The sequence below is a fragment of the Rhamphochromis sp. 'chilingali' genome (assembly GCF_963969265.1).
Source record: "Rhamphochromis sp. 'chilingali' genome assembly, chromosome: 15".
NCBI lineage: Eukaryota > Metazoa > Chordata > Actinopteri > Cichliformes > Cichlidae > Rhamphochromis > Rhamphochromis sp. 'chilingali'.
In genome coordinates this window covers 28,415,713-28,559,891 of record NC_137942.1, presented here as the reverse complement: position 1 = coordinate 28,559,891, position 144,179 = coordinate 28,415,713, and the positions used below count along the sequence as shown (strand labels likewise).

The window sequence follows — 144,179 nt, the reverse complement described above, 5'->3', positions numbered from 1 at the left end:
ATGTTATTGTATACGTAGATTAGCATAAAGAAACAAAATAAATCTTCAATGTTGGCGTCCAATTTTAAGTGTGTGTGTGTGTGTGTGTGTGTGTGTGTGTGTGTGTGTGTGTGTGTGTGTGTGTCAGATCTCTGAATCTGACGTAATCCTCTGGATATTGAATGAGCTGACTCTTGATTATCTGTGTCTTACAGGGTTAGGTGGTGCTGGGAATGTGGAGTTGTAAGGGGTGCACAGAAACGGTATCAAGTCGTTCCAAGCTTTTGCATCACTACAGATTAAAACATCCACATTTTGGACGTCGTTCTCACTTTCCATGTACATACCTGCATTGTCCATGCACCTTTAAAACGTGGAATGCCCTGGAATCCACAGCACGGGGGTCACTACTAAAAAAAAGGCGATTTTCAGTTGCCACCTTTGCGAATGCAATGATTTAGCATCAGAGCGTGATTATTTTGCTCACATATATGCGCATCTTAAAAGAAATGAGACACTTACTTGTATGTTTCTAGGCTGCAACTTTAAAACAAACATTTACTGTACATTTAAATCACACAAAAACTGTAAACACAGACATTATACACCAGGTGATTTTAAACGAGGTATAGTAAGAACAGGAATCGCACCTACAAATGAATTTGCGGAAAATAGTCAGGAGTTTGTAGATCAGTTGGATACTGTCATTCCTTCACATGGTCAGTGTGATACTGAGGACTTGCAAAAAGTCATAGAGCAAAGTTTTGCAAATACTCTGCTAAAGCTGGAGCATTTGGTCCATGTGCCAAGCACAGCTATTGATGTATTTTTAGAGGAACTCTATCATTTGATACGGTCGGCACCTGTACCATTATCCTGTGATATTGTGACGAATATCTTTAATCAAAGAAACCTCCCCATTGATAAAGATCTCATTACAGAAACTATTAATGCAGTTTTTTCAGGTAATCCTGTACTAAGGTCCATTCAAAAGGGTGGTCCGCTAAGCACAGCATATCTGCGTAAGCAGTATTACAAGGAAAATTTCTGTGTTTTAGAACCAGTTGAATATATACTTGATGCTGAAAAGAAACACAGTTTCCAATATGTCCCATTGCTGAAATTGTTACAGCAGCTGTTGAGTAGAAAAGATGTTGTTGATGAAGTTGTGAAATGCCATAAACAACAGGTGGGAACAGACTACTGGGTCATATCATTACAAGTCTTCAAGTGATGGTTCCCTATTTAAGGAAAACTTTTTCCTTTCTGGAGAAAATCTAAGGATTTCCCTACGTTTTTATGTGGATGACTTTGAAGTCTGTAACCCCCTTGGTACCTTATCGTCCATCTACTTGTCAGTGTTGTGCAAAACCACTGACGTTAAAACTTATGGTTATGACAAAATCTTGGAACCTCTTCTACAGGATCTGAAAACTCTTGAAGAACATGGCGTTTATGTTCCACTATTAGGAGAGTCAGTCAAAGGTACAGTCGTAAGTGTAATCGCAGATAACCTTGGAGCACACAGTGTTGCAGGATTTATGCAAAGCTTTTCTGTAGAATACTATTGCAGATTTTGCACAGGGAAGAGCAGTGATATTCAGCTGTATTCTGTAGCGTCTGGTGCTTTCACGCTAAGAAGCAAAGACCTTCACCAAGTCCATGTCAAACAAGCCCAAGATACAGGTACAGGCTGTTGTGGAGTGAAAAGAGAATGTGTCTTCACCAAAAATCTGTCCCACTTTCATGTCATATTTGGTTATCCGCCTGATCTTGCTCACGATGTTTTTGAGGGTATAATCCCAGTAGAGTTGGCTCATTGCTTGACAGTTCTTATATCAAAGAAGTTTTTCACTTTAGCCGACTTAAACAATGCGATTCTGAAGTTCCCCTACAAATGGGAAGATAAGACAAACAGACCTCATGTAGTGTCACAAACTTTCTCTAGCACCAAAACAGTAGGAGGAAATGCGCATGAGAACTGGAGCTTGCTCCGGTTCTTGCCTTTTTTAGTTGGATCACTTGTGCCTGAAGATGAGCCTGCATGGCTTGTTCTCATGACTCTGAAGGATATCACAGAACTTGTCGTGTCCCCTGTGCATAGTGATGACTCTCTGGCTTTTTTGGAAAGCAAAATTATAGAGCACAGACAGCGATACCAGGCACTGTTTCCTGATGTTAAGCTACTACCAAAACACCATTATTTGGAGCACTATCCACAGATGATTAGGTTTTTTGGTCCAGTTGTTTGGCTGTGGACAATGCGTTTCGAGGCCAAACACAGCTTTTTCAAGCAGGTCATGAGACACACAAGCTGCTTTAAGAATGTGCCTCTCTCCTTGGCCTCAAAGCATCAGATGATGATAGCTTACCATCTAAGCTCCCCATCTCTTGGCAAGTCTGAACTAGAGGTCTCGGCTGTATCAACTTTTCCAGTGGATTTGCTTAAAGAGGAGATGGCTAGAGTCATTAGGCAAACATTCCCTGACATTCTAGAGATAAACCTTGCACAGTGTGTGACAATAAAGGGCATAACTTATAGGAAGGGAATGGTACTGGCCCACAGGGCAGCTGGTGGGTTGCCAGAATTCTGTGAAATAAACCACATCTGCATTGTAAACCAGAGCATATTCTACATTGTCAGAGAGCTCGGTGGCTGGTACAGGGAGCACTACAGCGCTTTTGAGCTCAACTCAGTATCTGCAAGAATATTCACTCTTGTTTCACTCCGTGAACTCCTTGACACTTATCCACTGGTTGACTACAAGATCGGATCAGTCCGCATGGTGACTTTAAAAAGGCATATAGAAATAAAAGGTGTGCAAATATTTGTAATAAGTTCAGTCACATGTATTTCACTAGATAGATTTTTTTTTTTTTTTTTTTTTTTGTATATCTGACCTTTTATAACTGACTGATATGTATGGGTAACTGTATGAAGACTAAACTGAAGTTATTCTTTCTGGGTGTCTGATGTATTGTTGTTGTTTTTTTTCGTCTACAGAATAGCTGCTTGAAATGGGGACCCCTGTGATCCTAAAGATCATCTTGACTGATGGAACCTGTCAAAGGCTCATTCTCTCCAATGGACCACCTGAATCAATTGAGGATCTCATTGTTGAAGTCAAGAGACAGTGTGGTCTTCAGGGCGATTTCAGACTTCAGTTTATGGATTCCTTGTTTGGGAATGAGTTCCTTAATCTTACCTCAGTTTCAGAAGTGGCAGACAGAGGGACTCTTAAAGTTATTGACATGTCAAGACCCACCACTATGCAGCATGAGGATTATATCATTCTTGATCCTGTCCAGGACTCCGAAGCCCTCAGCTGTTCCTCTGTTAACGATTCTTCGTACCTGTCTGGTGGATCTGTGGACACGGATGTGTTGTCATCAAGTGAGTCAACAAGCTCACGATCTTCTTGGCCTGCTGTCTTTTATGTGCCCAAGTTTTCGTATGATGCTGAATTACAACTTCAGCAGGCAAAAATTGCGTACAATCAGAATGGAACTGCACTTATTCCAGATCCCAAGTTGAAGTCAGCCATCCTTGAAGGTTTGGTGCAGGAAATTGTGAAGTATAAAGTGTATGTCAGTGATAAAGAAATGGATCAAGTAGCTCAGAGTCTGATCAAGAAGCATCCCTGTCTAACTGAGACAGGCTCCAACACTGGATTTGGAGGATGGAAGACCAGTTTAAAATATAAACTCTCAAACTATCGCACCCAGCTACGAAAACTGGGCTGCCCAGAGGTGACTGTAAACTCTCTAAAGAACAAACCTGTTGGAAGATGCAGTGCAGCCTTTGGTGTCAAAAAAGCAAAGAGGGCAGAAGTTAACTTTTGCCCAACATACCCACCAGAAGAAACTGAGGAGAGCCTGGAGGCAATGCGGAAAACTTTACTCTTGGACATAAAGAAGAAGAACAACAGAGAGTTGGTGAAATTCAAGATGGAAAAGACTTTTGCCTACAGAAGACATGAAGTTGTTCGTGATGCACCAATGGTAGAGGCTTTCATGGCAAGATGGCCTGCTCTATTTGATGTCCATGAGGTAAAGTTTGACTCACACCGGGAGTTCTTGGAAGAGGTGTTAAGCTAAAATACTTTAGGCACATTTAACAGCCAATTTCTTCAGCATTGGTGATTGTGGCCTTCTTCCTGGTGTTAAACATTTGAAGCTCACTCTTTTGTGCTGATGTTTTCAGATCAATGCTGAGTTTAAAAGAATTACCACAATCCCCCTTCAATCAAAGTTCCTGTCTCAGATGGATCTCCACTTAGACAACCTGGTGAAGCTGTTCAAAAGAAGAGGAGGACAGCTTGGACAAAGACTGAAAAAAGTTGTGGCACAAATGGATAATGTAAGTGATAAAGCCTTAACACAACTATGACCCCTTTTGGACAAAACTTTTAATTGGTTAAAAATTGTAAATGTTTTTCCAATGATAAATGCTGTCATCTTGTACTACTTTTACATCTGCTTGTTTTTGTTTTAATCTACTTAGTCAACTTTATTAGTATGTGTGCCTTTACTTTGAAAGCATTCATGTAAAGTACAGTACTAAAACCTAAAATCAATGAGAAGGGCTAACTGAAGATACTAATCACACAAATTTCATTTCAGTGTGAAGATGTTGATGCTGGACGTGAGTGTGTCATTAAGGGAGTGTGTATCTACATGGGTGAAGATCCTGACAACCTTATCCGGGAGTATGTGGTAAGTACTTGGGGTATTTTATTTTATTTTTTGGGGGGGTGGGGGGGTGACTTTCACCAGTACATCATATTGCTCACTTGCCATGGATTGAGTAACATGACTTTTATTTTATTTATTTATGTATTTTTTACAGGACATGGATGAAGACGCCATCAATGAGGCCATTGAAGACACCACTGTTGGAATTTATCTTCTTAAAGAACAAGCTTCAGCAGATGAACAAGAAGACATTGGAGTTGTCCTTGAAGGCATCAGGGTGGTGAAGAATTTGGATAATGTAGCATTTGCTGTGGTAATGCTATTTGGACTCATGTATGCACTAAACCTTGCCTACCCTGCTGACCTCCGCTACACCTTTGAGGTTTTCCAGAAGGTTTTCATGGAACTAAACTCTCCAACAAAGTTCTTGCTCTCAAAAACCGTCTGTTTCACTGAAGGGTCAAAGACTGCACTTCAGCAATTCTTTACTGAACACAAAACGAAAAACTGCAATGTTATACTGCTGATACTGTTTGTTTGGGGTTTTTTTGTTGTTGTTGTTGTTGTTTTTTCTCATGTGACTGCACTTCGAGGTGACACTTTTTTTCTTTTCTTCCTTTTGGTGGTATTGTATTGCGAGAAATGTTTACAGAGGTTTTTTAGCAATGTGCTCTGGGTCAACCTTTACATCCTGCTTATATGTTCAAAAGGAAGATTCCTTTAGGTGTTTGGTATTATGTGACAGTGTCATTTAAGCTTCAATTTAGTAAAAAAATTCTGTACAGCTAAATACAAAATGTGACATGTATGAAGATATATCTTATCCTTAATAGCAGCTTGCTGCCTCTTTGAGTTTTGGAAGACCAATTTAAGCTGAAGTTGTTCTATATATGTACAGACTTGATCATTCAAAGCAGCTTGCTGGTTTCTGTCTCTTAAACTCCAGGTAACAGGAGTTGTAGAAATGTTAAATGCAAAAAAAAGTTATATTTGTGTAAGCCTGTTTGTTCATGGATGCTTTTTGATTCTTTTTCCAAGTAGGCTTAATTTAGTTTCAAACTTTTAATTGTGAAATTAAATACAAATATGTGTAAGATGACAGGATCATTAATAAGCACTTATTTGTAGCTTTCTTGTATTGCTGCTAAGGTCAGTTTTGAGGGGAAATATTTACAAATGTTTTAAATCTTTCTTTCAGTTATATCTGCAGGCAATCGCTAAAACTGTGTAACAAGTTTATATGCTTGCTGTTTTCACTGCTGTTAAAATAAAGGTGAACTTTTCAGCACTCCCATTTTTTTTTTTGCCTTTTTTGTCAATAACATTTAGTTTATATTTACATTATTATATTGTACATAGGCAAGAAACCAAGGACTGAATTTTTATGAAGTTGACTTAAAATAATTAAGTAGGATTTAAAGCCATAATTTGTGTTGCAGGAACATAATTATAATGCCTTTATGTTACACAATTTCATTAAGTACCACTGACAATCAAAAATACGTTGGTGTTAAACTTTAAAATATATCAACATTACGTAATACATTGATATTTTGGTAACAGACAAACAGTATGTACATCGAACATGATTTTTTTTTTAAGTAATCTAATGTGAATGAAATACTTTGGCTTTACAAGTAATTATTACTTGTTGGAAAGTGGAAAATTAAGTCAGTCATACTTATTCATATTATGTGGGACCGATGTACACAATAAAATCAAGTAAATTGAAAGAACTTTTTTTTTCAGTGTACCCCTTTCATGTAAACATCCAAGGGAAACCCTGGGTCAACTTAAAGAGTTAAGGTTTGTGTCACCACTTATTCTAATAGACAATGTTAGGGTCAGTGAACAAAGATATCCTGGATTTGTTGAACCCGTAGTGTAGAGCCCACTGGGGTATTCCAGGAAGCAGGTTTAGATAACAACTCCATGTTTGTTAACCCTGAAATGATGGAAACACGGGGTGTGTTCCACACATATGCAGTACCTCTCTCCTATTCCTCGGTAAAAGAATTGCTAAGGACTTACGAAATGAGAAGAGCTATTTGCTGAGAATTGGAACAGCCCTACACTTGTCTCTCCTTAACAATGTGATGCCAGATGTCCACCGTATTGAAACTACAGAAGATGGACTACCTTACTTTGCTATGATGTGTTCTAAACCCGGTGTGTTATGGAGGTCATGAAAAGCCTGTGAAAAATATCTTCATTACAAAGGCTGATGTTCTAAAGAAGGAACGTTTACTAATGTCTGCAGTTGCATGAAACCATCGTCTGATCTTAAAAAGTTGCTGGAATTACTAAAGAGGCTCAGAGTCAATTTGTGACTGACAGTTGTGAACAGGGCTATCTTTGCAGCTTGCTTAATGGGATATGGATTTGTAAGCTTTTCACTTCCAGGAGGAGACTTTACACAGTTGTATGCAAAGCACTGGGCACCCCTGATAATCTTCACGATTTTCCTTTAGAAAACATTGGTTCTTTACATCAGCAATTTCATTTAAATATATCAGCAGATGACCACAATGATATTTTACAAGTGAAATCAAGCTTTTAGGATTTACAGAAAGTGTGCAATAATTACCACTGTAACTTAGTCACATATAATTTGTGCAAAATCTGACGCCACGGGGGGGGGGGGGGGGGGGGGGATCAGGCTTTATGCCTGTTGTTTTACACGACAGTAAATAATGTTTGTCCTGTTCTGCATATGTGATTGGTTAGCTGTTCCACACAGATTTCAGGTTCATAGAGTGGAAGAGATTGTAATGATGCAGCTCTCCTTTGGATAAATCCTGAGCTTCACCTCACAGCCCCCTGATCATTCAGTGAGCTAGTTTAAGTCATTGTACCGTTTATAAGGTTGGGCAAACCTGCAGTCTGCTGAGACTGAAGAAGTCACCTGGATGATGATGAAATGTTTCTCCCGCTGAAAACGTCCAGATGAACAGAATCAACTTTTTGGGATTTACTTACCTGGATGATTGAGCATGCATCAAGACATGTGAAACCATGTATGTGTCACAGTTAATGTTAAGCTACACAGCATAACATTAACTCTACACAAGTGGAGGTACACAAACTATATTACAGACATTTTATAACCCTACATTTAGAGAGTAGTAGTAGTGAATGCAAAAAAGTGGGAGGAGCATAGGATGATGTAGCTCAGCTTGCCACAATGCTTCTCTAACTACAGCAATCTTATCTCAACTGGACTACTGTAATTCTCTATATGCAGCTGTTAGCCAGTCTTGTCTAGCACGGCTCCAGCTGGTCCAGAATGCTGCAGCTCGTTTCCTGACACGTTCAAAGAGACACAAGCATATTTCCCCGATCCTCGCCTTACCTTACCTCGCCAAGCTTTAACATTCGCCAAGTTAAAGCTTGGCGAATGTTTTGAACCATTCGCCAAGCTTTAACAGTAGATAATGTGAGTGGGTTGCTACAGAACATCGTTAAGGTCTTAAGTTTTCCCACAAAAAGCAAACTTTTCAAAGGGAATTTAGACATAGAGCTCTCAATATCCAACCAGACAGGAGAAGGCTGTTGTACCCAATCGGCAGCTATACGCATATGGGTGCTCAGCTGATACTTCCTTATATCTGGGAAATAAAGGCCCCCTTTTAAGGATGGAAGACATAACGTGGATATTTTAAGATGAGGTTTCCTCCCTGCCCAAACAAAGGAGCTGAACCAGCCATTTAGAGTTTGGATAGCTTTATGTGGAAAAAGGGTCGGAACCATCTGTATTGGGTAAAGTAGCCTAGGTAGAATATTCATTTTCAGAAGAGCAATACAACCGAGCCAGGATAACGGTAAGGACTTCCATCTCTCTAGATCTAGTTTGACCTGCTCAAATAGGGGGGTAAAGTTACTTTTATACATCTGTTCAAAGGCGTGAGTAACCCTAATCCCCAGATACGTAAAGCCCTGTGTGGACCAAGTGAAGGGAAATGGAGAAGGGGCCCATAGTTTTTGTTTCAGACTGCCCAATGGCATCTCTTCTGATTTATTGAAATTAATTTTATAGCCTGAGATTTCACTAAACTTATTAATAGTTTCAACCAGAGAGGGGATTGATGTTTCCTGCCGAGTCAACACAACAAGTACATCATCAGCATACAAAATAATCTTATGCTGTCTTTGTCCTACAGATAGACCATGTATGTCCGTCTGAACTCGTACTGCCTCTGCCAATGGTTCTATGGCTAGGGCAAAGAGCAAAGGGGAGAGGGGGCAGCCTTGTCTGGTTCCCTTCTGTATCCGGAAGTTGGAGGACCGCACCCCGTTTGTAAGAACTGCAGAGCAGGGATTGTTATAAAGTAACTTAATCCAGTTTATAAAGTTTCCACTGAAACCGAATTGATGTAGTGTAAAAAACAGGTAAGACCATTCAACACGGTGAAATGTCTTCTCGGCATCAAGGGAAATTACCACACCAGGCAGAGATTTTTGTTGGAAGAACTGGATCATATTCAATAACCTACGCATGTTATTATATGAATTGCGCCCTTTAATAAAACCCGTTTAGTCCTCATTAATAAGCGAGGGGAGTAAAAGTTCCAGACGTTTTGCTAATATCTTGGAGAGGATTTTCAGATCCACATTCAACAAAGAGATTGGCCTATAGGAGGGACAATCTTCAGGTAGCTTGCCCTTTTTAAGTATAAGGGATATATTGGATTCCCTTAAAGAACTGTGCAAGAGACCCTTTTTAAAGGAGTCATTGTACATGTTCAGCAGCGGGCTAGCTAAAATTTCTCTGAATTCTTTATAAAACTCGGCACATAGTCTGTCTGGTCCCGCTACTTTGCCAGCCTTCAGCTCTTTAATAGCGTCTAATGGTGTCAAATCCCATCTTAAAACACGTTTTTACTCATTGGCTTTCAACACCGCATGAGAGTTACCTATCTATCCACCTAGTCATCTGTTACCAGGTATTTGTTATTGATGTTATTTGTTACTGTGTAATTTTTGTTTTTTGGGTTTTCTTTTTATCTTTGTAAAGCACTTAGGTCAACATTTTGTTGTTATTAAATGTGCTATATAAATTAATAAAAAAAATAATAAAAAAAAACAGCGATGAAATAAAAGGAAGGTGTACCCAAACAGAGGCTAACCTGGAGTCTTCACACCTCTCCTGCACTTTCCTGTCAGCTTTGTGACAGCAGCACTCAGTAAATCAGCTTAAATTTAACTTCCATTCCACTTCCAGCAGCCAGCATATGTTCATTCACAGGCACTTGTTACGTTTCGGTGTTGTCGGTGTGTTGTTTTTGGCGTGACTGTTATGTGTTTCCTGTTTTACTTTGAAAGTCTGTGTTATCTTAGTGTTTTCAGTTTACGTTTCCCTGTCTCATCAGTTCTAATTTGCCCCAGCTGTGTTTCCCTCCTGTTGTCCATTTTCCTGATTGCTCCCTCTATGTATTTAAACCCTGTGTTTCAGGGTGTCATGGTCGCGATCTCCCCCGTGTTGTAAATAGTTTGGTGTTTTGTTGTAAATAAATAGTTTGTTGTAAATAGCTGTAAATAGATTTGTCGATACTTTCATTTTGGGATTTTGGTGGAGAGCCTTAGTGGGGGGTTTTTTGTGTGTTTTTTTTTTTCTTTATTTTTATTTTTTTCGTGTTGCACTCCGGTAGTGATGGGCAGATGAAGCCCCATGAAGCACTGAAGCTTTTCATCCAATTGGTTCACCCCAACGCGAAGCTTCATGAAGCTTCATTTGCTCTAGCAGGACACCTACTGGACGTAAAAATAATAGCTGGCATGAATTTGAAGAGTGTGGCATTTTGCACACAGCCTGTAAATGTCAACAACAAAAGGAGTGTGTAAAACATCTATATTGCAGTGATGGCAGTATACTGTGTATATTTATGCTGGCAGTATGGAAAATGATTATTTGCGGCAAAGTTCGAACCGCTTCATGAACCAGTCACGTGGTACAGCCGGGCAGCGAGGCTTCGGACGTCATCATTTTCAGCTCCTCCCATAAATGAAGCAAGCCTCGATACGCGCTTCGCGGAAACGCCCCCTCCATTACTCGACACACGCTCCGAAGCCTCGATACAGAACGTCCCATCACTACACTCCGGTTGCCTAGGCCGGGGTGTAACACACTGGTACTGGTGACCTTCAGCGAGACAGTGAACCCTTACTGCTCATCATTGTAACAGCTCTAATGCTAAGTTTGTCTGTAATCCATAAAACAATAGCAGCCAAGAGTCAAAATATTTGTTTATAGTTCTGGATGCATGTCCACATCTTCTGCACAGGAGCCAACTTGCAGAGAGCATAATAAGAGTTCTATATTTTCTTAGTGGAGATTTATATCATTTACATAAATTTATGAATATTCCAGCAGATTTGTGAAAATTTGTAAATAAAACTAAAGGACATTTTAAATTACCATACATTTTTTTTAAATTGTTGACATAACACTAAATATCTTGATTTAGTTTAAGTTTTCGTTTTAGCTTAAACCAGGAAGGTATGTACCATGAACTCAGTCCAGACTCTATAAAAAAGATAGACTTCAGCATATGTTAAAATTCACATCATTGGTTACATTATAAATAAATAAGTGGCCAATGATAGTTGTTATGAAGGGGAAAGAAGCCACAGAGACCAAAACGTTTGTACAATGTCATACATTTATTTGCTTGATATGGACATTTAAACATGCACATTGACTCGCCTTTGGAGACAGCCTCCAGTCCCCACTTAAGGGACATCTGTGTTATCTGAATATCCAGGGGCATCCTCTTCATATAAAACTTCATATAAAACACGGATGTAGCCACCCATTGCTTTTTGGACACCTCAATTTGAAGCTTCAGCTGACAGGCTACAGTTTTGGGCCTTTCTTTTCCAACACGGACGTTGTTGCTCAGTCCAGGCATGACACTCAAGTAGACTTTTTTATTTTAGGTCCTACTTAATTATCTAACTTGATAGAAAAAAAGAAAAATAACTTTTTCCAAGTTCTACCAAGCAGCTGGTAGAGCTTTGTTTTTTTTTTCTAAGTGGAAGTTTAAAAACTTAAACTTCCTTCATGAAAGTTTAAAACAAAATAATTATCTTAGGACAAATAAATACACGGCTCCTTTTTTCAAGGATATAATAATAATAACAGTAATAATAATAATAATGTCATCAACATTATTTTTAAGTAATTAAGTATCCTAAGTTTGGTAAAAAAAAATAAAAAATAAACAAACAAATAAGTAAAAATCATGACAGTTTAGGTAATAGTAATCCCATGGTCAGATGGATTGGTGTTGCAACTACAGCGATGCGGACGCTGTACCGGTCTGTTGTGGTGAAGAGAGCTGAGTGTGAACGCGAAGCTCTCAATTTAACAGTTGATCTATGTCCCTACCTTCACCAATTGTTACGAGCTGTGGATAGTGACCGAAAGAATGAGATCGTGGATACAAGAGGCAGAAATGAGCTTCCTCCAAAGGGTGGCTGGCCTCTCCCTTAGAGATAGGGTGAGAAGTTCGGCCATCCGGGAGGGGCTCAGAGTTGAGCCGCTGCTCCTCCACATTGAAAGGAGCCAGTTGAGGTGGTTCAGGCATCTGACAAGGATGCCTCCTGGGCCCCTCCTGGGTGAGGTGTTCCAGGCATGTCCCACCGGGAAGAGGCCTAGGACACGCTGGAGAGGTATCTCTCGGCTGACCTGGGAATGCCTTGGTGTTGAACCGGACAAGCTGGAGGAGGTGGCCAGGGAGAGGATGGTTTGTCCCATGTTAACAATCTCACATATGCTGGTAAACATGTTTCTAGCAATACATCATTACATGGTTTGTAATCACATTTTTAGTTTAAAAAGTTAAAAAAATAAAATAAAATAGAGCTAAAATGAAAAGCCTGAATCATTTAATAAAAAAATCTGTATTTATTTGTATTTTTAAGCGTGTTTTAAGCCAATATTAAAACATGCAAGATTTATTTAAAAACAAATTACTGATTAATATTATTATTGCCCATGGTAAATAAAAAGTGCTAAGAAATAATAGTTCTATTATTATTTTCTTACAGAGAATGTTAAAGGGTTAATGTGGCTACCATGGTTCTACGGGTCTAAATTTGCACACCAAGTGTGCTCTTCATACCCAGATCAGACCTCAGGAAGGTTTGTATATTTTCAAACTGCCAACTTGATCCACTACAACATTGAATTGTCTTCTGTTTCCAGGACTGCTTTCAGGCCAGCACATGCGGCACTGCAAAAAGAGTGCCAGCTGCAGTGGTTCCAACTATAACATATATAATTTCTTAAATGTACAAATGTTAGTTTGATTCTGAATGAAAGAAAACCTATAGTGCTTGATGAAAAATAATATGCAATCCATGTGTGTTTACTGAAAAGGAAATTGTGGCCTGTGAATGCTTTCATTTCACAATTAGATTGGACTATCCACTTCAGTGAGATGGGTAATGGCCATACAAAGGTTGGAGTGATGCAAAAGACTCATGCAGGCTACTCAAACCGTTCCTGGATCAAACCAAGAACCAATCAAAAATAACCTTTATGTACATCTCTGGTGAAAAGTGAGCTTACAATTGTTTTTTAAATAAAAATGAAAGGTCAGATCTTGCTGTTCTCCAAGTGAGAGTCAATGTGTTTGATGAGGGCATCATCAGGGTAACTGGTTGGGAAGGTCAGCTGGCACAGAGGGCAGCTCCGAGCAGCATTCTCTTCCGATTCCATCCATAACTGTGGAGATTAGGAAGAAAAAAAAGAATAGGTGTCAAATTGCTTAACCATCAATAATGGTAAATCCTTCATAAAGTCTTCATAAAGCTTCAATCAAAGAGAACACAAGTCCTTCAGCACAGTTTCTCGATGATGGAAAATTGTGATATGATGAAGTAGAAAAGCTTCTTATAGCTTGGATTATTAATTGTTTAGATCAAGTATCACAGAGAATACTTTTAAATATTTTAAGTTAGCCTCGCCCTGGCTCACTCAACAAAATGCCAGTGAGACTTTTTAGAATAGCTTTGGAATAGATGATTTATCCCAAAAGAGCAGCTCACTCTCAGACTGTAGGCTTAATCTCTAAAAGTATAAGTGGGTGGAAGAGTCTCAGCAATCAAGCTCCTTTCCTGTAGAGCCAACTCCTAGTTTGGGTTCAAAAGATACACAACCTATTTAAAATTGCTCTTAAAACTTTCCTTTTTGATAAAGCTTATAGTTAGGGTTGGGTCAGGTGACCCTGAACCATCCCTTCCACTGCTATTGGCTCAGGCTACTGGGGGACTTCCCATAATGCACTGTGGATTTCTTCTGCGCTGACCTCTTTTCACTCCCATTTCACTACTAAATCTCCATTTACAATTTTACGTATAACAAAAAAAAAAAAGCTATGCAATATACAATATACAATATTCAAGTTAAGGAGGCATAGTAGTGCAAATAGGCAAATAGTGCATTGTATTTATTTAAATTTTTACTTTTTAATTATTTTATTTGCATTTTTTAATCACTAGGGTTTGAGAGTAACGAAATTTCTATTCTCTGTATGTCCTGTACATGTGGCAGAATTGACAAATAAAGTTGACTTGACTTGACTTGACTTGTTTTATATGCCGCTACTGCACATCAGCCTTTGTCTTCTCTTTCATATAGTTGAACTTTATTTGTTAAAATAATGTGCAGCATAAAATCCTTTTGCATGCACCAAGCAAAATTTAGTTTGATGAAACTTATGTGACATAAAATAAAATAAATATGGATCATGAATAAAATATGTGTCATATTTGGTAAAAGTTTTCCTTTTCTTGCCCTTCCTTGCTCTCCCTTCTCGTCTACAACAATTTTGCAGCCACCATCACCATGCTGGTAATCCTTGCAGGGCATGATCTGATCTGAGCCTTGTTCTGCTGGTGGTTTCTTCCTGGGCGATTATGGCTCAAGAGTTGGGAGTTCACCTTGTAATCGGAAGATTGCCGGTTCGAGCCCTGGCTTGGACAGTCTCGGTCGTTGTGTCCTTGGGCAAGACACTTCACCCGTTGCCTACTGGTGGTGGTCAGGGGGACCGGTAGCGCCAGTGTCCGGCAGTGTGCCCCAGGGTAGCTTGCCATCACCAGTGTGTGAATGTGTGCGTGAATAGGTGGATGACTGGATGTGTAAAGCGCTTTGGAGTCCTTAGGGACCTTAGGGACTAGTAAAAAATAAAATAATTTCCCCCAGGGATCAATAAAGTATTCTGATTCTGATTCTGAAAGCGCTATACAAATACATGCCATTTACCATTTAAAAGGGAGTTTTTCCTTCCCACTGGAGCCAAAGTGCTTGCTCGTAGGGGGCCTTAGCACCTACGAATCTAGAAGTTGTCTGATCTGGCCCATATTTCCCTTCTGTCCTCATACTGCGGTTAAAGGTAATTATACTGCCTATACTATGTGCAAAGAAGGCTAGAAGTAGCACTAACAGGTCTTATATGCCTGTTAGGTTTATATTGTTGATTTGTCATTTATGCTTGGAAACAATTGCTCATATATGCTTAGAGGTATATAATCAATTGTATAATGATATAGCAGTCTGCAAAGACTCTTTGTGCCCCCAGAGCACTCTGGCATATGCACACACATCCTAAGGTCATGAGAGAAGTCGTACCTTCTCTTACTGATTTATGGTATAGGAGGACACCTGCTCTGTATCTGTTTTAGCATAAGAGCCCTTTGTTTAGGTGGACCGCTGGGCTCCTAGCACCAGCTTTGGGGAGTCGTTCACAGGGTTACATCTTGACCACACACACACACACACACACACACACACACACACACACGTACTCTTTGTTCATATGTATGTTAATGAACCTATACATATTCATGTAACCACAATAAAGAGAAGTGCTACAGGGGAGCTAACTGAGAGTGACTGGGGTTCAAGTGGAAGGAACGGCGCTCGTCATAGTTCTCTCCGTCGTGCACGAGCAACACAAAGTGCTCTGGTGACTTGCGTCTTGCTTTTGCTGTTGTAGTAGAATTGTCTCGGTGTTCCAGCAGTAGGCCTGTGCTACACAGACCTATCAATGCCCACTACTAGAATTGCACCACCAGTGCTACACACACATCTTAAGAGAGATTATGGCACACTCCTTTTTACATAGTCTTTAAATCCTTTAGGTTTCTTGGGTGTCACATGGCAAACCCAAAGCTTTAGCTTGAGAAGAAAATGACACATCACAAATTTAAAAGAGCTTCAATCAGCCTAAAAATAGCTTGTTGCTCTAAAAATAGAACCCCCTCCTCAAAGCTAGAACATCTTACTGATCACTGATTCAAGAAAATAAAAATAAAAAAGTCTGTTTCTCTTCGACATGGTAGCCAAGCTGACAAAAAGTCAGAGGTCTGTTGAGCCAAGCATTCCTTTAATCTTATCTAGCAATGTCTTCATGATTTTCTCCACAAATAAAATTAGATTCATTGGATAAAAATGATTCAAACCCATCATAATGTCCAGCCTTTTTAAATATCATTGATATTTTTTAGACCTGTTTTCTCAGAATGATCTTTCTGAGTTAACTTCAGGAATTACTAGCAGACCCATTCTTACAAGACTTCTCTAAGAAGTCCAACTGTTAGTTAATGCTTCCTCAAATGTGATCAGCTCATCTCTAATAATCAGTTACCTACCACAAATCTTTAAGGTAGCAATAATTAAACTATTACTTAAAAAGCTATCACCTGACCCAGCTACCTCAACTAATTATAGCCCAATGTCCAAGCTTTTTTTTTTTTATCTTAAAAATATTTGAAACATTAGTTAAAGGATTTAACTGATCACCTGCAGAGAAATGGTTTATTTGAAGAGTTTCGGTCAGATTTCAGAATTCAGTACAGAGACAGCGTTACAGTTTACAAATGATCTTATGGCTCATCTCATTTGTGTATGGACAGCAAAGGAAGAATTTCATTGCACAGAGAAATGCTATTTCTTCTGTACACATGAGAATAAACTCTTTGAATCTTGAGTCTCTGCACTTGTCCTGCTAGATTTGCGTTTTTTATTGTTGACCACAATATTTTATTAGGAATTAAAGGGGCTGCACTGCAGTGGTTTGAATAATATCTGTCTAATAGACAGTAAATGTTGTTCATGTAAATGGGGAGTCCTCTTTACACACTTAATTATGAAATGATACCCAACCAGACCTGACTCGTCCGGCCACTACGGCGGCTCAGTGGTCCTTGTTGCTGTACTGCTCACATCAGTGTAGCCCCGGCTCTTTCTACTCATGTTCTCTTCGCCTTCGTCAATACTGATTCTACTGATAATAGATTCTACTGATTCTTCGCCTGTTTCTTTGTATATAGATTTCACTGTCCCTGTTTCTGCCCTGGATCCCTGAGAGTGAGTTTGGAAGTTCGAGTGTGTTTCTGGCAGTGTCTGACTGCAGCGGAGAGTGGTGTCCTCCTTCTCTCCATAGCACTTGGCGGTTGTTGTAAATAAGCCATGAAATTTCAATTCCAAACTCACAGAGTCCTGTGCTTGACTCTGTGAGTTTACTGTGACAATCTTAGAAATATGTTATCTAACCACATGCTTACTCTGGATGGCATTACCTTGGCCTCCAGTAATACTGTGAGCTGACTAAGACATATCCTTCAGTGTTCATATTAAACCAAATGTTTAAGGACTGCTTTCTTCGATTTGTGCAACATCTCTAAAATTAGAAACATCTATCTCAGAGTGACGCTGAAAAACTAGTTCCTGATAATAATAAATTACAGTAGTCCAGCCTACAAGTAAAAAATGCATGTAGTCCTAAAACAGTCATTCTCAAACTGTGGTACACGTACCACTGCTGGAACGTCTCAAAGACTTTTTTAAGATCAAATGATTATTTAAAATGTTAAAAACATTCAAGATCACAAAAATTGAGTTTAAATAAAGTTTTGTCTTTTTTGAAAAAGGCATATTCCTTTTTAAATCAGCCAGTAGGCAAGCTTACTAGGCCGGCCTAACAAGTAGCTAAAAGGGTTGACAAACTAAGTCGTCATGGCAAGTGGAGGAATGAAAAATAACGGTTCAAAAGCATTGCAATCCTGGCTCCAAACAGGAAGTATCAGAAGGAGAACTGTACAGAATAGCAGACAGCAGAAACTTTGGACTTTTGAATACAGCTGTGCAGGGAATACCCTGCACTTTCAGACAAGGCGATGTGCTTTCTCCTTCCATTTACGATCACGTATCTACACAAAATACAGAAGCAGATTGGATCTGAATCAAACCTGAGGCTGAAGCTGACCTCAAATGACCAAGACATCACAGAACTGTGTTTACAGAGCCATGCACATTCCTCTCATTAGGTATGTAGGCTAAGTTGCAAATAACCAATGAGTTGATACAGAGCAGTTAATAGCCTCACTGAGTGTTTCAGTGCAGTACATTTGTTATTCACTTGACGTGTTTTTCAGTCAAGTACAGTTATGGCTGTTTATGGCAGTTAAATATTTAGCATTCATATAGGAAATAAAATTATCTCGTGTAAACAGTATATGTTGTTAAATAGGCCTATATCTCACTCTTTTTTCCCCCCTCTCTATCTATTTTGTCTTTTCCACACACGTATTCACACTCCAATAAGCACATCGGAAGCAACTCAAGCTTCAGTATCTTGCCCAAGGATACTTTGGCATGCCAAATGGAGCAGCAGAGGATCAAACCACCAGCCTTCCGAATGGCAGATGATATGTGCTATTTCCTGATCCACAGTCATCCCATTAATTAAAAAACTTGATTTAATTGAACTGAAGCTTTCGGCAAGCTAATCTCAACAAGCTCATAACAGTTATATGATTTTAGAAGAGCAAACATAATGAAAAGAAGCAAAACGATAATATTTGGACACTAACAAAGTGTGTGTCTTTGTTTAATGTGATGACATTCAGTGTCTTATTTAGCCGCTTGTGAGCAAACCAAAACGTAATTCATGAATGGGGTGGCTATTTACTTACTTCAACATTTAGAACAATATAATGAAAATATTCAACATTGCCAAAGAGTCAATGTCACAGATATTTATCAGAAATGGTGTGTATCTGTGACATTAAATTTCTGAGAAGATGCTACTAATTACTAATTTTTTGCAGAGCTTCAAATTACATTGGGAATTTTTCACATGCAAAGTTTGATTTTTCTGCCTTCCTTGCCAGCTCTGTCCAGTGTTGCAGAGTGGAAAGCTGCTTTTGGAATGCTTCTAAAATGACACAGTTGGTGAAGTTTGAATCACTGTAGGCTGCCTGTCCAGGGTCTATCCTGACTCTTGCACTAGACAGCTGGGGTAGGACCCCAGCTTCCTGCAACCCTGAAATTAATAAGAGCAAGAAGATGATGGATGGATCATTGTCTTGAATGGGCACAATCTGCTCCATTGGCTGCATCAGAACCAGAGCTTGGTAAAGTTTGAGTTAACCAGAGACTCTATTCGAGCATCTAACAAAACCTCATGAAGAAAGCCCATCTATGCCAGGAGAACTGGAAATACAAGTTGCTAACTTATTTCAGGGTTTAAATATTACTTTCTCCTGTATTACAGAGTCTTAAGAGTTTGTGCAAGTGTCTGTGAGAGTGTTTTTCTTTTTTTTTACCAAGTTTAAAAGAATATTTCAGTGTCTCATCTTTACTGCACAAACTAAACAGGCAGATTTATTTCTCTGTGGCATCAGCTAAAAGGAATACAGGAATGTCTTTTTAAAGCAACTTACATTTTTTTTCCATACACAAATTATACAAACATAATCTTCAGCATGTTAAACAAATTAAATTACCCGAGGTAACAGAGGGGTTTTGTGCTTCAGTGGGACTTCTTTTGAGCTGCAGCACTGAGCGTGTTGGGTCTGCAGGAAATCTCTTAATAGCTTCATGTAATCCCCAATATTGTTTTCTACTCACATTAATAGATGGCCATGACTGAGCATGCTCAGTGTTCACGTAGGGAGGCAGATGGCATGAGAGCATGGTAGGGCCCTCAAGGGCTGAGAAAGAGGGATGGTGGGACTGTTTCCTTGGAGACTGGAAAGAGGAGTGAAGGGGCTGTTCCCTAGGTGACGATGAACCAGTCCCAACAGCACCAAGAGTATGAGGTGGGCTGGCAACGGGCGATGGATATGTACATACGTCCTGTAAATTTACATAGCACACAACCCCACACATCTTCAATATGACCTCTAACTCTAGATGAAAATCAGTAAACATCAGAATCATTATCATCACCTCTTCATCATCTGAAGACTGAGGTGGTGTTACCAGTGGCGTGGGTTCAGTTGGCTCATCAGTGTGACAGAAGTGGTGAACCTTCATGAGAAGAAAAGTAGGGTTAAGTAGATACTGTAGTTTGGCAGAATAGTAGTCATTTTTGATGTAACTATCATGTTACATCAAAAATGACTAAATGATTATCAGAGTGATTACTTTTCTCTGATAATCCACTAGCCAAAGGCAGCTTAGAAACGAATCCACTATTTACTAAGTTGAACAAACAACCAGTTCCTAGCACAACACAGACTCCATTAGCTAGCTGCTACATTGTGCATCAAGCCATTTGTCTGCATTACCAAGAATGTTAGTGCTAGCAAACACTAGCAATAGGTCAGCAAGTTTTATCTAGTGAAGCCAAATAGGAATATGGCCATCAGTGGAAGACTACTTTGAAGCCCACTACATCTAAAATATCAAGGGTAACCAAAAAGAGAAAATTTGACACTAAAATACCTCATCTTGATTTGTCTAACTCAGCATGCTCAAGCGTCATAAAATCTTCAAATAAACTATGGACTATGGACTGGTAATGGCCAGAGCACCCAGCACTCACTGCTAAAATGGGTTACAAACCGTTGTTTCATCATAACATCTGAAAAACAAGAACTAAGTGAATACAAGTTCTACTTCTCACCTCAGCAGCCACAGGAAAGTCCAGGTCGAGAACACAGTGACAAGGACTGCTGCTCAGGCTGTTGTCACCACACCTTTCTACGCCCCTTCCTCCTCCTCTCTCCACTCCAGCTCCATGAGCTGATGCTGGTCTGACCAAACCCACCAGTGAGGTACAGAGCTGACTTTTGGTTTGACCGTAAGCCTGCATGTCCCCATGGACGTGCCTGGGTTTGGGAAGCGTAGATACTGGGTCCCTTAACAGATGAACTGGGGGCTTTTGGTTGACTGATGTGTTAGATACCTTGGAAACAGGAGGCAAGGATCAGTACAAAATAAAATACATAAAAATATTTCACAAAGTAGTTGTCATTTTCATGTTCTACTAAAATGTGTAACCTAACCTCTGAGTAACTTCGGCGACCCTGGAACTTAGCTCGTAGGCGGCTGCTAGTCTGCTGATGGGAATAGGAGATGGACCCTTCAGTTGAGGACATAGGAGATGGGGGAGTGGGGAGGAGTCTGTCAGGGGAGAGTGAGGCACGCTGGGAAGAGGTTGGAGAGAGATGCTGAGGAGCTGTGCAAGAGCAAGAGAAAGATGAATGAAGAAAGGAAATAACAGACCTGAAAACAACTTCTGCTTAAATGTGTAAGAATTGCAAAGACTATCAAAATCAATCAAAATCAATAGCTAAATTAGTGACTATAGGGTTTGTCCCATAGATAGTTCACTTAAGTTTACTGTGGGTGCTGACATGTGTCCAACAAGTTACTGCATAGCTTCCAATCAAGTAGAATCCAAGTAGAAGTTGCAGTGGTCACGGTATGGTCATCTATACAGAAGGCTGATTATACCTCCTGCAGTCTGATGTAAACAGAGGATGTTTGAACTCTTTCATCATGATCCAACAACTCCACAGCTAACATGAGTTGCTATAAACTATCAGCTATTGACTAAGATGAAAGAAAGATGTTTATTACTGTTTCACAGTAACACTTGAGCCTCAGTACAAAAACTGTTCCAGTAAGTGGGTACAGTACATGCAATTAAAATGAAAAACTTTCAAGCTGGTAGAGACTTTTAGCATATCTACAGGACAAGTCTCTCTGACAAATATTCTACCACAAAATCCACAAATTAGTCACTCTTTCAGGTTGCTTACCAGGCTCCTGTGAGACATGCTGCAGAAGGTCACTCTGCTTTGCAGCCAGACAGCGAACATGACCCAGCTCCTCTGTGAGCTCCGTGTAAGCTAATGCCAGGTTAACCCTGGAGCACACACACACACAGACACACGCATAAGACAATGAACTATAGACTTCTATTTAAATATTCTTTGTAATTAGACTTACTGTTCATCGCCGGCTTTCTTTATCCATTCTACGTCACAGTGTTCACAGTGAGAAGACAGGTCCTGTGACTGACACAGACACACAAGGATCTGTGGTTAGAACTACCAATCACTGAAGGAAAACACGAGATGTGACTGAAAATGATAAATGTTTATAAATTAATATTATTATAAATTAATATTTGGGAGTATGTAAAATAAAGCTTAAAGTCTATGCATGGGATAAATGATTGAAAACCTTTCCTCAGTATCCTCGTATTCTAACAATTTCTGAAGATTTATTCATTTATTTTAATTTAAGGGTTTTTTTTTTTTTTACCACAATAACTCTGAAAGACTGCAGCAAGTGGCAGTCCAGGAGTGTAATTTGTTTGTTGAATTTGTTTTAAAATAACCTGACATATAATGGACAATAGTGCAGCTTATAAGCTTTAACGTTAAAGCGTGGCTGCATGGCAGCACCTTAGTCATGACTGCCTAAGTGTGCTTTGTTGACCCACAGCAGTTGTGAGATCACAATGTCCTGCAGTCCATCTGTACTTGATCATGGCCAGTTAAGCATTTAAAGCAATTGAGAGGTACCTGTCTTTGTGCTTCCCGCAGCTTTGCTACCTCGTGCTGCAGCCTCTGGACCTCAGCCCTCATTGCCTTCTCTCTCTGAAAAGCCCCCTCAGCCTGGTTCTGCGCACCCTCCAGCTCAGCCTCCAGCTGCTGCACCTTCAGGTCCAGAAGGGCATCCAGACTGCAGGAGCTCTGCAGTGTCGGCCCTGGACCATCTGGAAAAAAAAAACAAAAAAACAAAAATGAAAAAAAGAAATGACAGCTTCACATATATCTCCCTGCTCTGGATTTCGCAGTGTAACCCAGTTTGAGCAGCGTTAGCAAGGAAATGCTGTTTGGCAGGAAGCCACAGGGGGTGCTGGACGTCATTAAAGAAAGCTGGGAGCAAGGTCCAAGCTCAGGTAAGAATGAACTTCAATATGTTCTGGACCTAAAAGCAAAGCTATACACACTGGGGAGGTTATCATGGGAAAATTTGCTCTAGGCCGAGGAACATCAGCAGCACCTAAGATAATTTTTGCTGGGAGATAAATTGCTTGTATTGCTCCCTTCATCCAGCTCACCAAGTGGAGCTGGATGAAGTGTGTTGGTAACACATGACAAGTGTTACCAACACATTGACTATGAATTGGTGCTGTTGGAGCAGAGTGGAGCCACAGAGTTCCCATTGTTGTTTATTGTGTCTTATGTGTCATGTTTCTGCTCTGCCTGGTTAATGCTGTCATGCCTGTGTGGTGTCATGTTTTCCTGTTTATTTTGAAAGTCCAGTTTTCATGTCGTTGTGTTTTAGTTTACATTTCCTGTGCATCATTATGTTCATCCTAGTCAGCTGTTTCCTCATGTGTCTCCACTTCCCCTGATCACCTCATGTGTGTATTTAAGTCCTTTGTCTATTACTGTTCATTGTCAGGACGTCTGCCAATTTTCCTCATGTCATCTAGTCACAGTCATAGTTTTACCTTTTGTTATCATGGTCAGTCATAGGTTCAACATAATTTATCATAGTTATGCTTGGTGTTTCATAGTTTCATGTTTTCAGCCGAAATAAAGGCTCACCTTCAGTTTGCAAACCAGCTCCTTGCCTCCAGTGTCTGCTTTTGGGTCCGCTCCAACAAACACACCGGCGCACCCCGCCGTGACACTATGTCACCAAAACCAAAAAGGAGATGAAGCAGTACTTGGGGCTGGCTTGTTATTACTGCAGGCTCTTTTAAACTTTGCTTAGCTGACCAGCTTCTGACCTCACCCGAAAGTGTGTCCCAGAACTTTGTGGGTGGTCAACTCTGTTCGCTGTTACCTCCTGCTGTCCGGATCATGCCCTAGCAATTGTTCCATTGCAAGAAAGGATTCCTTTGATTTTCAAAGACATAATTCAACAAACTAGGAAAGGACCGAACAGGAATCCGAGCAGAGAGCAGAGTTAATTCCAAGAATGAAGGTTCAAGTTGGTCCTTAAATACCCTCACTTTATTGTAGCCCTATGATGAGCAGGTGTACCTAGACCACAGCAGAGACCAGCTCTGCCCCAAATGGAGGAGAAAAGGAAAACGTGTCTTCCAAGGTTGGAAAAAACAGGTCTCAAACTCCCCAAACATCCACACTATGACAGGCAGACCAAGGATGCTTGGCAGCACTACTAAGGTGTTTGACTAACGAATGGAAGAACAATCGTAATCATGAAGGATCCTCAAAACGGTCCAGTACCATCAAACCTGCTAATTGCCTGCATCTTCACAACATAGAAGCTCCACTAAGGCATAGCAACCAAGCTGAATAGGCACATGAGTAAACACATGAGCGCGGAGTGCATACTAGAGGGCCATCGCCCTCCAATAGTGGAGAAGACCAGACAGCATTGCTTGGATTGACTACAAGACAGACTATGACCCAATGCCACACACACACTGTACAAGGCTAATAGTGCTCTATAGCATTCATCAGGAATGCCCCGCCCTGCTGTTGGTACAGAAGAATAGCGGGAATAGAATATGTAAAGCAATGAATTTGTGAATGTGACAGATTTTAAATAAATGGAAATCCTGAACTATAACTATGACAGTTACAAACAGTATAGTTTTTACTTGCACTTTATGGATTAGGATATTTCTCCTACTGCTACCATAGACATTTATTTAAGCAGATGTGCCCCTGATATATAAAGAACCCACCTCTCGGTATGTCTAGACTGGCATGGAGTTGAGACTTATGTAAGTCTTTGCTGTGCAGCTCAGTGCTGAGTTTCTGCAGGGAACTATCTCTCTGCCTGAGAGCTGATTCGAGGATGCGGATCCTGTCCACGTGCTGCTCCACTAGAGTTGTCTGTCTCACACAAATGGAAACACAGCAAATTGCAACTGAAACCCAATCTGCTAGGAAATACCTCAGCACAAAATGTGTTTAACAGTACAAAACACATTATTATGTTTGTATGTATTTACCATTTTGTCTAGGTCTCTCTGGACATTGCTTTTCTCCAGGTGAATCTTCTCGTAAGCTTGGATGACTTCTTCCAGTCTCTCTTCTCTCTCTTTGCTCTTTTGGAGCTGAGAAAAATTATTTCTAACAATTTCAATTAATTCCAAATGAAATACAGTATACTACAGGTATCTAAATTTCAGAAAGATATGTTATGATATAATTTTACATTTTAAAAGGAGAAAGGTTTCTCCCATTATGAAGGCCTCCTAGTTACTGAGACATTTGCCATGGCTCAAATCTGTGTTATTGCTTTGCGGTTCCAAGAGGTAACCCCTAGGACTTTTTTTTAGCATTTTTTTTTTCAGTCTGAGGATCTGAAGTATGTCAATGAGGTCATGATAGTTAATCAAATCTGAAAATGAGAGACTTCCTGAACAGTTAATGTAATATTTCTCTTAAACTCCTTGAATTAGAGCTTCACTGTGCAAGTACAGTGCTTGTGGTCCTGACTGCTGTGCAACATCATAACAGTCTGGTATATGTCTCATCACTGTTTTGCCTGATTCTCAGCTGTGTGTTCACTATTTGTCAGATTACAAAAAATCCAAACAAGGCTGACAGAGAAAAAACCTCAACATGATTCACATAAGAGACTTGACCAGACACATCTAACTGGTGTCATATAAAATGACTAAGACAACCCACTCATATAAGTTGAAGAGTACTGCATGTCAAATTTTACCTCCTGAGTGAGGGAGTTGATCCTCTGTTGTAGGTTGGTGGTCTGTGACTGAATAGTGCTGGTATCTTTGATGATGGGCTCACAGGAACAACACAGTATTGTCTCCTCTCCAAACTCAGTAATCATAGGGAACTGGGGGACAGGGCACAAACAAAGCATTCCCAACACAGAAATGTTACTGTATGCTGTTTTGTGTATGGGGTCTAGGATGTGTGGATATGTGTGTGTGCCTGCTGCTCTCCACCTTGACTTCGTAGTGTTCGAGTTTCCTTTTAATGCTACTGTTCTCCCTCTCCAGACTGGCTAGTCGGAGCTTGATGTCATGGTAGGCAGCAGCCAGGGCCAATCCAGACGGCGGATACATGTCTTCTGGCAGACGACTGGGTGGCCAGCGGATGCCATGCGCAGCCACATCATCTCTGAGGCCCTCTCCTCCTCCCAGCAGCCCCAGCTCCCCTCTGCTGAACAGATCCATCATCAGTTAGCTACAAGGGAAAGAGACAAAATGGGGGAGAATTGTAGAAATTCTTCGCTCTGTTAAGTTACAATAAACTGATCCGTAAGGCCAGTAATGTTAGGTTAGCGCTGTTGACGTCCTGAGTTCAATTCCACCATCAGGCCAGGGGCTTTCTGTGTGGAGTTTGCATGTTGTCCCCATGCTTGCATGGGTTCTCTCCGGGTACTCTGGCTTCCTCCCACCGTACAAAGACATGCAGTTATTGGGGATAGGTTAATTGATTAATCTAGATTGCCCATAGGTGTGAGCGCTGTAACCAAAATAATTTCCCCAAGGGATCAATAAAGCATTCTGATTCTGATTACTGCAACAAACTGGAATGGGTGAACAGACAGAAAAACTAGTAGCCATGTGACCTCACCATGCTCCTCCACACCCATTTCACACAACAGGAGCACTAGCAGCAATAAATGTATAAAAGCCTACATCCTGACAGAAGTTAAAGCCAGTGTGTGTGCAGCCAGGAGTTTATATGTTTCAATGAGGTTGGAGAGTAGAAAAAGATCACTACCTGTAATTTGATACATAGAAGTGGGGCCTAAGACTAATTGATGGGAGCTAACCAAAAATACTGCTGAATGGTGATATATTATTCCATCGTGATCCATCATTATCATCAGTTTTGACATCCAAAACTTTGAGTTACAACATCCAACACTATTGTCAGAAATGCAGCCATGACGATGCCTTTTGGTACTCTCTGTACAGTCCATACCTGTTAACAAACAGATAATAAATATTTGAGTCAAAAGAAATTGAATTTGGATTCATCACTCCACCTGCTCCAAATAACGTCCAGTCCAGTTTGTGTGTAATTTTGGTTACTTATCCTTTTGTCCCTATTTCCCTTTATTAGGAATGGCTTCTTGAATGCCACCATTCCACTGAGACTATTTCTTCAGCAAGTAGTAGTAGATCAAGTGATCAGCCAGATCCATCTCTCATCTAGTGTGTCAGTGTCTCCGATTCTGTCTGTCTGTTCTATTATTTTTTATATGTAGATACAGTACTGTTTTGTCTCTTGTGGTGTGTGCCTTTTTATGCTTAACTGATTTATATATGACGGTGGCCGAACAGTTGCCTAACAAACAAGAGATTTTGTTATGGTTTGAAAGGTCTTCAAAAACCCCGGAGAGCAACTCCACCAGAACATCTCCTTGGAAGCAAAATGTAATGAGGGGTGGCTCCCCACTGTTTTCACAGTACTGTATATTTTATTGATTGATTGATTAACTGCAAATATCCATTCCAAATATCCTTAATGGTATACAGTTTGCATATGGATCTTTAACAGACCAACAACAGCTCAGGACAGTTTGTGGAACAGAAACAACATGTAATCTATTGCTTGTGATTCTGGATACTGTTCTAATGCATACTGATTCATATCGGTTTACTTGAAATTAATATTTTCAAATAAAAAAAGGAAAGAAAAAGGAATGGCTGGCAGCAGAGAGTCACTCAAACATGTGACCATGGTTAAAACCACACATTTTGTTCATGCTGAATGTAACAAAAAACATAATTCCAATGCACCCCCTACCATCCCACCCCTCACACACATTCAGCCCACATACTGCCTGTGTTTGTCGTCGTTTTCCCCATTTTGGCTCTAAATTTTCAAATCAATTCACTTAGCTGTATTATTAAGGGATTTTTACAGAAGCACAATCAGCATCAGCCAAGGACAGACCAGAGCAAGCCGTATGTATTCATCACATGGTTACCCCTTCACTAAAACACAAACACAGTGGAGTCTACATCCATGTTATCCACACACTGTTTCTACTAGGGCTGAACGATATATCGCATTTGCGATAATATCGCGACATGATCAAGTGCAATTTTCTAACCGCAAAGGCTGCGATTATACTCTGGACATGTCCAAATTCATGGGCTGCATCCTCCTGAGGCCGCATTTGTAGACCGAGTACGTCACAGCGACGCGCCGAAGGCTGTCCAAATTACTACCATATCCCAGAATTCATAGCGCGGCCCAGCCAAACTCCAGTTTCCAGCAATGGCGGCCGCTACTAAGTTTTAAAATTACTCATACTAATCTTTCTGGGTCACAAAATAAACTTTTAACATATTTTCAGGCGAGAAAGTAGTTGTGTAAACATCAAATATCTGCTCGGTTTATCAAGATATCCCATATTTGCAAAAGTGCTTCGACGTTTTCAGAGGCGTCTGCTACCCACCAGCTCGACAGCTAGCCGGGAGCTCGAGGGTTACTGATGCGGCCGAGAACGGCACAACTCCCGGCACATCATTTTCAGATCACCGCGGAGTTTCGCTGCTCGGGTTAAACGTAATATATAAGTCACTTAGACGACCTAAAAATGTTATTGTTGGGCTTTTTTCAGTGTTTTGTTTGTTCGTGAGTAAATCGGTTTGGCTGAGATTAAAGTTATTAGATTAGATAAAATAAAACTTTATTAATCCCCCGGGTGGGTTCCTCCTTGGTTTTCACACAGCTGACTAAACGTCAAACAGAAAACTTATTAAACAGAAGTATGAGACAGTCGAGAATTTACACCAGTGTCTGGTTATATTTTAGATAGCAAGAAGCAGACGGCCGAGTTTATTAAACTCCACCGAGACAGCGGTGACGCTAATCAGAAGGCTAGACCGTCCAATTTCACGCCTTTAAATTTTAAAGGCGTGTTTGTGTGTGTGTTTATACAATTGCTATTATGTTTGCACTTTATGTGTAATGTTACTGACTGCAGAGATCAGTAAGATGTGTGTATTTTTTATTTATTAGTTTTATTTATTTAATATTATTTTTTAATTGAATGACTGTCTAGTAGTTCACAGATGTCGAAAAACTGAGTGTGGTAAAGCCACTGATTTTTTTATGTATATTTCTGCAATCTGCACATTGCACTGACTTTCATTTTAATGTTTACACCAGGGTTCCTTGTCAGCACTTTATGCTCAGATGTTTGTAAGCTAAAAATAAACTATTGTGTATGTTCAAATATACTGTTGTGATTGAAGAAGTTAAATAAAAATGTCAGTCATCAATTCATGCATCACCTCATGTCATCATAACAGAGGTCTGTCTTCCAGGAAAGAACAGTTTAAAATTAATGTAATATAGTATTGGCCATACTATATGATGTATTGCTTGTCTTTGTTTAATAATACAGAAGACAAAGACCTTAAAAAATAATCGCATATCGCATCGCAATCGCAATATTGGGGCAAAAAATCGCAATTAGATTATTTTCCATAATCGTTCAGCCCTAGTTTCTACTCTATACTTGAGTTGCTCTTTGCTGATGACACAGGCTTAACATCCCACAAGGAAGACACTTGAAACAGCTTGTTACTTGTCTCTTCTATGCTTACAAGGAATTCAGGCTTGCTGTAAGTTTAAAGAAGATGCAAGTCATGGCACGGGGTAAAGATCACCCCCCAAAACATCGCTATAGATGGGTACAACCTACAATCATTCTTTATAGCAGTGAAGCCTCGACCAACTACATGAGGCATGAGAGAAAACTTCCACCTGAGGTGCCTGCAGTGCATTCTGTGGATTCAAAGACTAAACAAAGTGCCCAATTCAGAGGTCCTGAAATCCACAAACATGGACAGCATGTTTGCCCTTCTTTGTGAGTGGCACCTTCATTGTCTTGGCCACATCAGTCAAATGGAACTTGGCTGCATCCTTGAAGGACCTGGCGAGTTGATGAAGGGCTTGCGACCAAGCAAGACCAAGCACCCATGGCTGCACTTTAAAGATGTCTGTAAAAAAGACATGAAACTGTGCAGCATAAATACCATGGCATGGAAACCCGGCACACTTGATCGCTCAGTCTGGCGCCTCACTGTCAGGAGGGGAGTGGAAAAGGCAGAGGAAAACAGGGCTGCACACATCTCTGAAAAGAGAGCCAGAAGGGAGGCAGACAAACACCAGCCTCATCAGACGTCTCCTTGTGTCTGCGACGCATGCGATTGAGACTGCCACTCATGGACAGGACTTCTCAGTCATGCACACTGATGCTGGCATACCTGAAAGAACACCTGTCTGAATGTTACAACATCACTTCTTGACACGGAAGGATGCCGCCGCAAAAACTCTTCTGATTATTTATTGGAGTTTATATGATATGTGGAGGCGCGTGGTCTGCGGTGCCGCTGCATGGACCACAGATGCACCTGAGTGACATCTGCAATCACGCCTCACCAGGTTTAAAGTGTGAACTAGGTTTAAAGGTTCTGTTACAGACACCTTTAATTCTACTACATGAAGTTAATGCTAAAATTACTTCTGAAGTATGATTAAATATAAAAATCTATGGGGTTCTTTGAATAAAAATACAAAGATTATTGTTACTCTTGCCCCAAATAAGTAGAAAATACAAAGAAAAGAAATGTCATGTTTTTTGGTTTTTTTCTTGGTCTGGCTTCAGTGGGATTTATCTCCTCTATTGGCCAACTTATTATTCCAGCTGGTTATCTGATGACTAGTGGGGCATATGTATTGAAGGTGAGTTAATGTCTTACTTGAAGTAGTATACAGCTTGATGTTATTCATGTACACAAGGTATCTGATGGTCATTCTAGTCCTGAATGTATATTCCAGTCTCTTCCACTCTTCGTGATGAGCTGGCTTAGGGGGTTGAGGCCTATGCGGAATAGCTGCAGGGACCTTGGTATATTCTGCACTTGAAGGTAGATAGTGCCTTGGAGTTGGCCTTCAGTGTTGTCTTCCACGTTCAACACTGAGTTCCTGATGAATGTTATAAGTGCATTATTAACCTTGTATAGTGCTAAGGACTCCAGTATCCATGTGCTGTGCATTGAGTCACAGAGTGCCTTGTAGCCAATACAGACAATGCTCGGGTCTGTCTGGTCAACTGTTCTGTGAACCAATAGCTGGGGCTTTACGCCCTGTTGTTGTTGTTTTTTGTTTTTTTTGCAATATGTCTCTGAAGTGTGCTCATATCTCACTCATGTGCTTATTCAACTTGGTTGCTATGATATCTGAGAGGAGCTTCCATGTTGTGGAGAGGCAGATAATTGGCCAATAGCTTGATGTTGTTTTACCCCTTTGATAGCTATTGTTCTGCCCTGTGTTGGACAGTATGAATGAGTACATACTGTTAGCAGACATTTTATTTGTACTGCAATTAGAGCTGGGCGATATGAGATTTTTTCATATCACGATATGTTTTTTTCATTTCAGGCGATAACGATATCTATCACGATATAAGCCAAATAACTATATTTGTAAGATTTAAATGTGCCGTTGCTCACAAGTAAAATGTGAAATAATCAGCAGCTTGTTTTTATTTAAATATTTATTTCCCATAATAAGTTCAACAGGGTAGATGTACTTAAGGAACATGAGACTTTTTCAGATAAATAAAGGCAAATATTACAAACTACACAAAAGGCAGCCGCTAAAGCGTTTAAGTTTCAAAATAGAACAAACGAAACAGACTACTAAATTGTCAATTCCACTTAGAAACAAAATATTAATTCTAAAAATAAATCTTAGTTTGTTTTACAGAAGAACAGACAAAATTGACTAACTTTTGTCAATATCAAATAAACTGAGAACTAAAAGGAAATTCTCAATCTCTCCTTGTTGTATAGCTTAGCTTTTCAAACAGTTTTAACAGTTACTTTAGTCTGACAAAAGCCGAATGACGAATTAGCACTTCCAGTCAGAGACTGAGGCTACGTCCACGCGTACACGGGTATTTTTGAAAACTGAGATTTTCCATTTTCGTTTTAAAAAATAATCCCGTCCACACATAAAGGCAGAAATGAAGGAAAACGCTGCTATGAACATGCCAAAGCAGCAGGTGGCGCTAGATTCCTAACCGTGCAGAAATGTTGGCCAATCAGAAGTCTAGAAGCCTCGGTGGGAAAAAGTAAACAAAGCTGGGGCATAGAAGCAGAACCGAGTCGTATGTGTGGAGGGACAGTAACTGTGTGTATATGTAAGCATTTAAACACTGCAGAGAGTAGAATTAACAGTAACAGTATTGTAGAAATTCATTTCACCGAAACAATAACGTGGCGCAGTGTGACGCATGCACCAGTTTATTGTATTTCCAGACTTGCTTTCGGCACAATTTACAGTGCACGCTACTCTGTTTTTTGTCAGACTTGAAATAGCCGAAATACCTTCACACTACGGAACTTCTATGGCTCTTCCGTTCGACAATCTCTCCGGCGTTGGAACCATCATCTGTTTTCTCTTCGGTCACGCTCGGTTGATTTTTCTAGTCGGCACACTCATTTCCTCCATTACGCGCTGGCTCCATTACCCGCTGGCTGCTCCCAAACAAACACACGTGCGGCTTGGCACTTGTGCTGTACGTAACAAGTCACGCGACGTGACGCTGCGGCTGTGATTGGTTCGGCTCTGTGCTACTTAATTTGGATTGGCTGACCTTTTTTTTTTTTTTTTAAGAGGACAAGAGCGGCGAAGTCTATCGCGATAGTTTAATTTCTCTATCGAGTAAAAGTTATATCACGATACATATCGTTATCGTTCTATCGCCCAGCTCTAACTGCAATCCATAGATTGCTATTAGCTTCTTCATTCAGTAGTTGTGGGACAATGTCTGGTCCTGGTGCTCTCCAACTCTTCATGCTGTTGTTGGATACCTTCCTTTGTGAGGTTGCTTTTTTCCTACTCTTAGGCCCACCAGCCACTTGGCATTGGTGTAGTGGGACACCTTTTTCTCTCAGATGTTCTTCTAATATTGCTTATTTTCATTTCTGGGTAGGTCTGCCCTTGAAGCTGACAATACACCATGGATGGATCTTTGGAGACCAGGCCATTTATTCTTTTGGCCTCTGCTTCTCTGGTATATCTCTTGAGCTAAGTGACCAGAGCTGTGAGTCTCTGTGTGGCATATTCCAGACCCTCTGTTATGGAAACCCTGTTGTACCTCTTTATCATTAGTTAACTAACATCCTTACTGATTTTGGCTTCCATTCTTCTTTTTCTTTGTATCTGTGGAGTTTCATCTTATACCGAAGTGCTTCTAGGATTAATGTGGCAGTGATGTAACTGAGTTAAATGGTTTTAGTAACACTGTTAGTAAGAATCTGGTTAGATACCATATTTCTATGATTTTCAGGGCCAAGTACAATAACCTCAGTTTTATCTAAATTAAGAAGCAGAAAGTTAGCGGCCATACAGGTCTTTATGTCTTTAACTAATTGCAGTTTAACTAATTGGTGTTTGTTATCTGTCTTCATAGATAGATAGAGCTGGGTGTCATCAGCATAGCAGTGAAAATGTATGCTATGTCTTCTAATGATACTGCCTAGGGGAAGCATGTATAATGTAAACAGAATTGGTCCTAGCACTGAACCCTGTGGAACTCCATAGTTGACCTCAGTGTGTGAAGAGGACTCTCCATTTACATGCACAAATTGGATTCTATTAGATAGATATGATACAAACCACTGCAGCGCAGTACCTGTAATACCTACAGCATGCTCTAATCGCTCTAATAGGATATTATGGTCAACAGTATCGAACGCTGCACTGAGGTCTAGCAGTAAGGGCACAGAGATGAGTCTACTGTCAGAGGCCATAAGAAGATCATTTGTAACCTTCACTAAAGCTGTTTCTGTGCTGTGATGAGCTCTGAAACTTGACTGAAACTTCAAATAAGCCATTCCTCTGCAGATTATCTGTTAGCTGTTTGACATCTACTCTTTCAAGGATTTTTGATATGAAAGGAAGGTTGGAGATTGGCCTATAATTAGCTAAGACAGCTGGGGCTAGAGATGGCTTTTTGAGTAAAGGTTTAACTACAGCCAGCTTGAAGTCCTGTGGTACATAGCCGATTATTAGAGATTGTCATGGTCCTGGGTCGGTGACCCAGCGTTTTGTGTTTCCTTTTGGTTTCATCTTGTGTTTTGTGTTAATTCTAATTTTGTATTAGTTCTCAGGGTTTGGTGCTTCCGTGTTTTATCAGCCCTACCTGTGTCTGTCCTCTGTGCTCTGTTCGTATCCCCGAATTTGTGTTGTAAAACAGTCTGTGTGTTTCCTGTTTTACTTTGTAGGTCTGTGTCTCGTCTTGTGAATTAGGTTCGGCTGTGCTCCCCTCCTGTGTGTCATTCCCTCATTACCTTGTGTGTATTTATAGTGTGTGTCTGCTCCTACACCTGCTGATTTTGTCTCATGTGTGCCAGAGGCCCCCATGCCTGCTGGTTTTGCCTCATGTGTGCCAGAAGCCCACGTGCCTGCTGGTTCTGTGACTGTTTTCGCTGGGGGGTCCGAGGAGCCCGTCCAGCCATAACCATCATTGGCAGCTTCTGCTGGGGGGTCCGAGAAACTCCTCCAGCATCCTGCTTTCGCTGGGAGGTCCGAGGAGTTGCTTCAGCTTGCTGCTTGCTGCTTCCAAGAAGCCCGTCCGGCCATCACCGCCGTCTATCGCGCCGTCGTCTGCAGCGCCACCGCCTGCGGCTTCTATGCCATCGCCTGCAGCGCTGCCACCTACAACATCCACGCTGTCATCTGCAGCATCAGCATCATCCTCGTCTGCAGCATTGACATCATCCTCACCTGCAGCTTAAGCCTCACCTGCAGCTTCAGCATCAGCTTCAGCTTCGCAGCATCCTCATCCACGCCTGCAGCGTCAAGCATCCTCATCCATGCCTGGTCCAGCCCCAGCATCAGCCTCGCATGGTCCAGCTTCAGCTTCGGCCTCCTGAACTGTTAACGCGCTGCCACTGCCTTCTGCGTGGTCGGCCTTGACTTGTCCAGCGCCGACGGCGAAGCTTGTCCAGGGGTTGGCCACGTGGCAAGCGATGGTGCAGGTTCCACAATAGAAGCTCCTGAAAGCTGAAGGCTCTGCCTACCATTATACTTTTAAAGAACCACAAGTCACCACTATTAGGGTGAGATGGGACTAGGAGGTCTTTACAATAAGATGGAGCCTGATTATTGAAGTGTGTCAGGAGAAGCATTTTAAATGTATCTGTGAAGGTTCTCAGTCATCCAGGTCATCGTAGTCTAAGGAGCTTGGAAATAAAAGAGTCTGGACTTCTTTAAGTTTTCTTGAAGACGTTTCACCTCTCATCCAAGAAGCTTCTTCAGTTCTAGGTGCAATTGGTTGAGAGTCCCAGATTTTAAGCCCTATGGGAGTGTCCGCAAGAGGGTCATGGACCCTGTATCGATCCTCTACCTAATCACACGAGCCAAGGTGTGAAAACGGTGTGGGACACAATCAGCCAAGGTTTCAGGTGAACCCATAGTGAAACCTAGCCCCACCCTATCATGTGATTTATATTATTTATTGAGGTCAAATGGCCCAGGATGTGAGTGCTATATGTTAAGGTGTCTGGGAAGGGATCTCAAAAGCTGGATTATAGACATCAGACTGTTGGTGTCGTAGCCACCTCCTCTTTCACTCCTCTTTCAAGCCATCCGTTTTCTCTATCCAAAATTTTAACATTGGCATCCTTGAAAGAGAGACCTTTAGACTCAGTTGTACATCTGCATCTGAAGGATAAATGATCTCTTTTTTAAAATCCAGATAACCCAGGGGGGAAAGCTGTTTGTGAGTCTGGAGGTGTGAGAACCTTATAAACCTAAGATACCGTCTGGAGGGCAACGGGTCAAACAGGTGGCAGGCAAGATGCAAGAGGCCACCTGTGATGGCCCTTGTTTTCCTGAGACAGGAGCAATTGACGGCCTCCAGGGTGGCGGAGGACAGCTAAAATAAATAAAATAAATAAAAAATAAAGATTTTTTTCAGCAGTGTTACCCTATGTGCATGCTTCCTGTTCTCATCTGTGGGCCAGACACCCAGGCAATAGGAAACCATGCTCTCCAATGAGGTGCGGTAGACAGTCAACAGCAGCTTCTGGTCCAGGTTGTTCTTCCTGTGTTTACAATAAAACTTGTAAAAACCTTAACACTGCTCTGTATTGTGTCTGTGCTTGAATCCACTCATAAGTACTGGCCTTCAGGTGCCTTCACACCGCCGACTCCATACAATGACTAACATAATTTGCGGCTATGCAGCAGAAAGATTCAGTGTTGTCAAGAAAGTAGATACCAAGCCCACTTACACAAGAACCACTTACACCAGAGCCATCAAGATCCAGCTGAGGCAAGAGCTCCATACCTTCAAAAAACATATAAGGTGTAGTGAGAAGAAAGAAGAAACAAGCTGACCTTCAAGACATCCTAAGGAGGTAGAAGGTTGGGGACCCTTCGGAGAGCAGAGTAGCAAGGATCTTCATGTTGACCGTCACTTCTAGGACAGAAACATCAGATTGTCATCGGCAGGAAAAAGGGATTATAACCAGATGTACCATCTTAGTCATCCGATAAGAGCATTTATGGATGACCTGACTGTTACAACAACATCAGTTCCAGGAGTTAACTGATGTTGTTGTAATATCCAGGAGGTAAGGACATCTTGCAAGGATTTGGTGGGTACACTGGCATCCAGGAGAGCTTGCTTGTTTCCCCCCCCCCCCCCCCAAAAGCCTCACATGGACAAGGCTAGAGAAAATGAGAGAGACCACATAATCCAAGAAGAGGACTGAGCAGATGTGAAGGAAGAGCAAATGTGTAGGACAGTGGGGCTCAGGCAGCAGGTGGCCTGGACAAAACGTAAGCTACAGTGGAAAATCACCTGAGGAACATCATGCAAGCGGATGTCCATTGTGTCTGATTCCTCATCCATGCCCTACCAAGCCCAGCCAATCTCTATTATGTGGGGCAACCATGAGACACCAATCTGTCAGCTATGCTCAAAAAGGGGATACTTAGAAGATCTACAGAGTAGATGTCCAAAGGCTCTGCAGAAGGTTGCTACCACTGGCGTAACAACCAAATGCTGAAAGCAGTGGCAGAAAGCATTGGCAATGCAATCTTCTCTGGGAAATAACATCTTGCCACGAAGAGGAGAATTGCCTTTGTCAAAGCTGGAGAGAAGTCCTGCCAACAGCAAAGGACAAGGTCAGGTCTTCTCTACACAGCCTGGAAGCTACAACCCCATTTGGGGAAGCAATTGAAGTTCCCCCAGCACATTGCTAAAACATCCATATCCATGATCCATGGACGGTTGCTGCTGGGATGCAAGCTGGGGTCTGATCAACTTCAGCTGGGACTGGATTTGGAAGTGGATTTGAATGTGTAATCTCTTTTGTTTACTTTATTTTTTCTTCTTTTCGCACTGAGAGAATTGCAACTCAGTTTCGTTGTTTAATGCTTCATTGCTACAATGACAATTCACTAGCAGGGACCACTTCCTCGGTAACGATGGGCAATGAGGGATGAGGAAGTGTGTATAGTGCTGCGGTTTGGGGAAGGCCTTGAAGGGGACTGGCAACGGCTCTCGGGCCGGGCAGATCCCCATGTACTAACGAGAAATAAATGGAGGAAAGGAAGAGAGGAGAGGAGAAGAGGAGAAGAGCAGAAAGAAAAGGGGGGGGGGGCAGGGGGAGCATGAAAATGAGAACAGCAGGTATTGGAGGGGGGGGGGGGGGGGGGGGGGGTTATAGCCTGAGGCCGGAGGGGGAGTGAAGGAGGAGTGGTCCCGCTCCTGAAATTCAGATGATATCTCCACTAAAGAGTCTGTCTCTGTTTTCTGATGTGCTGGTGTCATGCGTTGCCGTGTAGCAGGCAGGTTGAGACCCAATATGCAGAACTCAGAGACAGAACTAAACTCAAAACAACTTTACAAAAAAGTAGACGGGGCAAAATTACAAGAAACTCAGGATACTAATGGGGAAATGCGAAACACACAGGGAACACAGTGATGGGAGGTACAGTGCCGAGGCTTCAGAGCACATGTAAAGACATATAAAGAATAAAACAAGATGCATAAACACAGACAGGGACGAAGACAAAAGAACGTGACATAGACAAAAGATAAATAAACATGAAGACAAGACTGACTAAGCACGGAAGATCTAAGAGAAAGGCAGACTTGACAAAGGGAACACAGGAGGACAGAAAAGACAACCCTGAAGAAAATCTAAAAATGATAACTATAAATACCAAATATGAACAAAAACACAACCTAAGTAAAAATCCCCTCCATACAACTCAAAACTGAACACTTCAACAAACCAAGTCAAACAGAGAATATCACACACACACAGCTGGATAAGCAATTCCAATCCAGGAGGTCCTATCTCACAACTTACAGAACTCAAAGAATCTTTGCTAACATCTTGTTGTCAGATACTACAGTCTAGCATAGTCCATGACTCCCCATGTTTCTTTTGGCAGTAAAAGGGGGACCAACAGAATATAAGGCAAGTGGCCATAATGTTATGCCGTCTGTGTCGTTATATTCCTCTGTTATTGGTTGGCTTGTACAGGTTTCAGTAGCATTTAAAGTAGGAGAACTAGTAAAACTGTCTGTATTGTACTCTGTATTTTTAATCCCTATACAGATTGAATGTCATATGTGGCTGTGTGACAAGCAAGGCAGAACCCAAACACAGGACTCGAACACAAGGGAATTAGTTTTAAGGTGGCAGCTATGATGGCCAAATTAAGCTTTCTGAAACATTGAAGCTTGTATTCAAAAAGGTTTCATTACTCGAAGCTGTTCAACAGTCCTCTTTTGTGCCATCTTGTGGCCAAAAGTATGAAGAGCAGCTTGAATAAACAGCTTGAAATGAACTGCTTCCTACAGAGCTGAGTTGACAGTTTCTGTTTAATATCATGTGACTGAGGTGCTTTGAACATGTTTTTATGTATGTATGAATGTATGTATGTATTTATGGGGGGGCGGGGGGGAGTGAAAAAGAATGATTATTTGATTAATAAATACTTTTGATAAATAAACTTTTTCTTAAACGTGCTGTGTTATGGTCTCCTTTTGTTTGACTTCTTGACATTTGAAAGCAAAACATTCTTTATAATAATATACAACACGCTCTTATAATAGGTTGGGAGTATGCTTGTGCTGTAAGGTCCCCATTTCCACATGGTTATGTAATTAACCAATGCACAGCTACACTTGTATATAATATATTATAACTTATATGTATAATGTATTTTAGGTACTTTTTTACCTTGGGGTAGAATTTTTTAAAAACTAGTAAAATAAAAACAACACATAAGACTGTTCTATTTATTTTTTCTTTAGGAATAGGCAGAATGTCCTCTCTTTCTCGCTGGCTCCATGTCTCTCAATATGTCACACACTTCGCTCTCTCACACAAAATCACAACAACACAGCACAAATCCTGCCAATGATTCCCTTCATTATAAACCATGGAAACAGGTATTGAAGCAGAGATGTACCAAATGAAGCTTCACACATCACTGATCATGTGACTCAGGTTAGCCGAACCAAGCCTCGACACTGCTTCAGAAGCAGTGTGTTGTTTTTGGTTTTCTGCACCGGAGCCTCCGCTTCAAACGGAACATCACTAAAAAACTCTAACGAGGGAGAAATTAGGAACTGGGAACTAGAAAACATGGAAAGTATAGGGTACAGGGAATCACACAGCAAACAGGGATGACGCAACAACAAGCAGGGGGAGACTAAAATACACACAGGATAATTAAACGATGAACTAACAGGACAGGGAAAGCAAAATTGAACACACAGTAGTACACAGACACTGTCAAAATAAAACAGGAATTAACGTCAGCTGATTCAGTCCCAACTGACCTATTTTAAAAAATGTGTCTCATTACCAAGAAACATCTCATGATGGGTAAAAACCAATGAGCTCTCTCCAGACCATTGAAACAGTGGCGTGTCTAGAAAATTTTTGTTGGGGGGGCCAGGTAGGGGCACAGATTTGGAGAAGGGTGGCAGATGTAATTGGCAGATAATGTTTAAAAAAAATTCTACCAACCATTAACCATAATTCAATAACCCTGTAAACCTAATAACCGAATGCGCTTTTAACTCTTATTAGAATGAGATTTTAACCACTACAGTGCAAAGTTTTTAGATACTGTGTTGATAAAGTACAAGAGATACAATCAGTGCTTTGTCAGTGTTTACTCAGCATTCAAGGACAGCAATATTTGCATAGTATTTTTACTGACACATAGTGCACATATGTTTTGGGCAAAAACATTTTTTAATATTAAAATACGAACATTTGTAACAAACAATTGACAAATTAGCCAATGCCAATGCAAAACTTTATCTGCCTATTAAAAAAAGAAGATAATCTTCTCACAAACTGGTGTTTGATTTTGAAACAGGAAAAAAGTGGGGAAACAACTGAAAAGACTAACATTTGAATGAAACCTGAAAGCAAGTAAATACTTTCTATGCTGCCTTATGGTAAACTTTGGTAATATTGATGTATGAAGAACAACACTGGCTGATGATGAAATACAGTCAGCTGGCATGGTGACACTGCCAGTATTAACCTGCAGGGCTGGACTGGGACAGAAAATCTGGCATTTTGACTACAGACCGGCCCACCAGGTATAATAATAATAATAATAATAATGGATACTTTATTGATCCCCATGGGGAAATTACTTGTTTTTCTCTGCATTTGACCCATTCACTCAGTGAAGCAGTGGGCAGCCCACTAAGCAGGCGCCCGGGGAGCAGTGTGTAGGGATGGTACCTTGCTCAGGGGTACCTCAGGGTAGCCGTTAAGTGGATTCAAACCGCCGACCTTCCGATCATGGGGCGACCACTTTACCTACTGAGCTATCCCTGCCCCATTAAAGCCATAAAGACTTTGAATGAAAACAAATGCTGTTGTGACAGTGATGTACACTGTCTTTCTGGTATATGTATGATTTCTATACATTTTACGTCAGATAAAAACTATGGTTGTAAGATTTAGATAATTATTTAATAAAAGCTAGATATTTTAAATGAGAATAAGAAAGAAAAGTATTTCTTTGTGCCCCCTTTCCCTGTTAATGCCCTACCTGGCCCCCTGGCAAAAACTTCCTAGACCCGCCCCTGCACAGTTACCAGCTGTCAGCTGCTTAGAAAAGGATCCTGGTGTTATTTGTCTCTCAGAAACAGTTCATAACTTCCCTTCAACTCATTCATGTCACCTAAAAGGTAAACTTGTTTCTCCATCATCTGTTCAGCTCTGATGATTCAGTAAGGACATCTCCTGGTTTCATCTTCATGTTTCCCTCTCACCACATATCCAAACTGACATCATGACCAGCAGCTTTACAGCTGTGGCTCCAGCAAACATCAGCTGATACTAGAAATTAATATTAAATAAATTCTGACAACAGCTGATCAAGCTTAAACGTGCTGCTGTTGTTTAGCGCGACATCAGCAGGTTTCCTCTTTCTGGCGCAAAGTGAGTGATAAACAAACAAGAGAGAAAAGCCGATCAGCTGATCATTGATCAGTTTTATGATTGAAGTAGAAACAGGAGAGGGAGGGGGGAGAGAATGAGAGAAGAAGAGGCAGCTGTGCAGCGTAATGACAGAATAACTCCAGCTTTGTGTCTTTTTCCATTCTAGCTAAAGTCCGGGACAAACTGCGTCTCTTCTCAGCTCAATACGAAACGTGTAATATTTTCTCTGAATGAGGGACCATCCCATTTTTTTAAGGAGCCGTTGGCAACTCTACTAACTAACCTTATGAATAAAATAAAGTTCACTATCAGTAACATCACCCACCTAAAAACTCCATCAAGCTGGCTAGAACGCAGTACGAGTTATTGCAACTGACAGTAAAAAGTCAGCACAACGAAAATAAACTGCACCTAAACTTAGTTTATATCTGACCCAGATAGACTGCAGGTCATAACTTCTTACCTGAAGTTCAGTTCACCTGACACTCGGACTGGTGGCCTCCTCGGGGCTCTCCACCTGCCTCCCCTTCCCTCATCCACCTGCTGGCCTCTGTGGGAGCCCCGCCATAGACACCACCAAACAACTGAGTTATTTTTACACATCTGCCAGCATCTGGCCAGCCCACCACCTGTCATTGTTCATGCCATTACAAAAAAAAAAAAAAAAAATAAGCCACCGGGCATATGCCCGGTATGCCCGATGGCCAGTCCTATGTTAACCTGCAACCAAATCTGCAGCTCCATACAGCAATGTTACGACTTAGATTATATCTTATAACTCATAACTCTTATGTTAGCTGCCCTCAGTAGCATACTGTCTGAAATATACGACGGCTGCAATAATTCTTTAAGTGTTATTTTCTCCTTGGGATTCTAATTTCACCGAAGTTTACTAAACTCAACAAACTTAATATTACTTACCGGGACATTTATTCTGTCTTCATTTTCTTTCACCGAAAAATTGTTTCCTGCAGTGCTGTCTTTCGTGCTTGGCTCTCCTACCTTTGCTAACCTGATGCACATAGCGCAGAAGCCGATGCTGCATTCACTTACACTCGGATATCTGAGCTTCACCGTGAAAACATAATCGTACATTTGTTTGAATTTTATTGTTTTACCTTTGGGGTGGCACCTGGGGTGGCCAGTCTGGTTGGGGGGGTGGCCTGTGCCCCCCCAGGCCACCCCGCTGGACACGCCATTGCATTGAAACCTTATTGTTGCAAAACATCTTGATGGGATTTGTCACAGAAGAATTCCTAAACTACTGAATGTGCCAGTGAGCACTGTTGGAGCCATAATCTAGAATTGGTAAGAACATCATTTTACCATAAGCAGGCCACGACCAGGTGATCCCCGCAAGATTTCAGGAAGGCAGTGAAAAGAATTATCAGAAGAGTTTTCCAAGAGCCAAGGACCAGTTGTGGAGAGCTACAGAAAGACCTGAAATCAGCAGGTAGAATTGGTTGAAAGAAAGCAATAAATAATGCGCTCAACCATGTATGGACACTCACCACACCGCGTTTACAGTTTGCTGACCAACATTTAGACAAGCCTGTGAAATACTGCCAGGATATAGCCTGATTAATTAAGACCAAAACTAAAGCATTTGGATGCCATAATACACACTATGTTTGGAGGTAAAAACAGACTGCATGTCGCCCCAAAAACACCATATCAACAGTGAAATTTGGAGGTAGGAACAGCATGGTATGTGGCTGTTTTTTGGCATTCAGCATGGGGGGGGGGGGGTCATATAATTGAAGGAAAGACGAATGGAAAGATGTTCTGAGACATTTTTGATTAAAAAAAATCCACTGCCACCTACCAGGATGATGAAGGTGAAACGAGGGACGTGTCAGCAAAACAACAATCCCAAACACACAGCCAAGGAAACGCTCATTTGCTTATAGAGAAAGAAATCTTTGCAAGCTCCTTTGAATAGAGAAAGAAAGTAAACCTCCTAGACTAGCCCAGCCAATGACCTGACCTGAATCCTGAAAACTTTTCCCTGTGTCATTTCTGCATCATTAGTACACATAATTTAATTATGTACTTCTATGGTTTGATTTATTTGCATGTGTGGGTTTGATGGGTTGAGACATTTGATGAGAATTTCATGTCAGTAGCACTTTTAGAAATATATTTTCTTAAAAAATTGGTGACGTGTTCAATACTTATTTTACCCTCTGTATGCACTCACCAGACAATGTATTAGGTTACCTGTTGAACTGCTTATTGCAAATTTTAGCCAATCACATGTCAGCAACTCAGTGCAATTAGGCATGTAGATGTGATCACAATGATTAAAGTCCAGCCTTAGTATCAGAACAGGGGGGGGAAAAAGGTGATTTAAGTGAAATTGCATGTGGCATGGTCATTGGTGCCAAACGGGCTAGTCTGGCATCAGTGAGTATTTCAGAAACTGTTGATCTACTGGGATTTTCTCACATAACCATCTCTAGGTTATGTAAGCACTGCTCATATAACTAGGTCTCTATTTTAGACCATTCTCTTTTTTAAAGCATGACCATCCAAGTGTGCACAGAAAAGGCACATTTAAGTCATGCTTTGCTATGCATCATTATGCACAAAATTCAAGAACTGATCATGCAAGTGTCACAACAAAACTGTTTGATTATTAGCTATAATGTGATTGATGATGTTAGTCCAGCAATTTTATACATTCAGTAATAGATGAACACTCAATGCTGGCCGTCAGTGAGAGCACATTTAATCTTTTTCCGAAATTTTATATTAATTTAAGCTTCAATGTATTCTATTCGGTAAGCTATTACAGTGCTCATATGCAGTGGATCATTAGTTTTGGGGAAGAACAGTATTATACTATTTTGGCTGTAGCGCAGGTGATCTACTAATAAGAAGGTTAGTGGTCCATCCTCACTGCTCCAGTCTGCATGCCTAAGTATCCTCACACACTGAACACCAAGTTTCTCTCTGATGTATTCACTGGAGAATGAATGCATGTAAATGTTAGATAGAAAGCACTTACTAACACCTGTAGAATATGTGTGAATGGATGAATGAGTCGTGTTGTATAAATAATGTAGAAAAGTGCTATATAATAACCAGTCCATTTATATGATCAGTTTGTCTGAGTTATAAATAGGCCATCTCAGCTCATTTCAAAAGCGATTTCAAAAGTAGGGTCATGTCTGTACTAACCTTATTGTGTGAATAGCACGATTTGTGATTTGCACATTTTCGAAAGCCCCCCCCCACACACACACACACACACACGCACACTTAAGAGGAAATTAGCTAAGGTATTGACAAAGTGTCCAAAACCCGACAGTACTTGAAGGCAACACGTCTAATGCGATTGATAAAGCCTCGCATCTCCATTGCTCCTTTAGTCATAACTGCAAATAGTCACACACGCAAAAACACACAGTCTCACTGTGTCAAGTGTATGTCATTATATTTCTCTATCCATGCTTATATTGCAGGGGGATATTGCAATCTATACAATCTATTGTCGAGCCGGGTAAAAAAGAAAATAATCTTTCTGTGATGTAACAATAAATTAATGTGTGTTTTTAAAAAAATCGCTACAACGGTGTTGCTGATGCTTTTCCCCGAGAGCATCCTCCACTAAAGCATGTCATCCTGACCCGTTTCGAAATGCAGACATGTTTTAGCCGGTAACATAACAGGACAGCAGATACAGTAGATTGCAGCAACACGCACAATATCGGAAATTAGAGAGAAGACGCATGCGGCACTAAAGCTACTTTTACTCACGGCTCTGAAGAAACGCCATGAACATGATGGTATCGTTGATCCTGAGGAGGGTCGACATGACTGGAGTCTGACATCAGCAGTGTGTGTAGCGGGGTTGAGTGTACTTCCCCCTCCCCCTTTTAACAACATGGGGAGGGTAAGCGAAAAGATGAATACTGAGGAAAACCAGCTCGCAAAACTTTTTTACTAAACTGTCTAAAGGGGAGTTATTCATAAAGAAACACTTTTGAACAAGGTAGGCTTTCTCACATTCTATGACCAGCCTCACGAAAACCCTGTATTGGGTATGGGGAATGAGAAGGATGGATGGATGGATTGCATATACAGGGGTTAACAAAATCATTTTGGACATGCAACAATCTGTGAGATCTGATCTTCGTCTACACACAACACAATATCCATTTATCCACCTTCTTCCTCCTACACAACTTAGCAAGCCTGTCCCAGATGGCAGAGGACGAGAGGCAGGGTACACCCCGGACAGATCGCCAGTCTGTTGCAGGGCAAACACAGAGAGACAGACAACCATTCACTCACACCCTATGGTGTGGCCACTTTAGAATCACCATTTATCTAACCCCACTAACTGCACATATGGTGACTTTGGGAGGAAGCCGAGTACCCAGAAAGACCCCACATAGACACGAGGAGCGCATGCAAATCCATCCTTTCCCTGACGCTGGAATTGAATTCAGGACCTGGAGGCAACAGTGCTAACCATCCCATTGTATTCAGACAAAAACAATCTACCCTTCCCCCTTTCATTCCTCCCCTGATGACATTTAATTTTCAATTTTATTTATAAAACGCCAAATCGAAACAACAGTCATCTCAAGGTGCCTAATATTGTAAGGTAAAGACCCTTCAATAATAAGGATACAACCCTAACAGTCAAAGGAGCCCTTTGAGCAAGCATTTGACAACAGTGGGAAGGAAAACTTTTAACAGGAAGAAATCTCCGCCATCACCATTTTCAGGGAGGGACAGCTATCTGCTGCTACCAGGTGGAGGTGATGGGAGGAAGAAGACACACTGTGAAAGAGAGCCAGAGATTAATAAATAACTAAAGATTAAATTCAGAGAGGTGTATAAACACATAGTGAAAAAAGATGAGTAAAGAAGAAATATTAAGTGCATCAAAGGGAAGCCACAACCTAGGCCAATTGCAGTGTAATTAAGGGAGGATTCAGGGTCACCTGATCCAGTTCTTACTATATATGCTTTATCAAAAAGCAACGTTTTAAGCCTAATCTTAAAACTAGAGAGGGCCCCTGCACTGAAAAAAAGAACAGGTTGGATTTACTTAATTCAATAGTGGACATTGGTTGCACACAATTGCTTTGCTTTGGCGGAAACTTAAACAACTTATTCATATTCAATAACCTGTGCATTTTGTGTTGATGAAACGTGATTGAAAAATGTTTAGATGAAGTAAGTTGAGCTCTTGGAATATTTTAATCCTTCACAATTTTGTCATTTTATTCCAACACTATTCATTAACTTTTACCCCAATACTACTTGGTCACTTAAATACTACATGTTGTCTTCATATTACATAATGTTCAACAAAGTCCAGAGTCTAGTTAACATTTGAACCCAGGACCATAATAAATAGCATACACGTGGTGTGTGTGTAGTTGGCTGCCTGTCATAACTCCAGTGATTTACCTGCAGTTTGAAATCTCATGTGATCTTGTGAATTTCATGTCCAGAAACTAACCACTCTTACTAGAATATTTCATGTCATCTCAACAAGAACAAATTAAGTTAGTGAATTTCATACAGATACATGATTTAATTATTGTATCTGGGACTTTCTGTCATGACGAATTGGGTTAAAGGACTCAGGTGCGAGACTCCTTGCAGAGTGACAGTGGATTTATTCACAGTGAAAAGGTGAGTCAACAGTTCGAGTCAGTAATCCAAAAAGGGCAGTGCAGTGATACGGTGGCTTCTCCCCGTGGTGACAGTGCAGTGACAATCCAAAACAACTCCTTGTGCCCGCTCCTCCGATCCCTGAATCCTGGAGGCAAATGAGAAAAACACACGCACAGTAACGAAAACGTTCTCTCTCCTTCACAAACTGGGTATGCTAGTCGCGACTACGCTGCCCGTTTTAGTTCAACATTCCAGCGTTGGTTGTGACTCGACCGCACCGTTAAATAGGTCTGCTTCAGATTAGTTGTAGCCGGCGAAGTGATTACGCACAGGTGCGACCATTCCAGCTCAGGACACTCCCCCCGGGTCAGCTGCCGTTCCGTGCCACGGCTTCCGGAAGTACATGTTCCAGCAGAAAAAACACACATGCACAGGATGGAGAGGAAAACACGACAAAGTACACAAACACCACCAAAAATTGGCAAGGCGATCGGTGAGGACCGTCTAGCCGTGACACTTCCCACCATTTGACCTTAGAGCTAAAGAAGCACCACTAATCCAGAAGTAGTTATCTCACTTGACGCTGAGAAAGCTTTCGATCGTGTAGAGTGGAGCTTTCTTTTTGCGGTCTTACAAAGATTTGGTTTCAAGGACAGATTCATTTCATGGATTCGACTGTTGTACAAGGCACCCCAAGCCAGTGTCTATACAAATGGTGTTTCCTCTGGCTACTTCTCATTGTCACGCGGAACGAGACAGGGTTGCCCCCTGTCCCCCCTACTTTTTGCTATTGTAATTCAATCCCTATCTATAGCTTTGAAGGCCCTTCCTCATTTTCATGGTATTTCCCGGTCAGGCCTTGATGTAAAATTGTCTTTATATGCAGATGACCTGCTTCTATATGTTTCTGATCCCTTATCTAGTATACCATCGATTGTGTCTCTATTAAAAACAAGTTCGGCTCTCTGTCAGGTTACAAAATAAATCTTCTTAAAAGTGAGTGTTTCCCCATAAATTCTTTAAGTCTTACACTTAAACAATCTGACATTCCTTCTAGACTTAGCCCTGCCGGCTTTAAATATTTGGGAGTTAACGTGACTCGTAATTTGACTTCTCTACACTCTTCCAATTTCTCCCCTTTAATGACTCAAATTCAATCAGATTTTCAGAGATGGAAATCGCTACCTTTGTCCCTAATTGGTCAGATCAATGCTGTAAAGATGAACATTTTGCCTCGATTGTTATTTCTGTTTCAGAGTATTCCTATATTTTTACCTAAAGCTTTTTTCAAAAAGTTAGACCAGCTAGTTACATCGTTTTTGTGGGGAGGGAAACATCCCAGGGTGAGGAAATCATTATTACAGAGACTGACATTTGATGGTGGTCTCGCCTTGCCTAACTTTTTATTTTACTATTGGTCCTCTCATATTCACAAATTGACCCATTGGCTTGAATCTGCTGTGGTGCAAACTGGAGCGCCTGTCGTGCACTTCCTCATCCTTAGAAGCTTTATTGTTCTCTCCACTACCACTTAAGCCTTCTCATTTCACCCAAAATCCCGTGGTACAGTCTAGTCTAAGTACATCTCTGCATCAGTACACATGCCCATCACACAGAACCATCTGTTTACTCCTGGCCTCATTGATGGTACCTATGTACAGTGGAAGCATCATGATATTAATACGTTTAAGAATCTCTTTAAAGATGGCACTTTCTTAACTTTTTTAGACCTGTGTTCTGAAACAAATCTTCCAGCTACTAATCTATTCCATTATTTTCAGGCACGGCATTGCACTCCTGCTCTCCTCCCCTCCTTGTCATGGGCTGGGTCGTGTGACCCAGTGTTTGAGTTTTGTGTATTTTTGTATCCATTTTTGATCTAGTTAATTTCTAGGTGGCTATTTAGTCCTTTATTTCTTAGTTGTTTCTGTCATCTCCCCCTGTACTCAGTCTCCCTGATTCGTGTGTCTACCTGTCATGTTTCATGTCTGTGTGGTTATGTTAAGTTCATGTCATGATTTATCTTCATGTCTCTGGGTTTCCTGTTTTATTTTGAAAGAGTCTGGTGTTCTTTGTTCACTGCATTTAGTTTTACTCTCCCCTGTGCTGTAATTATGTTTCATTCTAGTCAGCTGTGTCCTCATGTGTCTCCACTTCCCCTGATCGCCTCAAGTGTGTATTTAGTCCTCAGTCTTGCGGTGTTCAGTGTCGCGTCGTCTGTGTTCTCACCTCCGTGTGTTCACGGTCAGTCTTTGCAGTGATCATCATAGTCTCTGAGTCTTCTTAGTTTGTCACAGTATTAGTTTTCCCAGTTTAGTTATAGTCTAGTTTAGTCACGCTATCCCTGCTTTGTTTGTACACTTTGTCTTCAGCCATAATAAAGGCTCGCTTTCTGTTAAATTCACTCCTGTCTACTCACTTGTGTACGCACCTGGGTCCATCACACACACCACCGCACGGCCTGTCTCCGCAGACCGTGACACTCCTAAACTCTTCTTCCAAATGTCCAACCGTGGGAGGAATTCTTATCCCTTAAACCCAATAAGAAGTCAATTATATCTTTAATATATAAACAACTTATGGATTTAAATGTCCACTCAGTTGTTAAAATTAGGGGGGCTTGGGAGCGGGAGTTAGGAGTAATTTTTTCGGATCAGCAATGGGAGAAAGCAGTATCCAGTGTCCGTTATAGTACGTCCTGTGCCAGGTTACAACTTATGCAGTTCAAGGTGTTGTACAGGGTTTACTATTCAAAGTCTCGTCTGTCTGAGATTTACCCACAAGTGATGGATCAGTGTGAGAGATGTCATGCCACCCCATGTGACCAAGGTCATATGTTCTTTCTGTGCCCAAGACTCCATGGCTTCTGGAGTAAGTATTCAGTTATTCTTTCCAAGGCTCTTGGGACCCAAATCTGCATGGACCCTTTTCTGGCTGTTTTTGGGCTTCCAGTCAACACTGGTCTAACCGACCCTACACACTTCAAAATATTAGCCTTTACATCACTTTTGGCTAGACGTTGCATCTTACTCCTTTGGAAATCTTCAAAGCCACCTTCAGTTTCTTTTTGGTTTAGAGATGTGATGTCATTTCTTAAATTGCAAAAGATAGGCCTTGTGGCGAAGGGCAAATACAGAGAATTTTATCGTATCTGGGGCCCCTCCGTAAACTATTACAAGTCATTAAACGCTCTACCAGCTGATTAATATCATATCCCCCCCCCCCCCCCCCTTTTTTTTTGTGTGTGTTTTGGGGTTTGTTGTTTGTGTTTGTTTTGGGTTTCGTCTTAGGTTTTGTTTTGTTTGTTTGTTTTGTCAATTTTATTTAAGCGTGTGTGTGGGTGTGCCTGTGTGTGTGTGTGTGTGTGTGTGTGTGTGTGTGTGTGTGTGTGTGTGTGTGTGTATTATTGTATCTGTTCATGTAAGAAAAACTAAAAAATATGTGAGGGGAACAGATTGTATTGTCATTGTAAACTAGTGTACACTTGTCTCTCAATAAAAATATGAAAAAAAAAAAAAAGAACTGAAGAAGCTTCTCGGATGAGAGGTGAAACATCTTCTAGTAACTTAAAGAAGTCCAGACGCTTTAATTTGCAAGCTCCTTTGACTACGATGACCTGGATGACTGAGAACCTTCACAGACATGATTTAATTATGCTCACCATAGAAACATGAAATTATTTTGTTACACTTTACAAATGACAAGTTAGACTTTTGTAAACTTAACAACCATTCAATTTCCTTTTTTCGGTAACAAAACTAGAGGCAGCTGCTCAACTTGACTGAGATGGATGCCTCCCTCAAACCATGATCCAAAGCGCGCAAAATGAAATCACGTGCAGTGTCAGATTTAACATTGGTATATTATTATAAGGTTATATAAGGTACTACGCTCAAAAATTTAAATGAAAATAAAAAAATTAATGAAAATGATTTTTATTGGTTAAAAATAAATTGCTTTATTTTAGCATTATGCAGTTCTGTTATTTGAACTTAATGTAAAATTGGACAAACTTAATTAGTTAATGATGGATCAATTTATTTACTGAAGTTAAGTCAAACTGAATTTAATTGAATTGATCCAACAATCTGGACAGGTCGCCAGTGTATCGCAGGGCTAACACAGAGAGACAGACAACCATTTGCACTCACAGTCACACTTATGGGTAATTTAAAATCACCAATTAATTCCACTAACTGCATGTCTTTGGAACATGGGAGGAGGCCAGAGAAACTGGAGAGAACCCATGCAAACATGGGGCCTTATGGTGGATTTGAACTGAGGAATGTTATGTTGTGAGGCAACAGTGTCACTCCACAAAGCAGGAAAGCTGCGACTACAAGCCTTGTTAGAGAATTTTCCTTATATTTTTGCCCTTGACAGGTTAAACCACAATAAATAGCAATAGCATACACATGGTGTGTGTATGCTTTTCTGCGTCTTACAACCCCAGTGATATTCCTGTGGTTTGAAATCTCACGTGATCTTTTGATATCATGAGTGCTTCAACTAACCACTCTTGTTAGATTACATCATGTCATCGCAACAAAAATATATTTAACATATTTTAAGTTGTTGAATTTCATGCTCATCATGAATGATTTAATTATGTTCACCACCAGAACATAAAGTTATTTTGTTCAAATTACAAGTTAGATTCTTGTAAATGTAACAACCATCCAATTTCATTTTTGGTATTGGTCCAATTTTCTCTGTCGTTCATGGGCAGGGGAAGGAGATGCATCGGTATGGTTGATGAGATGGAGTTTCGGGCTGTGATGGTCTCCTTTGTCAAGTGGTGTCTGCAGCTCAACATAACAAAGACCAAGGAATTGATTATAGAGATTATAGGGTTAAAAACTCCACTGCACTCTACAGGAAGTGTCACGGCCGAAGCCAAGCGTGATCTGGACCCAAAAGCAGATTCAAGACAGAGGCACTGAGTGACATGACATGAACAAAGTTTATTTACAAAAGGCACATGAATATAAACAATGAAACACTATGAAAGTAGACTATGAAGCACTATGAGTGTGTATTTGAGCTGACTGTGTAACATGAGGTGGGGGGGCATGAGCTATGAGTGGCGAGGCTGATGGTGGCTATGATGGTGCATGCATGGGCAGCAGGTGGGAGTCGCGTACTCCACTGCCACTCCCTTACTATCTGCACATCTTCTACCGAGAAAATAACAAAGTACAGTGTTCTGCCTTTTATAAATTAGACTGGACTATACAGTTTTATAAACTGCCAGAGTTCCCTCTGGTGGCTGCTTTGTAATATTGTTTTGATTACTTTGGAAAAAGACAAATAAAGGATGCAGAAAATCCAAGATGGCTGAACATAATGCCAAAGTATTACTGTTTTAAGCCGATATGGACCTTAAAATATTGTTGCTTTGGTCGAGATTTGTCCATAAGTATGAGTGACAATAAGGTCAAGGTCAAGTTTATTTACAGAGCACATTTCCAAACAGTCCATGCTGCACAAAGTGCTTAACAATGTAAAATCCCACTAAAATAAATAAAATGCAAAACAATGATGCAGTAAAATATAGAAAAACAAAAATAAATCAATAAAACAACTAAAACAACAACTAAGGTTTAGGTCAATGTATGTTAAAAGCCAGACCATCAAAATGTGTCTTTAGTAACGATTTAAAAAGTTCACGTGTTTTTGCAGATCTAAGATTAAGAGGAAGACTGTTCCAGAGTCTGGGGCGATAAAATAATAATTGTCTCTTTGTTTTCCTTAAAAATGGTATGATGATTTGTACGTTTAAGGGAGTTATGAACTTTTGATCTTTTCAGCTACCAGTAATTGTGTAACAAGCTTGTTTGCAATGTTAGTTAGGTAATACAATATTTTGTATGTTTTCAGTTTTACGACGTCAAAGAGAAGGCAACAGTCGAGGACATTAAATCAGCACGAAAAAGGAAAATAAGTCTTTTTATTGGAGCATCGTTATCTCGTTGTCTAGCTGGTGAAAACTAGAAAACTCAGGGCGAGGATAGCACATACAGAGGGCCACCTCAATGTTGTGTACTGCTGGGATATTTATAACTGGAGCTATTTGTAGCTATTAGAGCTATTTCATTATATTTTGTAACTTTGTAATGTATTCCAATTTTTCATTTGTTTTAGTTAGTTACTGTTCTTACTACCTTAAAACTGAAGTTTTAATCATTGGTCCCAAGGCTCAGAGAGAGAAACTCTTGTCTAAATTAGAGGCATTTTCACTATGTCCTTCGCTACAAGTGAAAAACCTGGGTGTTATTTTTGACTCTGAGCTTGGTTTTATCCCACATATTAAACATGTAACCAAAATTGGATTTTATCATCTAAAAAATATAGCCAGAGTCCGCCCTATTCTCTCTCGGGCCAACACAGAGATGCTGATGCATGCTTTTATTACCAGTCGCATTGATTACTGTAATGCCCTGCTCTCTGGTCTTCCTAAGAAGAATATTTCAACTTTACAACTTTTGCAAAACTCGGCAGCTCGTGTGCTGACGAAGACCAGAGGGCGGGCCCACATTACACCGGTTTTAGAATCGCTGCATTGGCTCCCCGTGTGTTTCAGGATCGATTTTAAAGTTCTTTTATTGGTTTTTAAATGTCTTAATGGTCTTGGGCCTTCTTATCTCTCAGATCTGCTTTTACCATATGAACCCTCGCGGACCCTGAGGTCCTCTGGTACTGGCCTTTTGATTGTCCCTAAAGTCAGGACACATACTCACGGAGAGGCAGCTTTTCAGTGGTATGGTCCTCGTCTGTGGAACAGCCTGCCGGAGGAGCTCAGGGCCGCAGAGAACGTACATGTTTTTAAGAACAGGCTCAAGACCCACCTTTTTAATTTAGCTTTTTCTTGGCGTTTATTTATTTTATGCTTATTTATTCTATCCTGTTATTCTATTATTAATTTGGGCTTTACCTAATATTTATTGATTTTATTCTTATTGATTTTTTAATCTTCTTACTCTATTTATATTTATATTTATATTGTATCCCGTTCTTATTTATTTTATCTTTTTACCCTGTATATAGCCTATTGTGGCATATCTCCAGTGTTTCCTCGGAGGGGGCTCTCTGCACCGGGGCTGTGATCGACCGTGGCTGCTGGGTCTCTAGGGGTCCTCTCAGCCTGGCTGGGGGGCTTCTTTGCCTCCCTCCTGCTGTGTGCCCAGCCTGGAGGCTGCGGTCTGTGACCGGCTCCCGGTGCAGACGGCTCCCTGTTATAGTGTTTCCTCACTTGGCTCATGCGAACCCAGCCCAATTTTTACTCTTTAAGTGTGCGCGCGTGTGTGTGTGTGTGGGGGGGGGATATGTGTGTATTCACATCATTTATGTTAATGAGAGTGTGGGGAGTGAGTTGGAGGGTGGGGTGGGCTGCTTTTAACTATGTAAAGCACTTTGTGCTACATTTTTTTGTATGAAAAGTGCTTTATAAATAAAGACTGATTGATTGATTGATTGATTGATTGATTGATTGATTGATTGATTGATTGATTGATTGATTGGAGCAACATTGAGAACAAAATTTTCTCAGGGATTAAAAAAGTATTCTGATGATGAAGACAATGTTCAAACTGGCCCAGCCAATCACGTGACCTAAATGCAAGTGAACTGTTATGGAAAGAACTAAAGCTTTGAATTTATAGAAGGGAATCTTCAGGATTTGAATATTGTTTGTGTGGAAAAATGGGACAAAATCACATGTGAGTAATGCATGCAACTATCCATACAGGAGGCATCTCGAAGCTGTCATCACCAACAAAGGCTTTTATACAAAGTACAAAGTAAAGTATTTGTACAAAGTAGTAAATATATTTCAGTAAGTGTGTTCAATACTTTTTCCCTGTATCATTTCTGATTATTACACACACATGGACATCTATGGTTGGATTTCTTTGCATGTGTGGATTGGATGACGTCTGGTGAGAATTTCATGTCAGTAGCACTTATATATATATATTTACTTAGAAAGTTACTGATGTTTTCTATATTTATTTTACCTGCTGTATGTGCTAGTTTTCCCCTTTAACCCTTGTGTGGTGTTCGTATTTTTGTTACTCAGCCAGTGTTCATGGGTCTGGTGGACCCGCTAGAGTTTTGGCTTTCCAAATTAACACTATCAAACAATTTTATGTTAAATTACTCAACAGATGTTTACTTCATCCCAATTACAAGACATATGAACAGCAAACATGGTTAATTTTTTCCCTTTACCTTTGTTAGATCACATTTATGAATTAATGTGCTTCTCGTTTTTCTTTTATATAAAATGTTATAAATAAATCAGTTATAATCAAGTGGAGTGAGTGGAAAGACACAACACATTTACACGTGAAAAAATAATTAATTGTTTAATTTTTCTTTTGAAAAAAACTGAACACGGGTCTCACAGACCCGAACACCATACAAGGGTTAAGGCCTGTTCTGCCTACCATTCTGAGACCTAGTGCCCTGGAAGAGTATGATAATTCAGGTTAAACTAAATTAAGGAGCAAATCTATTGAACATAATTATTATAACTAGAATAGATGCGTGGGGCACGATGTGTGCAGAAAGAAAATGGCCTGAAAGTGGGTCAACTGTGGTCTTTTGTAAATATAGATCTAGAAAATATTTGCTAACCAAAGCTGAAATTTCATGGTAATCATTATACATGTTTAAACCAATGAAACATTATTTATTTATTTATTTTACAAATTGGGGCAGGTTTAATAGAAAATCATCAAAGAAATTGATGATTTCAAATGAAAGGACCCAATTATTGAAAATGAAAACATTTCAATTCATAGATAAAAAAATAATAAAATAAAATCTAAATTAAAACCATAAAAATGTCTTATAGATTCAATCATACCTGCTAAAACTTGCCTGGTGACCCATGCATGTAGAGATGAGTGGAGGAAGTCATATGAAGCATTTGAGGCTTCTTCCTGATTCAAAGCCTCAAAGACAGATCATACCAGAGGTCAGTTGCAGTTATGGCACCCAAAAACTACAAACGGGTTCAGTGAATCACAAATGATTCACAGAACTCATTGACTAAAGTTCAAACACAAAAGAAATTCAGTCTTAAGCAGCTGTGCTTTTATTATAAAAATCAGTGCCCGCGAATCAAAGTGTTACATTTTGAAATGTAAATTTACTGATTCGATGTAGAGCTGCAGCTATCGATTATTTTAGTAACTGAGTAATCAAACGATTCATTGAATAAGAAATAATATAAATAATTTTGTCTTATTAATGAGAAATAATAAATATTCAAAAGAGGAAAAAAACTGTTTAACTGCATACAACATTCAGTTAAACATGCAGTCAAAAAATCCCAACTAAACCCTACATGTCATGTTGAAATTTCTTTTTTGAATAATTTCTGAAATGCAAAAAATATATAAATAATCTCAAGTACAGTCAAAGTTAAATAAAATAAGATATATATATGAAATCTATGGCATAATAAAATGATCTTTCCTCTGTCTCCCTCGAAGGCTTTCTGGTGTTAAGAGGGGCATAGTTTTAGTGCTACTGAAAACAAATGTTATGATGGAGCAGACATTAATTAATATTAATAATCCGGTGTCCAACCTAACAACCCTCAGGTCTGTGGCTAGGAGTTTAATGGCCCATGTACATTTTTATTGGCTGCCTCTTTGCTCTTCGCAGTGTGTAAACAGACTCCGAGTGCGTTTAATTGTGCCAGAGTCATCATCACTGTTGCTGCTGTATTAGGAGTGTTGTCGCAAATGTGGGTGAAACGCTTGCATTTACATCATTTAACACATCTGCGGGCTACAGAGCCACGCACTGAACGAAGCATCAAGTTGATTAATTCATTTGATTGACTGAACAGGTATTCCTGATGTGTGCCCTGTGCTCTATGTGTGGATGCATGCTCAATCATGCAGGTAAGTAAATCCCAAAAGGTTGGTTCATCTGGACGCAGCGTTTTCGTCACTCATCCAAGTGACTTCTACAGTCTCAGCTGACTGCAGGTTTCCCCAACCTATAAACAGTACATTTGCACACAGTGGGTTTGGTGCTGTGAGGAGCTCAGATGATCATGTGCCAACAGGTTTATTTTGCTCATAGTGAAAGGTAAGGAATGTCAGAAAAATTATGCATAGTTAATTGTAATCAAATATTGACTTGCTTCATTGCTGTTGTGCTTTTTTTAATGTAAACTCATGTTTTGCAAAAAAAAAAAAAAAGTGTACGTGATGGAGGGAAATGGATATCTTTTTTGAATTCAGCACTCTAAAAAAAAAAAAAACCCCAGAATTTACAAAAACTATCCCATGCAGCAGAAAAATGTTTTTTGCAGACCTGTGTTACAACTTTCACTAATGTTTACATTAACTTGGATTGTGAAGTCAGGGTTGGTGTGGCTTCACTGCAGAGTCCATTTCTTATTAATGGGCTGCATGCTACAGGTATTTAAGGTGGCATTATTTAGACCATTGCTTAAAAGACCATGGCTATAACCTTAGTCTTAGCTAACTGTAGGCCAATCTCCAACCTTCCTTCTATCTCTAATTCTTGAAAGAGAAGTGGTAAAACAGCTAACTGATCATCTGCAGAGGAATGGTTTATTCAAAGAGTTTCAGTCAGGTTTCAGAACTCATCACAGAACAGAAACGTCATTAGTGAAAGTTACAAAAGATCTTCATGTGGCCTCTGACAGTGCTCGTCCTTGTAGACCTCAGTACAACACTGAATACTGTTGACAGTATTATTTTATTACAGAGATCAGAGCATGCCATGGGAGTTAAAGGTACAGAACTGCAGTCATTTGAACCATACCTAACAGAATATAATTTGTTCATGTAAACAGAGTCCTCTTCACACACAAAACTAATTGTGGAGCTTCACAGGGTTCTATGCTAGGACCAATTTGGTTTCACTTAGGCAGTACTATTAGAAAACATAGCATATATTTTCATTGCTATGTAGACGATCGCCAGCTCCATCTGTCAATGAAGCCCAAGGACATATGGCAATTAGTTCTTAAGAGACTAAATTCTGAAAAAAATTCAGATAAAACTGGTGTGCAAATTAGAAAAAACAGGAACCAAAGTTGTATTTTTGTTTTATTTTTTCACTTCGTTTCAGCAGACTGTCTCAAGCTAATTCAAGCTGAATTTCAGAGCTCATATACTGTCATTGAAATAGCAGTAAAAACCAACATAAATATATTCCCACGTACCAGGTTTACCCACCCACCCCAAAAAAAGCCCAAAAGACAAGGGACAACTGTGTCCTCACCAGCACAGTACTGGTGGAAAACAAATAGCTGTTGGTTGGATAATTCTTTGATAAAAACAGAAAGGGGCACAAATAAACAGAGATTAGATGGGTTTGGATAGGTGTTTTTTTTTATTTTAAAACTTTCTATTAATGAGGTCTCAAAGTGTAAGCAGGGCAAAGTGCATCTCCTACCAGTAACTTACAGCCTAAGTGCTGAGCTTTCATTCAAAACACATTTTCATCTGAATCTCCATGTCAGACAAACAAAAAGTTTGCTCCCTGTCACCTGACAGAAGAAGAGAAGTGGTTTTTATCTGTCTTTATGTTTCATCTCGTTTCTGCGTTCAGCTCACAGACGGTGGGTGGGGTGGTGTGTGTTGCAGAACAGTGAACCTTCCCCTTTGCGCTACAGCTGTTCACTTCTTCCTCACATGTTGGTGCTCATCCTGGTCTGACTGTTGGCTGGTGTGAGTTCACCCTGGCTGCCTTCTCTGGGTGGAGACTGAGAACAGGAGGAAACAAGTAAGGCACTACTCTTGTTCAACAGCATAGCTATAAACTCTGTAACATTGAATAACAGGTGAGGTTCAAAAAAGAAAGAAGACTTTAAAAATCTTATCAGAATATTAAAACCCCGAGTCCAACAACCATCAGGAGCTAGTCTTAGTTACTGCCAGCAATGTTGACCAAGTTCTTGCAAATGTGGTCGAGGAACCGAATGGCTGGTGGCAATGAGCCAGATACCCCGTACTCCTGAAGCACCCACTACAAGGATACTCCAAGGGCCTTGACGAACTCAGAGCAAGTCCCATCCGCCCCAGGTTCCCTGCCATTAAGGAGTTGTTTAACTACCTCAGTGATTCCATTGTGGAAGGCGTGTCAGTGGAATTAAGTATTCATTCACCAACCACCTCTATCCTTAGTTAAAGTCAGTAGCACTCTACCCGCACTATGTATCATGCCAGTAGATAACTGGTTTCTCCTCCTGAGTCACCCAATCCAATTTTAGAAACCCCCCTCTGTTAATATTAATACTGTAATCTGTACCGTTCATTAATTTACAATCAAATACATTTTAGATATGCCATTAAAAAGAAGCTCATCACCAAATCACACGAAATTTACTGTAGTCAGACTTGATAATAACCTCTATCGCAACACAAAGAACATTATGAACAACTGAAAAAGAAAAAAAAAAGTTATTCACTACAATGTGAAGAGAAGAAAATGTCTCTACCTTGACGTGAATCTGGTTGCGCAGCACAGCAGCACGGAGAATCATGGCTTTGGCTCGTCTCTGGAACTCTTTGCCCATATGAAGAGACTTCTCAAATGTGGTGCTCCTTTGGTCGACATCCCTCGCATACAGAATCTACGAGCAGGTCAGAGTCCCAGTTTGTCAGGGTTCAAACAACAAAGTACCTGTGGCAACGGTTTGATGTGTGCAGCGTTTTCACCTTGCTGTGGGAGTCGATACGTGCATTAATGAGACCCTCCAGTATGAGCTGGGTGAGCTCGTCCTCCAGAGCTGTTACTGTTGTGTTGAACGCCTGAGCCATCTTGGTCATGTCTGCTGACACGTAGGGGCTGAAATACTGGGAGGAGGAGAAAACAGAAAACCCACACACAAGAAAAATATCAGTGCTCAAAAACATGACACTTGAAAAAGTTAGTACAAAGTACAAAGATTTATAGTGATTACATTAGTTTGGCCAATCATCTTTCTCAGAAATGCCTGTGCATGTTAAACAGTATTACATGTATATGAGATGCTTCCTTGTAACCAACACTATCATCTTCATTTACAGATCACAACACTTCACTAGACCTGTCAGCAGCTGCAGTGCCATCGTGTTACCACAAGCCAAACACGCACAGCACAGTACTGCTGACTGGATTTAGGCAATCAAACTGTGAGACAACACTGCCACCATCAAGTCACAATAACTGCAGATGAAACAGATTCTCCCTAAGATTCATCCAGTACTTAGATATTCAGAAACTGCGTAAATCCATTAACAGTGACAGTCATTATGACAGACAAGTGAAACTAGTAAAACTTTCAAATACCTAATATTTTATGTGACTATTTGTTGTCTCAAATATACACATTCCCTTGTCTTTGCTTTGTTTTTTTGAAGCCAGTGATGGTAGAATGTAATGTGTTACTATCGGATAAAGGTGGCAGCACTACACCAATGCAGGGGGCAGATCTATCTTATGGAGGGGCTTCATCCTGCCACGGCTACTATTTATACACCCTGTTTTGTTCCCCCCCCAAAGAATCAGCAGCAACTTGATTATCCTGTGCACGGTCAGTGTGTATGCAGTATGTCTCACCTGAATCAGGGCTCTGTTTCTGATCTGGCTGTACAGTGTCTTGACATGTGGTGCCAGGTACATGTCCAACAGGAGGTTATCCTGCAAGAAACAGCACAATCATATACTGCACTTTCTGTGTGTGTGCGCGCGCTCATATTATGCAACAGCGGGAGCACACACTCTCCTTTGACGCATGTGTAGTGTTACTTCAGGGGTGGGCAGTTCATTTTCTCTACTGGCCACATTAGAAAGTGAGGAGGCCACATCAACAAGCTGAACTCAGTTCTGGTCACTATTAATTTATGTTTCTCTTTTCTTTTTGGTCTTGAACAAATGTATTAAAGTCAGGTACAATGTCTGAGCCTTCCATTCTGCATCAGAGCTCTGAAATATACTCACCTCTCTCTTTAGAAGACTCAATTTTGGTTCTTAGGTTCCTACCCTTTAGTACTTTGAACAGGCAAAGCCAGCTGATAGCTGTGTAGTGGCCTACATCACCATGTGTTACATGTCTGTGACTCAGTGCTCTTACCCTGATAAAGTTAACTATTTGAAATGGACTGGTTCTTAGCAGTTTTCTACCCTACCTGAGTACTCAAAGCGCTTTATGACACATGCCTCATTCACCCACTCAAGTGCTTTCTAACATTCACCGTGCAATAGATGCATCGGAGAGCGACCTGGGGGTTAATATCCTGTTCTAGGGCTGTTCGATATAACGACATATATCGGATGACGATATAAAAACGTCTATCGTTTCATTTTACGCTATCGTTTGTTTCGTGGTGTCGCAAAATAAACTGTTTACGGCAATATTTTTTTCATCGTTTTGATGGTCACTGTAGTGGCTATATTAATTTCTTAAAGTTCTCTCTTTCTCTTATATTTAATATAACCACACTACGGACGGACAAGCGCCTGTTTTTAATGGGTTGTCGTTAGCAACAACGACGGTAACAGCATCGCGTGTCTGCTTGTTTATTTTCCACATAAACCTTTCACAATAAAGCTCAAGATCCTGTTGAGAATTTTCAAAATAAACTGAATCATGTGAGAAAGTATGCAGAGTATTGACGGATGAGAAGCAAAAAAAAAAGAAAAAAGAAAGAGTCGTCAGGTGCTAAAGAATAAACCTTAGACTCAAACGTTAGAACAGGCTTTCCCCGCAGCACGCCGTGTAATAAATACTCACAAAGAAAACGGCGGCCGTTACAACTTATGTCTAAAAATGTGTAGTTTCATGCATCGGTTAAAACACTCAACTCCAGGTACACGACGCCCAGCTGGAAACACTTCACCTACCCGAGATTCACAGAATTTACAGAAAATATTAAATTTTTTGTGATTTATATCGTTATCGGGACGATAGATGTTTTATATCGGAATATACGATTTTGGTCATATCGCACAGCCCTATCCTGTTCAAAGATATCTGGTATGCCCTAGGTGTCAAACTCTGGCCCGCGGGCCAAATTTGGCCCGCAGCCTAATTACATTTGGCCCGCGAAGCCATACCAAATTACTATTAGAGCTGGCCTACTGGTATTATACAGCTAATATATATATTGTTTAGTATTAAGCTTTGCTTGTTCCATATTCAGTTTTTCAGCAAAACATGTTTGAGTCCATAAGAAAAGATTCATTCTTATATCTGGAGGAAGATTTTTTTTTTCAATAAATATTAACGTTAGCCCGCGACTTTGTTCCATTTTGAATTTTGGCCCACTGTGTATTTGAGTTTGACACCCCTGTGGTATGCAGACAGAAGCAACCAGTGATTACAGGATTAGTAGCACGTTTAGATGACCTGCTTCACCTCATGAGCTACAGTTCCTCATCAACAACATGGTTAATTTTTAGCACTGATATACACAACACATCCTGTTGTTTTATACAGTGCAAAACTCAAATTATTTTCAGCTCCAAGTTCATTTTAAAGTTAATTAACAAAACTGAGTAACTGAGTTGCATAAATATCATAGCTCTCGTCCAGAACTAGGGTCTGCTTTGTTTTTCAACCACAGCTCCAGATTTCCTGCACTGTCCTCAGTCTATCTTGGAGAGGGGCCCATTCTCATATTCTTCCAAACACACTTTGATAAATTCAGAGAATGAGTTAGTGTTGTGTGTTTGTAGTGATAGTGTGATGAAGCCCTTTCAGTCTGTTGAACCTTTCTGGACAGTTATTTGCCTACAGGCAGATCACACCATTCAACTGCTTATTTGGAAGTACTGACATCTGCTGGTCATTCGATGTACAGCAGCCCTGCTGTGATAATAGATGTGGACCACATACCAGTGGATATGCAAACGTAATGATGTGTCAGTTGTAGAATAGCTATATGAAGTGCTGTATAATATACACACATACACCTCTAACCATCTGTGAGAAGATCTGTTATTATTGAGCGATAGCATATCAAAATGCTCCCAAACTGCTGATATTTTTTGCCTTTTTGGTGGCTCCATAATGTGCTTACAATCTCCTTCCAAGCTCATTATGATCCTCAGAATCACCTCAGATCCAGTTCATACAAAAATGTACTTCCCGTGTCTTTTCATCAGCTCAAACAGGGCCTCGTTTATCTTTGGTCAAGTGATATTCTGAGGAAAGATACGGGTCATGACACAGGCTTCCTCGGCTCTACACGGGCCTCAGGGCTTCAGTGTCAGACATAACAACACTACCTGCTAGCAAAGGTTCAGCTTTCCATTTCTAGTGAGTGAAGTTCTTGTATTTCTCTGAATGTTTAGTTTTGCAATGGAGACTCAAAATTCAATCCTTAAGCACAGTAATTTGTGCTACCAGAACTTGCATGATGTATACCTTTATACATTTGAATTCTAACCCACTGACCTCTTAAGGGCCAGTAAGGGACAACTAAAGGACCAGATGTGGCCCAGGACCCAAACAATGGCCAGTTTTTTGTTAGTTTAAAAACCTTTCATGTGCTAACCTTCATTTCATCCAGTAGCTTGAGACAGGATGCATATTTAGACTCGTAGAACTTGAAGATAATGTCACGAATTTGAGGTTCCAACTCTAAAAATAACTTAAAGGAGCTAGGAAGAAAAAAAACAGATACAAAGTATTAGCATGGATTGCTGTCCATCACTAGAACTGATTTCTATCCAAGAAATATTTGTACACCAGCCTACCTGCTGGAGATGACGTTGCGCTGAAGCTCCTGTCTGTCAAACGTGGCCAAAGCACACAAGCCCCCATACACAGCTACATTACTGGGCGACAGTAGCTGCAGGGAATACACATAATGATATTTCTCCCAGCAATTAGACTCATGCATAGATGCTCATATTATGTCCTACATTTTTAGGATCCAAACACACTGGTTGAGGTGTACATGTAACCATGTAAGTTACTAATACATGGTTACAAATGAAAGAGGATAGAAGACATGTGGGTGATATTCCTTTTTTTAAAATCTGAGATGCTAATGCTTTAGTGCAACACCCAGTGCAATGTTGCATGTTACATCTTCAGTTTTCATGTACGAGCTCACCTCTGGACAGTCACAGTGGTCAAAGGAAGCCTGCAGGAAGCACTTGGCAGCTGGCTTGTATTTTCGAGAGGCCAACTCGGCCAATCCTGATGTACCAACAAGCAAGATGAACAATATACTGGAAATCAGGTCACATTTTTCCAAACTTTATAAATACAAGACCAATCTTGGTTAACAGAAAGCAACCTCTTCAAAAATCACACACACACACACACACACACACACACACACACACACACACACACACACACACACACACACACACACACTCACCTGCAGCACACTTTAATTTGGTGAGGACAGCTTGATTTTGACTATCTCGCTCTCCTCTTTGCTTTTAGGGGGGAGAGGAGAGCAAAAAGAAGAAATTTACTATAAATATTTTATTACTCTTCATAAAAGGCTGGACACAATATATAAAATAAAAGAGATGCTGAAGTATGTAAACTGTGCTCACCTCTGCAATTTCTGGTGTGGACTCTGCCTTATTGACGTAGCTCAGCACGTGCGACCAGTTCTGGAGGTAAACACTAACCTGTGAACGCACAATTTAAGTCACAAAGACTTTGTTTACTCACGTGCTTAATCAGACAACTCAATGTCTGTAAAAAACAAACAAACAAGCAAAAATAACCCAAAAGATTCTGTTGTGTGTAACAACTTTTCCAGGTTTTCGAATTCTGTTAATTGGCTGAAGTGCTATCTGTAGAAAACTACAGTGACACTGAAAGTGTCTTGGCACAATTCAGTCTAAGTTATATAGTTCCCAGTACGTATAGGTCTGTGTACTGGGTACTATAGCTGGGAGAAAGTCTGGAAGTGCTGACGTGCACACAGATTTCAGTAAAGTGAAACATCTTGGGCAAATACTCATATACTTTTCTGATGTGCAGAGTTTTGCCAGAACCAGGTTTCTAAGTTCAATATAAACTTCATCTCTCAATTGTAATAAGAATTGTGATAAGGCTAATAATCCCTGGACAATTGTGTCAATGGAAACAGTGACTGCAGCAGCAGAGCACTGTGCTTCCTTCCTGCTGTACCTTGATGACATTCAGACACATGTTAATGACATGCTTAGCACTGGTGCAGTAGTCTCTGGCTCGAGAGTAGCACTTCAGAGCATTACTGAGGTCACCACAGTCCAGATAATGGTCCCCCAGGTCATCATGGCCTCTCCTGGGGAGAAGGGATGGAAGGTGAGGAGACGGCAGACATCCACAAAAACAATGTTATCTGAAAATGACCAATCTGCTCATCAAAAAACTTTGACCCTCACTAGTTTTGTATATATTTATTATTGTTCCAGCAAAAAAGACTGAGACAGCACCTCTCCTTCTGCTTCTTAGCTGGATTACTGATCTTATTCAATGTTCAGTTGGTCTTAAGCTTAAACTTTAGATTAACAGTAATGCTTTTGCAACCACACCTGATGCTCTCTTTGATGGAGTTGCCCTTGTAGTTCTTAAGATCCGTATCTAGTTTCTCCAGTTTAAGCAGAGCCTTTTTTCTGGTCGATTCAGCCCAAGCTGAGTCCAGGGGAGGGGGAACAACCCCTCCTTCAGGAACTGTGTCTGGCACACCCTGCACTTCCCTATAGGTGGAGCCCAGGAGAAAGAAAGAAAAAGAAAGAAAAAAAAAATCACACAGAAATATTTACAAATCTAGAAATTGAACAATTTGGAGGCTGGGAGTTAAGACTTTCCAAGCCTAATTTTAAATGCAGCAATGCGGTTTTGCTTATCCATAATGAAGCACATGTGATATACAACACCTAAGTTTTTGTTTGTACTGTTTGAATCATGCTGTTCTTTGCTACAACGCAGGATTTAAGGATTTAAGGAATTGGGAATGTCTTGTTAAAAAAAAAAAAAGCAGCTCTGTCCAAAAGGAAGCACCCAATTGCTGGGAGAGGACTAGAAAGAATACCGTGTGGCCTCTGTGAGTTTGCGGTGAATCTCTTCGTAAGTGTCAACATTGAAGGTCCTCTGAACAAAGGTGAGCGCCATCTTCAGGGCCTCCACTCGGAGCTGAGGGCAGTGCTCAGCAATGAACTGCAGTCTCTCAATGCGCATTAATCCACTATAACTGGTCGCATACTGCTCCAGATCCTGCACAGACAAGGAGTGAAACATCTGTTCAAAAACATGTCAGAACTGCTTCGATTAAACAGTCAGGTAACACTTTCATCAGTGGATGATATAGCTCCGCATGTACAAGGATTTTAGCTAACTTTCGTTCATTCACACCCAGAACAGTTAACAGAAACAAGAATCAATTAGCAGCAGGAATCTGCGTCACATTAAACATTACAAATAAAATAAGAGATATTGGGATATATGTAACAGTTTGTGAGACAATACCAGTGTGGGGTTCTCCACAATATAGTTGGTGTCTGGAGCATTCTGCTGGTCCTCCTGGGGATCTGCATCAATCTGCATGGGCTCCACAGACCCCTTAGAAATAGATCACATACATAGTTTTGTTAGATTCAACAACAGACCTGATCTTGGGACTAGATAATGCGTAATTTACATCAGGAAGCCCTCTCTTCAAAGGGCTTTTCATCAGTAGTTCACTGGTGCTTAAACTCGTACTGGTAGTTTACTATGTCGGAGTAACTGTACAGGAAACAATGTCCTATAATGGATACGCAATATGTTGAGTAGAATAAGTGGGCACAGCCCCCGCCCTATTCCTTAATGCTTTTATGCCTTTATGTTGAAAATGCAAAACAGGCGCAGTGATTTATTGAAACATATGCAAACATAAGCTTTTCTTGGATGGCAGCCGTCTTTTGTTCCATTCTCTGTCAAGATGATACCACACTTTAATAATGTTGAGCTTTGGAGAGGACAACCCCTACATGACAGGAAAACACAGTGGAATGACTAAGGCGGAGCTTCCCAAAGTGCGGGGCCCGCCATTGCAGGGGGGGGGGGGGGGGGGGCGCAGTATGAAAGGGGGAAAGAAACCAAAAACCGCTTGGACACTGCTAGCACGGGGCGCCCACACAAACGCAAAGCAGGAGATGAAGCATCGCTGAATATGTTTCCAAACCAACTTCATTCTAAGCCAAAGATTAGAAAATATGATGAAGCACATCTTCCCTTTGGCTTCACCTGCACAAGTGCCAAGGTAGATCACTGGACTAAGGTATGATTTTACTGCATTGGCAGTAAGATAGATAAATAGAACTTTATTAATCACTCGGATTATTAAACTGAAAGAAATTTGAATAGTAAAAAAAATTAGAATAAAAATTAAAGGGAAAAAAGAATATAAACATAAGAATGAATAAAATATATATAAACATAAGCAATGTAGCAGCCAAAACACCTATTGCACAGTATTTCGACTATTGTCAGTCTATTGAACAGTGATTAGTTGTTATTTAGTGTTTATTTGTGCAAACACTACTGCTTATTTGTCCCCGCCCTCCTTTGTCCTCCTGTTTTCCTGCCCCCAACGAGGAGTTAAACAGTTTGATGGCGTGTGGGAAAAAGGAGTTTTTAAGTCCTAGACATGGGGAGAAGCTAGCTGACGCTGAGCAGACTCCTTTGGTTATTTATGACCATGCAGAAGATGCCCAACACTGTCCATAATGTCTAGCAGTGTTTTTAGTGTCCTCTTCTCTGCCACTGTCACCAGAGTGTCCAGCTTCATGCCGACCACAGAGCCAGCCTTCCTTATTAGTTTGTCCAGCCTGGATGAGTCCGTCTTTGCTGTGCTGCTCCCCCAGCACACCACAATATAGAAGAGTACACCGGCAACAACCGAGGAAAGCCTCCTGTGGATTTACAGTCTGCTTTGGCCTTTTTTATACAGGTGTTGGATGTTGTATGACCAGTCCAGTTTGTAAGTGTACATTTTTCAGTTACAGCTACATTTTTCGCCAATCTTATGTTTTCTAAAAAGGTCTTGCATGGTTGAAAATCTGACTTTCTGCATTCATAATTATAACAACTTTGGTCGAATCAAATACCACACACTGAAATGCAGCATCTCTGTATCTCTCAAATCCTGTATCAGGTCTTTACTGGATTTATTCCCATTTCTTGAGGACATGACTTTCACACAATGTTCATCTCCTGTAGGTAGTTTTTATGCCAGACACATCTGTTGTCCAAGCAGCATTCCAAAATAAGCCAAATTTTTGGCTAGTAACTCTTTGGGAAACACACCGTTTTTGCAAAACTACAATTTTATGCTTGTCAAATTATATTACAGAACAGGACAATTATTAGTCTCCCTATGAGTTTCTTTCTTCTTCTTTTTTTTAAATAACCTGAAGTGCTGTTGGCAACATTTCCAAACATCTTAGTTTTACTTTGGCTGCTTAGAGTATTTGACTTTGCACACAGAAATATGATGAAATATGAAAACAGTAGGGCCAAACTTTACAACTCTCTGATCTTAACAGCTAAATGTGAATCCTTTTTGCTGGATAACAGCCTGCAGTGATTTGTTTTCAACACACCTCCCAAGCAATCCCAGACCATTGTTCAATGGCAATTCTCTTAAGTGCCTCCAGCAGATTTTCAGTGATATTAAAGTCAAAAATTTGTGCAGGCCAGTCAGAGAAAATTAGTTGAGATTTAACAAGTCAAGATTTTGACTTGTTTGCGATTAATTTTGTTGTTGCAGGGTGGGGTCAAAATCTCCCCTGTGGCAACCAAAATGGTACTGAGGATCAAGTAATTTCCTGCGTATCAACATCAAGTATAAAATCCTAGTATCCCAACAACCCCTAGCTTCCAGTATGCGTAGTTTTTGTTGAGCAAAATTCAATCTGGCTTGAAGATGTTTCGTCTGTAGAAGTGACATTTTTCTTGGTCTGCAACCTTAAAGTTCATTTCTTTGGAGTGTTCTACTGATTGTCTTCTTTGAGACTACAATTCCGGACTTGGCTAAATCATTCACTAGTATTGTTAGACAATCATTTTCTTTCCAGAGTCTTTTAAATCTTTGGCTTCCTACCTCACTATTCTTGTTCTGAACTTTGTAGCCAACTTTGAATTACTTGATGGTATTTCTCACTTTTTAACACTCGAAAACACTGATGATGTTGTATATCCATCTCCTGCTTCGAGAGCACCAACAACTATTTTTCTCAAATGTAAACTGTTTTCTTTTGTTTTTGGCATGACGCTTTCTCAAGTGACAGCTCAAACCCTTGCTGAGCTTAACTTGATTTTACAAACTTTGAGCATTACAACATTACAGCACGTCATTGCACATCAGTGGTTTGGCTATGGCTCAATAAAAGGTTTTTATTATTGAGCTTCAGCTCACAAAGATAACTGCATAAAAGCTATTGAAACAATGTATTCATGTCCAGCTGTTGGACAGCTGATGCATTCTCTTTCCGGTAAGCAAAGAAATAATGTACCTTCATACAGCTTCCTGATTGACAGAGCTAACTCTAAACCTCAACTTAGTGACTGAAAATTTTGAGATACTCAAATTGAAATTTTAAGCTATTTTCTTACAATTGTGCCATTTTCTAGAAATCCTGACTTATTAACTGAAGATTTTGAAATACCCAGTTCAACATTATGAGTTATGAATAGCAAATGATTTGTGTTGTGGTTTTGTGGTTTTTTCCATTGCCATAAACAAGCTTACATGGGCCTGGCAGAGAACGAGACACAAATATCATGCTTAGGATGGACGGGTTCCTGATGTAAACAACAGGCATTTAACATTAGCTTGGCGCTAGCAAAGTGATACACTGAAAGATGGTATATACTGGAGTTTATTGACGTTGAAATTAAGCTATTCTTGACAACGGATACTTCTTACATATGTAATAATTGTGTTGTCTACTTATGGTGCTAGTAACTGCTATCCGGAGCGAACGAGCATGACAAGCTGCCAACAACAGGATATTAGGTATACTTCCGTTAGCTTAAGGCTACGACCATAAACACAACTGGTTCTTTAGTGTACTCCAAGTGCTGTGTTATACAAAGACTGAAACTTGCCATGTCTGTGGCTCACTTTAAAAGCCAACCGCGAGAGTCACGCGTCGTTTTATCATTTAGGTGCGTTAACACCAGCGCTGTAAATGTTGTTAGCTAACCGAGGCCTTCAGTCAACTGTAATCCTTGAGTTCTGCTCCACTTCATAAAGCTTCATATCAGTTTTACGTAGAAGGGCTTCAGGGAATGTGCATTTTAAGATGCTTCGTGACATTTTAAGGGCCACTCCTCATTTCGGCATATGGCATTGCACTAATCAGAAATTACCTCTAGATGTCTTACACATTAGCTGTTCCTTCGCTGTAAGTCTTTTAACATGTAAAAGAGATAAGTGGATTGTGTTTTACACACTTATGGTGCCTAGTACATGCCTATTAAACACAATAAACAACTACTGCGTAAGTGGTCTGTAATTGTGATTTTTAACCACGACAACCGTAACTACAAATTCAAAGCTAGCCTGCTAAACGCTAGCTAAGGTGGCAGAGTTTCCAGCAGTCTTTGCTACAAAAAAAAAACAAAAAACATTTTAAACAGCATTTTAAACTCACCTGAAAGTTAAACACTTGCACGGGCAAAGGCATCTTATGTTTGTCTCACTTAAGAATTGGTGTCTTTGAGGGGGTGGGATTGTAGCATGAAGACATAAATGTCTGGCGGACAGTTCAGCAGCCAAGCCGGACTGGGTTGGATCTCCAACTACTGGTGGGAGGTGGGAACTGCAACGGTAACCAATTAATTAAGAGCAAGGAAACTGAAAAAGAAAACATTGGTATAGAAAAATATTGAGATTGAAGAAAAATTAAACTGAAAAAGGAAAGGCTGACATTTAATGAACAAAAATTTGTGTTTTACTTCTGTTGTTTTACATTTGCAGTTATTTTCCCTTTTTACTTTCACAATTGTTTTTTTTTGCTTTTTTCTATCTGTTTTTCAGTTTAATCAATGACTGTTTTAATCATGTGTCGCTGTTTTGGCCAGTGGGGGAGGGGACTAAAGGCGGGTTTCTGCTGAGTCTTTACGGTAATTTGCATATAATTTGCATCCAGCAGACAATTAGCTAACTACCTTAACTGAACAACTTTGTAATGGATGTTACAAGTTAATTAAACTGAAAAATGGATTGAAATTGAAAAAATGGATGGAAGCTGAAAAATGGATTGAAGCTGAAAAAAAGATAGATTGAAACTGGAAAAAAAGTTGTAAGCGAAAACAAAAAAATTACAGTTTCAATTAATTGCTTTTCACTATCAATTTTTTTCAGTTTCAATACAAGATTTTTCAGTACATTTATTTCAGTTACAATTTTTTTTTTCAGTTTCAATATTTTTTTTGGTTTCATTTCAAGGTGGCATCGTTCTGACCCCATACTAACAAGGATCAAATATATTATGTGGGTTAAATAGCTGATTTTCCAATCTCTTCTATAAAGCTGCTATAAAAGGTGGAAATTAGTGAGTCAATCTAACCATTATCATTAAGATGAAAAAATGTCTACTAACCTCTAGATTTAGCCAGTCCATCATTATGGCTCACTCCAAGCTTTATCAAAGTTTTGCAAACGAACCAGTTTATGTTGCACTAAAATGCCTGGTTGTAAATAACACAACATTTGTATGTGCCAGCTTGTTTTCCAAGAAGCTTCAGAAAAACAAGCAAGAAAACGTGATTTATAGATTCAATATCTGATTTAAATGTTTACTGTGTAGGAACAGTTTATGTAATTGTTGTTTGAAATTAGTACTGAATGCTGTTCCAGATCTTTCCAGCCCACCTTAACCCTTGGGTTTCACATATGTGCACAATATAAATATGCAGCATATGTATCATTACTTAAGTAAAAAAAATATGCCATATGATGCTTCTTTTCAGCACATTTGACTGAGAGACAGTTGATAAAGAGTGGTCAGGCAGCTGTAGCACTTTGAATTTCATTTGTGATGGGTCAAACGATAAAGGACTCTCAGTGGGTGTATCAAAGCACAACTAGTGAAGCCCCGTATCAGCATGTGTATTGCTATAAGAAAAAATCACGTGACAGCTGTCGTTTCGTACACAACGATTTTTATAAAGTCATTGGTTGTACAGTGATGAGGTATGAAACTGTGTTTAAGAGCAAATTCATGCTGAGAGTAGAAGAGGAGGAGACTATCTTTGGTGCTGTTTGTGACTTTGCGTTTTAGGGTCATCATCACCGGAACCGCAGAGGAAAAGGACATTTTCTCCAGTCTGGGATCATTTAACACTGCCTCCACCCCTCACATACACTCCGACTGTTATAAGCGCGTATATATCCTAAAGCAAAACTAAACAAAACATTAACTTTGATTTCCTGTTCTCAACTTATGCATCCTTGTAAAAAGTATTTTTGTAAATTCTGCATTTGACAGACTATAGTCTATTATATCGTCAGCTGGTTATGTAAACAGGACCATTCATCACTCATTTGGTGTCTAGATATCAGAATGATTGAGCAAAGTTCAGTCCTTCTCCACACTCTTTATAAACGCTGGCTGCAATCATTATTTAAATCCAGCAGTTGTCGCTGCAGCTAACAATGCAACAATGCACTCAAGGCGAGCACAACATGCTGTCTTGATTGTAGATGCTTTGTTTGTTTGTTTTTTTATTAGTTTTCCTTACACAATTCAGTCTTTGGCTAAGCTGATATTTGTTGGTATAAACATGTTATATTAAAATAAATAATAATACTAATGTTGGGAAATCATCCATTTCTACTTCTTTATAAATAAAATGCAAATGTGAACATTTTCTTCAGTTATCTCTCTTTAGATATATTTCTTTTCACAGGTCCATGCAGAAATGCATTAGGGAAATTAATTATTACATACAAGGCAACAAGATTTCAGTTAACATTTATTGTAAAATCTACTTTCTAAGGGAGGAAGAGGTCTTTGCCTTTGCAGGGTTGTTGTGACATTACCCTGTTGATGAGTTTAAAATGTGAATTTCATGTAACCTTTCACTTTGTTTTATGCGAAACTGGTCAACTGCATAATTTAAAAAGCATTAAAAAAAGAAATGTAAATTATGTATGTTAGTGTTATCAATCCTCATTTGGCTGAAATTCCATTATATGCATGATAAAACTGGAAAATCAATCTGTTTATCATTTTAACAGTCAAAACAAATATTCAGATGTTGTGTTATTGCATGAAAATACCAGGTAGCTTGGCACATCCAAGCTTATCCTATGAGTGTTCGGTGGGGCTGAGGCAGGCATGCCATTCCATCCTCTTCATTCCCAAATTTTGGAGGTAGTCTGTGTGGGGGCAAGTCTTGCCATCTTGGAGTACAGAATTTGGGCCCAGACTATCGAGATATGGGATTGCCACTTGTATCGTATCCATATCTCTCTGTATTGAGATTGCTTCCAATAATCACAAGCCTTGTTTTTCCTTCTTTTTTGCTTGTCCTGTTTGGCAGTGTAGCAATCAGAATTATTGTCTGAAGACCAAACAAAATGCCCAACAGATTAATTTTCCCAAGTGGACCATTACAGCTTTTGTTCCAAGAAACACACATGCGATTTAAAATTGAGAAGTGGGCACTTGCACCAGAGGGGAGGCTGATTAAACAGACTGTCCTCAGGGTGCCATTCAGTGTACCCACCCCAAGGCCCTATTTGTGTATGTGATGAGAGTGTAAGTAATGTAGTAGTGCCTGTTAAGGAATAAAACTGAGGCATCGGTGGCCAGGAAGGGACAGAGGAGGAATACCTCCCCTGCAACTCAGTGATGCACCTTTACCTCAAGGTCCTGCATGTGTGGTGGCATGATGAAGCAGGAAGAGGGAAGCAATTAAGGATGGAGGGGAAATGATTGGGACAGTTGGAAAGTACCTGGAGCCAGCTCCCCCCGCTGGCCCCCATGGACACCCCTGTTCTCCAAAATCCACCGAGAGCAGGGGTCCAGGCTCATCCAGTCTGAGGCCCACAGTGGCAGCACTATAGCCTTATTTTTCCAGTGAGGAAGATGCCCCTGGACATATGACAATGCCTCCATCAAAAGCTGTTACTCTATCAGTGCAGCAGTCAAAATAGTGTTCTCTGCTTCTTCTCCACACTTTGACCCTTTGGACCCATGTACTAGGCTTACTCCAAATAATGGTGTAATTGTGCAACTTGGTTTTGTAGAACACTGGCTTAAAATTTCCCCAATTAGGTATGGGCCCTTTTCAGGTCAGTTAAACATGGCATGCTTGGAGCAGACTGATCACATAATAGACATCTATGTTAATAGATGCTGATATAGCACCAGCACTTTACCAGCATTTTCAGTAGCACAATAAGTATTGGTTTGGCATCGACACAGAAGATTTGGTAACTTTGTGGCAAAAACTATGCAACCATTCAAAAGTCACTTAAAAAAAACTCTCTTTCCCATTCTGATGCTTGTATTAAATTTCAGCAGGTTGTATCAGTCATGTCTACGCGCCTAAATGCACTGAGTTTCTACCACATGATCGGCTGTTTATTCAATCATTTATTTTGTGAGTTGCTCTGAATTGTTGAGTCTGAAACTATTAAAGCACAGATGGACAAAAAAGTGCCTGTACAGGTGGAAATTACAAATCGTATCTGCTCATGACGGCTACAGTCCATCACAAAGAGAAAGTGACACTGACCATTTTAATCTCTCACTCTCTGTGTCTAATCCTGTGGATGCTGATCAGTGCACTTCACTATCTTCTGCTGTACGTCACTGCTCAAAATCCGCACCCTATTAATAGCCAATAAGCGATTAATTGTTCATTCACAAGTCATCTATAGGCCTGCTGACACAACTTCACCACCAGTGATGGATTTTAGCTATATTATGATTATTAATTATGCTGTGTGTTGTAAAGCATTAGTTATGCTTTACAACACACAGAGGTTCAAGTGTTCATAACTGTACAGCAATGTCACTTAATTATTATTATTTCAAAAGCATAAACAGCAAAATCTTAAGTTTATATACTACAGTTTCAATAATTAGTAAAGGGGATTATTTGCCCATTATCCACTATGAAATGCTGGTATATTTTAGCTCGCTCTAAGACACTGGACTTGTCTCTTGAGTAATTGTTTTAAAGAAGCAACTCTTTCATTGAGTCAATTACTAAACAGCCCTATTTTTGATTAATCTGCTCTTTATCATGACTAAATGCTGCTTCAATAATTAATCTCACTTCTATAGTACACACTGAAGAGGGAGAGGCAAAGCAGAGATCCTCAGACCTATTTTTTCCCAGCAAATGCCTAGTTGAGGAATCCAGCCTCTCAATTGTATCCTTACTCTACCTCAAGTCTCCTTCTGGTTAGACAAAACACCTCAACTGGCTCATTTTCATGTGAGGAGTAGCATCATTACTTAAACGCTGTGCATGAGGTGCAAGAAGAACATGACTGCACATTCTTTGGCATCATAATAAGACATCTGTTTGAGTATGAATGTTATATGAGAGCACTTGGGCATAGAAAAAAGAGCTTATATGAATGGGTAGATTGAGTAGAGAAGTGTGACACAAGAATCAGTCCTTTTATTAAACAGTCTTTTGTCTTAAGCATCTGCATTAATCTGCATTGTAAATAAAACTTTGAACTTTTCTTCAGAGCCCTGTGCTTGAGTCCAACTTAAACTAAGGTTATGACACAAGGGTGGCTCGAGAGGTAGAACATGTCATCTATAGATCTACTGATCCCTGGCTCCCCCAGTCTACATGCCAAATGGCAATGGGCAAGATACTAACCCAAGTTAGTATCTTGCCCAATGCCAGTCTACATGCCACAAAGCTACAATGGAGTACGAATGTGTGTGAATGTTAGCTAGAAAGCACTTAAAGCATACAAGAAAGTACTTGTGTGAATGGGTGAATGTGGCATGTTGTATTAAGCGCTTTATAAGAATCAGTCCATTTAGCAGAAGAGTCTGTTAAACTAACAACCATTTTGCCACCATCATTTTTATAGGCTGACATTCAGGATAATTCATCACCTTTCAACTTTCCATCACATTTCCATAAAAGGATAGTTGTTGTTGAAGGTCTAGATGGGGCAATCGTTGCTCAAGTGTTGGCAGTTCGTCTTGTAATCGGAAAGTTGCTGGTTCGAACCCTGGCTCAGACAGTCTAGGTTGTTATGTCCTTGGACAAGACACTTCACCTACCACCTACTGGTGATAGCCAGAGGGGCCGATGGCATGATATGGCAGCCTTGCCTCTGGGTCAGTCTGCCCCAGGGCAGCTGTGGCTACAACTGTAGCTTGCCTCCACCAGTGTGTGAATGTGAGAGTGAATGAATAGTGGAATTGTAAAGCGCTTTCAGGGTCTTGAAAAGTGCTATATAAATGCAATCCATTAGTATTATTACATTGATAATGTGTTGATCTGGGGGTTCTCACAGAAAGAACATGATTCTCACCTCCATACAGTATTCCCAAGCATAGAAAAATGTAAGATATCATCAAAGGAAGTTAAATTCCTCTGTAACATTTTCCCAGAAACTGGAGTTAAGCCATATCCATTCAAGACAGCAGCAACCAGAGAAATGCCTGACCTACTAACAAGACTGAACTGCATAGTTCAGTGAAGTTCTACTGCAAAGGTGGAGCAAAGAATGGACTTCCTGTCTGGACAGTCAGAGCGAACATCTCAGAGAGGACAGTTCTCTTCGACTGAAGCACACATCGTGCACTTCATGTCCTTGAAGTCCTTGTCAGGGCGAATGACCAGAAAGCAGATGTTGTGAAGGTGCCAATATATTAGCTTGCATGTACCGCTTACAGCACTGCCGTTTCACATCATCATCAACATAAAGATCATTTCTTAAGATATGACCCAAGTATTTCACTTTGCTCCCCACATTCAATACTTGGTCGGTTAAATAAAAAGATGGAATATTTAGCTTGTGATCCTCCTTAGTTGGAGCAATCACAATAACACTCTTTTTAGGGTTAAAAGCAATACTGGGCACCATACCTAACACAAACTCTAAGTAAGTGCTGCAAACCAGCACTGTAGGGAGACAAAATGACCAAATCATCAGCATACATTAATAACAATAACGTTACCCACAATAGACCCAGTCTTACATGCATTTAACTTGACAGAAAGATCATTAAGATACAGACTGAATAGAGCAGGAGACAATATTCCATCTTGTTCAGACACTACTAGATATCTTCCCAGTGAGTGGTCTAAACCACATGCTTTTTAGAGGCATCCTCTCTATAACAAGTTGTACTTCTTCAGGTTGAATAATTTTGCCATTATTGAAACCAACTGTACTACTGTTAGTAAAATCTATTTCTTTCCAAAAAGCATACACCTTAATGTGCTGAAGCTCTTTTTTGCCATAGAATTTGCCCTCATCATGCAAACATTCCTTTTAATGAAGAGGCTAAACACAAGCTACAGGTACCTTGGTGTTCATCTAAACAATAAACTGGACTGGACTCATAATTCAGATGCCCTCTACAGGAAAGGGCAGAGCAGGCTGTACCTGCTGTGGATACTCAGGTCTTTTGGAGTGAAGGGCCCAATCCTGAAGACCTTCTATGACTCTGTGGTGGCCTCAGCCATCTTTTACGGTGTGGTCTGCTGGGGCGGCAGCATCCCTGCGGGGGACAGGAAGAGACTGAGCAGGCTGATCCGCAGGGCCAGCTGTGTTCTAGGATGCCCTCTGGACCCAGTGGAGGTGGTGAGTGACAGGAGAATGGTGGCTAAGCTGTCATCCCTGTTGGACAACATCTCCCAGCCCATGCAGGAGACTCTGACAGCACTGAGCAGCTCCTTCAGTGGCAGGCTGCAGCACCCATGGTGTGGGACGGAGCAGGTCTTTCCTCCCAACTGCTGTCAGACTCCACAACAAAGACTTTTGCAGCTGATCAAACACACACATCCACACATGTGGAATAAGACTAAGTGCAATACTCTTTTTCTGACAAAGTTGTATTTTTACTCAGTTGTATATAGCATTTGAATTCTATTTTTATCCTATTGTATATTTTATTCTATTGTATATAGTATTTTATTTTATTTTTTCGATTCTATTCTGTACAGCTGTGTACAGTATATTATTCTTATTGTATTCCAGTGTTCTCCAGTTTTTGCTATATAACTTTGCACTGTCCACTTTCTGCTGTGACAAAACAAATCTCCCACGTGTGGGACTAATAAAGGTTCTCTTCTCTTCTCTTCTCTTCTCTTCTCTTCTCTTCTCTTCTCTTCTCATAAATGAGCAGGTACAGAAAAAACCTCCACAAAAAGGCCACAGATCTATTGCCTTGTTGGGATACTTCAGCCCAGGTCAATTCTTTATGGGGCACCTGCTTCATTCCACTGTGCCAACCTTACAATCTCTGCTCAACCTATTGTTTCCTGACAGTGCTGCTGTCAGTGAAAGTCAGAAAGAGAGCAGAAATGCAAATCAGAAATGAGTCAATAAGTGCCAGCATATGCATGAGCTCTGCTACCATCCACCTGGGAAACAGATGTGGTTGACCAGCACCAAAGTGACAGGGACTGTAGTGTGTGAACATTCAACACCACTTACACTGAGCTGTACACCAGTTTATTACAATGGAGTCCACAGTGTAGATCAGGCTGAGCAGTTTTCAAACCATGGAGAGTGGACCTGTAAATAAATAAGAATTTATTCTTGGTTTGAAAAAAAAAAATCAAAATGGTTCTACTTCAGTAGTGCCACTTTGTTACCACAACAATCCTTATGTTAGTATGTATAATCAATTTGTTGCTATGTGAGGATGGGCAGGGGATCCTCCGTGATGTTTTTTTGCAGTAGAGGGTTACAATGCTAGTAACTGCATGTCGCAGGCAATAAAAGCTCATTCGCTACCACTCATTTTCCTTGAATACAAACCTCTTAATGATCAGTACTTAGTAAAACACGTAATTTTTTTTTTAAACTATCCTAGATGAAAGTTAGAGATTTTGAATGCTTCTTCACACATTGTCACATGCATAGTCTGGAATAAACCTGTAATAAACACTGAGCTGATTACATGATTCTTATGTAATTCCTTCTTAGTGAAAGTGATGCTTTTTCTGCCATCTCCCTTTTTACAACCATCCCCAGTGTTCCCTAAAACTTAAAGGATGTGTTGAATATTATAATCATGTTTTATTGTGCTGATTGGTAGTGCTAAACAGCTGTCAAAACCAGACTATATTTTGTGCTTTAGTGCGGCTCTCCTGTATATATCCTTCCCGTATATACATGTGTACAGAGGAGGCTTCCCACAGTTACAGCGTGGTCCTCTGTACCACCCAGTAAAACATGGAAGCGCGCCAGACTGTAAGAAGGCTGGCTGTTGATTTGATTTGGCTCCCTGTAAAATATCGCAAACCTAATACAATCGCGTGAACTCGGTGATCTTCTCTCGTGCACTGCTGTAAGCGCGCGCGTACGCTGAGGCAGTAGGAGCGCGTGCCGTCAGTCCCAGGGGACGATGAATTTGCGGAGGTAGACTGCGTTTTACTCACTCTCCCTTCAAGTGGGTTTGAGGTTTTCGTACCATTTTTTAAGTGCAAGTAGGAGGTGATGTTAAGCTCCTGGCGCGCACACAGATGTGTTTCTAAAAGCCTACACTGCGGTAGAATGAGCGACTCATTTACGACCTTCTACTATGACGGAAACTTAAATTCAGCTGAATGACTTTATGGATTAGCGCGGGCTGGGGAGGACTGGCTATGTAACTGACACGGGGATTAATCAAGCTCGTCCAAACCGCATCCATCCATCTGGAAGGAACGTTAGTCTCTGCAGACTCCGTTCTTCTCCATTCATCCGTTACTATGTAAGACAATGGTACCAGTTCCTCTGCAAAAACACGCGCGGTTGCTTAGTTTCTGATGCTTGGCTGTGAAACAATCTGTTGATCAGCACCAAAACCCGGTTTTCTCCATTTCATATGGGCGAAGACGAGGAGTGCTCCAGCGCCCCTTCACGCCGCGGAGAAAATGCAGAGAACGGAAAGAGCGGAGCAGCTCTGGACCCAGAAAGAGAAAAGAGGTATGCGGAGCTGTTCGAGCAACTGGACTTGAATAAAGATGGCAGGGTTGACATCAATGAACTGAAGACCGGACTGGCAACTCGTGGTTTACAACTCCGAGAGGCTGAGAAGGTGAGCAGGTGTTTTTAATGCGGCACAGGCTGAGGCAGACGCACGCGCACGCTGTACGTGAACTAGTTTATAGTGTTTGTAAAAAAAAAAAGTAAACTTATCTTAAGGGTAAAGAGTGTGGAAATGGTTTCTTCTGTATTTTAGGTTTTTATTTAATCAAGTTTATCTTTGTGTGTTTGTGATGCAAGGGCGTAGATTTGGCATGGACGGAAGGGACATGTCCCCACCAATATTCAGCGATTATTGAATTGTCCCCACCAATAATTTGATCTATTCGAGTAAAGAAAATCAAACCCGATAGAAAGAAAAAAAAAAACCCGATCTGTCAACGTCTCATTCACCCAGCGGTGCAGAAAGAGTTAAATTACGTCCTCTACTGGAGTCCTACCTCATGTGACAAATATGGCCAATGTGATTGGCTGTGCCTTTCAGGGAGCTCTGTTTGGTTTTACCAGCGGCAAGCCTGCGCTCAGTTTTGCCAACTTAGCGACTTTGTCGCTATATTTAGCGAGTTTTCAGACCCCTTAACGACTTTTTTTCTAAAAAAAAAAAAAAGTCGCTAAAAAAAGACGTGAAAGCGCGTATCACTTTTACTCTCAACAAGCAGCGGGTGCTGTAACGCAGTCAGTTCTTCTTTCACTCCTTTACTCTTATGCTGTTTTGTGGATCACAAGGTTTAAAACTACTTATAAACACACACACACAAAGTAACTCCACCAGAGTGCCTATTTCGGGTCACTTTTGCCGGTCCAAGCCCAGGTAAAGGAGCAGGGTTGGAATTGTGACATTAAAAAAAAACAATAATTGCTAAAAGAAATTTAATTTGTAGTTCTAAATAAACTCTAAATGCATTTAGGACGTTTTTTACTCACTTTATGTCTCTTCCACGATGTTATTTCTCTCTCCAACAACATAGGTTACAATTAGATTAGCATGACCAATTAGGCGATGACGTCATTTAGCGACTTCTAGCGACTTTTAGGACAACCAATAGCGATTTTCCTTACTGAGGAGTTGGCAACACTGCTTGCGCTGCGAGGAGGAGAGGAGGATGGCAGCAAAAAGGAAGAACCTGGATATAAGTATTTTTCAAAGAAACCTGCAAGTCACTTAAAGCCAAATTAACTCATAATATGTGTCCGTCATAATAACGTTACAGGCTATGCTAGGCTTTGGCCCACATCAGTCTAAAATTGTATGTAACCACGAATAACGTGTTTTGGAAACTAACTGCACAACAGGCAGCACTATTAGTTATCTCAGTCTCCCAGAGTAGCATTTCTAATTTTGATTGAAACTGTCAGAGAAAACGGCAGCTTTGAGCAAGCCAGGATATTAGTTTACAGAGGCTGTTAAAATTTGTGGAGCAGGGAAATTATTTTACTGCTATTGTTAAATAATCATCATTATTACCATTGCATTAATAATATAATCTGGAGTTTATATTGCATTCAGGGGTTGAACAGTGTGTGTCTTTCAGAAAGGCTAAAAGTAACAGGACAGGAAACAGGCTTGCAGAGAGGTTGCAGAAGCAGGAAGTTATTTTGAGCAGCAGGCTAAGACGAGGCTTTAACAATGTAACAGATAGCTTTAAGAAGGCCTTAAGATGTTATGCATACAGTTATTATGTTGACCTTGTATTTCAGGTGCAGTTATGACTATTTTATACACAATGCATATCTGTGCTTATTAAAGAGTTGGAGCTCGGTCAATTAATTGGGGGTTGGAAGCTTTGTTCGGCGCGATGTTCGGACAATCTATTGTGCAAGTGACTTGGAGCCATAGAAGGAATTGCAATACATGCTTACAAAACACTTATATATCAGATCATTTTATATTAAGGTTTTAGTAGAGGTTCTTGGTTAAAACATTTATTTAGTAGAAGACATACACATAGTCTCAGTGAGCTTCTGGTCTAGTGAAAGGTCAGAAGTGCAACAGGTGAATTGAGAAAGAGCATGTGAGGTCGTGACACACACACATGAGTTAAATTTATTTAGAGGAGAGATTAGTCATGTCTGGTTGTAACTGCAAAAGTGTCTCGGTAAAAGAGGAACCGTCCTTGTTGTCTCGGCAAGAAAGAGGAACAATTTACTTTAAGACAAGAACGGAAAGTACCAGCCATGAAAATAGAAGATGATCTTCTGGGTTAAAAGCCATTGTGGTGTTGATCTGATCTATGTATAAAATGTATCTGTGACGCATGAAGGGGCGTCAGTAAATCAAACCCTGATGCTATAAAATATCTGTTCATGCTTTGATTAAGTTGGAGATCACTTGCTGTCGGCGTACAGAGTGTTCTTCCCACACGTGTGTTCATTAAAATCATTGTTTGACCAAGACCTTCTGGACCATGGGTGGTTTGTACTCTCCTTCCTCAATTGTGAACCTTAACAAATTATATGTCTAACATTAAAATGTTGGTGACACAATAATTTCATCCTAATGGTACTGACATATTCATAAGGTTAATTTTTGAGACAAAATGTCATGAGGTAGTCTTGTAGTGCCACCTTGTAGTGCAGTTTGCACAAATTGTTTTAAAAATGCACTCACCCTACAAACATTACTGATGAGTCAAGATCTGCACAAATTGACAGAAACACCGAAGCAGCTACTCATTTTATTCTTATTGTCATGTATGTCCTATTTGTCAGGTGACAGAAGAACCAACACAAAGCTCGGAGAGTAATGGTGATACAAGATCACAGGTGAAATTGGATGATGACTTGTTGGTTCATTACTGTATTTGAAGCACATGTGTGACTGCATGTATTTGGAATGTCTCACTGTTATTTATCAGGTGACAGAGGCAGCTCTGCCATGCTGTAGCTCGGACAGAGGTGAAGAGGTGAGGTCACAGGTGACTGACTGATGATTTGGTGCTGTAGATTAAATAGTATTTATTATCATGACAATTGTTAGGCTGCTGATGTAAATTGTTTCATTAGTGTATATTTGACAAAGAATCTGAATTGACATGTCTCACTTTTTATATGGCACGAATCAATGTGTTATTTTATCAGGTGGCAATATGTCGTAGTGCAGTCAGAGGGGAAGAGCCAGGGCCAAAGGTGAGGCACATCAAGCACAGAATAATAATTGTAATCTGAGGATAAAACGCATGTACTGAGGCTGAAAGAAGCTTCAGTGCTCTCAGAAGACTAAAAAGATGGCTAAGGTTAACAATGACTCAAATGAGATTAAACAATGCTGCTGTATGCCATGTCCACCAGGAGAGACTGGACAGTATAGATGTAAAACAAATATGCCAGCAGTTTATCTCAGTTAACAAGAGGAGAAGGCATGTGTTTGGCTCCTTCACATAGTGGACATTGAGTTGTTGTGTGGGACACCAGTAGTCCATGTCTGTTGCTGTAACAGTAGTTCATGTTTAGAATAGAAAATCTCAGCTCACTGATTTGATCGGGGCAATTGTGTGCCTAAACTGTTGCATAATTTTGCTGAGAGATCTTTTACTTTGTGGTAATCTTAAATGAGTAGTTTTATGGACAAAAACCACCAGGTCATTCAGTGTTCCCTTAGGGCCAAAATATAACAGATGTTGGTGTACTATAACTGAAGTAATGATGTTAAGTCCTTAAAGTCATATTCTTTTATTGTCATGACTGTATTTGAAGCTATTTTTATTTTTGTATGATACCTGATTTATATGGATTATGGCTGAAGTAAACTAAAGCCTAAAATACTTAGTCATTTGTTTAATAGTACTTTAACATTATATAAGTCACATATAAAACTATGAATTGTGATTTTAAATGGTTTAAAAGCACGTAGAATAGCACATGTAGGCAAGTATATTTCTCCTCTTTTTATTAAGAAGCAAAAACCAAAAGGAAAAAAAAGAAACAGGGCAGAGTTCAGTGGTTGAATCATCCGTCCCCACCAATGCCAAAACCAAATCTACGCCCTTGTTGTGATGTCTTACTGAGGACACTCGACGTCAACGTGGTACGTGGTAAAAGTTATGTCTCTGAACAGAAGAATGAATAGAAGAAAAGAACTAACTTTTGAAATCCTGATCGTGGAGTACTTAAAGAAAAATAATATAAGGGATTGAGCTACTTTATGCTGGGGAGTCTAACAGCTGCATCCCCATTTTAAACCAATGTCAGAAATGGCAACAGTCTGTTGAAATAAATCAACTTTGTCACACATTTAGCAATAAGTCCAAGTTTAATGACATTGCTCAGTTTTTCTTGGACTCAGTAAATGAACTTTTTCTTCATTAGCCATTCAAATAATACAGGGGATGCTATACGCTTTATATATGGACTTCTGAAGATCCACAAGATGCATGTGGGTTATACCCATGAAAACCTTGCCAATCTTCTCTGCCAGTGACAAAAACGTATTCTGCTACTGACTCTTGTTGGGTGCTGTTTATTGAGTTGGATAATTGAAGACATATTGGCAAATAAAGAATTTGTTAATTTAATAAGCAAGGGCCTCGGTATCATATGGAAGAACAGCCTGGCACCTCCCCCTCATGCTGGTCACCAGCTTGGTCACACACTGCTGTGGGATGGCATTCCACTCTTCAACCAGCTTTTTTGCAAGTCAGCCTGTGTGATTGTGTTAGTCATTCTGGCTTGAGCAACATGTCCAAGCTGATCCCACAAATGTTCAATGTGGTTGAGATCAGGACTGCAGGTAAGCGATAGCATCCTCTCCAAATTCTGGTGGTAGTGTCCAATAAACTCCACTCTGTGGGGGTGAGCACTGTCAAAGTTCAGTCCCAGACTGTTGAGATATGGGATTGCCATAGAGATGGCCTCCAATGATGATAAATCTTGTTTTTACAGTGAGGGAGATGCCGCTGAACACAATCACACTGTCTCCAGCAAAAGCTGTTACCAATGAACATAGCATTCTCTGCATCTTCTCCACACTGTGATCCAACTGCCATAGGCAGAATCTGGACTCACATAAGGTTCCTCCACATTTTCAGCTTCCAGTGAACATGTTGTCAAAGCAAGAGTCAATAGCAGACTAAGGTGTTTAGTATTGGCAGAGAAGATTTGGTAAGTTTTTCATGGACTCATCCCACATACTCAACTCTGCTATTCAACCCACAGATATATTTTCCTTACAAATGTGGCACCATTTAAAGGGAAATAACAGGCTTTCCAGTATAAGATTTATTGCCAATTAATACAGCAAGAAACAATTGAGCATGCACACATTTTCTTACTCTTTAAGGAAGTTTAGTTTTGTTTGCCTCAAGACATAGCTCAGGTACTGAAGCTGGGCTTTATTTACCTTACTTACTGTCAGTGTTGGTCAAGTTACTTGAAAAAAGTAATCAGTAACTAATTACTTATTACTTGACCAAAAAAGTAATCCCGTTACTTTACTGATTACTTATTTTCAAAAGTAATTAATTACTTAGTTACTTAGTAACTTTTTAAAAACACGATTTACAACCTGAATAGGTGATAAAGCGATAGATCTTTCAGCCCAATTCTACTTTTTCTGCATAATCCATCATACAAAATGTAATCAAATGGAAAAGTCTCCTTTTAAAACTTGTTTTATTAGTTTTAATCTTTTAACTTTATGCATCAAGCAAAAATTTAATTATATGCAACATTCTCTGACTGGAAGAAATTTGTTTAATATTTAAACCTATTTTCTACACATTCCAGCACATAAAATAATTTTTTTGTGTGTTTTTACACTCACTCTTTCAAATAGATGCAAGTAAAACACAGCAGCAAATAAATAAAGTCAAAGACTAGCGAGAGAAGTGACTGAAGAAGAAATACTCAGTGCATCATGGAAATTGCGCAGCAGCCTTTACCTGTTGCAGCATAACTAAGGGAGGATTCAGGGTCACCTGATCCAGCCGTAACTCAGCAAAAACGAAAGTTTGAAGCCTAATCTTAAAAGTAAAGATAGTGTCTGTCTCCTGAATCCAAACTGGAAGCTGGTTCCACAGAAGAGGGGCCTGAAAACTGAAGGCTCTGCCTCCCATTCTACTTTTAAATACTCTAGGAACAACAAGTAAGCCTGCAGTGTGAGAGCGAAGTGCTCTAATAGGTGATATGGTACTATAAGGTCATTAAGATAAGATGGGACCTTGTATGTGAGGAGCAGCATTTTAAATTTGCTTTCAGGAAAGTTTTCAGGAAACACTGTGAAATGTTCAGTTTCTAGGCCATATGTCAGAGCAAGATCTAGAGTGTGAGAAAAGTAGTGGGTGGGTTCTTCTACATTTTGAAAGAAGTTAACTGAGTCTAATAATAAATAATAACAATGCCCTGTTAAGTATTTTTAAATGGTAAATGGACTGATTCTTATACAGCGCTTTTCTACTCTCCCGGAGTACTCAAAGCGCTGTATACAACAAGCCTCACTCACCCATTCACACCCACTTATACAAGCACTTCTAAACTCAAGTGCAACTAATAAACATTCATGCACATTCACACTCCGATGAACGCATCGGAGGGCAATTTCGGGTTAATATCTTGCCCAAGGATATTTGACATGCAGACTTGGGGAGCCAGGAATCAAACCACCAACCTTCCCATCAGTAGCTGATCTGCTGTACCACCTGAGCCGCAGCCACCATTTTTAGCATCTACATTGACGTTAAAATCACCCACAATACTTATTTTATTTGTGTTGAGCACTAAATTTGATAAGAGTGAGAAATCATACAGAAACCTTGAGTAAGGCATGGTGGGCAATAGATATCAACAAATAAAACTATTTTTGAGTTTTCTTGGGTGGACAAGGCTAAGCATCAGGCTTTCAAATGAATTGAAACTCCCTGGGTCTGTGGTTGATTAAAAAGCTGAGGTGCAAAGCTTGCTACCATATCCTCCCTTTGCCTGTGGTTTATAGATTCTGACATTTAGTATAACTCTGGGGTGCTGATTCATTTAAACTAACATAATCATCATGCTGTAACCAGGTTTCTGTAAGATTTGTTAATCAATTATTAATTGATGTGCTAACAGGCACTTAGAAAAGAGAGATTTAAGGTTTAATAATCTAGATTTTACTGTTTTACTTGTTGCAGTTGAGAATAATATGTTGTTCTTTCTTTGTCTTTTTTTGTGTTTAAATCATTTTTGCTGATTCAGTCCAGTAGTGAAATTTGCTAGTTACCAGCACTAATGTCAGGGCAGTACACTGATTAGTGTGTATTTCCTGGATAGCTAGTTAGCTAGCACTTTTACTGTATCATGCTGCTGAGTGACTGCTACTCGTCAAACACATTTCATTGCAATATTGACCCTGTGCTAACTTGCATATGACAAATAAAACTGAAAACTGAAACTGAAACTTTTACGGTTAGCTACGTTAGCTAAAATGGTCATTCGCTCTGATTCTTGCTGCTGCTCCTAATGAGGAATTTCTGTGTGTGTATTGATTTTGTTAATGTACTGAACAAAGTTTTGAAATAAACTCACCGTGGCTCCCTGTGCTCTGTGGTTGTGAATCCAGCATGGTAGACAGGACAATGGAAATGGACTGGCTGACTTCAACTCTCTTCTCCTCACTATTTACACTCCCTGATCCCACCGTTTGCCCCATGTCATTTACATTGTGAACACATCCTAATTTAAGCCTTTTTTTGGCTTTAATTCCCTGTTTACTCTGTGCTTTCTCTCTTTCTCTGGACTTACAGATAGTCCTTGAGAGCGACACCAACCATGATGGTCTGCTGGATTTCCAGGAGTTCTCTCAGTACCTCCAGACTCACGAGAAAAGACTCTGGCTCATGTTCCACAGACTGGACCGTAACAATGACGGTGTGTGCATGCTTAACACACAGTAAATACACCACCCATAAATAATCTCTTTACAGGCCCCAATTTCCAATGCTGTTTGTACTCTCTGATGTGTTTGGTAGGGCAAATTGATGTGGGGGAGATCCAGCACTCACTACAAAAGCTTGGAGTGGAGGTTACCATGGAACAGGCCTCCAAAATACTGCAGAGGTACCATGTCTGAAATGGAAATTTGATTTTGTTTGTATTTCTTTACACAGTGATCTATTACAGTCAAGTCTTCTCTATAGTTTACCTCATAAATCCCTCCATAAACTGCAGTTGGTTCAAAATACAGCTGCTCGTATTATTTCCAGAACTAGATCCACTGAACATATAACACCTGTTAAACAGCTCCATTGGCTCCCAGTTCACCTCCGTGTCAATTTCAAGATCCTGCTTCTCACTTTCAAAGCGCTTCATAACTTTGCTCCTCCATATCTATCCGAGCTTCTCCATACATACTCACCCCTTCGTACACTCCGCTCTTCTTCAGCTTCCCTTCTGTCAGTTCCACCTGCTCAGATTTTACACCATGTGCCATTGTAGCTGACTTGGTTGAGCAGGTGATCCATATGCCAAAAGTCTACAGGTGCCTGGGTTTGATTCTATCTCCCTTGTGCTCGCCCTACTTTCCAGTATAAAAAAGGTTAAAACTACATAAATGATTTAAACTCAACTGGCTAAGTCGGAGGATTAGCTTTGAGGATTAAGGGAGTTTACAAAGCCAAAGATTTTGTGGCAGTGGCATTTGTGAAGGCCGCATCTTAAACAATCAGTAGCAGTTAGTGATAGAACTGAACTTTCAGGTGAGTTTCCAACTGGAGAAGGGCCCAGGGACAAGGCTGGCATACAGATGGTTAGCACGTGAGGGGATTTAGGACACAAGAAGTGCACGTAATAGTAAGGATTTAGAAAAGCAGCTACTTGACTGCTGTAATCAGAGGATGATGAAGTGTTAATATCAAAATATTACTAACAGTGAAAAAGAAGTGCACAATAAAAGAAAATAATATTAATGGACTTGGGTTGCAAGATGGCACCTGTGTTTGGCTGTGCCTCTGTCTATGTGTTTGTTTATTTTACATATTGTGCAAGTATTTTTGGTACAGTTTTGCCCGGTGTCATCTTCCTTTTAATATATGATGCATCTGATAAAATCTGCTATGGATAATTTTCAGAGTCAACAAAATGAGGTTGTTTTTCCAGTGCTGCTTGAGCACTTCGCCTTTGCTTAGGAGGCTTCGTCAGAGGAAGCGGGGGAAAAGAGCTGGTTTCTTTGTATTACTTTGTCGGCTTTGGAGAGAAGCAGGTCTTTGGGAGCTTTACTCCTGGGCTGCTGCCAGTCAGATTCACCTGAGGCTTGTTGAGGCTGGCCTGTTTTTCACATTGTCATCTGAAAGTGTGGAAAGCCATGGGAAAAATCTATTAAAAAGAGGCCTGTGTTGAGCTGGAAGGCTCAGGTTGATCAGGGTCAACTGGCCTCCTATACCACCGGAGTGAAGGTGTAATTTGGCAAGCCTTGGATTGCTTTGGAGTGCTTTGAGTGCTCAGAGTAGAAAACCACCATATAGGAACCAATCCATCTGCCATTCGCAGATATGGGCAGAGAAGCTGCCTCTGGCTAGGAGATGTGGCCGTCTTGAAACAAGTATTTATAATCTTGATGGCCGAATTACATGAAAACTTGTTTTAAACAGGTGAGAGGGAATGATGTCAAACAGATGGCACCTCCAACAACTTGCCTCACACATTATTGGATCTGAGCATCCTTAGAAAGTAAAGTCTGCTCATCCTCATCTTGTACAGCGTCTTGTACACTGTTGGTTCCTCCAGTCAGGTGAAGTACCTGTAGCCGTCCCCGTTTTCTAACTCTTCACCCGCCATGTTGATGGGCCTAGTTGCAGTGTTTTTTTCCTCCGAAAGTCAGCCAACATGTCATTTGTGTTGCTGAAATTCAGAAGGAGGTGATTTCTTCTTTCTTCTTAATACATCCAACCACTGCAGTGTCATAAGAGAACTTCTGCAGGTGGCATGTTTTAGTCTTGTAATGGAAATTTGAGGTGGACAGGAATGGAGACAGGACTGTCCCCTGTGGTGCCCTAGTATTACTAACCACCACATCAAACAGTGGTACAAATTAAGGGCTCTCTGACAGATAGTCAGCAATCCAGGAGACAATAGAAGTGGTGAGGCCCATCCTGAGCAGCTTATTATTTAGCAGAAGTGGGTGGATGGTATTAAAGACACTGGGAAAAAAAACATGATTCTAAAAATGCCACCAGTACCATCCTGTTAAGAGTGAGCATGCTGAAAGAGGTAGATAATCACCTCCACAAGAGGGTGGTACGCAAACTGAAAGGGGTCAGGGGATGTTTCACCTGCAAGATATGATGGGCAAGAACCACTCTCTAGCACCTTCATGACATGTGACATCAAGGCATTTGGTCTGAAGTCATTAAGGCCAGAAGGAATGGCTTTCTTCGGTACCAGTACTAAACATAACGTCTTCCATAGTACACTCAACAAAAATATAAACGCAACACCTTTGTTACTGCTCCCATTCCCCATGGGATGGACGTAGAGACCTAAAATTCATTCCAGATACACAATATAACCATCCCTCCCAAACAGTGGTCACAAATCAGTCCAAATGTGTGGTAGTGGGCACATCTGCTATATTGAGATAATCCATCCCACCTCACAGGTGTGCCACATCAGGATGCTGATCTGACATCATGAGTAGTGCACAGGTGTACCTCAGACTGCCCACAACAAAAGGCCACCCTGGAATGTGCAGTTTTGTCTCACAGCAAAATGCCACAGATGCCACAAGCAATGAGGGAGCGTGCAATTGGCATGCTGACAGCAGGAATGTCAACCAGATCTGTCGCCCGTGCATTGAATGTTCATTTCTCAACCATAAGCCGTCTCCACAGGCATTTCAGAGAATATGGCAGCACATCCAACCGGCCTCACAACCGCAGACCTCGTGTAACCACACCAGCCCAGGACCTCCACATCCAGCAGGTTCACCTCCAAGATCGTCTGAGACCAGCCACCCAGACAGCTGCTGGAACAATTGGTTTGCACAACCAAACAATTTCTGCACAAACTGTCAGAAACCGTCTCAGGGACGCTCAACTGCATGCCCGTCGTCCTCATCGGGGTCTTGACCTGACTCCAGCTCGTCGCCGTAACAGACTTGTGTGGGCAAATGCTCACATTCGATGGCGTCCGGCACGTTGGAGAGGTGTGCGCTTCACGGATGAATCATGGTTCACATTGTTCAGGGCAGATGGCAGCTGAGAATGTCCCAGTTCTTGCATGGCCAGCATACTCACCGGACATGTCACCCATTGAGCATGTTCGGGATGTGCTTGACCGGCGTATACGACAGCGTGTACCAGTTCCCACGAATATCCAACAACCTCGCACAGCCATTGAAGTGGAGTGGACCAACATTCCACAGGCCACAATTGACAATCTGATAGACTCCATGCGACGATGTGTTGCACTGCATGAGGCAAATGGTGGTCACACCAGATACTGACCGGTTCTGGGTCCCCAGACCCCCAATAGCGCAAAAAACTGCACATTCCAGGGTGGCCTTTTGTTGTGGGCAGTCTGAGGTACACCTGTGCACTACTCATGATGTCAGATCAGCATCCTGATGTGGCACACCTGTGAGGTGGGATGGATTATCTCAATATAGCAGATGTGCCCACTACCACACATTTGGACTGATTTGTGACCACTGTTTGGGAGGGATGGTTATATTGTGTATCTGGAATGAATTTTAGGTCTCTACGTCCATCCCATGGGGAATGGGAGCAGTAACAAAGGTGTTGCGTTTATATTTTTGTTGAGTGTATAATGTCTTCACCTTCACCAATTGCTATAACAGTGATCAGACAGGAGACAAGAGGATGCAAAGGGGTCTGCATGGGATCCTACAGCCATGTTGGTGTAATTAACTGGGAATGCTTTTTATTAGTGAAGAAATCTTCCACTTAGGTTGAAGAGATACTGCAGGGGGCAGATGGTTGGGCATCACAGGACTTCAGGACCCTGGAATTGATGCAGCCAAGGGCCTGGAGCTTTAATTTAAACCCCTTTTCCATTAGTACCTACTCGGATCGACTTGCCACCGTTCGCCACAGTTTTCAGGGTTTTCCATTAGGTGATACTGTAATAATACCTGGTACCAGATACTAAAATAGTATGTGCTCTGAAGGGGTTCTAAAGCAATCTGAAGAGGTACTAAAATGCATGGCATCAATTGGCCGGTCAGTGGCATGACTCAATGAGTTATGAGAGCGTCTTATTCGCCAAAATCAAAACTGCTATTTTTTAAACCCGGCATCAAGGGAGATGGCATAAAGGGGGCAAATACTCTTTCACAGCACTGCATGCTTGCCCGTATGGTGCTTTTGCCCATGGCCATTTGGGACCCTTGAGCTCCTGAATACATCTGTTATACAAATGTCAGAAGATGTGATGTCACTTTGTCATCCAGTTAATGAGGGCGAGAAACAGTGAGCATTAACCGGCCCTAACCTTCTCTCTTTCTCCCAGTATGGACAGAGATGGGACTATGACTATTGACTGGAATGAATGGCGTGATCACTTCCTGTTCAACCCTTTGCACAACATGGAGGAAATTGTCCACCACTGGAAGCACTCCCATGTAGGAGTGTTTTTTTTTTTGTTTTTGTTTTTCACTTTTAAATGTTATAAATGATTATAAATGATTAATAAATGTTAACATCCTGACAGTATTTATATTTTCATGCTAATGGGTTATTAGGATGAAAATATTTGGTCGTATTTGGCCAAAACATAATCAAGTTGAACTGTGAACTACACTGTTTTCATTCATACCTCATATAGATGTAGATTATGTAACAGTTAGCATGTGTTGGCAAGATGCAGTGGCGAAGAACGAGCAAACACAAACACAGTTTCTATCTTTCTAATGTTGTTTTAGATGTTTGACATCGGGGAACACCTGACAGTGCCTGATGAGTTTTCAGAGCGGGAGCGGCAATCAGGTTTGGTATGGAGGCAGCTGGTTGCTGGAGCCATGGCAGGGGCAGTGTCCCGGACAGGAACTGCTCCACTGGACCGTCTCAAGGTCTTCCTGCAAGTGGGTATTCACACTGTCCTGCCACTGATACACACATTTAGTTTACTATATAATGACCTGAAAAGAGCCAGAGACATTAGTCGACTTAATGCTCTGTGTAATTTCCAGTGATTGTTGTTATTGCTACACCCAGTCCTTAACGGACACATATTGTGAAACTCCACCTCTGTGAAGAGGTTTTTTTCCAAAGTATGAGTTTTGAACATTTGAAGCCTTCTTATAGCCTCTTCAGCAACAAGATTACCTTCCAGCTTTACAGCAATTACTTCCCCGTCTTTGTATGTGCATTCTGAGTAGATGCTTCCATGTGGTTGTTCACACAAAACTAAAACAAAGATGCCAACAGGTAAGAAGGAAGAAAAACATTAATAAACATTGAGAAAAAACCACTAGATGATCCATTAGAAGTTCAAAAGTTCCATATGAACACCAAGATTGGTCACTTTTGTCATTGGCTGTGTGTGGCAGGCAGGAATGGAGGACCCAAATACAGTCTCTCTGAGGCGAAAAGTGAACTCCAAAACAGCTTTATTGCTGGACACAAGGAAAACTAACTAAACTGAGGAGTACAAAATAACCTAGACAGACAGAACGCAACGTGAATGAGGGAGAACGCAACGGAGGACAGAAGAAACAAAGGGCTTAAATACACGGGGAACACAGCTGGGGCTAACATCACACAACGAGACAGGACACAAAGCTGAACATAACACGTGAGACGAGGAACCTTCAAAGTAAGTGAAGCAAAACAGAACATGGCCCACATGGAAGTAATGGGAACACAAACTGACATACACACACAGACGAGACCAGAAAATAACAGACGTGAAAACACAAGTGAGACAACGAGACACAAGAACACAGGGAAGGCACCATAAAAAAACTGAGAACTACACATCAGGAATACTAAATATAACTAGGGGAGCTAGAAATACAAAACTAAATAATAGAAACACTAAATCAAAGAACGTAGATGAACAAAACCGTTTTCAGAAGCCACTGGGCAACTGTGGGTGCTTCTGACTTGAACCAGTAAATTTTTATCATTTTTCTTGCAGTCATGAGGAGAAAATTTAGGAGAAAGCGCTGCTCATAGGAGAAACCATCAGGAAAGATATCCCAAAAAAAGATAAGAGTATCCATTGGGAGGTTGACTGACAATATGTTTTGCATAATGTTCTTAATATCCATCCAGCTCTGTTGTATGCAAACACAGTCCCAAAAGAGATGCGTCTGGTCCCCCCAAACCCCACAATTTCTCCAACACTTATCACCAGAGATGGGCAGTAAAAAAATTGAAAAAAGTTGGAAAAAGTAACGCGTTACTGTAATCTGATTACTTTTTCAAGTAGCAAGTAAGGTAAGGGATTACTATTGCCAAAAAAGTAATTAGATTACTGTTACTTTCCTGTAAGCACGCTGCGTTACTGCATTACTAAAGCCGTGATTTTTTTGCGAGTGTCTCATGACAATGACGTAAGCGAGTGCAACGTTCGTTGCAACAGCTGTGTGCAGATCAACAATGGATAATATGTAGAGTGCGGGAGAGCTTATGACCGTGCAGCGTTTAACGCGTGGAAGTACTGACCTTACTTTGAGTTTGATTCCGTAAAAAGTGACAAAAACATTAGCGTCCACTGTTCACTGCGTGGGAAGAAAACGTATTTTTACAGCGAAAAAAAACCCTAAACTTCAGAGCAAGCACCGAGTATGCTGCCACGGGAATGTGAAATTCACAGAGAAACTCACAGATTCTTCCACTGACCGCTGCGGCACACCTGCACCAGGGCAAACCTCCGCCTGCCGCACTCCTGCTAAACAGGTGAAAATAGAGCAACAGGACCGCTGAGTCTTTGATTTTATTTATTTTCTACTGTATTTCACTTGCATCTATTTGAAAGACTGAGTGTAAACACAAAAAAAATATTTTATTTTATGTGCTGGAATGTGCAGAAAGAAAGGTTTTCAGTGGAGTTCTAAAATCTTAATTTAACCTTTCTCCGCCCACCTCTCAAAACTCAGATCTGACAATGATGGAAGGAACTCAACATTTCCATTTACGGGAACAGCTTGAGACATGGTTGAGTCTGACCCTTGGTTGTGTAATCTGCCAGATAAATTTAGATGTAATGCTTTCTAATAATTTGAATGCAGACTGTGGGATCAAAATGGGTAGGTTCTGAAATAGGAATAATAGGCGTGGAAGAATATTCATCCTTATACATTCAATCCTCCCCATAAGAGTGAGTGGGAGTAGGTTCCATCTGTCCAAGTCCCTCCTTGAATAACCGATCATAATTGAGTGCAAGTAACTGATTGGTTTTAGGAGTAATAATTATCCCCAAGTATCTGAAACCCTGTTTAGAGTGTCTAAAAGATACAAGATGATCTAGCTGTGTGGGCCAGTTCCCAACAATCATTAATGTTGCGTCTGTGTTTCCACATGCCCCGCTAGTTTAGAGACTTATTCCTCATGAAGAACACAAGACATAACAGAACATCTTCAACCGGTCTTTAACTCGCTAACGAGGGAAGCCTTGGTCAGAACCAGGCGGTGGAGCAATGCTCCTCTCCTTTCTCTAGCCCAAATCCTCTGTGAGCAACACAAGGTGGTGAATAACACACCCTTGGTAAATTCAAAAACCCAGAAAAATTGGCTGGCGTGGGTGGTCAGGATCAAAGGAATGGCTTTGATCCTACTGCTTGAACTAAGACTTTACAAATTTAAGAACCACAATGACAACATTCAACAATTTGACTTAACAATTAACGCCTCAGATTTGTTTGTATTTATTTTATAACCTGACACTGTACCATAATCTTTAAGATTGCTCAGAAGGGCTGGGACAGAGGTGACCAGATTCTCTAAAAATAGCAAAATATCATCTGCGAAAAGTGACAGCTTATATTGTGTATTGGTTTCATTTCTAATTCCTTGTATGAGAGGGTTGGATCTGGTCAGTTCAGCTAACGGTTCAATACTGAGAGCAAATAAGGACGGCGCTAACATTTCACCCTGTCTAGTGCAGTGGCCTAGAGAGAAGAAGTCAGTGGCCATTAACCCTTACCCGAGACTTGGGATTTTTATATAATGTTTGGACCCATGAAATAAAAGTGACATTGATGAAGTATTTTTCAATTACATGTTTCAGCTTATATTATTGAATCTCATAGCGCTGCATACACACTTATAAAAGGTGAAGTTTTACTTGATATTTAATATTGCATTGTAATAATGTACACCTTAGTTTGCCCTTGTGTTTTGCAGCTTTGTGCATTTATTCCACTTACTTCTATGCTCCTGATGTTCCCTTAACAAGTTCTTCCTGTTTCATTTTTTAATATCCTATCTAATCTAATGTATGTTGCATTTGGGTTTGTTATCTAGTTTTCCTAATTAGTTGCAGTTCCCTGGTGTTCCCATCTCCCTAATTACCTTGTGTGTGTTTATAGCCCTCGTCTTCTATAGTTTATTATATATTTATCATCCTGTTTATTGTTTCCTGTGTTCACCTTAGTTTCCTAGCTCCCAGTATTTTCCCAGCATTGTTTTATGGATTCTGGTTCTGGTTCAATAAAAGATTTCACACCACATTGCTGCTCACTTCTGCCTGTGTGCTTTGCAGAGTGTCATAGCCTCCTGCACATCCCATTCATCCTGCTATAGATAGGCTTAAGCTGCTGTTGGACCGTTGCTTGTGTTAAGAAACTGAAGACACTTTTAGTCAAAGCCACCAGACTCCACTGGAAAAAATGACAATTTTACCTGCGATGCAAATAACCTGTTGTTGCCTCGATCATTTTTTGGGTGACTGATGTTTTAAGACAGTAATTCTAAAATCGACTGTGTTAAACAGTCACACAGTAACCTTGTGTCCTCCAAGATAAAGTTAGAGTTTGGTTTCATTTTTGTTCCTGTAAGTTGAATCTGGTGGGTTTAAGAGAAATACCTCTCCGTCAATCACAGGGCTCTTCCTGAAAGACAGAGATGCAGACATTCTAATTTGATTTAGAAAAAGAGGACCAAACTAGGGGTTAACATTAATAGTAAAAAAAATGATCTGTGTGGTATTTTGGGCTGAAACTTTAAATATACAGTAACTTATGACTATCATTTATTTGTCTGGAAGTGGTATTTATTGAGACATTCAGGTAAACAGTAGTCAGGATTGTATTGCTCTTGTATGCACATATCTTATGCTTGTACTGTGTGGCAGCTGAGCATCAGCCAAAGCAGTGATGACACAACATCAGACTGTCCTGCACTATTGTTATACTGTTATATGTTGTACATACTTCACACTACAAAGTCTGTCATTATGACAATAGCTCATAATGACAGATGCCTGCAAGCTGCATGCATCATATTTTAATAGAACGATCTGGATATAATTTTGAGGCTATGGGCTAAATAATCCACCCCTAGTTATACATATGTCACATATCTTTTATAACAGCTGAGAGAAGGGCACATATACTGTATGCTTGAGTATCATAATGACAACAAAGTTGACTTGGATGTGATGAAGTTACTAGTTCCAGTCCAGTTTTTACATGTTAGCTTAGCTAATAGCCATCACCATTTTGTCCGTCTGTATCTGGAAGTCCCACAGGATCTTAGCTCGGTCATTCTCCACCACCCTTGAGGGCGTCTCCCATTTTGACCTCGGGACTTCCAGGCCATACTCGGCACAGATGTTTCTGTATACTATGCCACTGTATACCAGCCACTTGGTTATGGCGTTCAATGTATGCCCTGCCTGCTAGCATCTTGCACCCTGGTGTTATTTGCTGGATTGTCTCAGGGGCATCTTTACACAGCCTGCACCTGGGGTCTTGCCTGGTGTTATAGACCCCAGCCTCTATGGATCTTGTGTTCAGAGTTTGTTCCTGTGCGGCCATGATTAGTGCCTCTGTGCTGTCTTTCAGTTCAGCTTTCTCCAGCCACTGGTAGGTTTTCTGGATGTCAGCCACCTCTGCTATCTGCCAGTGGTACATACCGTGCTGGGGCCTGTCCTTCCATGATGGTTCTTCCTCTTTCTCCTCTTTCTTGGGTTTCTGCTGCATGAGGTATTCACTGAGGACCCGGTTGATTGGGGCCATCTTCCTGATGTATTCGTGGATGTTCGTTGTCTCATCCTGGATTATGGTGCTGATGCTCACACTTCCACTTAGCATCCAGCCTCAGGGTGCTGGACTTGGAGTGAAACCCTCCATGCATGGTCAGGAGCTTCCTTGTCTTGATGTCAGTGGCTTCTATCACTTCCTTTGGCCAGCTTATTATCCCAGCAGGTTTAAGGATCACAGGCTTTTTTTGTTTTACCTTTTTAACCATCAAATTTTATAATATGCAATAAAACAAGAATCTACAACTTTCTTTTTTTGCTCAAATGTTGCTGTTAGAACTTAAATTCATATAATTCATAAATTCATATAAATCACTAAAATATTTTTATAATTATCAGAGAAAGTTCATTTTGGTGCTTATCAGTTTTCCTATACATATCAGTGAATGTGTAATTGAGATGCATTAAATTAGCAAGAAAAGCACTATGAATTTCAGCCAGTTTATTAATATTAGTTTAAAGTGGTTAATGTGCTGACATATCACCAACCTACTCAGTGCAGCACCAGTGTATCTATGTCTACATTAATAACATTTGAAGTTATTTCTAAGCGATTTGAAGAGTCTGTTGTAGTGAGCAGAGTTTCCTCTGAGTCAGATGAACAATAAAACAAAACAAAACAGCAAAACAAAGCAACACTGGGGTGTAGAACCTTAAAGATAAGACAAAGATGACAAGAAAACCAGAGAGAGAGAAAAGAAGAGAAACAAAGTGAAAATGAGACAAAAATCAACAAAGCAGCATATTCTTAAAGAGAAGTAATGCACTGGCTAGCTCAGCAACACCAAAAGGCCTGTTCTTCTTCAACAAACATGTAGAAGAACACCAAAAGAGAGGTTATACTTTCATACCATCTGGCTCTGCCGAGAACACACTCAAGGAAGTAAGCATATCATTGTCAGAGTCTGCAATCAAGAGCCTCGTTCATGAACGTAAATATAAAAGGTCCAAACAAGGACTCAAGAACAGGTAGAGCAGAGTAGACTGTTCCAGAAAAGCATTGAAAAGAGCCTTCTCAATTGTGAAAAAGAAAACAATATTTGGACATAAGAAAGATTTCCTTGTGCCAGAATGATGGAAAGAGGAAAAGTATCAAAAAGGCTGTGAACAGCTCTTCAATATAATCTATTAAATATGGCAGAGGAAGGTCATTACTGTTTATTGATAGCAAGAAATGCTCTTGATTATTAATGGCTGTTAAGTGAATAGCACACTAACATCCATAGGCTGCACTGATATTCACTAACAGAAATGAAGCAAACCACATGGTGGGTAGTTTGAGTGGGTGGTTGGGCTGTTCACAGCAAAAAAGACACAGAGCCAAGTATGTGGTGAGAGCTGGAAATATTTTAGTCACTTAGGTAACAGTGGGTATTTATCCAGGTTTAAATCTGTCCTCGTTGCCCTCATGTCTTCATGTAAGCATTATTTCACTTTGTGTCCAGTCACAGTGACTACAATCTGCAGATTTGTAGCAGATGCATGAGCTGCTTGATTATGGCAATCACTGTAACCACAATGTGGCAAGGGTGTGGCCCAGGAGGCATCCTTGTCAGATGCCCAAACCACCTCAGCTGGCTCCTTTCGATGTGGAGGAGCAGCGGCTCTACTCTGAGCCCCTCCCGGATGGCTGAGCTTCTCACCCTATCTCTAAGGGAGAGGCCAGCCACCCTTCGAAGGAAGCTCATTTCCGCCGCTTGTATCCGCAATCTCGTTCTTTCGGTCACTACCCACAGCTCGTGGCCATTGTTGAGGGTAGGGACGTAGATCGACCGGTAAATTGAGAGCTTCGCTTTTACACTCAGCTCCCTCTTCAACTGTCGATCTCTGGCTCCCTTCTCCCATCACTCGCGAACAAGACCCCGAGATACTTGAACTCTTCCACTTGGGGCAGGAACTCATCCCTGACCCGGAGTGGGCACTCCACCCTTTTCCGGCTGAGAACCATGGCCTCAGATTTGGAGGTGCTGATCCTCATTCCCGCTGCTTCACACTCGGCTGCGAACCGTACCAGTGCGAGCTGGAGGCCATCACCCGATGAAGCCAACAGAACCACATCATCCGCAAAGAGCAGAGATGAGATTCTGAGGCCACCGAAGTGAAAGCCCTCCGCCACTTGGCTGCGCCTAGAAATCCTGTCCATAAAAATTATGAACAGAATCGGTGACAAAGGGCAGCCCTGGCGGAGCCCATCACCCACCGGGAACGAGTCCGACTTATTGCCGGCAATGCGAACCAAGCTCTTGCAACGGTTGTACAGGGATCGAATGGCCCGTAGCAATGGGCCAGACACCCTATACTCCCGCAGCACCTCCCACAGGACACCCCAAGGGACACGGTCGAATGCCTTCTCCAAGTCCACAAAACACATGTAGGCTGGTTGGGCAAACTCCCATGCACCCTCGACCAGGACAAAAACCGCATTGTTCCTCCTGTATCTGAGGTTCGGCTAGCGGACGAGCTCTCCTTTCCAGCACCCTGGCATAGACTTTCCCAGGGAGGCTGAGGAGTGTGATCCCCCTATAGTTGGAACACACCCTCCGGTCCCCCTTCTTAAAGATGGGGACCACCACCCCGGTCTGCCAGTCCAGGGGTACTGCCCCTGATCTCCACGCAACATTGTAGAGGCGTGTCAACCAGGACAGCCCTACAACGTCCAGAGCCTTCAGGAACTCGGGGCGGACCTCATCCACACCAGGGGCTCTGCCACCAAGGAGTTGTTTAACTGCCTCAGTGACCTCGCCCCCGGAAATTGGCGGGTCATCCTCGTCATCCCCAGACTCTGCTTCCTCCTCGGAAGACGTGTCAGTGGGATTAAGGAGGTCCTCAAAGTATTCCTTCCACCAACCGACAATTTTCTCAGTCGAAGTCAGCAGCACTCCGCCAGCACTATACACAGTGCAGGTAGAGCACCGCTTTCCCCTCCTGAGATGCCTGACAGTTTGCCAGAATCTCTTCGAGGCAGTCCGAAAGTCTTTTTCCATGGTCTCTCCGAACTCCTCCCACACCTGTGTTTTTGCTTTAGCCACTGCCCGAGCTGCATTCCGCTTGCCCTGTCGGTACCTATCAGCTTCCTCCGAAGTCCCACAGGCTAACCAAGCCTGATAGGACTCCTCCTTGAGCCTGGTGGCTCCCTTCACCTCTGGTGTCCACCATTTGGTTCGGGGATTACCACCACGACAGGCACCAACCACCTTGCGGCCATAGCTCAATGCAGCAGCTTCGGCAATGGAGATGCTGAACATGGTCCATTCGGACTCAATGTCCCCAGTCTGTGCGTTGAAGGTGTGCGTTGAAGATCTCGCGGACTGGGGCCTCTGCTAGACGTTCCCAGCACACCCTCACTACGCGTTTAGGTGCACCAGGTCTGTCCAGCGTCCTCCCCCGCCACCTGATCCAACTCACCACCAGGTGGTGATCAGTTGACAGCTCAGCCCCTCTCTTTACCCGAGTGTCCAGAACATATGGTCGCAGGTCTGGTGATACGATTACAAAATCGATCATCGACCTGCGGCCTAGAGCGTCCTGGTGCCACGTGCACTTATGAACACTTTGTTCGAACACTTATGTTCGAACAAAGTGTTCGTTATGGCCAAACTGTGATTTGCACAGAAGTCCAATAACACTGCTCGGGTTCAGATCAGGGAGGTCGTTCCTCCCAATCAAGCCCCTCCAGGTCTCGCTGTCGTTACCCACGTAAGCATTGAAGTCTCCCAGTAGGACAACAGAGTCTCCAGGTAGAGCACCTTCCAGCAACCCACCCAGGGACTCTAACGGTATGTTCACACCGAACGCGATGGACCCGAACAAAACGCCGCAAACGCCCCTAATTTGACGCGTGCACATTCGCGCCTCTATGCGTGTCCAAGAAAAATCCATTTTGACGCGCGTGAACCGGAAATGTGGGAGGGATGTGGGAGGAAGTTGTGCCAGACCGGTATCTTTGCAAGATGGCAGCTGTCGAGCTAGCGCTTGAAGAGAGAGTCTCCCTTCTCTATGTACTGTGGAGAGCAGAGCAGCGGTGTAAAAGACGTCCTCGCCGTACCTGGGTCCATCAGGTCCTCCAGAGGCGTGAGCAGTTTGGTGAGTTTCACCACTTGCTCCAGGAGCTGCGCCTGGATGACGGCCGATTCCAGCGATATCACTGTCGTTCACTCGGCCAGTTTGAGGACCTGCTTTCCCGCGTCGGTCCCAGAATCGCCCGCCTAGACACCAATTACAGGCGCTCAATCCCACCTGCAGAGCGCCTGTCCATCTGCCTGAGGTTAGTAAAAGTATTTAATACGGTAGTCCTTTATTGATACCTGTGCTAATATGCTAAACTATCGTTTATAGACTGCTAACATGGATGTGCTATGCTATCAATGAATGCCGTCGGTGTTTACTGATAGCAAACTGTGGTACGGAGACGATTGTTTATAATATTTCTAGTGACACTCAGAAGGTCTCATCAAGTCCCGATTTAATTCGATTTATGCTGTTATCAGTGTTTGCAATGATAGCATGGCTGTGGTGTCACATCAATGTATGCGCTCGGTGTTTGCTGATATCAAACTGTAGCATTAGGACCACTGAGTTAACCTTTGTAGTGATACTCACTCCTTTTTATTTAGACCTGGTTTAATTCTGGTATAGTTGAATATTTGTATATAATCCCTGCAGCTGTCAGACTCTATAACAGGGGTCACCAGCCTTTATTAAACCAGAGTTAGATAAAACTGAACAGTTTGGTTCATCTTTAGTTACATGGTTCTATCTTGATAAGCTATGTCTTATCACAGATTAATTTTTCAAAAATATTAATGATTTAAGCAAGGAAAGGGCTACATGTCAACACACAACTCTTTATTTCTATTAATGTCTTACTTCATTCCTACCTGATTGACATGTTTAGGAATTATGAGTGATTGGCACACTGTAGTTGTGAAAGTTGCTACCAATCAAATTATGATATGTTAAAGTTAAAACAAAACACTACTGTTTTAGATATTATCTAATATACATTTTGTAATTATCCGTATAATTACAAAATGTTTTATGTAAGATTTAAGTTTTGTGATTTAAATCTGACATCACAAAAGTATTTTGGAATTTGAATAATGTATTTTGTAACTGCAGTACACATAATACTGATTTTGAACAATTTTGTCCAGGTTCCTTGTGACCGGGGACTCCTTCAGGACCAAGCGTTCAGTTTCAGAGTTGGTGTGTCAGATCATCCCCCAGGTAGCGACGGCCATCTGGGACTGTCTAGTGGACGACTTCATGGCTGCGCCTTCACCTGGAGACTAGCGGTCCATCACAGAGGGATTCCAGGAGCGCTGGAACTTTCCACTGTGCTGTGCAGCTCTGGATGAGAAGCACGTCCAGACAAAGGCACCCCATATATCATATAGGAGACACACACATTGATATACACTAAATATTTATTTCATTTCTTTTTTGTGGTGCCCAAATTTATGCACCTGCTTGATTTTGTTTAAACAATTATTGCACACTTTTTGTAAATCCAGTAAACTTCTTTTCACTTCTCAAATATCACTGTGTGTCTCTCCTGTGTGATATTTAACTGACATTTTTTATTGTAACAACCAACGATTTATACAGGAAAATAATGTCTATTAACAAGGTTGCCCAAACTTTTGCATCCCACTGTATTAGTATATTTTGTCATTAGTATAACATGAAATAAATTCTACATGTGTCGAGTCGTGTGCCAACATTTGCTGTGTAGTAGAACTGAGACATTAGTCATTATAAAAATTTATTTGAAATAATATTAAAATTCTCAAACAGAAGTACATTAAACATAAATATATAAAATATAAGAATTTACAGAGAGACAGGAATAAAAAGGACCAGCTGCTCTCCAGAGCAGGAACAAGGCTGAGGAGGAACTGCTCCATTGGAGACTGGTGTGGACTCTTCAGGGATACCAGGATGGCCAGCTCCACCGCCGATGGACCGTCCTGGGACCCGTCCCTCATCTGCCTCAGAGCCGTCCTCCCCTGTGGGCCTGTAAAACAGCTCAAAACACAAAGAAATGAGAAGGCTGCTACTAGATTTTAATTTAATGTAATATATAATTAAATATTTAATATAATTTATATCCTGTTAATTTCAACAGGATATAATCAGATTAGTTGTAGATATTTAGTAAAGGTGATCACAAGGCAATCCCACCGACTAAAAAGGTATCAGTGCTTGCTGTACATACCTGTGGGTGCAGCAGCAGGAGCTCAGGGACTGGGGAGCCAGGAGAAGCAACAGGGGATGCTCTGCTGTAGAATCAGTTGGCTCTATCAAAAACAATATTAAATGTTAACATGTTGAATATAATCAGAGAAAGTATATACAGTGGTCCCTCATTAATTGCAGCAGGGGTTCTCAGAATAACTAGCCCCTGGTCACGCACTTTATACACTGTTTTCCCCACACACATGAACATTGGTCACAGTTCTCACAAGTTGATTCTCAAAGTGCAAACCTTTGTAGATTGCAAAACGTAAAAGTATTATTATGCCGCGGTTTGTCTTCATCTGCCTGCCACTTTCGTGCGCTTTTTTCCCTCGCGGTGCAGGTGTCTATTTCCGAATGAGGCTCATAGTTATGGGTGTTTTTGTGCTGTTTTTTCTATTGGACGTGATGGTTATCAAAACCAAACATGATAAATTTGGCAAGCGCAGGAGACACGACACGAAGGAGATTTGTCAATCAGGCTGCAGAATGCAATGCTGTATGGTGCAATAAAAAGAAAAGAAAAAGAAAATCAGCAAAAAAGCGAAGCAGTGACGGATGAACAGCGGGACCACTGTGTGCTGTTTATTAATAAACAAAATATATTCCTATATGACAACATGCATAAAAGCAGAACGGTATTTGTACGTCAGTGGGAAAAAAGCAGTGGCTTGCTAGCTTTTGTGCGTGTCAAGTCAAACCGAGTAGGAGGTGGAGAGCCCTGAGGAAAAAAAGTAAACGTGACAGACTGGAGGGCGGAACTAATCTTGTGTCTGGGTTTCTGTCGGGAAGGAAAAAGAAGGCGAACTGGGGAGCAACAGGAAGTTGCCACTTTCGGGAAAAGCCCAGCATAATTCTTTCAATAAGTTGTTGCCAACATGAATATTGTGTGGAACTGAAGTATCTACAAAGCCAGGGAGGCAGCCGGTAAGGGAATGGTTGCTGACTATGGTAAAAGACTTTGAAGCGAGTTGCTAAAGAATCGCGGCTGCCGCTAGCTTACGTAGCATTAGCACTGTGCCGTGAGTTGGTCGCCTGTTTACGAGCGGCACCATTGTTTATTGTTGGTCTGCATATGGAAGACTGTTAATGCTTGCATATGGTTAAGAGAAGCTGGTTATAAATACTATTGTTATTGCTCAAGTTCTAATGCAGATTGATTATTTAATTTAGCACTTTAATAGAAAGCAGTATTTCTCAAGGTGTATGTACAATTGCTAGTGAATTACATAATTTGAGCATTTAAAAATACTCAAGTAAATATTGTACTACAAAGCTTGCGCACTGCATTGATGTGTTTAAAAAAGAAAATGTGTTTGGGATTGTTTACAATATTTGCAGATGTGTGATAACAAACATAATTTGTATTTTGGTTTTTTGGTTTGTATTTAAAGGTTTTTCACCTATGGCTGACTGTGGCCGAAAAGAAGATTAAAGAAAAGGAAAACAAAAGATCTGCCTGGTCATTGAGTGAAACCCAGTTAAACACCTGTGGTAGATGCATCAATCCCTTTCAAGCGGGGAAGCTGCACAAACTTAGAGAGCTTGACAGTGCGGCTTCCCCGGGTCAGTGAAAACTTTCAAAAGAGAAATGAATGAACTTACCAGGTTGCCCGATCTCTTCACATATCTTCCTCCAAGCTCGGTCCTTTATATTCCTGTCTCGGTACAGAAAGCAGCTGGTGTCATACAGCTCCGGGTTGTTTGCTACAGCGTTGATTAGCCTTTCCTCCATATTGAATGAAGGGCTTTGGCTGGATCTGCCCCTTTGACCTAGGTCACAGCCACGTCACCAGGCTCCTGATTGGTTGTCGCGGCGCGATTTGACGCTGGAGTTCAGATTTTTCCAACTCGAGCGGTAGACGCATAACGCGTGAGTTTTTGTGTTGCTACAAAATGCAACACAAAAACTCACGCGCGTGGTTTTATTCGCGAGTCAAACGCGCCAGACGCGCTACACTGACGCGCGTTTCGCGCGTTTTGGCGCAAATCTGCTTCCGAATTTTCGCGGGACCCGCAATCGCGTGTCATCGCGCTTTTCCATTGACTTTACATGTAAACCTGACGCTCTATTCGCGTCCATCGCGTTCGGTGTGAACACACCGTAAGAAGGCTGGGTACTCTGAACTGCCACTCGGCGCATAAGCGCAGATGACAGTCAGGACCCGTTCCCTAACCCAAAGGCGCAGGGAACAAACCTTCTCATCCACCGGGAAGAACCCCAACGTACCGGCAGCAAGCCGAGGGGATATTAGAATACCCACCCCAGCCCGCCGCCTCTCACCATGGGCAACTCCAGACTGAGACAGAGTCCAGCCCCTCTCCAGGAGACTGGTTCCAGAGCCCAAGCCATGCGTAGAGGCGAACCTGACTACATCTAGCCGGTACCTCTCAACCTCACGCACTAACTCAGGCTCCTTCCCCACCAGAGAGGTGACATTCCATGTCCCAATTGCCACTCTTGTTAGCTGGGTATCAGTCTGCCAGGGCCTCCGCTCCTGGCCGCCGCCCACAACACAATGCACCCAACCCCTACGGCGCCTCCTGCGGGTGGTGGGCCTGCAGGAGGATGGGCCCATGTCCCCTTTTCGGGCTAAGCCCGGCCGGGCCCCATGGACTAAGGCCCGGCCACCAGACGCTCGCCCTCGGGCACCCTCCCCGGGCCTGGCTCCAGGGTGGGGCCCCGGTAACCCTATCCCGGGCAGGGTAAACTGTTCCCTTGATGTTTTTCTCATAAGGGTCGTCTGAATCGCTCTTTGTCTGGTCTCTCACCCAGGACCAATTTGCCATGGGAGACCCTACCAGGGGGCAAAAGACCCCAGACAACATAGCCCCTGGGATCCCTGGAACACACAAACCCCTCCACCACGATAAGGTAGCGATTCATGGCATTATAAGAAAGTGAAATCAATTGGGAAGAACAGCAACTGGTAGGATGACAGCTTACAGTCCTGCGTAAAGATGAAAGTGACTTCGTACAGCCCCGATTTGCAGACGCTGTGTGCAGAGGTTCAGGAGCAGAAGTCCCATTGTAAACATACCACGGCAGACCCGACGATGTTTCCATGAACTTGCTTTTCAGCACCTCTTTATAGACCACATTTCACACACGGTTGCTATACGCATACAGCCGGCTGAAGCAGAAAGTTAGCAGCCATCCAGGTCTTTATGTCTTTAAGACATTCCTGCAGTTTAACTAATTGGTGTGTGTTATCTGGCTTCATGGACAGATAGAGCTGGGTGTCATCTGCATAGCAGTGAAAATGTATACTATGTCTTCTAATGATACTGCCTAGGGGAAGCATGTATAATGTAAACAGAATTGGTCCTAGCACTGAACCCTGTGGAACTCCATAGTTGACCTTAGTGTGTGAAGAGGACTCTCCATTTACATGCACATATTAGATAGATATGATACAAACCACTGCAGCGCAGCACCTGTAATACCTACAGTGTGCTCTAATTGCGCTAATAGAATATTATGGTCAACAGTATTGAAAGCTGCAGTGAGGTCTAGCAGGACAAGCACAGAAATGAGTCTACTGTCAGAGGCCATAAGAAGATCATTTGTAACCTTCACTAAAGCTGTTTCTGTGCTGTGATGAGCTCTGAAACCTGAATGAAACTCTTCAATCAGAATCAGAATACTTTATTGATCCCTGGGGGAAATTATTTTTTGTTACAGTGCTCCATTTTAAACCAACATTAAGACAAGACAGACAATACGCTAACTAAGAATAGTACAATATATACATATATATACATACATACATACATAAGTCACTTATAAATAAATAGTTGGAAAAGAAACATGTGTAGCTGTAGCAGCAAACAGTGTGTTAAGTGGATGCGTTGTACAGGGAGATGGCCACAGGCAGGAATGATTTCCTGTGTCGTTCAGTGGTGCTTTTCGGTAATCTCAGTCTCTCACTGAACGAGCTCCTGTGACTGACCAACATGTCATGGAGTGGGTGGGAGGTGTTATCCAACATTGTCTTTATCTTGGACAGCATCCGCCTCTCCGACACCACCTTGAGGGAGTCCAGCTCCATCCCCACAACATTGCTGGCCTTACGGATCAGTTTATTAAGTCTGTTGGCATCTGCGACCCTCAGCCTGCTCCCCCAGCATGCAACAGCATAGAGGATCGCACTGGCCACAACAGACTCATAGAAAATCCTCAGCATTTTCTGGCAGATGTTGAAGGACCTCAGTCGCCTCAAAAAATAGAGACGACTCTGGCCCTTCCTGTAAAGTGCTGTGGTGTTTTTAGCCCAGTCCAGTTTATTGTCAATGTGTACTCCAAGGTATTTATAGTCCTCCACAATGTCAACACTGACCCCCTGGATTGAAACAGGGGTCAAGTGTTTCCTGGTCTTCCTGAAGTCCACGATCAGTTCCTTGGTCTTTGCCACGTTGAGCTGCAGATGATTCTGCTCACACCACGTGACAAAGGAGTCGACCACAGCCCGGTACTCTGTCTCATCATCCCTGCTGATGCATCCAACCACCGCAGAGTCATCAGAAAACTTCTGAAGATGGCAGGTCTCTGTGCAGTGGCTGAAGTCTGTGGTGTAGAGGGTGAAGAGGAAGGGGGAGAGGACAGTCCCCTGTGGTGCCCCTGTGTTGCTAATCACCTTGTCAGACACACACTGTGGGAGACGTACATATTGTGGTCTTCCTGTCAGGTAATCAACAATCCAGGACACCAGAGAAGCATCCACCTGCATCGCTGCTAACTTATCACCCAGGAGGGTCGGCCTGATGGTGTTGAAAGCACTGGAAAAGTCAAAAAACATGACCCTCACAGTGCTCGCCGGCTGGTCCAGATGGGTGTAGACACGATTGAGCAGGTAGATGATGGCGTCCTCTGTCAAATAAGCCATTCCTCTGCAGATGATCTGTTAGCTGTTTGACAACTACTCTTTCAAGGATTTTTGATATGAAAGGAAGGTTGGAGATTGGCCTATAATTAGCTAAGACAGCTGGGGCTAGAGATGGGTTTTTAAGTAAAGGTTTAACTACAGCCAGCTTGAAGGCCTGTGGTACATAGCCGATTATTAGAGATAGGTTGATTAGATTTAAGACTGAAGCATTAATTAATGGCAGGACTTCCTTGAGCAGTTTTGTAAGAATGGGGTCTAAAAGACATGTTGATGATTTGGAGGAATTAATTATTGAAGTTAACTCAGAAAGATCAATTGGAGAAAAGTTGTAGCTGTAGATAATATTACATCTGTGAGATGATTATTGGTAATTTTTTCTCTAATGATTAAAAATTTGTGAAGACGTTCATGGGTTAGGGTACCCAAGTGATCCAGGGTATTGAGTAGGAATCAAACTGTGACACCTCATTCAAGTAGGATCTAGCCCCATAGTTTACAAGAGCTATGGGGCTAGACCATCCACTGTGTGAGTCTTCTATCACTCCAATTTTCAACATTTCAGCCAATTTCTTCTGAACAATTTGTCTTTTGTCTCAGGTAGGCAATCCCACCAGGATGGGTTTCAAAATGGTGCTCTACTGAGCTTTATGAGAATGGTGTGGCTGAGCAGAGGGGAGAGCACACCTGCAAAACACTGTTGCAGTGCAGCAACATCTGCTTTCTGGGCCTATGTGAGATGTTAAACACAATGGAGGGAGGATGAAATGGTGGAATTTGGCACCTCTGACCCCAACTCTTCTCTCTTCTATACAAGGCTCACCAGAGAACCGGTTTCAGTCTCTCTCCGTGCTTTTAGGAGGTTGGGGTGATCATGTCTACCTCCTAAAAGCATGGACAGAGATTTGACTTGATGAGTGAGTTTGGTGTGAAAGATCTTAACTGGCTGCTTAACTTGATAGAAAACCTTGAATGAATCAGAGCAGGGTCTGTGAGCCTTCTTGTCCAACATCAGTGTTTGACCTCACAAACATGCTTCTGGAACAATGGTCAAAAATTCCCAGAAACACACTCCTAAACATTGTGGAAAGCCTTCCCAGAAGAGTTGAAGCTGTTATAGCTGCAAAGGGTGGGCTGACATCATATTAAACCCTATGGATTGATTCGGATGTCAGATACATATGCGTGAGAAGCAAGCATGAAAATACTTTTGGCAGTGCCTTCCTTTACAAGGTAAAAGAAACTGTTAGTGAGTTTGTTCTGTTTTGGGGGGGGGGGGGGGGAATTTATTTTGTATTCAGTTGCAACATGAGAATGAATAAAAATAGTTATTAATTTATCTTGATGAGCTTGTTTCCTTAAAGGTTCAAAGCCAATATGGCAATTAAATTAAAGGCCAACTGAGTGGGGTGCTTGTGGCAAAAAGCCAAAAGGGCTGCCTATAGATGTCCACCCCAAGGTCATTTATTGCATGCTTTCCCCATGATATTTCTCCCATCTTTCCTGCCCTATCACAATAAAAGCTAAAAACAACAAAAAAACAATATATTTTTTAAAAAAAATCACCCAAGGCTGCGTCTGTTGTACTGTTCTGGTTTGTGGCCTATACTGTTGAGTCTGCGCTTCCACAGACCCTGCTAGTTTAGAGACTTATTCCTCATGAAGAACAAAAACAAGACAGAACATCTTCAACATTCCCAAAATCATATGCCACTACAATCCAACTATATACAGACATAGGCATTCAAACACATCAGTTGAGTTTATTGTTTGTCCATGTGGCTTTCAGCTATCTTCAAAGCTGTAGCTTGGTCAACACTCCTCTTTATGACCCCTATCAACCCCCCAAATCTTCTCACTGCAGGCATCCTGTGGGGGTTAGTGTCAACTGGTGAATCATCTGCAGTTACAACTCTTCTCCTTTCCTGTTGTCACTTTAGGTGTTGGTGGGATCGTTGAGTATTTGGTCACATTCTGTCTTCCCTCAGTAATTGTCATTTGGTATGAAGAGTCAAATGGACAGTCTACTGCTCGCTGAATTTCATCACTTGCACACGTGGCATTCATCAGACACGTCAGGCACTTAATTCTGTTCAAACAAGGGCAAAAAGAATAGGTGGCGTTGCACAGATGCCATGGTAAATCCCCAAATTGGACTGACCCATTGCCTGTCATACACATGGGTAACTGGCCTGCTTCCAGTTTGTTAAGCAGCATAATGTCCTGCAGCAGGTCAGATACTTGGGGTCAGGCTAGCACGTCTGTCGTACCAGAGCAGTTCACCTTCCCGGCTACTGGCGAATCAACCTTTCCATTCAGGTTCAGGGGAGTTGAAAAGTTGGCAGTGTTCCAAGTAGGGATGGGTATTGTTTAGGTTTTATCCGATACCGGTGCCAAATCGGTACTTTTGAAACGGTGCCGGTGCTCAAACGGTGCTCAAACCGGTGCTTAAAGAATGGAGAACACAAAATTGGTCCAAAAACCTCTCATGTTCAGCTGGTTTTTGTAAAAAGATAACAATGTTAGCCTCTTCTGCAGCTATAGGGGATTTATGGCATAACTCTTGGCTGGAAGCAGTGCTTAAACAATGGAAAAAACACAACCTTTGTCCTAAACCTCTCATGTTTAACTGTTTTCCACTTTTTCTTTGGTCATTTTAGCCTTTTTGGCCAGGGTGAAGGGAGTATCTGCCATCAAACAAGAAGACAGCCGCATGTAGCTATGATGATGTTTGCTAGTTCACCTTACATGCATTAATGTAATAACGTTGTTACATCCTGGGAGGCTGTGGGAGTGTGTGGGCGTGGTGTTGTCTTCTCTCTCTCCTCCTCCTTCGTTCTGGCCCCTCCCCTTGTCTCTCTCTGCCCCTGCCCTCTCCTTTAGGTCACACCTGCTGCTCATCTGCTCTCGTTACAACCAATTACCCTCAGGGGTGATATAAGCTGGAGAAGAGCAGTGTGGAAGAGGAAGGAGAGGTTTCTGGTGGTTTTCCCTCTGTGCTGGTCAGAGTGGGCTACTGACTTAGGTGTGGAACAGCCTGCTGCGTGTGACCAGCCTTCTGGTGTGTGGCTCTGGTGTGTGAGTAGTGCTTAACTGAGCAGTGATTGCCCATGAGTGATGGCGGCCTTCATTAGTTTGTGTGGCCTGCCTGGATATTGTTTGTTAGCAGCGTTGCTGTCTCTTTCTGTTGAAGCCTTATTGTTGCTTTCTTTGTTGAGTGGTCATTACCACTTTGGGTTGACCTCCCTGATTTCTTATTAAAAAGCAGCGGTGCTGTCTCCTTTTGTTGTTGCCATTTGTAATTATTGAGGTGTTTGCCTACAATAAAGATCTCTTTTATATTAAATACCTCTGCCTGGCGTTCTTTTCATTCCACCTGGATCTAACTGTTACTGTCCCCCACCCTCATCGCCTAGCATTTAAGAGGGGACGTAACAAAGTGGGGGCTCGTCCGGGATCGGAATGAAAGGAATTGGGTTGATTACAAGTGAGTACAGGTGTTTGTGTGTTGTGTGAAGGTCATTTGGCAACTGCTGCTCTCCCCGGCTAGCACAGGGGAGTGTCTAGCTGAGCATTTGCTCTTCCTTCGGACACTCGTTTTTTTGTTTTGCCTTTTTTATTTTCGGAGCAAACCCGGGTGGGGATTAATTCTCTGTTGGGGGTAGGCTTGTCGGTGCCTTTTGGCACTTGATGATTCGCCTTTAAAGTGGCCTCGAGCCTGGTACGCTCCAGAAGGTAGGACAGGCTAGATTCTGAGCAGGCAGGACTGGGGGGAGTGTGGGCTTTTCAATTAATGGTTGACTTTTTGACACAACACATTTCTCTTTCGCCTGTGTGTAGTTCTGTAGTGAAGGCGTTGTGTGTGTGTGTGTGTGTGTGTGTGTGTGTGTGTGTGTGGCCTTTTAGTGGTTTGCTTGTGTTTTGGCAGGCCATTTTGGGTTTTCATGGCCACTTTTGATATTGCTGGGTTTACAGCAGAGCCGTCGCTTGCCCTGCTAGATGTTTGTAGGAAGAGGGATCTGCATGAGCTGGCTACACATTACGGGATCAGTGTCTCCACTGGTCTACGCAAAGCCGAGCTGAAAGCCACTCTGGTGTCCGGGTTGTTGGAGAAGAGGGTGGTTGTAATGCAAGAACCTCCGAGCACACCCGGTCCGGCTGGACCAAGTGCGGCGCCTCCCGTTCGAGGCCAGGTTGTAGAACCAGCAGTGTCCACACCTATGGACCAGGGGTTGCCCGAGGGGGGGCCTATGACGCTGCCCCGTTTTGATCCACTCTCCATCCAGTCATCAGAGGGTTCTAAGCAGGATGCTAGGCTCAAAGTCCGTCTAGCTCGCCTCCAGCTGGAGAAGGAGCAGAGCGAGAGAGAGTTCCAGCTGAAGAGGGAGATAGAGCTTAGGCGTTTGGACGCAGAACTGGCTAGGGCTAGAGAGGTTGAGCTGATGAAAGTGGAGGCGGAGACGAAGGTCAAGCTGCGACAGCTGGAACTCCAGCAGGCCTCCACCCCTCCTGTGGTGGCTTCGCTGTCACATACAGACGTTCAGTTTGATGTAGGAAGGAATAGTCGTCTGGTCCCTGCATTTCGTGACACTGAGGTGGAGATTTATTTTGAATCGTTTGAGCAGATAGCGACAGCCTTGCGTTGGCCGCGGGATGTGTGGGCCATCCTGCTACAGTGCAAGCTGGTGGGCAAGGCGCAGGAAGTTTGTTCCTCGTTGTCCACTGAATGCAGCTTGGACTACGACAAACTGAAAAGTGCAATCCTGTTAGCCTATGAACTAGTTCCCGAGGCTTACAGGCAGCGATTTCGGGGGCTGAAAAAGGTGCAGGGTCAATCCTTCCTGGATTTCGCAAGAGAAAAGAGTATCCTCTTTGATCGGTGGTGTATGGCCTGTAAAGCTGCAGACCTAGCTTCGGTACGGGAATTGATTCTCATTGAGGAGTTCAAAAATTGCGTCACCGAGCGGATGGCGGTATATCTGAATGAGCAGAAGGTCTCTACATTGCAGCAGACCGCGACCCTGGCTGACGAGTTCGCACTCGTCCATAAAACCAGTGTTGTTAAGCATGAGCGACGCGACATACTAGCAAAGGCTAGTGGTGAGCAAGACACAAGGAGAGAGGTGCCTGTGCCTCGTCCCAGGTCAGACCGGAAATGTTTCTATTGTTTTAAATCCGGCCATTTAATAGCGGATTGCGAGGCCTACAGGCAAAGACAGCCAGTTTCAACACCACGTAAACCAAAAGGGATAGGGCTGATTAAAAACGCTTCTTCTGGTAGTAGACCACTTAGCACTGAAACGCCTGACGAATGTTTTAAACCCTTCATTCATTCAAGGAGCGGTGTCACTCTCTGGTAAGCCTGGAGATGGGCGTAATGTGACCATTCTACGTGACACAGGTGGTTCACAGTCCCTCATACTGGCTAGCGCCCTTGCCTTTGATGAAAAGACCGCCAGCGGCACTGATGTTATTGTTAGAGGCGTTGGAATGACTTATGTGCCAGCCCCCCTCCATTGAATTTGGGTGCAGAGTGACCTGATAAGCGGTGTTTTTCCTGTAGCTGTGTGTCCTTGTTTCCCGATTGATGGTGTAGACTTCATAATGGGCAATGACATTGCAGGCGGGAAGGTTTATCCTACCCCAGAGGTCATAACGACCCCTGACCCAAGCCCCTTGCCAGATGCTTTAAACCGGCAGCACCCGGATGTATTTCCTGTAGGTGTTCTTACCCGGTCACAGGCCCATCGGCGGGGAGAAGTGGTTGACTTGTCAGGGTCAGTGGTCGGCTCTATGCTGGAGATGGATGTGATGCCCTCGGAGGAGGAGGTGGGTCCTGATGCCAAGGAACTGGCTCAAGAAGTGGCTGAGCCTGCTCCTGAACTCGCAGCCCCCCCTCTCCTCACACGGGAGGCCCTTATTATCGCTCAGAAAGAAGACCCGTCGTTAACCAAATGTTTTGCTGCCGTAGATGAGAGTGATCATCCGACAGGAGACAGGAAGCAGACGTTTGTTGTTTTTGATGGATTGCTAATGCGCAGGTGGACTTCAAAGCCAGGGGAGGACTGGAGTGTAGTCCAACAGATAGTGGTCCCGGCTAGTTTACGTCAGCACGTGCTACAGTTAGCCCATGACCATTCATGGTCAGGACATTTGGGGATAACTAAAACATATGACCGTATTCTGCAGCACTTCTTCTGGCCGGCAATGAAGACAGATGTTGCGAAGTACTGTAATACTTGTCATACGTGTCAACTGGTGGGCAAACCAAATCAAACTGTGCCCCCCGCCCCACTATGTCCAATACCAGCTGTTGGTGAGCCATTCGAGCATGTTTTGGTCGATTGTGTTGGTCCGTTGCCAAGAACACGAGCAGGCAATCAGTTTTTGTTGACCATAATGTGTTTGTCCACGCGGTTCCCCGAAGCAATTCCTCTGCGGAGGGTCACCACTGCAAACATTACTAAGGCGCGAATCAAATTTTTCACCACCTTTGGTCTTCCAAAAACAGTGCAAACAGACCAGGGAACTAACTTCTTATCTCGAGCATTCAAACAGACTTTAGCTTCCCTGGGCGTCTCTCATTCTGTGTCTAGTGCTTATCACCCAGAGTCGCAGGGTGCACTTGAGCGTTGGCACCAAACACTTAAGGCTATGCTAAAAAAGTACTGCCATGACACGGGCAGAAGCTGGGATGAGGGTGTCCCCTTTGTACTGTTCGCAATACGCAATGTTAAGCAGGAGTCCTTAGGGTTCAGCCCAGCTACACTTGTGTTTGGCCGCGAGGTGCGGGGTCCGCTAAAGGTGTTGAAAGAGAGGTTCCTTAGTGGGGGTGCTCCAAAAACTAACGTGGCAGATTTTGTAAAGACATGTAAGGATCGTTGGCAACGTGCTACCTCATTAGCTAAAGAGGCCCTGTGTACTGCCCAGGCGTGCATGAAGACGTGGCATGACAGAAAGGCTGTGAAAAGGCATTTTCAGGCTGGGGACAAGGTTTTAGTGTTGCTACCGGTGCCTGGTTCTGCTCTTACGGCCCGTTTCGCGGGACCGTACGTCATAGTGAGGAAAGTGTCTGAGACAGATTATGTTCTCAGTACCCCAGAGCGCAGGAGGAAAACACGCCTGTGCCACATCAACATGTTAAAACCCTACCATGATAGGGAAACCCATGAGACTGTTGCCAGTGCGGCAACCTCCAGCTCTGTCTCCGCCACCGTGCTGAGTGTAGAGGCCAGTGCTGACGACGATCTGCATATTGTTACGACCCGTCTAGGGCCAGGCCATAACATGAGCGAGGCACTCGCTTCCCCCCCAAGACCCAAGCAGTCACACGAAACCAATCCGTTAGATATGAGGTGATTTATTTACAATGTGAATAAAGAGAACCAAAACGGGAGTGTCAACACTTCAGGGTGAGCCAAGGCCAAAACAATAAACAAAACAAACCTACACAAATCCCGCACCCCTGACCTTACCAAAACAAAGTCAAAAATAAAGACAGAGTCTGACCTCCTTAACTAACTCAAAACAGGAGAAAACGGGTGATCAAAAGAAATGGCAGCTCACCCCTACCCACTCCACTTCCACAACTTTCAAGCGTATACTGCAGCCAGCGGCTACCACAGGACTACTGCTGGGTGATGAGGAGAAACGCGAGGGCCTCTCCCGCTGTAGCACTCCAGCCTCCTTTTAATGGGCGGGTCCTCCAGCTGGATCCAATCACGCCGGGGCAGTATATCCACGCACCAATCGGAACAGGGCCCTGGCACAGCTAAATTAACATAGAAAAAACACAACACCTGCACAAACAAACACATGGACATACAAGTTCGTAACAATATACTTTCTGAGGGACAACAGTGTGGACGGTTGGCGAATTCAGCTTACTTAGCTGAAGTAACGGCCCACCTGTCTCATCTGTCCCCTTCACAATGCGAAGATGTGCTTAATCTACTGCACTCCTACCCCTCTCTCTTTGGTGATGTGCCCTCGCGTACTAATGTTTGTGAACATGATATCGATGTTGGGGACGCAACCCCAATCAAACAGCACGCGTACCGCTGCCCTATGGGAAAGCGCGAGGTGATGAGGAAGGAGGTCAGTTATCTAGCGGAGAATGGTTTGGCGAAACCGAGTCACAGCCCTTGGAGCTCTCCATGTTTACTTACGCCCAAGTCTGATGGCACCCCACGTTTCTGCACCGACTACCGTAGGGTAAATGCAGTGACTGTCGCCGATTCTTTTCCACTTCCTCGTATGGAGGACTGCATTGACAACATAGGTCCTGCCACATTTATTTCCAAACTGGACCTTCTTAAAGGATATTGGCAGGTGCCTTTGACCCCCAGAGCCTCTGACATTTCTGCATTTGTCACACCCGACCATTTCATGCAGTACACCGTGATGGCGTTTGGCATGAAAAACGCTCCGGCCACATTTCAGCGGTTGATGCAGCTGGTTGTAGGAGACGTGCCTCAATGTAATGTGTACTTGGATGATGTGGTGATATACACAGCCACGTGGGAAGAGCATGTGGCCATCCTACGATCAGTATTTCAGCGACTGGCTGACGCCTCGTTGACTCTAAATCTCGCTAAGTGCGAGTTCGCCAAAGCGACAGTCATGTACCTGGGGAAACAGGTGGGTTTCGGGCGGGTACGCCCAGTGGAGGCAAAAGTCGAGGCTATCCTCAGCTACCCGGCCCCAGCCACTAGGCGGGAGTTAAAACGGTTCCTGGGCATGACTGGATACTACCGCTGTTTTTGCAAGAACTTTGCGGTAGTTGTGGCCCCTTTGACAAGGCTATGTAGCCCCAAAGTCCCTTTTGAGTGGTCAGGGGAATGCCAGCACGCATTCGAGTCTGCAAAATCCCTCCTTTGCAGCGCCCCAGTTCTGGCTGCCCCTAACTTCTCTCAGCCTTTCAAGCTGGAAGTCGACGCCAGTACCACCGGAGCTGGTGCGGTGCTGTTACAAGACGACGCAGAGGGTGTGTGTCACCCAGTCTGCTACTACTCTGTAAAGTACAAGCGCCATCAGCTAAACTATTCCACCATAGAGAAAGAGGCTCTAGCGATGCTGATGGCCTTGCAGCACTTCACTGTGTATGTGGGCTCTAGCTCCTTTCCGGTAACGGTGTATACAGATCACAACCCCCTCACTTTCCTCCAGCGCATGTACAACCACAACCAACGACTAATGCGCTGGGCTTTGCTGGTGCAGGATTATGATCTGGTTATCCAGCACAAGAAAGGGACTGAAAATCTGGTGGCTGATGCACTCTCACGCAGTGCATAGTGATGAGTTTCTTCTGTGTTTTGTATAGTGTGGATTTAGGGTGGGGGGAATGTTACATCCTGGGAGGCTGTGGGAGTGTGTGGGCGTGGTGTTGTCTTCTCTCTCTCCTCCTCCTTCGTTCTGGCCCCTCCCCTTGTCTCTCTCTGCCCCTGCCCTCTCCTTTAGGTCACACCTGCTGCTCATCTGCTCTCGTTACAACCAATTACCCTCAGGGGTGATATAAGCTGGAGAAGAGCAGTGTGGAAGAGGAAGGAGAGGTTTCTGGTGGTTTTCCCTCTGTGCTGGTCAGAGTGGGCTACTGACTTAGGTGTGGAACAGCCTGCTGCGTGTGACCAGCCTTCTGGTGTGTGGCTCTGGTGTGTGAGTAGTGCTTAACTGAGCAGTGATTGCCCATGAGTGATGGCGGCCTTCATTAGTTTGTGTGGCCTGCCTGGATATTGTTTGTTAGCAGCGTTGCTGTCTCTTTCTGTTGAAGCCTTATTGTTGCTTTCTTTGTTGAGTGGTCATTACCACTTTGGGTTGACCTCCCTGATTTCTTATTAAAAAGCAGCGGTGCTGTCTCCTTTTGTTGTTGCCATTTGTAATTATTGAGGTGTTTGCCTACAATAAAGATCTCTTTTATATTAAATACCTCTGCCTGGCGTTCTTTTCATTCCACCTGGATCTAACTGTTACTGTCCCCCACCCTCATCGCCTAGCATTTAAGAGGGGACGTAACAAACGTGGTTAGCCTACTCAACGTAAATTACACACGAACAACATTAAGCAACTCACGCAGAGAAGAACGGCTGCTGCTGCATCATCATCCTCATCATTTCTGCTACACTGGCAGGGCTAGGGGCCAGGACTCTCCTCTTCGTGTTTTTGGGGGATGTTGCATAACAGGCAACCCACCCGCAGTAGATGTGCACAGTGTGAGGTCTCGCAGCAAGCTATCAAATACGGCGCATTTCTGGGCTTTAAAAAAAACACGCTATGCGTCTCCAGGTGTTTCATCGGATTTGAGGTGTTACCTCCTTTGACAGTATCACAGTATCAGCTTAAAGCACTTGTTGCAGGCTGCTGAGTTTGCATATTTTGCTGTGAAGTACAGCCAGACTTTTGACCGCTTCGCCTTAGGCTTTTTAAATCTGTAGCTCTGCTCTAAAAGAACGTACGTACCTGGACCCGCCTACTATCCTCAGAAACGTAAAATGATTGGCTAGAAGTGTATCACAGCTCAGGAAAAAAAAGCACCGAAATAAAGCACCAAAATGTGCGCTGCTTTTCGGTCTGGTTACTACCGTTTATGTCAGAACCGGTGCCATCATGGCACCGGACACCGGTACCCATCCCTAGTTCCAAGTATGTTTTACTCCTGGGTGCGTTGCTCAGGCAAGCAAACAAACTGTCTCGCTCTCTGTGGCTATATGGCCACAGCCCAGAAGAATGTGTAGACAGTGGTATGTGTGCACAAACATAACAATTGGTCTCATTATTTATGTGAGCAGTTGTGTTCATAAACTGCCACCAGTAATTGGTTGAAATCCCATGCAGGTACTGGGTGTGGTTTACTATGTCCCAGTGCGCTCCTGTCAACCCACTCAGGGTCAACAGGCTCAAGAAGGTGCACAGCACATTCCTAGACATTCTAAATTGGGTTCTGGATCTGTTGGTTTCTTCACCAGGATTGAGACGAGAGGCCCTAGAGACTTTCTCCCCCCTTTGTACTCCGGTCTTTTCACCATTACCCAGACTCGACCAGGAAGCACCTTCTTGCAGTGCTCTTGATGTATCCAGGTGTATCTCTCAGCAATCTTCACTGCTGTGGGCGTCGTCAGCAGCACCTGATAGGGACCTTCCCACCGTGGACTGGACCAGCACTTCCTTTTTATGGCCTTTATCAGTACCCAGACTCTCCAGACTTCAGACTCTACTCCTGTGGAGAAACAGAATCATCTGGCAGATCATTTGTTCTCATGACTTCTTTACTTTTTAACATTTTAAGCATCAAATCTGCTAATGTGTTCTCCTCTTGTGACTGTTTGAGGCTGTGGACAGGTGTCTTTTATACAGATGATGAGTTCAAACAGGTGCCATTCATACAGGTAACGAGTGGGGGACAGAAAAGCTTCTTACAGAAGACGTTACAGGTCTGTGAGAGCCAGAGATTTTCCTTGTTTGAGGTGACCAAATACTTATTTTCCACCCTAATTTACGAATAAATTCTTTACAAATCCTACCATGTGAATTCATGGATTTTTTTTCACATTCTGTCTCTCACAGTTGAAGTGTACCTCTGGTGCAAATTACTGACCTCTGTCATCATTTTAAGTGGGGGAACTTGCACAATCGGTGGCTGACTAGATACTTTTTTGCCCCACTGTACATCTTAACTAATTCTATACAGCCTAACCATGTCCTGCCTTTCTCTTCCATTGTTTTCCTAAGTCTTAGAACTAATGGGACAGTAAAGCTATCTACCAACCCTGCACTTTGTGGGTGATATGAACAATGGTGTTTTAGTGTTATCCCTAGATGCTGTGCCATTAACCCAATCAGTTCATTTACAAAGTGTGGGCCATTATCACTATAAATGGTCTCTGGAATCCCGTGTTCCGGGATGATATTCGTACATATTGCTTTGGCAACCGAAATAGCATCTGCTTTCCTAGTTGGGACAATTTCTACCCACTTTGAAAAAGGGCACACTATCACTAGACAGTACTTATAGTTATTACAGTTGGACAGCTCTATAAAGTCCATGTGAATAACTTGAAATGGGTGAATGGGTCTGGGGAATTTCCCTCTCTTAGGTCTCAAATTACCCTGAGAATTGTGCTTGCAACATTTAAAGCATTAAGTCCTAGAGTATGAAAATGTTGCTCTACTGCTGCCATCATCCCCCCTGTTGAGACATGGCACGGTCCATGGCTCAAAATCACAGCAGTCTTATAAATTCTCAGGCAGTATTATCACATAGATAATAAACATCATCTTGCAAGCTTGCACTTTTTGTGAACCACAACTGTTTTTCCTGCCGTATGTGGGCCTGCATGTCTGCCAATACATCTCGTGTAATAAGAATGTCTGCTGGTGCTGCACTGCTAAAATGTGAACACCATGTGCTCCTAAAGCTGTCTCTTTTGCAATCTTATCTGCTAAGGCATTCCCTAATGTGACTGGATCTTTCCCTGGGGTATGTGCTGCACATTTACAAACAGCAATTCTACTGGGCATTAATACTGCGTCCAGCAGATTTTGCAGGAGTTTGGCGTGTTCTACAGGTTTCCCTGTCGAGGTTGTCATACCTCGTCTTGCCCACTGTTCTGCAAAGAAATGTAATGTAGCAAATGCATATTGGCTATCAGTGTATATTGTCACATTTTGTTTCTCTGCAGCTTTACACGCTTTCGTTAAAGTTGCTATCTCTGCTGCTTGAGCAGATATGAAACATGCTAACTGTCCTGCACAGATAGCTTTCTCACTATCTACTACAGCAAAACCTGTTTTAGCCTGTCCCTCTGCTGTTTTAAAGCTCAAACCATCAACAAACCAAACCTTTCCCTCACCAAGTGGCACATCTTTTATATCATCCCTTGGCTTACACTCCGTCTCCACGTGCTCTCTATACTCATGAGGAGTGCCCTCTTCCTTCGTTGGCAAAAGGGTTGACGGATTCAGAGTTGTGCACCGCGTTATGGTTATGTGTGGTTGTGAGAGTAACAGTGACATTAAAAACAAGTATCTTGCGGGTGACAGAAACGTCATTTTAGTCTGCAGTAGTAAAACGTCTACCTCGTGTGGAACTAGCAGTGTCAAAGGGTGAAATAAAACTATTTCCCGGAACATTGTACAGCCTGAGCCGCTGCACATACTGATCTCACACACGGAGGCAAAGCACAAGCAACTAGATCTAATCTTTTAGAATAGTAAGTTACTGCTGTTAGTTATTCCACTGTCACCTGGCATTCGTGCTCTTCACAGAACCACAAGTCCATCGCTGAACTTCTTCCTGCCCGTCGGATGGAGCTTGGCACGCTCCCTTCAACCTTAAGGTTCTCATGTTCCAATGCCGCGGACGATTTAAGGCAGAGCACGTCGTACACCTTAGTTCTCTTCCTCAACGTCGAAACTCTTTCACTTCATTTAAGATTTTGCTGTTCAAAATCTCCTCATGACAATCTTCTGGAAGCCCAGTAGCACAGGTCTCTGTGGGATGTCTGCTGTGCTGAAGATGATCTCTGATCCTCCTGAAGCCTGGCGTCTTGTGGACGATCCCCTCAGTCACTCCTTCTCGTCATGGCACCTCATGACACCTGCAAATCAAAAATTGACTCTCCTCTCGCCACACGGCTCTCGCCATGTATCAACTGCCACACAATGAGACATGTACAAGAATGTTGCACATTCTCCCTAAAAAAATATTCTCCAGGCTCCAGGGTCCCTCTTGGAGTAGCTCCACTCCAAACCTGTAACCCTGTGTCAAAACATTAGTCAGTGGTTAAATGTTAAGCTTATTTAAGTCCCAGGTCCACCCGGAGCCTGTATCCTAGAACAACTTCACATTTGCAACCAACTGTAGCTCATAAGTGTAATAAAGTATTCAGCATCATAGAGACAAGTACCGTTGCAGGGTTATTCTAAACTCATTAAACCCCTACCTTTTCCGTAATTTGCTCCAAATCATTGAACATCTCAACTTCATTCCACATTGTAATCAGTGGCTTTCCTTAAATTTGTCACTCACCATGAGCTCAATAGTGATCAGCCCCATGTAACTATTCTGTAACCACTGCACATCTGTTCAATTGTCACTTGTCTGTCTGTGTTGAATCCTTTACAAGCACTCTTAAAGGAAAGAGCATTAGCCAAACACACGGATCATCCTGGTGGTCAGGTGTCGGTCACCCAGTAAATCATACCAAACCTAATTGGCAGGCTCAACTTTGTAACAAAAGACAAATCATCAGCCAGTTTAATCTCAAACATTCATCCAATCAGCCACACCACACACAACATACAGCGTAACCCTGTTGTCTCATCACATAATAAGTTTCTTCTCATGTAACCAAATGTGCGCCATGTTAAAACTTCTTCACACATCAGAAACTCAACAATCAGCTCACTCAGCTCACTCATTCATGACCCCTCATCAGCATTCTGTTTTCCACCCCTATGATGCAATCATCTGTCCTCCTATAATATTAGACACTAGACTATGTATCACTTTCATCTTACTAGTGACCAGGGCCGTGCAGAGAGGTTTAAAGGGGCGGGTGCTCAAAGCTAAAATGGGGCACATTGAACCAGGCTGAATAACAACAACACACATTCATCAAGAATCTAATATGGGCAACAAGGCAAAGCAAACGTAGCCGATGCTTTACCTGATGGGTACAATGTTGCTGTTGAGGGGTTGCTGCTCCTGCTGCTGATAGTGCTGGAGGGCAGGGCTGTGTTGATCTGAGACTGTAGACATTAAAAAGTCCATAGGAGAGATGGTAGCTGATTAAACAAGTGTCATGAGATAATAACAAAATGCAAAGATTGGTGACAGCGCTTGGAACCATAAGGCAACAAAAAACTGAGAAATAATTTAGGCTCTGCCTGTGAATCACTCTTTGCTTCTCTTCTTCCTTCCATCCCATCATTTCATATATCACTCTCCACTTGCTGTCTATCTGAGAACAAGGCACAACTTGCTATTGCAATAAACTATAATCTAATTATCCACACCTAACAACTCTTGCACTTAATCTAAATGATGACAGAAAAATGTTATAGCACTGCCTTTAGTAGCCTCCCACAGCTCCTACTGTTTCCTCCTCATGTCCTTACCAGCCATGTCTGGACAATGTTATATCATGAGTAATATTTTTTTTTTAAATCCATCTAAATAAAACACACACATGCACGCACACACAGTGACATTTTAGACCTTCTTCAGAATACTGTATATACTATGGGCATCATGGTGCTGATCCAGAATCCTTACATTATTATTTATTACTAGAGCTACAATAATAAAGCAAAGAGGAGGGGGAAGTAATAAATATGAAATAATGTCATTATGAAGATTCCATTTGTTTCACTATCCACTCTGTGCAGGGCAAAGCTTATTACATTTTTAAACTGCAGAGATACAATAATTTTACTGCTGTAAAATCCAAATTTTGTCTTATTTAAAATATAAATCTAATATAATCTGCTTCTTAATGTATGTTCTTTAAAATACAGCGTGTGTTTTTAATATATTATAATTATAATAATGCATAATTATGTGGAAGTGCATATTAGATCGTTTTTTAGTGAAATATAATCCCTCCAGAAAGGCCGGAAAAGCCCGGAAACTTACTTTAAAACTAAATATGTTCTAAATACTTTAAAACTAAATATGTTCTAAATACTTTAAAACTAAATATGTTTCTAAATACTTTAAAACTAAATAGGTTCCCTAAAACGGTGACAGAGCTACAAACCCATGACAGCCTTACACCGGTAGCCAGCAGCTATGACCAGCACTACTTGTGCAGTTAATAAAAGGACAGGTAATGTTTGTCGCGCTGTTGCACACACAGCACACTGGTTTGTTTCAGTTCGTCAGTTGCAACAAGACAGCCTACCAACGTGTACATAATAAGCTAATACTCCTGGGTGCTACACAATACAGTGTGCGCTGTACACCTACTTACTAGTTTTGTCGCATCAGTCTGTGTCTCTGAGTTAACTTGTGTTTCTCCTACAGCTCCGGACCGCAACAAATGCGCGTGCTCTTTGTGAACTCGTTCCCGGCTCGTAACCAGCGCGTTCTGCCGACAAGGGCGATCATTGGTTAATAGTGATCATGTGACTGATGCAAGCAAGATTGTATTTAGCAAAACTGTGATTAATAGTTAAATATTATTGTTGAGGGGCACAGACAGGACTCCGCACTCACACACACATTAAAAAATAATAAAAAAATTTTTTTTAAAAGTTGCCTCAACAAAAGGGTACTTTTGGCACCCATCAGGAAAGGGGCGGGTGCTCAAGCCCCTCTAGCCCCCCCCCCCCCTCTGCACGTGCCTGCTAGTGACTTGGACAAGATGACAAACAGAATCTCATGCTTAGATGCTGTCTGGTCTTCATGAGTGTCATTGTATGTGTATATGCATGTAGGGTTAGTATGGTTAAGACATTTTCTGTTTGTGTGGGTTTTTATGTACCTCTCTCATCAAGTTTTCATTATTCTCATCACCGCATAAACAACACACATCTCTCTGTTTTTGAACTCTCCTTTCTTAAAAACAGAAAGTGGGATTGCAGTTGTTTCAGGCTGAGAAACACCAAACACTCCCCAGTTCGAGACCACTTCACTCACATACTTTCACACCTCTCTGTGGCTCACACACACCATGATGTCAAACACAATCACGTGCCTTTCGCCAAAACAAAAAACGTGATACTGATGTTACAAAGGTCTCACACACATGAATCAGGATGCAGAAAAGCTGTTGCCCATCTGAGGTGTGAGGAAGAAACTGAACTCACGGATAGCTGCATGCTCGAGTTATCATAGCTCTGTTTCCCTCCCTCTAATGCGTTCTCAACCGGCTTCTGCTCTGAAAATGTGTACCTTGCTCATCAGCTTAAAAGTGACTGCATACAAAACAACAATCAGACTCACTCAAACAGACCACGTCTGGCCCGCACACACAAAATAGACACCAACAAGAGCTCTGACAAGTGCTGGTTTCTCCAGCGTTGAGTGCTGGACACTCCAGCACTCAACGCCCTCAGCGGCGGAGAAAAACCTTCCTTTCGATGGGAAACCTGCTTAACCCTCCTTAAAAATTAAAAAAAAAAAAGACACTAGTGCCATCCAACCCGAGGAGAGTTCAGACACAAACTCTCCAGCCTGGCGATAAAGTTAAGCACCAGGGCTTTCATCAGGCATCCCAGATGCTGGCTGCTAGCAGACTTCGGCAGCGTCATCTCCCTCCTCCTCGGTGGACGCAATGTGTTGGGATCTGGCTCAAAGGACCAAATAAATGTTGAGTCTGCGCTTCCACAGATCCCGCTAGTTTAGAGACTTATTCCTCATGAAGAACAAAAACAAGCCAGAACATCTTCAACCGGTCTTTTACTCTCTAGCAAGGGAAGGCTGATCGGAACCAGGCTGTGGAGCTTAACGCTCCTCACCTGTCACCAGCCCAACTCCTTCAAAGAGCAGCCCTCCTCGTAGTGTGTGTGTGTGCATGCATGTGAGAATGTGTGTGTGTGTATGCGTGTTCTCCTGCTCCCCAAAAGGATCATAAAAGCAGGAAGCTTACAACACAAGAAACAGATCTTTCAGATAGGATGTATCTACAATAAAACCTCCCCCAGCACCAGTGGCTGGAGAGGTGGTCAGAGACAAAGGAATGTCTTTGATCACACAGTTTGAAACAATGTAGAGATGGTAAGCATAAAAATGACAACATTTAACAATTCACTTTAACATACACCATCACCACTTTTCACCGCTAATGACATAATTGTCATCCACAGTGTAGAGTGTTTTCAGCAAACAGCAGAGAGGTACTGCTTAAAAATGTCTGGTGAACATAGTTCATATCATAAGTAAAATTTACTCAGGGCCAGATGAAGACCAGAAACAGAGCTAAAAGACATTTATCACATGGGATTAAATACAGCTTCAGATGAATGCTCCTTTTTTTACTTCAGATACTTTGTAGCCAAAGTCTGTATAAAGACCAAAAACAAGTGCTGACTGTGATCCAAACAAAAAAGAATCTTTGGTGTGCAACATTTACATCTATATGGCCTTAATAAGGAAGATATTTACCTTTGTATTCTGCTTATATACCCAACTAGGGTTGGATAAGCACGCTAACATATTTGGTTGGTGGCCAACAGCGTATTTTTAAAACATAGTACAGATTGTAAAAAAAGAAAAATCAGCTTTACTGTCATAATTTGAATTTTTAGGTACATGGCTCCACAGCTCGAGAGATTAATCTGTGGTTTGGCCTGAGGGGGATGATCCAGGAGGGAGGTGTGCTTTCACTCTGGAGGGGAAATGGTATCAACGTCCTGAAAATTGCCCCTGAATCCGCCATTAAGTTTATGGCCTACGAACAGGTCAGTGGACAAACAGTGAGAAAGTGGAACTATGTCTTCTGTTCTCTTAAGTGTTTACTTAACTCGTGGTAGAAAAAGTAGTAACTGTATATTAGTTTACAGTGGGGAAAAAACAATAGTCCACTCTGTGTCCTTCTGAAATCTTTTATTGTTTGTGGTTTCCCCTCCTCCTGCTCCTCACTCTTCCTACTCCAGATCAAGTGGCTGATCCGAGGTAATAAAGAGGGGGGCAGTTTAAGGGTACAAGAGAGGTTCATTGCTGGGTCGCTTGCAGGAGCTACTGCCCAAACTATCATCTATCCCATGGAGGTGAGTTTAAAATTTGTGTCAGTCATTTCCTCTTGAAGATATGTTTCTTTTAGATAGATAGATAGATAGATAGATAGATAGATGGATGTTCAATGTTCCAAACATGAGCTCAGTAATGAGTAGCTCCACTATTATTGTTGATCACTTCAAAAATTCCTTGCGGCATGCTTGATGGAAGCTTTTCCATGAGGTGAGTGGGAACATTTCTTCAAGTGGTAAAGACGGCCATCTGAAAGGAATCTACTGTCTGGATCTGTTGTCCATTTTTGTAAACTTCCCTTGCCATCCATCCCCAAAGGTTCTCAGTTGGATTTAGATCAGGGGAACACGCAGGATGGTCCAAAAGAGTGATGTTATTCTTCTGGAAGAAGTCCCTTGTCCTGCGGGCATTGTGTACTGTAGCATTGTAGCACCCCAGACCATTATGGCACCCCCTCCACTGTGGAGCGTGGAGAACATCTCAGGTGGGATCTGCTTGTTAAGCCAGTAACATTGGAAACCATCAGGACCATCAAGGTCACATTTTTTCTCATCACAGAATAAAACCTTCTTCCCCCACCCCACCCGACACACAGTCACACACACCAAACATATTAAAGATTGTAACTTAACATATTTTATTGTGAAAACTGTTGTTGAATTTTAAATTGAGAATAGCAGACAAATCAACAATACAGCTCTTCCAGTAATGGCTAATTAATATTGTACTGAACACAGCCCAAAAGATTGAGTAAACCACATCAGTGTCTACTGTCTGTTTACTATCATAGCCAAGTGGCTAACAAAGGCAACCAGAAGTTTTCCCAATACCTACTAATGAATGTTATCTTGTTTCAGGATACATAATACCTGCCATTATCCAAAGACACATCTGCTTACCCGTGTCTTTTGTTCGTTTCTCCTCTTCTTTTCTTTTTTTTTCTAAACTGAGGACCTGATGGCTCTGACCTTTTCTTGTCAATCTTCCATCAGTAATTTTGCACTCCAGTATCAACAACCAAACCCCACAACATACACTAATAGACACCTTATGCACAGATTCAGGTTCTATAGGTTGTTTTTTGTTTTTTTTGGATTCCACACAACCCAGGAAAAATAATTCATACATAGTGGGCTTGGATTGACAATATTACGAATGATTATTATTATTATTTTTTAAAATATTTATTTATTTTTATTTTGTGAGCTTGTTATTAGATGCTGCTCCAGCCAGCCAGAGAATCACTTGCTGTCCTACCCCTCGCCTCCATTTACGAGGTGCCCTTACTCCTTGCAAATGGGCAATAGAAAACCATTCGGTGCCTATGCAATCCCCAAAATTTGCTGGCATGATGTCGGGGCAGCGTGAGTGCAAGCAACTTTTTTTTCCCCCCAATGCCATGATGCAACCCCCACCACAATGCTGCCCTGGGCAGCTGCCCATGTTGCCCATATCTAAAACCGCCTCTGGTCCCATGTTTGGTGCTCTGTTGCAAAGTCCAAAGGGTCAGTTCTGTGGGTATTTAAGGAGGCCTTTGAAGATGTTTTTTGTTTTTGAAGCCCTTCAGTCTCAGATCAACATTAATGTTTCCTTTGAGCTTCAGTTTAGTCACAGGAGAGTTTCACACGATCCTCTGGCCCTGTCTTAGGGATAGGCATGAAGCCTCTTTCAGGGTCAATTAAAGGTTGTAGTCCATCCAAATTTGACAGTTTAGGGCATTACATGAATTTGGAGTAATGGTGCTGCAGGGGCACATGTGTGGGCTTACTCAGTTTATTTCCATTTTTAATATACCAAAAATCGTTCAAACTTTTTCTTTAATCTGTTCTCCCAAATTCTTAAACATCTTAACATCAAGCTTAACAGGGCTTCAGCCTATCATGCTCAAAGTCAGGGGAGCTTCGGGGTGTTTCCATCAAACACGGAACTCCCACTTAATGCAATCAAATGGGGGAGACTGCGAGGAGGGTTTGCCATGGTTGATCCTGGCTAATGGAGAGAGCACACATTTAGCCCTTATAAATTATTGTTTGGACATAAGTAGTTAAGAGGAGTCAAACCCTCTTAAAGGTGGTAGTGGTGGCTAGCTCTGTATTTTGTTTGCAGCTGGAGAGGCATGGCATAGGAAATCTGGCTTCTGCTCAGAGTAAGAAGAAAAATGTTTGGTAAAAGACGTTTCACCTCTTATTTAAGAGGCTTCTTTAGTTAAACTGAAGAAATGCTACCGTAAAGTACAACTGTATCAGTGGAAGAATTAGAAAATAGGTGTTTAAAGAAACCATAGACCAGTTCTACCTTCTTTGACTCATTGAAGAAGAACCTCTTGCTACTGTTTCTACTTACTCCTGTGTTAATTTTGGATTTGTATGCGTTTTTTTCTTCTATTCCCTATGCTGGATAGGTGCTGAAAACTCGCCTTACATTAAGGAAGACCGGACAGTACTCAGGTATGGCTGACTGTGCCAGACAGATTCTGAAGACTGAGGGTATCCGAGCATTCTACAGAGGATACCTGCCCAATACAATGGGCATCATTCCATATGCTGGCATTGACTTGGCTGTGTATGAGGTATGTACTCCAGGCTTTTTTTTTAACAACATGGCGGCGCGTGCACACGCAGCGGCTTCTCTCTCTCCCAAACAAACTACTTTTTCGTGTTTTTCGTCCTGTAAGTTGCAGTGTTTTTGTAAGTCTTTGTCGCGTCTATCTGTGTGCAAGCGAGGATATGCCCGAACACTTCTTCTCGACATCGGCAGAAACAAACTTTTTAAGTTAAACTCTGTGGACATCGAGAAGCTGAAAGATCTGGGTCTGCTCCGAAGGCCTACTCAATCACCGACCCCCACTCCTGCACTTCGCCCACAATGGATGCGCCTCAAGCGGTGTGAGAGGAAGCAGAAGAGGGGTAAGCGCGGTGGCATCCGAGCTAGGCTAGCGGCTAGCCCACACAAACCCGCCATCCCCTCTATCGTTCTGGCCAACGTACGCTCGCTAGAAAATAAACTGGACGACATCCGACTGCTACGTTCATCTCAAAGGAATGTAAAGGACTGCTGTGCTTTTGTGTTCACGGAAACATGGCTTAGCGACAGTGTCCCGGACCGCGCCATTCAGCTCGACCAGCTAACATGCTACCGTGCTGACAGAGTCATCGTCGCGGGAGGTAAGACCCGCGGGGGAGGACTTTGTGTTTACATCAATGATGCCTGGTGTCGCGATGCTGCTGCGGTCTGCAAACACTGCTCACCAGTGCTGGAGTTTATGGTTATTAAGTGCCGGCCATTCTATCTACCGAGGGAATATACAGCCATACTACTGTGCGCTGTGTACATCCCTCCCTCCTCCAATGTCAACAACAGGAGTGAGGCACTGAATGAACTGTACCAGCACATCAGTGAGCAACAGACAGCCCATCCTGATGCTTTTCTCATCCTGGCTGGGGATTTCAATCATGCAGACTTAAAGTGCGTGTTTCCAAAAATACAACAACACATAGACTTTCCAACAAGGGGAAATAACACACTGGACTTTGTTTACACCACCCAGAGAGGAGCCTACAAAGCTTTTCCCCTCCCCCACCTCGGCGCCTCAGACCATATCACTGTCATGCTAATGCCTGCTTACAGACCGCTCGTTAAAACCACCAAACCGGTTCGTAAGCGGATACAAGTGTGGCCAGAAGGGTCTTCAGAGGCTTTACAGGACTGCTTTAACACCACAGACTGGGACATGTTTAAGCAGGCTGCCACCTATAACAACACCACTGACCTCCAGGAGTACGCAGAGACTGTTACTGCCTACATCAACAAGTGTATTGAGGATGTAACAGTCACGAAAACCATAACTGTCCGGGCAAATTAAAAACCATGGATGACAGGAGAGGTCTACAGGCTGCTGAAAGCTCGGAATGTTGCCTTCAGAGATGGAGACGATGCGAGCCTGAGGACAGCTAGGGCCAACCTTTCCCGTGGCATCAGAGAGGCTAAGAGACAGTACTCCAGGAAAATATCTCATCACTTCAAAGACAGCAGAGACTCACGGAGCCTGTGGCGGGGCATTCAGACCATCACAGATTACAAGCCCCCACCACAGACCTGTGATAGCACTATCCCCCTGCTGAACGAGCTGAATACTTTCTTTGCTCACTTTGAAGTCCAAAACAACACCACTTCACAGAAGACCCCACCCCCTCCTGGTGACCAGGTGATGACTCTGTCCCTGGACAGCGTGAGGAGATCCCTCAGCAGGATCAATGCACGAAAAGCTCCAGGTCCTGACAACATTCCTGGTCGTGTACTGAGAGACTGTGCAGTGGAACTCACTGATGTCTTCACAGACATCTTCAACATATCACTCATCCAGGCTGTCGTCCCCACATGTTTTAAAGCCACCACAATCATTCCGGTTCCAAAAAAGTCATCTCCCTCCTGCTTTAATGACTACCGTCCTGTTGCACTTACTCCCATCCTGATGAAGTGCTTCGAACGACTAGTCATGAAACACATCAAGACTGTCCTGCCCCCCTCCCTGGATCCCTTCCAGTTTGCGTATCGGCCCAACCGCTCAACCGATGATGCCATCTCCACTGCACTCCACTCAGCACTCACACACCTGGACAAAAAAGACTCATATGTTCGAATGCTGTTCATAGATTTCAGTTCAGCATTCAACACTATAATCCCCCAACAGCTCACTCAAAAACTGGTCCAGCTGGGGCTCAACTATGGGCAGAAATCTGTGCCATCAGAAACTGAATTTGAATAAGTTAAATTTGAATTTGAATTGCTCAGATTGAATCTGAATTGTAACTTGAATAAATGCTTTTGAAAACTGAATTTGAATTAGTCTAATTTGAAATTGAATTTATGGTTTGAAAATGATCATCACTAAATTGAAATTGAATTTTATATTTTGAAAATGAATTGATTTGCTTTGAAACTGCATTTTATCCTTTAAAAATTCAGCTCTCGAATACTTTCAGTTTCACTTCTCATCATTCAGTTTCAGTTCTACAATTCAATTTCAGTTCCAAAATTCAGTTTTTTGGAACTTACATCCGGTTCCGGTTCAAGCGCAGATTAATAGAACTACGTTTTACTAGCGGACCGAAAGTGTTACTGACGGGAATCTACAGCGTCTTGAGCTGAATTAAGACTTCAGAAGTCATTCGTCATGTCGAATGACCAGCGGATAAACTCTCAGGTTGGTAATAAATGTATTACATGTATAAGAACAAGCGTCATGTTAACAAATGATAGCCGTACGGTAACTTTTATGCTTATTGTAGCTGCTAGCTAAAAACGCTAATTTAGCGTAGTTTGCCCTGAATTCAGCTTTGACAACAAATATGATCGACTGTTTCTAGTAGAATTCCAAAGTTGTCATCTTGGACCCTCTCAGAGTACCCCCTCTGTATGCTTGCAGAGACCCCTACAGTAGGGAAACATGCAAAACGGTGTCCAAACCTTTGTATTTTAGCTTTATGTCTTACACAGCATCCCAACTCTTTAGCTAACTTAATAACTTTAGCTAAAGTGAATAGTTAGTCTAATTCATTAGTGCAGCATTACTGGATCACCTCTGTTTGAAGTGATATAATATGATATACAACTATCACTGAAACAGCAAACTTTGTAAATAAGCAAACAACACTTCTCATTCTCTAAACGTTTGGCCACAGCACTACTCTGCCTGGTTTACACTCAATGTCATTTACCCTTACCTGAATACTGTATATTGTATATTGTATAGCTTTCTTGTTAATTTGTATTGTATTTATTTAAATTTTTACTTTTTAATTATTTTATTTGCATTTTTTAATCACTCTCTTATATTTAAATGTTCATTGCTATTTCATCTAGGGTTTGAGAGTAACGAAATTTCTATTCTCTGTATGTCCTGTACATGTGGCAGAATTGACAAATAAAGTTGACTTTGACTTTGACTACTGCTTTCTGTACACTCTCTGTGTATAAAGAGTTACTTCAGATCAGAAGCATTAGCATGTTTGTTCCTTTCATGGGCCAGCTGAGTCTCGCCATGTGTGGTTATGGCACCGCCTCTGGGCAGATTCCTCATCAGCTCACCGCACCTGTTCGTGATTTGAAGCAATCAGCCAGTGGTATTTAAAGCCAGCATTGTCAACTGTCCTTACCCGGTTCTTCTGCTAACCTCTGTTAGTACAGGCCACCTCAGTTGTCTATGTTTTGCTGTTTCCATGCATTGCTAACCTGTGTTCTCCTTCTGCTCCTAATATTTTCCATTTGATCTCTCATACTCACCACTTGCATTTGGATTCCACACCTGAACACTGTACTCCCACGCACGCATAATGTAGATATAACAGGTGGTCATTTGAGTTATTGTTGTCTTCTGATCTACTCATTCTTGTTTGACTTCTGGCAGACAGATTGTATTTTTGCCCAGAGAAGTAACACTTACTCACTTAACTTCTCTGTAAACCCTAGAGATTTTTGTGCAGAAAACTCCCAGTAGATTCTAAAGAAACCCACCCCATACCATCTTGCACTAACAACCATGCCACATTCAGTACTTAATTCCCCATTCTGCCCCATCCTGAATTTCAACAGGTCATCTTGACCATGTGTTCCTGACATATTTGGCTGATTACATATTTGCATTATTGAGCAGCTAAACAGACTATCTAACAAAGTGGTTGTCAGTGTATGCGTTTCAGTTCATTTCTTTCCCCTTCCTTTTTCTCTTCCTCTTTCTTTTAACTTTTAACTGCTCTCCTCTATTAGTGTCTTAACATTTTTCACTGCTCATGCTTTAAGACCCTGAAGAATGCCTGGCTCCAGAGGTACTGTGTCAACTCAGCAGACCCAGGAGTTTTGGTCCTGCTGGGCTGTGGTACTGTCTCCAGCACCTGTGGCCAGCTAGCGTCATATCCCCTCGCTCTCATCCGGACTCGCATGCAGGCACAGGGTGCGATATGATGTAAATGATAGATTGTAGGCAGTTGTAGGCCTACAAAACATTGGAACAATTTAGCAATAAGTCTGTCCATATATTACTCTCTGTAGCTTACATTGTTCTCATTTTTACTTTCAGCCATTACTGAGGGTAAACCCAAGCTGACCATGGTGGGTCAGTTCAAATACATCATATCTCATGAAGGTGTGCCAGGTCTGTACCGAGGCATCACGCCCAACTTCCTCAAAGTTATTCCTGCTGTCAGCATCTCCTATGTGGTCTACGAGCACATGAAGAAGGTCCTTGGAGTGGTTTACTAGACTGATGCGACAAACACAACTGTGGAGGCAGAAACACATTTGTTAGAAGAAGCAGAAGTGGAGAATTAAGCTTCTCGGGCCTCTGAAGAGAGAAGATGAAGGATCAGTGCACCGATGCCATAAAACATTTGTGGACACCATCAACTTCCAACCTTTTTAAAGTGCAGGTACTAGGTCAGCAGGATAAATTTATTGATCTAGGAGAGGAGAATGAGGCTAATGATGCCCACTCTAACAGTATTATGTTATGCTTGAGGAATCATCAAAAAGTTCTTAGGAATGAAAATTCTTACCCTATTCTTTTCACCCTTATCCAGATGGACTCACTTGCGGCTGCTATTTTTTGTGTTTTCCTTCTCCATCCAGTGTCTCAGCACATTCCAGTAGAACTCCACGTTTACATTGTCATAAATTTATAGTGCACAGTACATGTCACAAAAAAGGACAAGGATTCTCCTGATCTTGTTTCTCACTTTTTTCCATGGCCCTTTTTCCAGAATGTTTGGATAACGTCTCACACAAGCAAGAGTTGAATCTCAGACTTTTTGTCCTGTAAGCAACATTTTGGGTTGGTTTAAAGGTATCAATATGTAGTATATCAATATCTGATAATGATTTAGGAAAGGTCACAAAAAATACTGCAAAATACATGAGATTCCAACAGCGGGTTATCAGATTCCAAAAAGGAGGACTTCTCAGAATTTTGTCGAAACAAACATGAGGTAAACAGCTGGGTTTGCTTGTTCAAGTTATAAAATAATATAGAAGCAGTGTGTGCATGTGAGCTGCAGCATGACTTAGCTGTGCATTGCTGTAAACCTTTGAAACCTTTAACTGTTTTGCTGCTAGCTGTTGCTGGAAACTACATTGAAATAAATGGAGAAGATGGATTTCTTGCATGTAGTGAAAATGTGGATGTGAACACAAAACTTGGTTTGATATGAAGAGTTTATGCTCCATTTTTTTTCAACAGTGTTCCTTCCTGCAAGTTTCCAAAAGGAACAGGATGAGAAAAAAAAATCTTAGCTTAAACAAACCTAGCTGTAATCTTAAAAGGACTATAGGCCATCTCCTGACCTATGACAGACGGGATATGCTTCAAAATAGAAAACCTATGAAATGTCTGAACTTAGGAAATGTACCATTTTAAGAAAATATTAGCTTATTTTAAATTTAATATAAGCAACACATCTCAAAAGATTTGGGTGGGGACAACGAAAGGCTAAAAATGTAAGTGGTACTAAAAAGTAATAGCTTGACAAACTAGCCACAGGTCTGCAACATGACTTTTAAAAAATATAAAATATAAATAATATAAAAAATAAAGCAATGTTGGGAAGAGGTTCACCAGTCTGCAAAAACACTATGACTACAAATTGATGATTTCATGGAAACCTTTTGTTGCAGGACATAAAATGACTTGAAATACAGTATCTTGTCATCTACAGTACATAATAACATCAGAAGAGTCTAGAAATCTCGAGAAATCTCTGTATACAAGGAACAAGACCAAAAATCTATATTGAATGCTTGTGATATTCAGGCCTATAAAAACCAAACAAAAACTGATTCTGTAATGGAAAACTGATAGGGGTTCGGGAGTGCTTTCAGAAATGATTGTCTGTGAAGACCGTCTGTTGTGCAGATTAAAATGTTGTCATATAAAGAAGCCCCCATATATGAGCATCATCTTCTGGACCAAATTCATTTAAAATGGACTAAATAGACTGACAAACCAGAAAACCATTCTGTAGTCAGACAAATCAAAATCTGAAATTCTTTTTGAAAAACATGGAGAATGCATCCTCCAGACCAAAGAGGAGATGGATCATACAGATTGTTATCAGCACACATGTCAAAAGCATGCATGTCTGATAGCATGGAGGTATATTAGCACCTGTGGAATTGATAGGTTCCACATCTGGAAAGGCATCATCAATTGCAAAAGGTATATAAAGGCAGTGTTGGGGAGTAACGGAATACATGTACTGGCGTTAATTAAAATACAAAATATGAGTAACTGTATTCCGTTACAGTTACAGTTTAAAAAGGTGATATTCAGAATACAGTTACTTTGTTGAAATAAATGGATTACACTGCAGTATTTTCCTGTTTCATATGTTCGCCTATGCTCTAACGCCGGTGGAAACCCAAACAAAACAGGCATTAAGAGGCTCTAATGCCTGTGTCTCAATCTTGCGGCCCATGTTACCTCTGCTTGCGGCCCGCATAATGACGTGAAGAAATAGTTTTTCTAATTATTGTTCAAAAAAATGATTTAATATGAAGTCAATAGGCAGTGTTACAGGCATATCTCTAAAGAATGTAGCCTCATGGGCAGTGTAGCCCAGTTGTAAGTAAGCTATTAAGACTCGACTGTACACTGTGTTTGTGTTTTCCTCCAAAACAATAAGCAGCCTTTCAACGCCTCTCTCTGTCTCTCACTAGCAAAGTTGACCCAGACAACAAAGTAAAGCTAGTTTTCGGCTATGAACCCGACGTATTAGCCAGAGGTCCCTGTTTTATATACACACAAAATAGTTTTCTATACACGATCGCTGCAAAAGTGCAGCCTTACCTAATGTCCACCCTACTGTTACTCATTTATATTAAGGTGTAAACCTCTAGTTGGTAGTGGTATGGCGAATAACCTTCAGTAAAAGTAATAAATCACACAGCAATAGTACATTCATGTAGTTGTAAAAAGCATGATAATATATTAAGTAATCCAAAGTATTCAGAATACGTTACTCTCACTGAGTAACATAACGGAATACGTTACAAAATACATTTTGGGGCATGTAATCTGTAATCTGTAGTGGAATACATTTTAAAAGTTGCATTTTTAAGTCCAGCAACTTCTTCCATCAGTTCCCAGATCTGTCCCAACATTTGAGATGTGTTCTGACATCAAATTTAAAATTAGCTAATATTTTTCTTAATATGGTGCATTTTCTCAGTTATAACATTTAATGTTTTCAATTTCTGTTTTGAATAAATAGGTTTTCTATATGTGAATAAAAATGGGTTCATTAATTTTGAAAATCCTTGCATTCTGATTTATTAACAATTTCCAGCATCCCAACTTTTTTGGAATTAGGGTTTTTTAAGACATATCAGATTAATCAAAAAACAGTATATCTTTACAGTCATGATTCAGAGTCTTGATGTCTGACTGTGATGCATTCTAACCGTAACCTTGGACCTCAGTGATTGGCTGGTATAGTGTTGAATATTACGAGGTTAAGTCCTGCAAGTTGTGTTAGGTGTGCCTTTCTTCCAGGACATCCCCATCTTTACTGTCACAAGTTAGGTTTGTTTCAGGAATCCTCCACCTCAGTCATCTGGCTGTAAGACTTTGCTATTGTTATTGCCCCACAGCCAACAAGCTGGTTAAGAAAACTAATTGTTCCCTCAGTAAGGGCATCTTTGGGTGGTTATTTGGATTTTTTGGCTAGGTTTTGTTAAGTGTATCCAGCCAACGGTTACATTTTTTTCTGTCAGGGTTTTGTGAGTTGAATAAAGTAAAACCACTGTGGTTTATAACCTGATCATATCAAAGAATTACCTGCATACTGCACTAAGAAGCAGGGTTAGTGGCTATTACACACTGAAGTGCTGCTTCCGCTCCTGATTGACCCTGTTTGTCCATTAGCCTGTGGTTAATAGCCAGAAGACGGGCTCACCTGGGTACCTAGGGCTAAGCAGAAGTGAGAAGTGAAATGAGGCTCCTAGTTTATGTATTTATTACTTCTAGACTGGACTACTGCTATTCTTTCTTATCGGGATGATCTAAAAGCTTTAAAATTTATATTGTCTTCTCTTTATTTGCTTCCTGGTAAATTTAGACTCAAATTTTAAATCCTTCTTGTCACATACAGGTCCCTGAGGTATCAGGGCCTGCTGACTGTGCTTCACATGAGGCTGAAAACTAAAGGAGACAGAGCTTTTGCAACAGTGACCCCCAGACTTTGGAACTTTCTCCTTCTGAGCTTGAGATCTGTGGATCTTGTGGTCTCTTTCATAAAAACACCCAAAAAGTCATCTTTTTTCACTTGCTTTTTGTTAACTTTTGTTTTTATCTTCTAGCATTTTAGTGTGAAACAATTAGAGATGCTTATCTTGAAATGTGCTATACAAATAAAACTTTACTTGCTCTCAACCATGTTATGTATTCACCATTAGTTACCACAGTGGTATAGCTAAGAGAGCCACTGTCGTGAAACAGAAAATGCAGATTTTAAGCTTGACGCAGCTCACTGAGATATGAATATCACGTTGTAGTACACATCTGTTTTTGTACTCAACCATATTATTGACTCAAGTGGTAAAACAGGGATAGCTCAGTAGGTAGAGTGGTGGCCCCATGATCGGAAGGTTCGATTCCCCTGAACAGCTACCCTGAGGTACCCCTGGGCAAGGTACCGTCCCTACACACTGCTCCCCGGGCGCCCAGTGGCTGCCCACTGCTTCACTGAGTGAATGGGTTAAATGCAGAGAGGGATTTTCCCCACGGGGACCAATAAAGTACACTTTCTAAAGTACACTTTCTAAAACAAGTTTGTTTCCACTATTAGGGAGAACAGTTTTCTTACATATTTTGCAATGTACTGGGCTTTGTTGGTTATTGAACTACTTAATTCAGATTTCTTTGTATAGCACCAAATCATAACAACAGTTCCCTTAAGACACTTTATATTACATGGTAAAGACCCTACAATAACAGAGAGGAAACCCCAACAATCAAATGACCTAATGACAATGGCCTTAAGAACATCACCTTCACTAAAGCTGTTTCTGTGTTGTGATGAGTTCTTAAACCTGACTGAAATTCTTCAAATAAGCCATTCCTCTACAGATCATCAGTTAACACTTTTACAACTACTCTTTCCAGATTTTTTTAGATAAAAGGAAGGCTGGAGATTGGCCTATAATTAGCTAAGATAGCTGTGTCAAGTGAGTTTTTTAAGTAATGGTTTATTTACTGTTATCTTAAAGGCCTAGCTCACTTTTATGTACATAATCATCATCGTAAGCAGACAGTGGCTCTAATTCTACATAAAAGTTGTCCCAACAAAATCCTGATATAACAAGGCCCACCCATTGACTTAGGGGCCAACTCAGACATGGGTGTTTGCTTACCTTCCTATTTGCATGTCTCCAGTTTTCTAGACTCCAGGACCAGAAATAAGGAGCGCCCTCACTTTGAAATATATCCTTTTACGCTCTTCATTCCCTTAGACAGTTATCTATTTTTATGATTTAACCTTCCTGCCTTCTTGGGACCTTTTTGTGCCACTGCTATGTGTTAAATGGCTGCCATTTCCACTGTGTTCAGTGGAATATAACCAAACTTGCCACAGGATAGTTTTTACTTGTCAATGTTAATATTCCAGTGTGAATTCCTTAAATCAGCCTAAAATGGCTGAGCAGCAGAAATCCCCACACCCATCACCCTGGGGACCATTTTCTGCCCATTGACTTCCATTATAAACGCTATTTTTCAACCCCAAATTATCATCATATGATTTTATTTTTTCTTCTTTTCTTGGATGTCAATGAAGACTCAGGGCCTTGAAGTTTTAATTTTTAAATTGCAAAAAAAATGCAAAAAAAATAATGGCAGGTCAAAATGTATGTTGGTGCCAATCTTTGGTCCATCTAAAGGCCTACTTATAATGACAATCACATATTACTTCAACTGGTTTTTTGTGGAAATATTTAGTTTCGTTTTTTGGTTTTTGGGGCTTATAACACAGGGCGCTCATGTAATAACACTGGAATTTGAAGGGTTAAAACAACGAAAATATAATTAAAACTTTACATGAATATTTCAGGGAGAAGTAGTTTTACAAGGTTGGCTAATTTAAAGTGGAATAAAATATGGATATATGGTCTTTTTATGGCGTGGCTGAGAATGGTCCCTAGGGTGATGGGTGTGAGTTTTTTAAAGGATGGCAGGAGGGCTAAGAGATGGAAGAATAAGCAGTGTTGGTTTTATGTTTAGAGGTAAGTTCCCTTGTTTGATCATTTAGACTTTGCTGAAACAGTACACTCAGTACACTGTGCTCCCCACATTTGGGAAAAGGTAAGTCAGAAATATGAAAAGTAGTCTGGTGCACTGTGCACTGTGCAAAAGCTTGCAGGAGGCGTCATCTGGAATTATAGGCTGATTTAAACAGCAGGAATGTCTTAAAGACATAAAGACCTGGATGGCTGCTAACTTTCTGCTTCTTAATTCAGATTAAACTGAGGTTATTGTACTCGGCCCTGAAAAGCTTAGAAATATGGTATCTAACCAGATTCTTACTCTGGATGGCATTACCTTGGCCTCCAGTAAAGCTGTGAGGAACCTTGGAGTCATTTTTAACCAGGATATGTCCTTCAATGCACATATTAAACAAATATGTAAGACTGCTTTCTTCCATTTGCGCAACATCTCTAAAATGAGAAATATCCTGTCTCAGAGTGACGCCGAAAAACTAGTTCATGCATTTATTACTTCCAGGCTGGACTAATGTAATTCATTATTATCATGAAGTCCTAAAAACTCACTGAAAAGCCTTCAGCTAATCCAAAATGCTGCAGCAAGAGTACTGACAGGGACTAGAAAGAGAGAGCAGATTTCTCTTGTATTGGCTTCCCTTCACTGGTTCCTGTTAAATCCAGAATTGAATTCAAAATCCTGTTCCTAACATACAAGGTCTTAAATAATCAGGCCCTATCTTATCTTAATGACCTTATAGTACCATATCACCCTCTAGAGCACTTCGCTCTCGCTCTGCAGGCCTACTTGTTGTTCCTAGAGTATTTAAAAGTAGAATGGGAGGCAGAGCCTTCAGTTTTCAGGCCCCTCTTCTGTGGAACCAGCTTCCAGTTTGGATTCAGGAGACAGACACTATCTCTATTTTTAAGATTAGGCTTCAAACTTTCCTTTTTGCTAAAGCATATAGTTAGGGCTGGATCAGGTGACCCTGAATCCTCCCTTAGTTATGTTAAGTGCTAAAGCGCCTTGAGGCGACTGATGTTGTGATTTGGCGCTGTATAAATAAAATTAAAATTGAACTTACACTAGGTTTGAATCCTTACAAACCTAGTGTAAGTCACTGCTCGGTTCTTTGTTAATTTTAGCTTTGGCCCAATTCAAAGCTCTTTCTCTAAACTTACAACATAGACTTGGAATAATTTAAAGCATAATCTTTAAACAAATGAGCAAAGATGAATTCTTTATATTTTTCCAGCTCAACACTGAAGGACTCTGGATGTGGCATGGAGGGTTTTCGAGGTGTACTAGATGTAAATGGAGGTTTCCATTAGTAAGTGGGAACAGTTGCTGTTGTTGGGGGAAGCAAGTGCTTTGGTTAATGTTGGTGCATTGGCTCATACCTGTAATTTGTCAAATTTGCTGCTGATTATTTTGTTGCAATTCTATGAGTTGTCTTAAGGCCTGTTCATGGCTTCCCAGCATGATTTCTTACTGGGAGAGGGTCTCGTGTACAGTACCTACTGTCTCCCGAATTCATAGCAACCAGATAATTCAGTCAAGGTTGCCTAAATGCACTCAAATGCAGGACATATCAAGAAGTTTACTGCACTTTAATTCCTGTTTAAAGTTTTCGCAGCCGAGTTCAGAAATATTACCTTGGAATACTAATAGGCATGTATGGAACTGAAAGTCTTTGTAGAGAGGTTTCAGGTTCAATGAGCAGGTAGGTAAACCACTGAAACTGTGAGTGAGCGTACTTAAAGATATCTGTTGTGCATCCAGAGGATGCAGAATAGATCCCACTAAAAGAATATCAGGAGGATTCTGATCACTTTTCTGTCTTTTCACAGAATAGTGACAGGGTATTTTTTTCCAGCAAGTGGAATGAAAGTGGGCAAGACAGGTGGGAGGCAGGGCTTGGCCATGATTTTCATAAAGTCCCCAAACAGAGGAGAAAAGAGGTACATATAAGGCAGAATCAATAAATAAGCAAACTGTTAGTAGAATGGTTGTGAAGTGAAGTCATCCATCTTCACTGCTTCTACTCTATGGGGCTTCACTGTTACACCTGTGTCCCTGTCATTCACACACATGTATTCTGTCTTACTTCTCTGACTTCATTCCTCTTCTGTCCAGCACACAGCTCCACATTTTCGGCTCTCTTTCACCTGCTCTCTACTCCCATTACAGATCACAATGTCATCTGCAAAAATTATAGTCAGTGAAGTGGCTGACTTTATCTTTCTGTTTGTCCATCACCACTGAAAACAAGAAGAGGCTCAGGGCAGATCCCTGATCGAATCCCATCCGCAGCTTGAACCTATCTCTCACTCCTACTGCACACCTCACCATCATCTTGTCTTCAAGATATACATTCTGTACTACCCTCACATACTTCTGCCAATTCCTCAAGATCAGAACTGCTCGTTGATGCAATTTTCTCTTTCTTGACAGCCATACTGCTGCTCGCTGATCATCACCTCTCATCTTAATCCAGCTTCAACAGCTCTTTCCCATTGCTTAATGCTGTGGTTTATCAGCGCTCTCTCCCTGTAGGTAAAAGGTTCACTGCCCTCTCTCCTAGACATCTTGCCTTCATCATGCCTTCACTCACTTCCTCTTTTTTACTTCCAAAGTCGTCCTAGCTGCATTCTTCCGTGATACAACATTGCAATCTCCTATCTCTTACAAATTTTAGCATTGGTATAAGTTTTAGTCCATCTGCAGACACCTTCCTCCAAACTTATACTT

The 144,179-nt window shown here is 41.6% G+C and overlaps 4 protein-coding genes across 10 annotated transcripts; 2 read left to right on the top strand and 2 right to left on the bottom strand.

Annotated features, from left to right (window-relative positions):
- Positions 1-2,997: 2,997 nt before the first annotated feature.
- Positions 2,998-5,905, top strand: LOC308411794 (uncharacterized protein; the record flags this gene model as incomplete). The annotated part of the gene is made up of 5 exons (XM_080905820.1): positions 2,998-4,029; positions 4,184-4,339; positions 4,603-4,695; positions 4,829-5,068; positions 5,885-5,905. 5 exons carry the CDS (start codon positions 2,998-3,000, stop codon positions 5,903-5,905), a joined length of 1,542 nt encoding a protein of 513 aa, XP_080761946.1.
- Positions 5,906-12,925: 7,020 nt separating this feature from the next.
- On the bottom strand, positions 12,926-45,287 carry LOC308412022 (TANK-binding kinase 1-binding protein 1-like). The gene is made up of 13 exons (XM_080906092.1): positions 45,189-45,287; positions 25,887-26,127; positions 25,643-25,774; positions 24,921-25,025; positions 24,651-24,801; positions 22,504-22,697; positions 21,923-21,990; positions 21,733-21,839; positions 20,974-21,146; positions 20,592-20,873; positions 19,913-19,993; positions 19,592-19,819; positions 12,926-13,402 (listed from the first exon to the last, which is right to left on the bottom strand). Exons 2-13 carry the CDS (start codon positions 26,118-26,120, stop codon positions 13,274-13,276), a joined length of 1,884 nt encoding a protein of 627 aa, XP_080762218.1. The 5' UTR covers positions 26,121-26,127; positions 45,189-45,287; the 3' UTR covers positions 12,926-13,273.
- Positions 45,288-58,432: 13,145 nt separating this feature from the next.
- On the bottom strand, positions 58,433-70,836 carry gps1 (G protein pathway suppressor 1). Its single transcript, XM_080905778.1, has 14 exons — positions 70,701-70,836; positions 66,529-66,621; positions 66,095-66,276; positions 65,595-65,759; positions 65,209-65,344; positions 64,623-64,700; positions 64,439-64,499; positions 64,166-64,251; positions 63,804-63,898; positions 63,602-63,707; positions 60,663-60,743; positions 59,780-59,917; positions 59,560-59,694; positions 58,433-58,824 (listed from the first exon to the last, which is right to left on the bottom strand). Exons 1-14 carry the CDS (start codon positions 70,731-70,733, stop codon positions 58,750-58,752), a joined length of 1,464 nt encoding a protein of 487 aa, XP_080761904.1. The 5' UTR covers positions 70,734-70,836; the 3' UTR covers positions 58,433-58,749.
- Positions 70,837-79,499: 8,663 nt separating this feature from the next.
- Positions 79,500-140,065, top strand: LOC308411211 (mitochondrial adenyl nucleotide antiporter SLC25A23-like). 7 transcript variants are annotated; one of them, XM_080905035.1, is made up of 11 exons: positions 79,500-80,297; positions 82,955-83,008; positions 87,961-88,084; positions 88,186-88,273; positions 92,681-92,792; positions 93,093-93,251; positions 127,744-127,896; positions 128,092-128,205; positions 130,587-130,754; positions 134,984-135,134; positions 135,261-140,065. In XM_080905035.1, exons 1-11 carry the CDS (start codon positions 80,085-80,087, stop codon positions 135,440-135,442), a joined length of 1,518 nt encoding a protein of 505 aa, XP_080761161.1. In that variant the 5' UTR covers positions 79,500-80,084; the 3' UTR covers positions 135,443-140,065. The 7 variants fall into 7 exon arrangements, with proteins under 7 accessions (XP_080761161.1, XP_080761156.1, XP_080761157.1 ...); XM_080905036.1 differs by lacking the exon at positions 82,955-83,008 and having other exon boundaries at positions 79,504-80,297; XM_080905030.1 differs by lacking the exon at positions 135,261-140,065 and having other exon boundaries at positions 130,587-135,125.
- Positions 140,066-144,179: the final 4,114 nt, after the last annotated feature.

Excerpts from the sequence above, each read along its gene's own strand:
- LOC308412022 (XM_080906092.1), bottom strand. The coding sequence starts at position 26,120 with ATGATGGATCTGTTCAGCAGAGGGGAGCTGGGGCTGCTGGGAGGAGGA. Across the intron at positions 25,026-25,642 it reads TCAACTCCCTCACTCAGGAG|CTCCAAAAGAGCAAAGAGAG; the intron begins GTAAAATTTGAC and ends AATTTTTCTCAG. Across the intron at positions 21,147-21,732 it reads GCATGTCTCACAGGAGCCTG|CTCCTCAGCATCTCTCTCCA; the intron begins GTAAGCAACCTG and ends GCTCTTGCACAG.
- gps1 (XM_080905778.1), bottom strand. The coding sequence starts at position 70,733 with ATGCCTTTGCCCGTGCAAGTGTTTAACTTTCAG. Across the intron at positions 65,345-65,594 it reads TCCATCAAAGAGAGCATCAG|GAGAGGCCATGATGACCTGG; the intron begins GTGTGGTTGCAA and ends CCTTCTCCCCAG. Across the intron at positions 58,825-59,559 it reads GCAACCAGATTCACGTCAAG|TCTCCACCCAGAGAAGGCAG; the intron begins GTAGAGACATTT and ends TCCTGTTCTCAG.
- LOC308411211 (XM_080905030.1), top strand. The coding sequence starts at position 80,085 with ATGGGCGAAGACGAGGAGTGCTCCAGCGCCCCTTCACGCCGCGGAGAA. Across the intron at positions 80,298-82,954 it reads AACTCCGAGAGGCTGAGAAG|GTGACAGAAGAACCAACACA; the intron begins GTGAGCAGGTGT and ends CCTATTTGTCAG. Across the intron at positions 93,252-127,743 it reads GTCTCAAGGTCTTCCTGCAA|GTACATGGCTCCACAGCTCG; the intron begins GTGGGTATTCAC and ends TTGAATTTTTAG.